Consider the following 144,179-nt stretch of genomic DNA (forward strand, 5'->3'; position numbering starts at 1 on the left):
TGACATATTGTTAAAAAGAGCCTGGGAATCTTCTGCGGCTCTAATAAAAGCAAATATAGTGGCTACTTCGGTGGCTCGGTCTATGTATCTATGGATGGGTCAATTGGAGGAGCACCTATCCAATAAGACCCCGAGATCTGAAATCATAAATTCCCTCCCTATGATGAAATCTGCCACGGCTTATCTGTCTGATATGACTGCTGAGTCAGTCAGGTTTTCGGCCAGATGTAGTTCCTTATCTAACGCGGCTAGGAGGGCGGTCTGCCTAAGGTCCTGGTCGGGGGATAATGCTTCCAAATCTAAACTTTGTTCAATTCCCTTCTCAGGTGAAAGGGTTTTTGGACCCTCCCTGGATACCATTTTGGAGTCAGCCTCCGACAAAAAGAAGGGGTTTCCAGAGGAGAAATCTAAGAAGCCCCAGTCCTTTCGGAGAGGATTCCCCTTCAGAAGGCAGTCTGAGTTTAGAGGAGGCAGATCCAATAGAGGATCTTACAGGGGCTCCCGTAGCCAGGGCAATAGAAACAGAGGTTTCTTCTTCAGCCCTTCCTCAAAATCTAAATCGCAATGACGCCAGTCTCATAGGGGGTCGGCTCCGCCAATTTTCGCACAATTGGGCTCGGATCACTCAAAATCAGTGGGTCCTTCGGACCATCTCAGAAGGCTACAGTATAGAGCTCTACTCCCCCCCACCAGACAGATTCATGAGTCCTACGGTAGTATCGCGAGACTCTCCCATGTTGGCAGACCTGATGGAAATGCTCTCCTCAGAGGTCATAATTCCGGTACCATCTCTGGAAATAGGCTTAGGACATTACTCCTCCCTTTTTTCCATAATGAAACCGTCCGGCGAATCTCGCACTATAATAAATCTGAAACCTCTAAATGCCTGGGTCAGGTACAAGAGGTTTCGTATGGAATCCATCCGTTCGGCAATACTCCTAATAGATCAGAATGCTGTGATGTGCACTCTAGATCTAAAGAGTGCCTATTATCAGGTTCCCGTCCACCCTTCTTCTCAGAGGCTTCTGAGGTTTGCGGTAGTTCTGCCGTCCGGGACCTGTCACTTCCAGTTTCAGTGCCTTCCATTTGGTCTTGCCTCAGCACCTCGTATCTTCACAAAACTGGTGTCGGAGATTGTCGCTTTCCTAAGAAATCAAGGGATCAGAATAATCCCTTATCTCGACGACTTTCTCCTGGTGGCAAGAACGCCAGAGATTCTATCAGACCACAGGAACCGAACTATTTCAGTGATGGAAGAACTTGGTTGGGTCATAAATTGGCGGAAATCCGATTTGACTCCAGAGTGCAAGAAGACGTTTCTGGGAGTACGTCTGGATTCAATGAACAGAATATCCCTCTTACCCGAGTCCAAGCTGATTGCAGTACAGTCTCAGGTTTGGCTCCTGCTGGAGCACAGGGTGACGACAAGGACGGCCATGCGAGTCCTCGGCCTGATGACGGCCTGTATTCCGTGTGTAAGATGGGCTCAGTTCCATTCAAGACCACTACAGAAATTGATTCTTTCCAGATGGGACAGGAGTCTGTCTTCTCTGGACAGTACTTTACATCTATCACATCGTGTAAGAAGGTCTCTCCTCTGGTGGACAAAGCCAGAGAAATTAAGAAAAGGAGTGTTATGGTCCGCAGATCCATACGTAGTAGTTACTACAGACGACAGCGCTTGGGGCTGGGGAGCTCACCTAGAAGACAGGATCCTTCAGGGCAGATGGCCGGAAGACGTCATCCACAGCTCCTCCAACTTCAAGGAACTATACGCGGTCTGGGAAGCTTTGAGAAGGAACCGACACATCCTGGAAAATCGTCATGTCAGGATAATGTCCGACAATGTGACAACAGTCTCTTTCCTGAAACATCAAGGAGGTGCGAAACACCATGCGCTTCAGGAACTGACAGAGAAGATATTTCGTTGGGCAGAAAGATCGGTCCTTTCTATTTCAGCGGTTCACCTGGAAGGCTCCCAGAACGTTATAGCGGACTATCTCAGCAGAAGGGAGGTGTCTGCAACAGAGTGGGAACTCAACCAGGACGTCTTCCAGGCCTTATGTCGTCGCTGGGGAACCCCCTGTATAGACCTATTCGCAAGCAGGAGAAATTCAAAGGTCTCAAAATTCTTCTCTCTGAACCCGCGGGATCTTCCAGAAGGGATAGATGCTCTGAGCCAGGATTGGACGGAACCTCTCTCGTATGCATTTCCCCCTCTGGCGTTGGTTCCGGCTGTTCTCAGAAAGATCAAGGAGGATCGAGCTCTCGTCATATTGATCGTTCCATACTGGCCAAGAAGGAGTTGGTTTTCCCTTCTACTAGAGCTAGCAATCGAGAATCCAGTAGAGCTCCCTCTCAGAGCGGATATAATCCACCAGGGTCCGGTATAACACCCAAACCCAGAGAAGCTCCATCTCTCGGCATGGATCCTGAAGGGTCCATCTTGAAGGCTAAGGGTCTATCAAGCCAAGTAATATCTACTATGAAGTCTAGTAGCAAGCCTGTTACGTCAGCAATTTACTTGAAAATTTGGAGACGGTTCTGTCTGGAGGGTGGCAGGTCTGAGGTTACGGCAGGCACTCCCGACTTACCCAGAATTTTAGATTTCTTGCAGGCCGGGTTTGACAAATGTCTTAAACCAAGCACTTTGAAGGTGCAGATCTCGGCACTTAGTTCTTTCCTCGACTATCCCCTAGCGTCACACCCGTGGATAGTTAGATTCATCAGAGCTACCAAAAGGTTGCGCCCCACTATCAGACATATGTCTCCTTCTTGGGACCTTAACTTGGTCCTCAGATTTCTCTGCAAAGACCTCTATGCGTCAGTGGATAATATGCCCATTTCCATTCTTACACGTAAAACGGCGTTTCTTGTGGCAGTGACTACGGCTAAAAGAGTGGGGGAAATTCAGGCCCTCTGTACTAGGGACCCATACCTTCAAATTAGAGAGGATTGTATAATTCTTAAACTCGACCCCTCTTTTATTCCAAAAGTAGGAACAACTAAAAATAGAAATCAAGAGATTGTGTTACCATCTTTCTGCAATAACCCGGCTAATGCTAAAGAAAAGGTCCTTCATTCTCTGGACGTCAGGCAGGCAGTTCTTGACTACCTGGCAGCCACCAACACTTGGCGCATCGATCCAAACCTATTCATTTTGTATGGGGGCAAGAATAGGGGTAAAAAGGCCTCTAAGGCCTCTATTGCTCGGTGGATCACGTCCGTGATCTCTGAGGCCTACCAATCTGAAGGGCTCTCTCCTCCGGAGGGTCTCCATGTACATTCGACTAGAGGGATAGCTACTTCTTGGGCAGAGAGGGCAGGCGCCTCTCTAGAACAGATTTGTAAGGCCGCGACATGGGCTAGTGCCAATACCTTTTGCAAACACTATAAACTTGATGTTTTGTCTGGTCAGCATACTGCATTTGGGAGAAAGGTTCTCCAAGCGGTTATCCCACCCTGAGGAGGTGCTTTGGTAATCTACAGGGTGCTGTCAGGATGACGTCCTGGAAAATAGGTATTAAGCTTACCGTTAATTATGTTTCCAGGAGTCCATCCTGACAGCACGGGTAGTTCCCTCCCTGTATTATTATATGATGCATGGTATTCTAGTATGTTTGTAACCTATTCCTAGCATATGATGTAATATGTTCCTGGTTATAATGTGATATGTTTGCTACCATTAAACAAAGATTTTTTCTGCATTTCCTTGAGGTGGTTCTTGTTACAACACTGAGGACTGTGGGTGGGACTTGACCTTTTAAACTCGTGTGTTTCCTGTCCCAGCAAGAGGAGGAGGACGTCCTCCAGGGTGCTGTCAGGATGGACTCCTGGAAACATAATTAACGGTAAGCTTAATACCTATTTTTTCCACAAAAAAGATATTGTAGCCCCCAAGTTTTTATTTTCACAAGGGTAACAGGAGAAATTGGACTGCAATAGTTGTTGTCCAATTTATCCCGAGTACACTGATGTGCCATATGTGGGGGTAAACCACTGGTTGGGCGCACGGCAGAGCTCGGAAGGGAAGGAGCGCCTTTTTGGAATGCAGACTTTGATAGAATGGTCTGTGGGCATTATGTTGCGATTGCAGAGCCCCTGATGTACCTAAACTGTAGTAACTCCCCACAAGTGACCCCATTTTGGAAACTAGACCCCCAAGGAACTTATCTAGATGTGGGGTGAGAACTTTGAATGCCCAAGTGCTTCACAGAAGTTTAGAATGCAGAGTCGTGAAAATAAAAAAATATTTTTTTTTCCACAAAAAAGATATTGTAGCCCCCAAGTTTTTATTTTCACAAGGGTAACAGGAGAAATTGGACCACTAAAGTTGTTGTCCAATTTATCCTGAGTATGCTGATGCCCCATATGTGGGGGTAACCCACTGTTTGGGCGCACGGCAGAGCTCAGAAGGGAGGGAGCACCATTTGACTTTTTGAACGCAAAATTGGCTATTGTGTTTGGAGACCCCCTGATGTACTTAAACAGTGGAAACCCCCCAATTCTAGCTCCAACCCTAACCCCAACACACCCCTAACCCTAATCCCAACCTGATCCATAATCCTAATCACTAACCCTAACCATAATCACAACCCTTACCCCAAAACAACCCTAATGTCAACCCTAACCATAACCCTAATCAAAACCCTAAATCCAACACACCCCTAATCCTAATCTCAACCCTAACCTCAAACCTAACCCTAATCCCAATACACCCCTAATCACAACCCTAACCTTAACCCTAATCCCAAACCTAACCCTAATCCCAAGCGTAACCCTAATGCCAACCCTAACCCTAATACCAACCCTAATCCAAACCCTAACCCTAATCCCAACTCTAACCCTAACTTTAGCCCCAACCCTAGCCCTAACTTTAGCCCCAACCCTAACCCTAGCCCTAAGGCTACTTTCACACTTGCGTTGTTTGGCATCCGTCGCAATCCGTCGTTTTGGACAAGAAACGGATCCTGCAAATGTGCCCGCAGGATGCGTTTTTTGCCCATAGACTTGTATTGCCGACGGATCGTGACGGATGGCCACACGTCGCGTCCGTCGTGCACTGGATCAGTGTTTTGGCGGACCGTCAGCACAAAAACGTTAAATGTAACGTTTTTTTGTACGTCGCATCCGCCATTTCTGACCGCGCATGCGTGGCCGTAACTCCGCCCCCTCCTCCCAAGGACATAGATTGGGCAGCGGATGCGTTGAAAAACTTCATCCGCTGCCCACGTTGTGCACAATTTTCACAACGTGCATCGGTATGTCGGGCCGATGCATTGCGACGGCCCCGTACCGACGTAAGTGTGAAAGAAACCTAACCCTAAATTTAGCGCCAACCCTAACTCTAAATTTAGCCCCAACCCTAACCCTAAATTTAGCCCTAACCCTAACCCTACCCCTAGCCCTACCCCTAGCCCTAACCCTACCCCTAACCCTACCCCTAACCCTAACCCTACCCCTAACCCTACCCCTAATTTTAGCCCCAACTGCTCTTCTCCTGCCGGCCGGCAGATGGAGACAGATGGCGGGCGCACTGCGCATGCGCCCGCCATTTTCTTTTGCCGGCGGCCAGGAGGAGCAGCAGGAGGACCCAGGGACACAGGTGAGTATGGCAGGGTCCCCGAATCTCCCTATTTCTCTGTCCTCTGATGTGCGATCACATCAGAGGACAGAGAATTACACTTTGACTTTTTTTTTTTTTTTGCGGTCGCCGGTAAACAGTTAATTACCGGCGATCGCAAAACAGGGGTCGCTAAAACCGACCCCGATCATGCTCTCTGGGGTCTCGGCTACCCCCGGCAGCCGAGACCCCAAAGATTCTCGTGAGGGCGGGCGCACTGCGCATGCGCCCGCCATTTTGAAGATGGCGGCGCCCACCGGGAGACACGAGAAGCATCAGGGGAGATAGGTGAGTATTGGGGGGCTACCTGGGACCCCTTTTCTCTGTCCTCCGATGTGCGATCACATCGGAGGACAGAGAAACTAAAAAGAGATCGCGTTTTTTTTTTTTTTGCGATCGCCGGTAAACGGTTAATTACCGGCGATCGCAAATGCAGGGTGGGTTAAAAAACCCCCGAATCATGTTCTCTGGGGTCTCGGCTACCCTCGGCAGCCGAGACCCCAGAGAAAATCCGACTCTGGGGGGCGCTATTTACTTTTTCCACAGCGCCGTTAATTAACGGCGCTGTGGTTTAAGTACCCTTAGCGGCCGCCGTTAAAAGGCGTATCGGCGGTAACTAAGGGGTTAAAAATGTAATTATTTACACTTCAGATATGCTGTAATGCTACTCAAAATTACGTGTTTGTGTAAAGTGTGAAATAAAAGAACAAGGCGCTTTGTATTTTCAAAATAAATTTTAATAACGGTAGATAACAAAATAAAAAATAACATAGGCATTTTAATGTCAGGCCTGGATGTTGAGAAGGGGAGCAACAACAAGAGTGGATATATAGGGGGTAAGTGAGGGAAGGGGACTAAAGGGGGGGGGGGGAGACCCCATGGTCTGGAATTATGGGTAGGGAAGGGGTTTCAGCTCCAAATATACCTCCCTCCTCCTCTGGTTCAGTTGGCTTCTGTGGCATCTCAACACAGAAATTCTCAGTTAGATATCTCCCTCGGCCATTGCCCTCTGTGTTTTGCCCCACATTCCAACCACACAAAGGTGTCTGTGGCAGGAGACATGGTGGTGAAGGGGGTGTTGGGTGCCAAAATTGTTGGACTGGAGGAGTTTGCGGTGGCTTTCGGATGGGTGGGACTGGACGAGTTTGTGTTATCTTCCTTGTGGCTGGGACTGGAGGAGGAGGTGGTGTATTCCAGGTGGCTGGCATTGGAGGAGGTGGTTCTGGCTTCCCAGTGGTTTTCACTGGAAGAGGTGGTGCTCGCTGGTGGGAGGCTGGCACTAGAGGTGGAGGGTGTCGGGCAATTGGCTCAGCTAAGTGGCCTTCTTTGTGGTCCAATGGCCGGCTTTGTTTTCTTCTGAAAAATGACACCTTTCTAAAACCATCACTGGACAATTTGGAGGTCTTGCAGCACTCAAAAAGATTTGTAGAGCAGCCCTGGTCCTCCGCCTCAAAACGAAAGGGGACATGCAAAAATAGTGGGCTAGACTATTACAGAAATCCTCCTCTCCACTATTGTTCACAGCAACTTCCATGTCCTGTACAGCAGTAATGGTGTGTAGGGACCCTCTTTTGCCTGCAGCATAGCTAGATTGGAGGAGGTGTCGATGGTCTGTGGTGTTGTGGTTGTCTCCGCAGGCACATCTTTTTAACAGCTTAGCACAACAGCATGTGGGTTAGTTTGCAATTTAAAGAAAGATGACTATGAATTGTCTAAGTGTTTACCACTGGAAAACATCTTACTCATTTCCATGCTTACTTCTACTATATTACCAGCTTTTTCCATCTATGACATAACATGTTTGTGATTCAGTCCCCTATGATAGCGTTTAATACTGTGCCACACAAGAGGTTGGTACATAAAATGAGAATGCTGGTTCTGGGGTAAGATGTGTGTAAATGGGTAAGTAATTGGCTTAGTCATAGAAAGCAGAGGCTGGTTATAAATGGTATATTCTCTAACTGGGTCGCTGTGACCAGTGGGGTACCGCAGGGGTCGGTGTTGGGGCCTATTCTCTTCAGCATATTTATTAACGATCTAGCAGAAGGTTTACACATATTTGCAGATGATGCTAAACTATGTAAATCAGTCAATACAAGAGAAGATAGTATTCTGCTACAGATAGATCTGGATAAGTTTGAAACTTGGGCCGTGAGGTGGCAGATGCGGTTTAACCCCTTCCCGACCTTTGACGCCAACGTAGGCGTCATGAAAGTCGGTGCCAATCCGACCCATGACGCCTATGCGGCGTCATGGAAAGATCGCGTCCCTGCAGACCGGGTGAAAGGGTTAACTCCCATTTCACCCGATCTGCAGGGACAGGGGGAGTGGTAGTTTAGCCCAGGGGGGGTGGCTTCACCCCCTCGTGGCTACGATCGCTCTGATTGGCTGTTGAAAGTGAAACTGCCAATCAGAGCGATTTGTAATATTTCACCCATTATAACGGGTGAAATATTACAATCCAGCCATGGCCGATGCTGAAATATCATCGGCCATGGCTGGAAATACTAGTGTGCCCCCACCCCACCCCTCCGATCGCCCCCCCACCCCCCTGATCTGGCCGGTACACTGCTCCGGCTCCCCTCCGTCCAGTGCTCCGCTCCCCCCCGTGCTCGTGTCCGCTCCCCCCGTGCTCCAATCACCCCCCCGTGCTCCAATCACCCCCCCTGCACTCCGATCCACCCCCCCCGTGCTCCGTTCCACCCCCCCCGTGCTCCATTCCAGCCCCCCGTGCTCCGTTCCACGCCCCCCGCGCTCCGTTCCACCCCTCCCGCGCTCCGATTCCCCCCCCCCGTGCTCCGATCCCCCCCCCGTGGTCCCCCCCACCCTATCATACTTACCGATCCAGCCGTGGTCCCGTCCATCTTCTCCCGGGCGCCGCCATCTTCCAAAATGGCGGGCGCATGCGCAGTGCGCCCGCCGAATCTGCCGGCCGGCAGATTCGTTCCAAAGTGCATTTTGATCACTGAGATATAATCTATCTCAGTGATCAAAATAAAAAAAATAATAAATGACCCCCCCCCTTTGTCACCCCCATAGGTAGGGACAATAAAAAAATAAAGAAATTTTTTTTTTTCCACTAATGTTAGAATAGGGTTAGGGGTAGGGGTAGGGTTAGGGGTAGGGCTAGGGTTAGGGTTAGGGTTAGGGGTAGGGTTAGGGTTAGGGTTAGGGGTAGGGTTAGGGGTAGGGTTAGGGGTAGGGTTAGGGCTAGGGTTAGGGCTAGGGTTAGGGTTAGGGTTAGGAATGTGCACACGTATTCTGGTCCTCTGCGGATTTTTCCGCTGCGGATTTGATAAATCCGCAGTGCTAAACCGCTGCGGATTTATGGCGGATTTACCGCGTTTTTTTCTGCGCATTTCACTGCGGTTTTACAATTGCGATTTTCTATTGGAGCAGTTGTAAAACCGCTGCGGAATCCGCACAAAGAAGTGACATGCTGCGGAATGTAAACCGCTGCGTTTCCGTGCAGTTTTTCCGCAGCATGTGTACAGCGATTTTTGTTTCCCATAGGTTTACATTGAACTGTACACTCATGGGAAACTGCTGCGGATCCGCAGCGTTTTCCGCAGCGTGTGCACATACCTTTAGAATTAGGCTATGTGCACACGGTGCTGATTTGGCTGCGGATTCGCAGCAGTGTTCCATCAGGTTTACAGTACCATGTAAACATATGAAAAACCAAATCCGCTGTGCCCATGGTGCGGAAAATACCGCGCGGGAACGCTGCGTTGTATTTTCCGCAGCATGTCAATTCTTTGTGCGGATTCCGCAGCGTTTTACACCTGTTCCTCAATAGGAATCCGCAGGTGAAATCCGCACAAAAAACACTGGAAATCCGCGGAAAATCCGCAGGTAAAACACAGTGCCTTTTACCCGCGGATTTTTCAAAAATGGTGCGGAAATATCTCACACGAATCCGCAACGTGGGCACATAGCCTTAGGGTTAGGGTTGGAATTAGGGTTGTGGTTAGGGTTAGGGGTGTGTTGGGGTTAGTGTTGTGGTTAGGGGTGTGTTGGGGTTAGGGTTGTGATTAGGATTATGGCTACAGTTGGGATAAGGGTTAGGGGTGTGTTGGGGTTAGTGTTGGAGTTAGAATTGAGGGGTTACCACTGTTTAGGCACATCAGGGGTCTCCAAACACAACATGGCGCCACCATTGATTCCAGCCAATCTCGTATTCAAAAAGTCAAATGGTGCTCCCTCACTTCCGAGCCCTGACGTGTGCCCAAACAGTGGTTTACCCCCACATATGGGGTACCAGCATACTCAGGACAAACTGCGCAACAATTACTGGGGTCCAATTTCTCCTGTTACCCTTGTGAATCTAAAAAAATGCTTGCTAAAACATAATTTTTGAGGAAAGAAAAATGATTTTTTATTTTCACGGCTCTGCGTTGTAAACGTCTGTGAAGCACTTGGGGGTTCAAAGTGCTCACCACATATCTAGATAAGTTCCTTGGGGGGTCTAGTTTCTAAAATGGGGTCACTTGTGGGGGGTTTCTACTGTTTAGGCACACCAGGGGCTCTGCAAACGCAACGTGACACCCGCAGACCATTCCATCAAAGTCTGCATTTCAAAAGTCACTACTTCCCTTCTGAGCCCCGACGTGTGCCCAAACAGTGGTTTACCCCCACATATGGGGTATCAGCGTACTCAGGAGAAACTGGACAACAACTTTTGGGGTCCAATTTCTCCTGTAACCCTTGGGAAAATAAAAAATTCTGGGCTAAATAATTATTTTTGAGGAAAGAAAACGTATTTATTATTTTCACGGCTCTGCATTATAAACTTCTATGAAGCACTTGGGGGTTCAAAGTGCTCACCACACATCTAGATAAGTTCCTTTCAGGGTCTAGTTTCCAAAATGGGGTCACTTGTGGGGGGTTTCTACTGTTTAGGCACATCAGGGGCTCTGCAAACGCAACGTGACGCCCGCAGAGCATTCCATCAAAGTCTGCATTTCAAAACGTCACTACTTCAATTCCAAGCCCCGGCATGTGCCCAAACAGTAGTTTACCCCCACATATGGGGTATCACCGTACTCAGGAGAAACTGGACAACAAATATTGGGGTCAAATTTCTCCTGTTACCCTTGGGAAAATTAAAAAATTCTGGGCTAAATAATTATTTTTGAGGAAAGAAAACGTATTTATTATTTTCACGGCTCTGCATTATAAACTTCTATGAAGCACTTGGGGGTTCAAAGTGCTCACCACACATCTAGATAAGTTCCTTTGGGGGTCTAGTTTCCAAAATGGGGTCACTTGTGGGGGGTTTCTACTGTTAAGCCACATCAGGGGCTCTGCAAACGCAACGTGACGCCCACAGAGCATTCCATCAAAGTCTGCATTTCAAAACGTCACTACTTCACTTCCGAGCCCCGGCATGTGCCCAAACAGTGATTTACCCCCACATATGGGGTATCAGCGTACTCAGGAGAAACTGGACAACAACTTTTGGGGTCAAATTTCTCCTGTTACCCTTGGGAAAATAAAAAATTGCAGGCTAAAAGATCATTTTTGAGAAAATAATTTTTTTTTTTATTTTCATGGCTCTGCGTTATAAACTTCTGTGAAGCACTTGGGGGTTCAAAGTCCTCACCACACATCTAGATTAGTTCCTTTGGGGGTCTAGTTTCTAAAATGGTGTCATTTCTGGGGGATCTCCAATGTTTAGGCACACAGGGGCTCTCCAAACGTGACATGGTGTCCGCTAATGATTGGAGCTAATTTTCCATTTAAAAAGCCAAATGGCGTGCCATCCCTTCCGAGCCCTGCCGTGCGCCCAAACAGTGGTTTACCCCCACATATGGGGTATCAGCGTACTCAGGACAAACTGGACAACAATATTTGGGGTCCAATTTCTCCTATTATCCTTGGCAAAATAGGAAATTCCAGGCTAAAAAATCATTTTTGAGGAAAGAAAAATTATTTTTTATTTTCATGGCTCTGCGTTATAAACTTCTGTGAAGCACCTGGGGGTTTAAAGTGCTCAATATGCATCTAGATAAGTTCCTTGGGGGGTCTAGTTTCCAAAATGGGGTCACTTGTGCGGGAGCTCCAATGTTTAGGCACACAGGGGCTCTCCAAACGCGACATGGTGTCCGCTAACAATTGGAGCTAATTTTCCATTCAAAAAGTCAAATGGCGCGCCTTCTCTTCCGAGCCCTGCCGAGTGCCCAAACAGTGGTTTACCCCCACATATGAGGTATCGGCGTACTCGGGAGAAATTGCCCAACAAATTTTATGATCCATTTTATCCTACTGCCCATGTGAAAATGAAAAAATTGAGGCGAAAAGAATTTTTTTGTGAAAAAAAATTACTTTTTCATTTTTACAGATCAATTTGTGAAGCACCTGAGGGTTTAAAGTGCTCACTAGGCATCTAAATTAGTTCCTTGGGGGGTCTAGTTTCCAAAATGGGGTCACTTGTGGGGGAGCGCCAATGTTTAGGCACACACGAGTAGGGTTGAGCGAAACGGGTCGAACATTTTCAAAAGTCGCCGACTTTTGGCTAAGTCGGGGTTTCATGAAACCCGATCCGACCCCTGTGCGGGGTCGGCCATGCGGTACGCGACTTTCGCGCCAAAGTCGCGTTTCAATGACGCGAAAAGCGCCATTTCTCAGCCAATGAAGGTAAACGCAGAGTGTGGGCAGCGTGATGACATAGGTCCTGGTCCCCACCATCTTAGAGAAGGGCATTGCAGTGATTGGCTTGCTGTCTGCGACGTCACAGGGGCTATAAAGAGGCGTTCCCGCCGACCGCCATCTTACTGCTGCTGATCTGAGCTTAGGGAGAGGTTGCTGCCGCTTTGTCAGAAGCAGGGATAGCGTTAGGCAGGGTCCATTAACCACAAAACCGCTTGTGCTGCAGCGATTTGCACTGTCCAACACCACCCTCGGTGTGCAGGGACAGTGGAATTTTTTTTTTTTTTTTTTTTCCCCTCAGCGCTGTAGCTCATTGGGCTGCCCTAGAAGGCTCCCTGATAGCTGCATTGCTGTGTGTACGCCGCTGTGCAAACCAACTGCTTTTTTCAAAGCACAAATCCTCTTGTTCCTTCCTTTCTGCACAGCTATCTTTTTTGTTTGTCCACACTTTTTATTTCATTTGTGCATCAGTCCACTCCTTATTGCTGCCTGCCATACCTGGCTGAGATTACTGCAGGCAGGGAGATAGTAGCTGCCTGCCATACCTGGCTGAGATTACTGCAGGCAGGGAGATAGTAATTGTAGGACATTCCCTGTTTTTTTTTTTTTTTTTTTTTTGGTGGGAGATTAAGATTGGCAATTTGGCATTTCTGCTAGAGTGCCATCCCTGTGTGTGCCATCTCTCTCACATAGTGGGCCATAGAAAGCCTTTTCATTTTTCTGTATTTTTTTTTGTGGGGTGTATAAATTCTCCCTGATAAAAATACAGTGGGAGATTAATATTGGCCTTTGGGCTTGTGTGCCAGTCCTGAGTGTGCCATCTCTCTCACAAATAGTGGGCCATAGAAAGCCTATTTTATTTTTTTTTGGGTTTTATAAATTCTCCCTGAAAAAAAGGGAGATTAATATTGGCCTCTGGGCTTCTGTGCCAGTCCTGAGCGTGCCATCTGTGCCAGTCCTGAGCGTCCCATCTCTCTCACAAATAGTGGGCCATAGAAAGCCTATTTAATTTTTTTTTTGGTTTTATAAATTTTCCCTGAAAAAAGGGAGATTAATATTGGCCTCTGGGCTTGTGTGCCAGTTGTGAGCGTGCCATCTGTGCCAGTCCTGAGCGTGCCATCTCTCTCACAAATAGTGGGCCATAGAAAGCCTATTTAATTTTTTTTTTGGTTTTATAAATTTTCCCTGAAAAAAGGGAGATTAATATTGGCCTCTGGGCTTGTGTGCCAGTTGTGAGCGTGCCATCTGTGCCAGTCCTGAGCGTGCCATCTCTCTCACAAATAGTGGGCCATAGAAAGCCTATTTAAATATTTTTTTGGTTTTATAAATTCTCCCAGAAAAAAAGGGAGATTAATATTGGCCTCTGGGCTTCTGTGCCAGTTGTGAGCGTGCCATCTGTGCCAGTCCTGAGCGTGCCATCTCTCTCACAAATAGTGGGCCATAGAAAGCCTATTTAAATATTTTTTTGGTTTTATAAATTCTCCCAGAAAAAAAGGGAGATTAATATTGGCCTCTGGGCTTCTGTGCCAGTCCTGAGCGTGCCATCTGTGCCAGTCCTGAGCGTCCCATCTCTCTCACAAATAGTGGGCCATAGAAAGCCTATTTTATTTTTTTTTTGGGTTTCAGAAATTCTCCCTGGAAAAAAAAAGGGAGATTAATATTGCCCTTTGGGCTTGTGTGCCAGTACTAAGCGTTCCATCTCTCTCTCTCTCTCAGTCAGTGGGCCATAGAACGCATATTTTTGGTTTTATTTGTTTTCTAAATTCTCCCTGAAAAAATCATTTTATTTTATTTGGTTTCTAAATTCTTCCTGATAAAATCATATTTTTTTTATTATTTTTATTTCTAAAGTCTCCCTGAAAAAAAAAAAAAAAAAAAACAACCAAAAAAACAGTGGGAGATTAATATTGGCCTTTCTGCTTGTGTGCCAGTCTTGACTCCTGGGTGTGCCATCTCTCTCTCTCTCTCTCTCTCTCTCTCTCTCTCTCTCTCTCCAATTGTGGTCCATAGAAAGCCTATATTTTTTTTCCTTGATTTGGGTTCTAAAATCTACCAGAGAAAATAACTACATCAATCATTGGTAGAAAAATATTGGCCTCTGGGTTTGTGTGCCACTCCTGACTCCTGTGTGCGTCATCTCTCAGTCAGTGGGCCATAGAACGCCTATTTTTGGTTTTATTTGTTTTCTAAATTCTCCCTGAAAAAATTATTTTATTTTATTTGGTTTCTAAATTCTTCCTGATAAAATCATATTTTTTTTATTATTTTTTTTTCTAAAGTCTCCCTGAAAAAAAAAAAAAAAAACAGTGGGAGATTAATATTGGCCTTTCTGCTTGTGTGCCAGTCTTGACTCCTGGGTGCGTCATCTCTCAGTCAGTGGGCCATAGAACGCCTATTTTTGGTTTTATTTGTTTTCTAAATTCTCCCTGAAAAAATCATTTTATTTTATTTGGTTTCTAAATTCTTCCTGATAAAATCATATTTTTTTTATTATTTTTTTTTCTAAAGTCTCCCTGAAAAAAAAAAAAAAAAAAACAACCAAAAAAAACAGTGGGAGATTAATATTGGCCTTTCTGCTTGTGTGCCAGTCTTGACTCCTGGGTGCGTCATCTCTCAGTCAGTGGGCCATAGAACGCCTATTTTTGGTTTTATTTGTTTTATAAATTCTCCCTGAAAAAATCATTTTATTTTATTTGGTTTCTAAATTCTTCCTGATAAAATCATATTTTTTTTATTATTTTTTTTTCTAAAGTCTCCCTGAAAAAAAAAAAAAAAAAACAACCAAAAAAAACAGTGGGAGATTAATATTGGCCTTTCTGCTTGTGTGCCAGTCTTGACTCCTGGGTGCGTCATCTCTCAGTCAGTGGGCCATAGAACGCCTATTTTTGGTTTTATTTGTTTTCTAAATTCTCCCTGAAAAAATCATTTTATTTTATTTGGTTTCTAAATTCTTCCTGATAAAATCATATTTTTTTTATTATTTTTTTTTCTAAAGTCTCCCTGAAAAAAAAAAAAAAAAAAACAACCAAAAAAAACAGTGGGAGATTAATATTGGCCTTTCTGCTTGTGTGCCAGTCTTGACTCCTGGGTGCGTCATCTCTCAGTCAGTGGGCCATAGAACGCCTATTTTTGGTTTTATTTGTTTTCTAAATTCTCCCTGAAAAAATCATTTTATTTTATTTGGTTTCTAAATTCTTCCTGATAAAATCATATTTTTTTTATTATTTTTTTTTCTAAAGTCTCCCTGAAAAAAAAAAAAAAAAAAACAACCAAAAAAAACAGTGGGAGATTAATATTGGCCTTTCTGCTTGTGTGCCAGTCTTGACTCCTGGGTGTGCCATCTCTCTCTCTCTCTCTCTCCAATTGTGGTCCATAGAAAGCCTACATTTTTTTTCCTTGATTTGGGTTCCAAAATCTACCAGAGAAAATAACTCCATCAATCATTGGTAGAAAAATATTGGCCTCTGGGCTTGTGTGCCACTCCTGATTCCTGTGTGCGTCATCTCTCACTCAGTGGCCCATAGAAAGCATATAGTTTGTTACATTTGTTTTCTAAATTCTCCCTGCAAAAATCTATTTTTTTTTTTTTGGGGGGTTTCTAAAGTGTTCCTGAAAAAAATAAAAATAAAAAAAAAATAATAGTGTGACATTAATATTAACATTTGTGCTTCAGTGACAGTCCTGCGTGTGGGGCATCTCTCTAATTTGCAGCCACCAAAAAAAGAGTGTGTAACATTGGGCCTGATTTTCGCTGTGGTCTCACCAACCTGTAAAGGGGTAGCTAAATCATACAGAAGTTATAGCTCACCGTGTAAGTTGTGTGACTGCAACAAATAACGTTAGTTTGGTTACGTTTTTAAAACAATGAGGAAGTCTAGTGGAAGAGGTCGTGGCCGGGGGCGTTCATTGTCAGCTGGTAATGAGGGTAGTGGTAGTGGTGGAGCATCAGGTGGTCGTGGGGGAAAAAATATTGCACCTAAGTCTGGAGCTGTGGAGCCAGGTTCGTCGTCCGGCTACACAAGGCCTCGAACGCTCCCTTTTCTGGGATTAGGAAAACCGCTTTTAAAGCCGGAGCAGCAAGAGCAAGTTTTGGCTTATCTTGCTGACTCAGCCTCTAGCTCTTTTGCCTCATCTCGTGAAACTGGTAAAAGTAAAAGCAGCGCGTCGTTAGTGGATGTTCACGGTCAGGGACAAGTCACTTCCTTGTCCTCTTCAGCAAAAACAACAACAGAGAAGAATGCAGCAGGCGACACAACGGGTTACTCCATGGAGCTCTTTACACATACCGTCCCTGGCTTAGAAAGTGAAGCAGTTAACAGTCCATGCCCATTACAAATTGAATCTGACATGGAGTGCACTGACGCACAGCCACAGCCAGACTACTATGCTGGTCCTTTGACTCAGACCACAACATTGCCCTCGCAGGGTGCTGATCAAGAATCAGACCCTGATGAGACTATGTTGCCCCATCACGAACGCTATACCACCGAACGACACGGTGACACAGACGAAGTTGCGCAGGAGGTACAAGAAGAGTTATTAGATGACCCAGTTCTTGACCCCGATTGGCAGCCATTGGGGGAACAGGGTGCAGGCGGCAGCAGTTCTGAAGCAGAGGAGGAGGAGGGGCCGCAGCAGGCATCAACATCGCCACAGGTTCCATCTGCCGGGCCCGTATCTTGCCCAAAACGCGTGGCAAAGCCAAAACCTGGTGGAGGACAGCGTGGCCATCCGGTTAAAGCTCAGTCTGCAATGCCTGAAAAGGTATCCGATGCTAGAAAGAGTGCAGTCTGGCATTTTTTTAAACAACATCCAATTGATCAGCGCAAAGTCATCTGTCAAAAATGTTCTACTTCCTTAAGCAGAGGTCAGAATCTGAAAAGTCTCAATACTAGTTGCATGCATAGACATTTAACCACCATGCATTTGAAAGCTTGGACTAACTACCAAACGTCCCTTAAGGTTGTTGCACCCTCGGCCAATGAAGCTAGTCATCAACGCAACATCCCTTCCGGCAGTGTAGGACCACCATTTAGCGCACCACCTGCTGTATCTGTGCAGGTATCTTTGCCAGGCCAAAGCAGTCAGGGTCAGGGAATCACCAGTTTCGTAGTAGGAAACACTGCATCTAGGGCACCGGCGGCAACAATACCATCTCCCACCGTCTCTCAGTCTGCCATGTCCACCGGCACCCCCGCTAGTTCCACGATCTCCAGCTCTCCAGTCCAGCTCACCCTACATGAGACTATGGTTAGAAAAAGGAAATACTTAGCCTCGCATCCGCGTACACAGGGTTTGAACGCCCACATAGCTAGACTAATCTCGTTAGAGATGATGCCCTACCGGTTAGTTGAAAGCGAAGCTTTCAAAGACCTGATGGACTACGCTGTACCACGCTACGAGCTACCCAGTCGACACTTTTTTTCCAGAAAAGCCATCCCAGCCCTCCACCAGCATGTTAAAGAGCGCATCGTCCATGCACTCAGGCAATCTGTGAGCACAAAGGTGCACCTGACAACAGATGCATGGACCAGTAGGCATGGCCAGGGACGTTACGTGTCCATCACGGCACACTGGGTAAATGTGGTGGATTCAGGGTCCACAGGGGACAGCAAGTTTGGGACAGTTCTGCCTAGCCCACGGTCTAGTAAACAGTTGTCTGTAGCCGTTCGCACCCCCTCCTCCTCCTCCTCCTCCTCCTCGTCCTCCTGCAGAAGCAAGAGCTCGTCCACAGACCGCAGTCGCACAAACACTCCATCCGCACCTGCCACTGTTGCACACCAGGTCTCCCATTATGGGGCAGCTACTGGCATACGTCAGCAGGCTGTATTGGCTATGAAGTGTTTGGGCGACAATAGACACACCGCGGAAGTTCTGTCCGAGTTCTTGCAGCAAGAAACGCAGTCGTGGCTGGGCACTGTAGATCTTGAGGCAGGCAAGGTAGTGAGTGATAACGGAAGGAATTTCATGGCTGCCATCTCCCTTTCCCAACTGAAACACATTCCTTGCCTGGCTCACACCTTAAACCTGGTGGTGCAGTGCTTCCTGAAAAGTTATCCGGGGTTATCCGACCTGCTCCTCAAAGTGCGTGGACTTTGCGCACATATCCGCCGTTCGCCTGTACACTCCAGCCGTATGCAGACCTATCAGCGTTCTTTGAACCTTCCCCAGCATCGCCTAATCATAGACGTTGCAACAAGGTGGAACTCAACACTGCACATGCTTCAGAGACTGTGCGAACAGAGGCGGGCTGTTATGTTTTTGTGGGAGGATACACATACACGGGCAGGCAGTAGGATGGCAGACATGGAGTTGTCAGGTGTGCAGTGGTCGAAGATTCAAGACATGTGTCAAGTCCTTCAGTGTTTTGAGGAATGCACACGGCTGGTTAGTGCAGACAACGCCATAATAAGCATGAGCATCCCCCTAATGCGTCTGCTGATGCAAAGTTTGACGCACATAAAGGATCAGGCGTCTGCACCAGAGGAAGAGGAAAGCCTTGATGACAGTCAGCGATTGTCTGGTCAGGGCAGTGTACATGACGAGGTACCGGGCGAAGAGGAGGTGGAGGATGAGGAGGATGATGGGGATGAGTATATTTTTAATGAGGAAGCTTTCCCGGGGGCACGGGAAATTGGTGGCGTGGCAAGGCCGGGTTCTGGTTTTTTGAGGGACACAAGTGACGTAGATTTGCCTGCAACTGCCCCTCAACCAAGCACAACCGCAGATTTGACAACGGGAACTTTGGCCCACATGGCGGATTATGCCTTGCGTATCCTCAAAAGGGACACACGCATTACAAAAATGATGAACGATGACGATTACTGGTTGGCCTGCCTCCTTGATCCTCGCTATAAAGGCAAATTGCAAAATATTATGCCACATGAGAACTTGGAACTAATATTAGCAACAAAACAATCAACTCTTGTTGACCGTTTGCTTCTGGCATTCCCTGCACACAGCGCCCGTGATCGTTCTCACACGAGCTCCAGGGGCCAGCAGACCAGAGGTGTTAGAGGGGCAGAAATCAGAAGTGGCGTTGGACAGAGGGGTTTTCTGACCAGGTTGTGGAGTGATTTTTCTATGACCGCAGACAGGACAGGTACTGCAGCATCAATTCAAAGTGACAGGAGACAACATTTGTCCAGTATGGTTACAAACTATTTTTCATCCCTTATCGACGTTCTCCCTCAACCGTCATTCCCATTTGATTACTGGGCATCCAAATTAGACACCTGGCCAGAATTGGCAGAATATGCATTGCAGGAGCTTGCTTGCCCGGCAGCTAGTGTCCTATCAGAAAGAGTATTCAGTGCTGCAGGTTCAATACTAACAGAAAAAAGGACTCGTCTGGCTACCCAAAATGTAGATGATCTAACCTTCATTAAAATGAACCACAACTGGATTTCAAAATCTTTTGCCCCACCCTGCCCGGCTGACACCTAGCTTTCCTATGAAAAGGTCTTGCCTGTGGACTATTCTGAATGACTTTTCCAATCTCGTAATTTTCTTCACCTGATTGTCCAGCATACGACATGTTTCCACCTCACGAAATGGCCAAACTCCCCACACGGGGCCGTGCTATCGCCACTTTGCGCTTGGACCCTTGAGAGTGCTGTTTGTCTGAAGAGGTGGGTGTGGCCGCTTTTGGTCGACGGCACTGCCACTGGGTCCCTCATAGTACAATAAAGTGTCTCTGGCGGTGGTGGTGCGCACCCAACGTCAGACACACCGTTGTAATATGAGGGGCCCTGTGCCTGTACCGCCGGCCACAAGACAGTTCCCCCCCCCAGCTCAAACAGTGCTGTACCACTAGCAAAATTATCTCTCACAGCTTCACCAATGTGTAGTCTAGCCGCTGACATCCTTCAATGCCTGGCACTGACAATACCATTGTTTTGACATTTTTGTTATGTTAGGCCTTCGAAGCCTGTCTGCGGTCCCTTCTTTCTACAACTACTACACTGACCAGGCCACTGCTGGCCGTGTTACCCTGGAACCAATTTAAAAGTGCCTACAGTCAGCCCAATTTTGTTATGTTAGGCCTTCGAAGACTGTCTGCCGTCACTCCTTCCACTAGACTTCCACTGACCATACACTGCTGCCCATGTACCCCTGGAACCAATTTAAAGTGCCTACAGCCAGCCCAATTTTGTTATGTTAGGCCTTCGAAGCCTGTCTGCGGTCACTCCTTCCACTAGACTTCCACTGACCAGACCACTGCTGCCCGTGTACCCCTGGAACCAATTTAAAAGTGCCTACAGCCATGTGTTATTATTTTAGGCCTTCGATGCCTGTCTGCGGTCACTCCTTCCACTAGGCCTCCACTGACCACACCACTGCTGCCCGTGTACCCCTGGAACCAATTTAAAATTGCCTACAGCCAGCCCAATTTTTTTATTTTAGGCCTTCGATGCCTGTCTGCGGTCCATTCTTTCAACTACTACTACACTGACCAGGTCACTGCTGCCCGTGTACCCCTGGAACCAATTTAAAATTGCCTACAGCCAGCCCAATTTTTTTATTTTAGGCCTTCGATGCCTGTCTGCGGTCCATTCTTTCAACTACTACTACACTGACCAGGTCACTGCTGCCCGTGTACCCCTGGAACCAATTTAAAATTGCCTACAGCCATGTGTTATTATTTTAGGCCTTCGATGCCTGTCTGCGGTCACTCCTTCCACTAGGCCTCCACTGACCACACCACTGCTGTCCGTGTACCCCTGGAACCAATTTAAAATTGCCTACAGCCATGTGTTATTATTTTAGGCCTTCGATGCCTGTCTGCGGTCACTCCTTCCACTAGGCCTCCACTGACCACACCACTGCTGTCCGTGTACCCCTGGAACCAATTTAAAATTGCCTACAGCCATGTGTTATTATTTTAGGCCTTCGATGCCTGTCTGCGGTCACTCCTTCCACTAGACTTCCACTGACCAGACCACTGCTGCCCGTGTACCCCTGGAACCAATTTAAAAGTGCCTACAGCCAGCCCAAGTTTGTTATGTTAGGCCTTCGATGCCTGTCTGCGGTCACTCCTTCCACTAGGCCTCCACTGACCACACCACTGCTGCCCGTGTACCCCTGGAACCAATTTAAAATTGCCTACAGCCAGCCCAATTTTTTTATTTTAGGCCTTCGATGCCTGTCTGCGGTCCATTCTTTCAACTACTACTACACTGACCAGGTCACTGCTGCCCGTGTACCCCTGGAACCAATTTAAAATTGCCTACAGCCAGCCCAATTTTTTTATTTTAGGCCTTCGATGCCTGTCTGCGGTCCATTCTTTCAACTACTACTACACTGACCAGGTCACTGCTGCCCGTGTACCCCTGGAACCAATTTAAAATTGCCTACAGCCATGTGTTATTATTTTAGGCCTTCGATGCCTGTCTGCGGTCACTCCTTCCACTAGGCCTCCACTGACCACACCACTGCTGTCCGTGTACCCCTGGAACCAATTTAAAATTGCCTACAGCCATGTGTTATTATTTTAGGCCTTCGATGCCTGTCTGCGGTCACTCCTTCCACTAGGCCTCCACTGACCACACCACTGCTGTCCGTGTACCCCTGGAACCAATTTAAAATTGCCTACAGCCATGTGTTATTATTTTAGGCCTTCGATGCCTGTCTGCGGTCCATTCTTTCAACTACTACTACACTGACCAGGGCACTGCTGGCCGTGTACCCCTGGAACCAACATCAGAAAATATAAAAATAAGTATTTTGCTTATAAAAAAGAAAATACTGGTGAGATATCAAATGCAGACATTTTAACATTAAAAACAAACACACAACTCTAATCTGGTACAGTACTAAAAATGGCCACCAGCTACAATTACTTTCTCCTGCAAGTAGTTAACTGAAAGTTTTTTTAAATTGAAAACACACATATGGCATCCACCGAGTGTTGTCCTGTCGCGTCTTCTTTATATTATTGCCGAGAAGATGCAAAATAATGAAAATAATAAAATCATTAATTACCAAAATAATAGAGAAAGTCAACACCACATTGCAAATAAACATTCATTCCAAATAAAGAAGCAGGGCGCGTCCGAGGGTGAGTATATACCTAATAAGAATATAATCACCCTCGGACGCGCAATGCTTATTTCCAACAGCCTTCCTTCCTAAGAATCAGCCCTTCCGTCGTGTAGAGAGACGTTGTGTTACACTCCAAGGTGTTCCCCAGGTTGCCTTTCCTGAGCTTCGATCTTCCGGCTCTCGTTTAGTAGTTCTTGGAAACTACTCTGCATTAGGCCTTCAAATTGGGTATGGGGTGTAGAGAGATGGTGTGTTCCACTCCAAGGTGTTCCCCAGGTTGCCTTTCCTGAGCTTCGATCTTCCGGCTCTCGTTTAGTAGTTGTTGGAAACTACGCTGCATTAGGCCTTCAAATTGGGTATGGGGTGTAGCGAGAGGGTGTGTTACACTCCAAGGTGTTCCCCAGGTTGCCTTTCCTGAGCTTCGATCTTCCGGCTCTCGTTTAGTAGTTCTTGGAAACTACACTGCATTAGGCCTTCAAATTGGGTATGGGGTGTAGAGAGAGGGTGTGTTACACTCCAAGGTGTTCCCCAGGTTGCCTTTCCTGAGCTTCGATCTTCCGGCTCTCGTTTAGTAGTTGTTGGAAACTACGCTGCATTAGGCCTTCAAATTGGGTATGGGGTGTAGCGAGAGGGTGTGTTACACTCCAAGGTGTTCCCCAGGTTGCCTTTCCTGAGCTTCGATCTTCCGGCTCTCGTTTAGTAGTTCTTGGAAACTACACTGCATTAGGCCTTCAAATTGGGTATGGGGTGTAGAGAGAGGGTGTGTTACACTCTAAGGTGTTCCCCAGGTTTCCTTGCCATTGCTTCGGTCTTCCGACTCTCGTTTAGTAGTTGTAGAAAAGTACACTGCATTAGGCCATACAAAATGGGTATGGGGTGGAGAGAGATGGTGTGTTACACTCCAAGGTGTTCCCCAGGTTGCCTTTCCTGAGCTTCTATCTTCAGGCTCTCATTAAATTGTGGTTAAATGGAACAACTGCATTTGGCGTACTAGTTGGTTTGGGGCCTACTATCGGTGTCTGCCACTCCTTGCTGTTCTCCTCCACTGAACAAAGCTGTGCCGCCTGTTTACTACGGTTGCCAATTTTGAACTGCATTTCGACTACTTACTGATTTGGCCCTACTCTCTGTGTCAGCCTCTCATTCCAGTTGTCCTCCACTGCAATGCCCCCTGGTTATTCCTGTGTTACCAATTTTGAACTGCATTTAGCCCACTTTCTTCTTTGGGCCTATATCTGTGTTTCCACTTCATCGTGCCCATTGCCCAGCCAGTGATAGATGAGTCTGCTGGTACATTGACCCATAACGCAACATTCCCCGTGCACGCTACACAACAACATTGTGACCCTGCTGAAAGTCAGGTTGCTCTTCCCGCATACCATACCACCTTACACGGGGACAAAGAGGAAGGTGCAGATGAAAGTGCAGGTTCCTTCATCAGGTGGGGGGAGGAATACTAGTTGGCGACGTCACTGGCACAGGGCCTCTCATAGTACGCAAAAGTGTTGCTGCCGGTGGGAGGCGCCCCCGCCGTGCAAACACACCGCTGTACTTTGAGGGGCCCTGTGCCAGTGCCAATGCCAACGAGTGGGCCCCCCCTGCTTGCTCAGGTTCACAGCACTTGCAAAGTTGAAATACTTACCTCTCCCTGCTCCACTGCCGTGACGTGGTCCAGATTTCCTGGGCCCACTAATTACTTGAACCAGCCCTACCCCCCACAACTTTAGCCAAATGACCCCCAATTTCAAATGCCTTCCAATTATTATAAGGTAAATTACGCTTGACAAGCTTCATTAAGAAGAATGGATGGTTTTGACATTAAAATGGCCACTCTAGGTGTTTTCCTGGCCCCCACTCACTGCCGACTATGCTGCCCCATTGACTTGCATTGGGTTTCGTGTTTCGGTCGATCCCGACTTTACGTCATAATCGGCCGATTTCACTCGACCCGACTTTGGACATAGTCGGGTTTCGCAAAACCCGGCTCGACTCTAAAAAGGTCAAGGTCGCTCAACTCTACACACGAGCTATCCAAACGCGACATGGTGTCCGCTAACGATGGAAATAATTTTTCATTCAAAAAGTCAAATGGCGCTCCTTCCCTTCCGAGCCTTACCATGTGCCCAAACAGTGGTTTACCTCCACATGTGAGGTATTGGTGTACTCAGGAGAAATTGCCCAACACATTTTAGGATCCATTTTATCCTGTTGCCCATGTGAAAATGAAAAAATTGAGGCTAAAAGAATTTTTTTGTGAAAAAAAGTACTTTTTCATTTTTACGGATCAATTTGTGAAGCACCTGGGGGTTCAAAGTGCTCACTATGCATCTAGATAAGTTCCTTGGGGCGTCTAGTTTCCAAAATGGGGTCACTTGTGGGGGAGCTCCAATTTTTAGGCACACGGGGGCTCTCCAAACGTGACATGGTGTCCGCTAAAGAGTGGAGCCAATTTTTGATTCAAAAAGTCAAATGGCGCTCCTTCCCTTCCAAGCCCTGCCGTGCGCCAAAACAGTGGTTTACCCCCACATATGAGGTATCAGCGTACTCAGGACAAATTGGACAACAACTTTCGTGGTTCAGTTTCTCCTTTTACCATTGGGAAAATAAAAAAATTGTTGCTAAAAGATAATTTTTGTGACTAAAAAGTTAAATGTTCATTTTTTCCTTCCATGTTGCTTCTGCTGCTGTGAAGCACCTGAAGGGTTAATAAACTTCTTGAATGTGGTTTTGAGTACCTTGAGGGGTGCAGTTTTTAGAATGGTGTCACTTTTGGGTATTTTCAGCCATATAGACCCCTCAAACTGACTTCAAATGTGAGGTGGTCCCTAAAAAAATGGTTTTGTAAATTTCGTTGTAAAAATGACAAATCGCTGGTCGAATTTTAACCCTTATAACTTCCTAACAAAAAAAAATTTTGTTTCCAAAATTGTGCTGATGTAAAGTAAACATGTGGGAAATGTTATTTATTAACTATTTTGTGTCACATATCTCTCTGGTTTAACAGAATAAAAATTCAAAATGTGAAAATTGCGAAATTTTCAAAATTTTCGCCAAATTTCCGTGTTTATCACAAATAAATGCAGAATTTATTGACCTAAATTTACCACTAACATGAAGCCCAATATGTCACGAAAAAACAATCTCAGAACCGCTAGGATCCGTTGAAGCGTTCCTGAGTTATTACCTCATAAAGGGACACTGGTCAGAATTGCAAAAAACGGCAAGGTCTTTAAGGTCAAAATAGGCTGGGTCTTGAAGGGGTTAACAATGATAAATGTAAGGTTATACACATGGGAAGAAGGAATCCATATAGACATTACACACTGAATGGGAAACCACTGGGTAAATCTGACAGGGAGAAGGACTTGGGGATCCTAGTTAATGATAAACTTATCTGGAGCAGCCAGTGCCAGGCTGCAGCTGCCAAGGCTAACAAGATCATGGGGTGCATTAAAAGAGGTCTGGGTACACATGATGAGAGCATTATACTGCCTCTGTATCTCTGGTTAGACCGCACATGGACTACTGTGTACAGTTTTGGGCACCGGTGCTCAGGAAGGATATAATGGAACTAGAGCGAGTACAAAGGAGGGCAACAATTAATATAGGGGATGGGGAACTACAATACCCAGAGAGATTAGCAAAATTAGGATTATTTAGTCTAGAAATAACCATGTATAAGTGTACAAGGGGACAATACAAATCTCTCCAAGGATCTGTTTTTACCAAGGAAGGTGACAGTCACAAGGGGGCATTCTTTTGCGTCAGGAGGATAGAAGGTTTTTCCACCAACATAGAAGAGGATTCTTTACTGTTAGGGCAGTGAGAATCTGGAATTCATTGCCTGAGGAGGTGGTGATGGCGAACGCAGTTGAGGGGTTCAAGAGAGGCCTGGATGTCTTCCTGGAGCCTAACAATATTGTATCTTACAGTTATTAGATTCTTTAGAAGGACGTAGATCCGGGGATTTATTCTGATGGAACATAGGCTGAACTGGATGGAAAAATGTATTTTTTCGGCCTTGCTAACTACTAGATGGTGGCCCGATTCTAACGCATCGGGTATTCTAGAATATGCATGTCCACGTAGTATATTGCCCAGCCACGTAGTATATTGCCCAGCCACGTAGTATATTGCCCAGCCACGTAGTATATTGCCCAGCCACGTAGTATATTGCCCAGATACATAGTATACAGCACAGAGCCACGTAGTATATTGCACAGCCCATGTAGTATATTGCCCAGTGACGTAGTATATTGCCCAGTGACGTAGTATATTGCCCAGTGACGTAGTATATTGCACAGCCCACGTAGTATATTGCCCAGTGAAGTAGTATATTGCCCAGTGACGTAGTATATTGCTCAGCCCACTTAGTTTATTGCACAGCAACGTAGTATACAGCACAGAGCCACGTAGTATAATGCCCAGCCACGTAGTATACAGCACAAAGCCACGTAGTATATTGCCCAGACACGTAGTATCCAGCAGACACGTAGTATACAGCACAGACACATAGTATATTGCCCAGCTACGTAGTATATTGCCCAGGCACGTATGTAACAGGTCACAAAATAAAAAAGAAACATATACTCACCTACCGAAGAGTTCGTTGTAGTTCCGGCGCTTGTGTGCGGTGCACCCGGCAGCTTCCGGTGTCAGGATTAGTATGAGCACAGGACCTGTGATGACGTCGCGGTCACATGACCGTGAAGTCATGGAAGGTCCTTCTCCCATAGCATCTTTGGAAGCGGAACCTGCTGTTTGCAGTGCCAAGGACAGAACGCGACGGCGGAGAGTGAGAATAAAGTTTTTTTTTTTAATTATTATTATTTTTAACATTAGATCGTTTTACTATTGATGCTGCATATGCAGCATCAATAGGAAAAAGTTGGTCACACAGGGTTAATAGCTGTGTAACCGGAGTGCGTTACACCGCGGTCCGGTAATGCTGACATTAACCCTGTGTGAGGGCTGACTGGAGGGGAGTATGGAGCGGGCACTGACTGACTGCGGGGAGGAAAGAGCGGCCATATTGCCGCCAGACTGCAGGCGTTGCTGATTGGTCGTGGCAAAACGCCCATGACCAATCAGCGACTTGGATTCCATGACAGACAGAGGCTGCGACCAATGAATATCTGTGACAAAAAGAAAGACAGAAAGATGGAAGTGATCCTTAGACAATTATATATATAGATGTTATCTTTCTATGACTTTGGGCCAATTCCTAACCTACTTGTTTGGTTATAATGCAGCTGCTGATAAGAAGTGTAATGACTACCCAATAAAATATGCATGAGGAAAAATCAGGTCTGATCCACCACTGTTCCCGGTGCTATAGCTGCCCTCCCATCTACCTTTCTAATACGTAAGCTCTTTTTTTTTTTATCTCTTCCTCCTGCCAAAGTAAAAAAAAAAATCAGACTATATCACTTTAACATTTGCAGACGTTCATGTAATGTTTCCTTTTCTATAAAATTGTGTAAAAACAAGTACAAATACTAGTAGTTAGCAGTATCGGTCAGCTTATTCAGGATAGGGGACCCAAAAGTTACTGATCTATGTTCAACACTATGTGGCATGTAAAGCTATGCCTCAAAACTTTTCTCTTTCATTCTTTTCATGCACATGGGTTTGTTTGCTGCAAATAAAAAATAATATTGACATAAAAATATCACATTTTTAAATAAACCTGAGTCGCTATGTAGCTTTTACACTTCACCTTATCCCTCATTGTGTACAGTTAAACAGTGGCCGACCTGCAGTATCTATTCCAGTAATCGTTTCACTGTATAAATGCATAAATATTTACTCTGTTAATTATTTAGCTCCAACATTGTGCTACCGAGATAAGAAGGCTGTGATTTTCCTACTCTATATTCCACAGCCAATTAAAATGACACTATAATAAAGATCCATTTAAGACTGTCGTGAACGAGCGTGCCTAGGATAATCTTACAGTCTAAATAGGCTGACAATCACTGGAGGAACATGTAAGATGCTCCTTTGTCGGGTGAAATATCGTTCAGGCTGCACAAAATATCATCGCTCTCGGCAGCGCATTGTTTAACACTACTGCCTTTTTAGGAGGGAAGTCCTCTAGATATGTATGTATTTATGTATGTTTGAATATATATATATATATATACAGTGTATATATATATATATATATATATATATATATATATATATATATATATCAAAAAATAAAGGGAACACTTAAACAACAGAATATAACTCCAAGTAAATCAAATTTCTGTGAAATCAAACTGTCCACTTAGGAAGCAGCACTGTTTGACAATCAATTTCACATGCTGTTATGCAAATGGAATAGACAATAGATGGAAATTGTTGGCAGTTATCAAGACACACTCAATAAAGGAGTGGTTCTGCAGGTGGGGACCACAAACCACATCTCAGTACCAATGCTTTCTGGCTGATGTTTTGGTCAATTTTGAATGTTGGTTGTGTTTTCACACTCGTGGTAGCATGAGACGGACTCTACAACCCACACAAGCAGCTCAGGTAGTGCAGCTCATCCAGGATGGCACATCAATGCAAGCTGTGGCAAGAAGGTTTGCTGTTTCTGTCAGCGTAGTGTCCAGAGGCTGGAGGCACTACCAGGAGTCAGGCCAGTACACCAATAGTCGTGGAGGGGGCCGTAGGACGACAACAACCCAGTAGCAGGACCGCTACCTCAGCTTTTGTGCATGGAGGAACAGGAGGAGCCTGTTATGTTTGCTAATGACAGGTGTTATGAAGGCAATCCAGAAACACAGTGTGCTTAGCGATCAGAGCGCACACAGTGATCTGACAAATACCCAAAAATACAAGAACGAGCTCTGAGACGTGGAAACTCTGTAGACTGCACACCTGATCCTATCCTAAACACAACTAAAAGCGGCTGTGGATTGCGCCTAACAACTACCTAGGCAACTCGGCACAGCCTAAGAAACTAGCTAGCCTGAAGATAGAAAAATAGGCCTGACTTGCCCCAGAGAAATTCCCCAAAGGAAAAGGCAGCCCCCCACATATAATGACTGTGAGTAAGATGAAAAGGCAAAACGTAGGGATGAAATAGATTCAGCAAAGTGGGCCCGATATTCTAGGACAGAGCGAGGACAGTAAAGCGAACTTTGCAGTCTACAAAAAACCCTAAAGCAAAACCACGCAAAGGGGGCAAAAAAAAACCCACCGTGCCGAACTAACGGCACGGCGGTACACCCTTTGCGTCTCAGAGCTTCCAGCAAAACAAAAGACAAGCTGGACAGAAAAAAAGCAACAAAAAAGCAAAAAGCACTTAGCTATACAGAGCAGCAGGTCACAGGAACAATCAGGAGAAGCTCAGATCCAACACTGAAACATTGACAAGGAGCAAGGATAGCAGCATCAGGCGGAGTTAAGTAATGAAGCAGTTAACGAGCTCACCAGAACACCTGAGGGAGGAAGCTCAGAAGCTGCAGTACCACTTGTGACCACAGGAGTGAATTCAGCCACAGAATTCACAACAGTACCCCCCCCTTGAGGAGGGGTCACCGAACCCTCACCAGAGCCCCCAGGCCGACCAGGATGAGCCGCATGAAAGGCACGAACAAGATCGGAAGCATGAACATCAGAGGCAAAAACCCAGGAATTATCTTCCTGAGCATAACCCTTCCATTTAACCAGATACTGGAGTTTCCGTCTAGAAACACGAGAATCCAAAATCTTCTCCACAATATACTCCAATTCCCCCTCCACCAAAACCGGGGCAGGAGGCTCAACAGATGGAACCATAGGTGCCACGTATCTCCGCAAAAACGACCTATGGAATACATTATGTATGGAAAAGGAGTCTGGGAGGGTCAAACGAAAAGACACAGGATTGAGAACCTCAGAAATCCTATACGGACCAATAAAACGAGGTTTAAATTTAGGAGAGGAAACCTTCATAGGAATATGACGAGAAGATAACCAAACCAGATCCCCAACACGAAGTCGGGGACCCACACGGCGTCTGCGATTAGCGAAAAGTTGAGCTTTCTCCTGGGACAAGATCAAATTGTCCACTACCTGAGTCCAGATCTGCTGCAACCTATCCACCACAGAATCCACACCAGGACAGTCCGAAGACTCAACCTGTCCTGAAGAGAAACGAGGATGGAACCCAGAATTGCAAAAAAATGGAGAAACCAAGGTAGCCGAGCTGGCCCGATTATTAAGGGCGAACTCAGCCAACGGCAAAAAGGACACCCAATCATCCTGGTCTGCAGAAACAAAACATCTCAGATATGTTTCCAAGGTCTGATTGGTTCGTTCGGTCTGGCCATTAGTCTGAGGATGGAAAGCCGAGGAAAAGGATAGGTCAATGCCCATCCTACCACAAAAGGCTCGCCAAAACCTTGAAACAAACTGGGAACCTCTGTCAGAAACAATATTCTCAGGAATGCCATGCAACCGAACCACATGCTGAAAGAACAAAGGTACCAAATCAGAGGAGGAAGGCAATTTAGCCAAGGGCACCAGATGGACCATTTTAGAAAAGCGATCACAGATCACCCAAATGACTGACATCTTTTGAGAAACGGGAAGGTCAGAAATGAAATCCATCGAAATATGTGTCCAAGGCCTCTTTGGGACCGGCAAGGGCAAAAGCAACCCACTGGCACGAGAACAGCAGGGCTTAGCCCTAGCACAAATCCCACAGGACTGCACAAAAGTACGTACATCCCGTGACAGAGATGGCCACCAGAAGGATCTAGCCACTAACTCTCTGGTACCAAAGATTCCAGGATGACCAGCCAACACCGAACAATGAAGTTCAGAGATAAGTTTATTAGTCCACCTATCAGGGACGAACAGTTTCTCTGCTGGACAACGATCAGGTTTATTCGCCTGAAATTTTTGCAGCACCCGCCGCAAATCAGGGGAGATGGCAGACACAATGACTCCTTCCTTGAGGATACCCGCTGGCTCAGATAAACCCGGAGAGTCGGGCACAAAACTCCTAGACAGAGCATCCGCCTTCACATTTTTAGAGCCCGGAAGGTACGAAATCACAAAGTCGAAGCGGGCAAAAAATAACGACCAACGGGCCTGTCTAGGATTCAAGCGCTTGGCAGACTCGAGATAAGTCAAGTTCTTATGATCAGTCAATACCACCACGTGATGCTTAGCTCCTTCAAGCCAATGACGCCACTCCTCGAATGCCCACTTCATGGCCAGCAACTCTCGATTGCCCACATCATAATTACGCTCAGCGGGCGAAAACTTCCTGGAAAAGAAAGCACATGGTTTCATCACTGAGCAATCAGAACCTCTCTGTGACAAAACCGCCCCTGCTCCAATCTCAGAAGCATCAACCTCGACCTGGATCGGAAGAGAAACATCTGGCTGACACAACACAGGGGCAGAACAAAAACGACGCTTCAACTCCTGAAAAGCTTCCACAGCAGCAGAAGACCAATTAACCAAATCAGCACCCTTCTTGGTCAAATCGGTCAATGGTTTGGCAATGCTAGAAAAATTACAGATGAAGCGACGATAAAAATTAGCAAAGCCCAGGAACTTTTGCAGACTTTTCAGAGATGTCGGCTGAATCCAATCCTGGATGGCTTGGACCTTAACTGGATCCATCTCGATAGTAGAAGGGGTAAAGATGAACCCCAAAAATGAAACTTTCTGCACACCGAAGAGACACTTTGATACCTTCACAAACAAAGAGTTAGCACGCAGGACCTGAAAAACCATTCTGACCTGCTTCACATGAGACTCCCAATCATCTGAGAAGATCAAAATGTCATCCAAGTAAACAATCAGGAATTTATCCAGATACTCACGGAAGATGTCATGCATAAAAGACTGAAACACAGATGGAGCATTGGCAAGTCCGAACGGCATCACTAGATACTCAAAATGACCCTCGGGCGTATTGAATGCAGTTTTCCATTCATCTCCTTGCCTGATTCTCACCAGATTATACGCACCATGAAGATCTATCTTAGTGAACCAACTAGCCCCCTTAATCCGAGCAAACAAGTCAGATAACAATGGCAAGGGATACTGAAATTTAACAGTGATCTTATTAAGAAGGCGGTAATCAATACACGGTCTCAGCGAACCATCCTTCTTGGCTACAAAGAAGAACCCTGCTCCCAGTGGTGATGACGATGGGCGAATATGTCCCTTCTCCAGGGATTCCTTCACATAACTGCGCATAGCGGCGTGTTCGGGCACGGATAAATTAAATAATCGACCTTTAGGGAATTTACTACCAGGAATCAAATTGATAGCACAATCACAATCCCTATGCGGAGGTAGAGCATCGGACTTGGGCTCTTCAAATACATCCTGATAATCAGACAAGAACTCTGGGACCTCAGAAGGGGTGGATGACGAAATCGACAAAAATGGAACATCACCATGTACCCCCTGACAACCCCAGCTGGATACCGACATGGAATTCCAATCCAATACTGGATTATGGGTTTGTAGCCATGGCAACCCCAACACGACCACATCATGCAGATTATGCAACACCAGAAAGCGAATAACTTCCTGATGTGCAGGAGCCATGCACATGGTCAGCTGGGCCCAGTATTGAGGTTTATTCTTGGCCAAAGGTGTAGCATCAATTCCTCTCAATGGAATAGGACACCGCAAAGGCTCCAAGAAAAACCCACAACGTTTAGCATAATCCAAATCCATCAGATTCAGGGCAGCGCCCGAATCCACAAACGCCATGACAGAAAACGACGACAAAGAGCATATCAAGGTAATGGACAGAAGGATTTTGGACTGTACAGTACCAATGACAGCAGACCTAGCGGACCGCTTAGTGCGCTTAGGACAATCAGAAATAGCCTGAGTGGAATCACCACAGTAGAAACACAGACCATTCAGACGTCTGTATTCCTGCTGTTCAACTCTAGTCATAGTCCTATCGCACTGCATAGGCTCAGGTTTAACCTCAGGCAGTACCGCCAAATGGTGCACAGATTTACGCTCGCGCAAGCGTCGACCGATCTGAATGGCCAAAGACAAAGACTCATTCAAACCAGCAGGCATAGGAAATCCCACCATGACATCCTTAAGAGCCTCAGAGAGACCCTTTCTGAACAAAGCTGCCAGCGCAGATTCATTCCACTGAGTGAGTACTGACCATTTCCTAAATTTCTGACAATATACTTCTATATCATCCTGACCCTGGCACAAAGCCAGCAAATTTTTCTCAGCCTGATCCACTGAATTAGGCTCATCGTACAGCAATCCGAGCGCCAGGAAAAACGCATCGACACTACTCAATGCAGGGTCTCCTGGCGCAAGAGAAAATGCCCAGTCTTGAGGGTCGCCGCGCAAAAAAGAAATAATAATCAAAACCTGTTGAATAGGATTACCAGAAGAATGAGGTTTCAAGGCCAGAAATAGCTTACAATTATTTTTGAAACTTAGAAACTTAGTTCTATCTCCAAAAAACAAATCAGGAATAGGAATTCTTGGTTCTAACATAGATTTCTGATCAATAGTATCTTGAATTTTTTGTACATTTATAACGAGATTATCCATTGAAGAGCACAGACCCTGAATATCCATGTCCACACCTGTGTCCAGAATCACCCAAATGTCTAGGGGAAAAAAAAAAAGTGAACACAGAGCAGAAAAAAAAAAAAAAATGATGTCAGAACTTTTTCTTTCCCTCTATTGAGAATCATTAGTTTGGCTCCTTGTACTGTTATGTTTGCTAATGACAGGTGTTATGAAGGCAATCCAGAAACACAGTGTGCTTAGCGATCAGAGCGCACACAGTGATCTGACAAATACCCAAAAATACAAGAACGAGCTCTGAGACGTGGAAACTCTGTAGACTGCACACCTGATCCTATCCTAAACACAACTAAAAGCGGCTGTGGATTGCGCCTAACAACTGCCTAGGCAACTCGGCACAGCCTAAGAAACTAGCTAGCCTGAAGATAGAAAAATAGGCCTGACTTGCCCCAGAGAAATTCCCCAAAGGAAAAGGCAGCCCCCCACATATAATGACTGTGAGTAAGATGAAAAGACAAAACGTAGGGATGAAATAGATTCAGCAAAGTGGGCCCGATATTCTAGGACAGAGCGAGGACAGTAAAGCGAACTTTGCAGTCTACAAAAAACCCTAAAGCAAAACCACGCAAAGGGGGCAAAAAAAAACCCACCGTGCCGAACTAACGGCACGGCGGTACACCCTCAGGAGAAGCTCAGATCCAACACTGAAACATTGACAAGGAGCAAGGATAGCAGCATCAGGCGGAGTTAAGTAATGAAGCAGTTAACGAGCTCACCAGAACACCTGAGGGAGGAAGCTCAGAAGCTGCAGTACCACTTGTGACCACAGGAGTGAATTCAGCCACAGAATTCACAACAGGAGCCCTGCCAGAGCCCTGCAAAATGACTTCCAGCAGGCCACAAATGTGCATGTGTCTGCACAAACGGTTAGAAACCGACTCCATGAGGATGGTCTGAGTGCCCGATGTCCACAGATGGGGGTTGTGCTCACAGCCCAACACCGTGCAGGACGCTTGGCATTTGCCATAGAACACCAGGATTGGCAAATTCCCCACTGGCGTCCTGTGCTCTTCACAGATAAAAGAAGGTTCACACTGAGCACATGTGACAGAGTCTGGAGACGCCGTGGAGAGCGATCTGCTGCCTGCAACATTCTTCATCATGACCGGTTTTGCAGTGGGTCAGTATTGGTGTGGGGTGGCATTTCATTGAAGGGCCGCACAGTCCTCCATGTGCTCTCCAGAGGTAGCCTGACTGCCATTAGGTAACGAGATGAGATCCTCAGACCCCTTGTGAGATCATATGCTGGTGCGGTTGGCCCTGGGTTCATCCTAATGCAGGACAATGCCAGACCTCATGTGGCTGAAGTGTTTCAGCAGTTCCTGCAAGATGAAGGCATTGAAGCTATGGACTGGCCCACCCATTCCCCAGAAATGAATCCGATTGAACACATCTGGGACATCATTCTCGCACCATCCACCAACATCACGTTGCACCACAGACTGTCCAGGAAATGATTCTCAGTCATGTGTGTGGCCTCCACGTGCCTGTATGACCTCCCTATAATGACTGGGCATGCTCCTGATGAGGCAGTGGGTGGTCTCCTGAGGGATCTCCTCCCAGACCTGGACTAAAGCATCCAACTCCTAGACATTCTGTGGTGCAACGTGACTTGTGTGGGTTGTGGAGTCCGACTCATGCTACCACAAGTGTGAAAGCACAACCAACATTCAAAAGTGACCAAAACATCAGCCAGAAAGCATTGGTACTGAGATGTGGTCTGTGGTCCCCACCTGCAGAACCACTCCTTTTATTGAGTGTATCTTGATAATTACCAATAATTTCAATATGTTGTCTATTCCATTTGCGCAACAGCATGTGAAATTGATTATCAAACAGTGTTACCTCCTAAGCGGACAGTTTGATTTCACAGAAGCTTGATTTACTTGGAGTTATATTCTGCTGTTCAAGTGTTCCCTTTATTTTTTTTTGAGCAGGATATGTATGTGTGTGTGTGTATGTATGTATATATATATATATATATATATATATATATATATATAAATATGTTAGGGCTCGCGGAACGCACCAAATAATAAGATAGGTAGAATAAGGTGCGTTCGCAGCCCGGGGTCCACCGTGCAGAGATGGAACCTGCTGCCAAGTAATGACGGACTATATGGTGGTACAATGTGACTACACACACGGGTTAACTTCACCCTGTGTGAAGGAAGCGAACCCTGTTAAGTCACAGGGCTGCGGTACCGCACACAAGAGCACAAGCAAGTCTCCGAGCTCAGTCCTAAGACTTGGGATCTGAGTCTGTGTAGACTACCTGAAGTCGACACGGCAACTGGGGTGTCAGCGTAACCAAAATAATAACTAAAGAATGCACAAGAGTACGTGCGGTGACGCACTGGCGGACGCCACTAACCACCCAGGCTTGGGTCAGGAAAGCGCTGTTAAAGCGCACGGCGCCACACTGGCGGACACAGCAACTAGACGCTGTATTGGTGTGTAGCGTGCTGTTGGGTAAGTCGGGTGCTAGACAGCAATCACACCTTCCGCGAACAGGCAATAGAAAGACAGCGCTCCATCCTGGTGTAAAGTCCAAACAAATGAGTTTATTGAGCCATCAAACAGCAACGTTTCGAACCAGAGGGTCTTTGTCAAGCATAACACTCAGTGCACAGGTGCGGCTTTAAATAGTGTGTGTGCCACGCAGGGCACCAATCACCATCAAGCCGCCCCTTTAACATATTTAACATATAATAAAAAGTACAAAATAGACATCAAACATACATATTAAAAGTTTCCATCCATCAGTATCAGCAATCCGTGTGGCAGATCGATATTGCCCTGTAACATAAATATACAAAAGTACACCTTCCGCGAACAGTCATCCAATAGGGAGGGTTTTTTAAAGAACGACTTTCACTCACAACACACACATGTTTACAAATGTACATTAGCGCATGGCCGTGCGGTCATGCGAAGCTTATATAGCTGCAACACATTCAGGACCTTGCAATAAAGGACCAATGGGAAGCTGCCACAGAAGTTTAGCACCTTCAAGACCCTCCTGGACGACCAATGGGAACCACTGCAGCATCTGAGCATGTGACCCTCGATCTCCAACGGGAGATCTAACCCTGGGCATGCTCAGAAGGGAAAAAGCAGGACTTAGTCCCAAAAGCGTCTGCTCACCGCTGCCCAGCACTGGCTTCAATGGCAGAAGCTGGAAAAGCAGCAGTAACCCTATGCACAGAGTGAGACTGAGCAAGACGCTGGGACCGACATCTCCGCTGAGCAGACTCCACTGCGGCTGGAGAAGAATGGGAGACTGCAGCAGAGATAGTTCGAGATTCCCCCTGTGCAGAGGTGGGAACTCGACACCTAACATTACCCCACCCCCCAGGGCCCCCCCTCCTTGGACCTCGCTACGCTCGAAAGCAGCAATGAGCTGTGGAGCTCGAATGTGTTTCACAGGCTCCCAGGACCTGTCCTCTGGGCCATAACCCTTCCAATCCACCGAATAGAATTTTTTGCCACGTACCACCTTGCACCCCAAAATAGCGTTCACCTCGTAATTGTCTGTAGACGAACCCGATGTCCCGGAAGATGACTCGGAAAATCGGGACATGTATACGGGTTTCAAGAGGGACACATGAAAGGTGTCGGTGATACCCAGGCGTGGAGGAAGGGCCAGACGGTAGACCACAGGGTTAACCTGTTCGAGGACCTTGAAGAGACCCAAGTAGCGAGGTGCAAACTTAGTGGACTCAACATGCAGCCTGATGTTACGGGCGGAGAGCCACACTAAGTCGCCAGGAGCAAAGGTCGGAGCTGGGCGCCGATGAGCATCGGCGGAGGACCTCATTCTCTCCTTGGAGGCCCGAATGGCATCCTGAGTGCAGTCCCAAATGTCCCGTGCCTCCACAGCCCAGTCTGCCACCCTGGAGTCGGCGGAAGACATGGGCACAAGGACACACGGATGCTGGCCGTAATTTAGGAGGAATGGAGTCTGACCGGTGGAGTCGGCTACGGCGTTGTTAAGCGCAAACTCTGCCCACGGTAGCAAGGATGCCCAGTCATCCTGCCTGGCAGAAACAAAATGTTGTAAATATGTGACCAGGGTCTGGTTGGCCCTCTCTACCAACCCATTCGTCTCGGGATGATATGCCGAAGAGAGATTCAACTCAATACTGAGTAGATGACAAAGCTCTCTCCAGAATCGAGATGCAAACCGGGGACCCCGGTCACTAACAATTTTGTCTTGCATACCATGTAGGCGAAAGATATGCTTGATGAACAACACAGCCAAAGCCCATGCAGAAGGTAGCCGTGGAAGAGGCACCAAGTGCACCATTTTGGAAAAATGGTTGATGATCACCCAGATAATGGTGCAGTTACGAGACTTGGGTAAGCCCACCACAAAATCCATCCCGACCATCTCCCTGGGCCTGTCCACCACCTTCATGGGGTAAAGCAACCCAGCTGGCCGTTGCCGAGGAGACTTGTTCTTGGCGCAGGAGACACATGCCCGAACATAGTCTGTGACGTCACAAGCCATATGCAGCCACCAGTACGTCCTCGCCAAGAGCTCAGATGTCCTCTTGGTCCCAAAGTGTCCACCTACCATGGACGAGTGAGCCCAAGAGAGAACCTCCGGACGCAAATTAGATGGAACGAAAGTCTTGCCTGGGGGCACAGACTCTAGTGAAACCGGAGCCACCGTTCTCAGGCTCTCTGAAGGGACAATAAGCCGAGGCTCCTCTGATGATGATGATACTACAGAGTGAGGAAGAGCGTCGGCACGAACGTTCTTCTCCCCGGAAAGAAAATGAAGGGTGAAATGGAACCGGGAGAAGAACAGGGACCATCTAGCCTGACAAGGATTTAGCCGCTGGGCTGTCTGCAAATACACCAAGTTCTTGAGGTCTGTGAACACCTGGAAGGGAAAGCGAGCTCCCTCCAGAAGATGTCTCCACTCTTAGAAAGCCAACTTCATAGCTAGCAACTCCCTGTCCCCGATGGAATAATTCCTCTCCGCTGGTGAAAAGGTCTTAGAGAAGAAGAAGCAAGGATGCTTCCGACCTTGAGCATCCTTTTGGAAGAGGACTGCTCCAGCACCAACGGATGAGGCATCCACCTCCATTATAAATGGCTTATCTACATCGGGGCGATGCAGGATGGGAGCACTAGCAAAGTGTGACTTAATCAAGAGAAAGGCCTTGGAGACCTCCTCTGATCACAACTTGGGATTCGCCCCCTTCTTGGTGAGGGCAACCAAGGGAGCTACCAAAGTTGAGAAGTGGGGAATGAACTGGTGATAGTAATTAATGAGCCCCATAAAGCGCTGCACCACTTTGAGAGAATGGGATTCCTGCCAGTCCATCACAGCCTGTAGCTTGGCAGGATCCATAGCCAATCCCTGGGCAGAGATGATATAGCCAAGGAAAGGCAAGGACTCCTGCTCAAACACACACTTCTCCAACTTGGCATAGAGGGAGTTAGCCCGTAGGAGGTCAAGACCTTGCAAACATCTCTCCGGTGGGACTCTATATCTGGAGAGTAGATGAGAATATCATCCAGATAAACTACGACCGAGGTGGAAAGCATATCTCGGAAGATGTCGTTCACAAAGTCTTGGAAAATGGCTGGGGCATTACAGAGCCCGAAGGGCATCACCAGATATTCATAGTGCCCATCCCTGGTGTTAAAAGCCGTCTTCCATTCGTCCCCCTCACGGATGCGAATCAGGTTGTAAGCACCCCGCAGATCTAATTTCGTAAATACCCTTGCTCCCGAAGCCTATCAAAGAGCTCAGATATCAGGGGCAAAGGATACTTATTCTTAACGGTGATGGCGTTAAGACCCCTATAATCTATGCATGGACGTAGTTCCCCATTCTTCTTCTGCACGAAAAAGAACCCTGCCCCAGCAGGTGACACTGACTTCCTGATGAACCCTCTTGCCAGATTCTCTTGAATGTACTGAGACATTGCCTCCGTCTCCAGGAGAGATAACGGATAGACTCGACCCCGTGGAGGCTCAGCACCAGGCAAGAGATCAATAGGACAGTCATAGGGGCGATGGGGCGGAAGGGTCTCCACCGCCTTTTTGGAGAACACGTCTGCATAAGACCAATATTGCTTGGCGAGAGAGGATAGATCTGCGGGTACCTCTGTAGTAGCAACCTGAACGCACTCCCTCTGACACCTACCCCCACAAGATTCACCCCATCCCAGAATTCTGCCTGAGGACCATTCGATATGAGGAGAGTGGTACCGTAGCCATGGTATCCCCAACAGGATCTCATCAATTCCCTCAGGAATGACGAGCAGAGATATAATCTCCTGATGGAATGGCGACATGGACAGAGTAAAAGGGATGGTCTGGTGTGTAATCTGTGAGGGCAGTGTCGACCCATTCACCACTCGTACCATTACTGGTTGAGCTAGCATAACCAGGGGTATTGCGTGACGTTGGGCGAAGGCAGAAGACATAAAATTGCCCTCCGCCCCAGAATCCACGCAGAGCTATACCGAGTGAGTGAATAAGCCTATTGTTATTGTCCCCTTAAAGGACAATTTGGAGGCAAACGTTGCCGTTTCTAGTGTACCTCCACTTACTACCACTAGACGCTGACGTTTCCTCGACCGCTGGGGACATCTGGTGGCAAGATGTCCTGACTGCTGGCAAACATGACAAACCTGGAGTGCACGAGCGGTCCGGGACTTAGATCCCGCTCGTGACACTTCCATCGCCTCATGTGACTCAGGAGCCTGGACTGGAGATTCCAAAGGTTTGGCGAAGGTGGGAGCCAGCCGAAACCTCTGCCTACACTGGGCTCGCTCTAACATCCGCTCGTGAAAACGGAGGTCAATACGAGTGGACACTGCTATTAACTCCTCCAGTGTGGCGGGAATCTCCCTAGTGGCCAGGGCGTCCTTCACGTGGTCAGCCAGCCCCCTCCAAAATATCAGAATTAGGGCTTTATCCGACCACTCCAGCTCAGATGCTAGGGTGCGGAAGTGGACGGCAAAATGGCTGACCAAGGACGAGCCCTGAGTCAATGCCAACAGTTGGAGCGCTGTATCATGGGTGACACGAGGTCCTAAAAAGACCTGTTTCAGAGTGCTCAGGAAAAATGAAGCACTCTGCACCACATGATCGCCACGCTCCCACAGCGGCGTAGCCCACTCTAACGCCCTGTCCGACAGGAGAGACACAATAAACCCCACCTTTGCCCGCTCTGTAGGGAAACAAGAGGCCAGAAGCTCGAGATGTAGGGGTTTCGTGAGCCAGTGCTCTATACAAGACTTACTATCACCAGAAAATGTTTCTGGCAGCGGGAGGCGAGATAGAGTCGGTACAGGGGTGGCAGTGGACAAGGTTGCTGCAGCCAAGCTAGCAGCTTGAACAGCAACTGCGGTTACATCCACAGCTGAGGTTGTGCGCTCGAGAGCCGCCAACCTACCCTCCAGCTGCTGGATGTACTGCAAGGATTGCGGTTTGTCTGTCATAACTAGCCAGACCCTGGTTAGGGCTCGCGGAATGCACCAAATAATAAGATAGGTAGAATATGGTGCGTTCGCAGCCCGGGGTCCACCGTGCAGAGATGGAACCTGCTGCCAAGTAATGACGGACTATATGGTGGTACAATGTGACTACACACACGGGTTAACTTCACCCTGTGTGAAGGAAGCGAACCCTGTTAAGTCACAGGGCCACAGTACTGCACACAAGAGCACAAGCAAGGAGTCTCCGAGCTCAGTCCTAAGACTTGGGATCTGAGTCTGTGTAGACTACTTGCGGTCGACACCGCAACTGGGGTGTCAGCGTAACCAAAATAATAACTAAAGAATGCACGAGAGTGCGTGCGGTGCCGCACTGGCAGATGCCACTAACCACCCAGGTTTGGGTCAGGAAAGCGCTGTGAAAGCGCACGGCGCCACACTGGCGGATACAGCAACTAGACGCTGTATTGGTGTGTAACGTGTTGTTGGGTAAGTCGGGCGCTAGACCGCAATCATACACCTTCCGCGAACAGTCATCCAATAGGGAGGGTTTTTTAAAGAACGACTTTCACTCACAACACACACACATTTAAAAATGTACACTAGCGCATGGCCGTGCAGTCATGCGAAGCTTATATAGCTGCAGCACGTTCAGGACCTTCCAATAAAGGACCAATGGGAAGCTGCCACAGAAGTTTAGCACCTTCAAGACCTTCCTGGACGACCAATGGGAACCGCTGCAGCATCTGAGCATGTGACCCAGGGTGACCAACGGGAGATCTCACCCTGGGCATGCTCAGAAGGGAAAAATCAGGACTTAGTCCCAAAAGCGTCTGCTCGCCGCTGCCCAACACTGGCTTCAATGGCAGAAGCTGGAAAAGCAGCAGCAACTCTATGCACACAGTGAGACTGAGCAAGATGCTGGGATCGACGTCTCTACTGAGCAGACTCCACTGTGGCTGGAGAAGAATGGGAGACCGCAGCAGAGATGGTTTGAGATTCCCCCTGTGCAGATGTGGGAGCTCGACACCGAACACACACATATATATATATATATATATATATATATATATATATATATATATATACAGTACAGACCAAAAGTTTGGACACACCTTCTCATTTAAAGATTTTTCTGTATTTTCATGACTATGAAAATTGTACATTCACACTGAAGCCATCAAACTATGAATTAACACACGTGGAATTATATACTTAACAAAAAAGTGTGAAACAGCTGAAACTATGTCTTATATTCTAGGTTCTTCAAAGTAGCCACCTTTTGCTTTGATGACTGCTTTGCACACTCTTGGCATTCTCTTGATGAGCTTCAAGAGGTAGTCACCGGGAATGGTCTTCCAACAATCTTGAAGGAGTTCCCGGAGATGCTTAGCACTTGTTGGCCCCTTTGTCTTCACTCTGCTGTCCAGCTCACCCCAAACCATCTTGATTGGGTTCAGGTCCGGTGACTGTGGAGGCCAGGTCATCTGGTGTAGCACCCCATCACTCTCTTTCTTGGTCAGATAGCCCTTACACAGCCTGGAGGTGTGTTTGGGGTCATTGTCCTGTTGAAAAATAAATGATGGTCCAACTAAACGCAAACCAGATGGAATAGCATGCCGCTTCAAGATGCTGTGGAAGCCATGATGGTTCAGGATGCCTTCAATTTTGAATAAATTCCCTAAAAGTGTCACCAGCAAAGCACCGCCACACCATCACACCTCCTCCTTCATGCTTCACGGTGGGAATCAGGCATCAGTCCATCTGTTCACTTTTTCTGTGTCGCACAAAAAAACGGTGGTTGGAACCAAAGATCTCAAATTTGGACTTATCCGACCAAAGCACAGATTTCCACTGGTCCAATGTCTATTCCTTGTGCTCTTTAGCCCAAACAAGTCTATTCTGCTTTTTGCCTGTCCTTAGCAGTGGTTTCCTAGCAGCTATTTTACCATGAAGGCCTGCTGCACAAAGTATCCTCTTAACAGTTGTTGTAGAGATGTGTCTTCTGCTAGAACTTTGTGTGGCATTGACCTGGTCTCTAATCTGAGCTGCTGTTAACCTGTGATTTCTGAGGCTGGAGACTCGGATAAACTTCTCCTCAGAAGCCTCTTGGTCTTCCTTTCCTGAGGCGGTCCTCATGTGAGCCAGTTTCTTTGTAGCGCTTGATGGTTTTTGCCACTGCACTTGGGGACACTTTCAAAGTTTTCCCAATTTTTCAGACTGACTGACCTTCATTTCTTAAAGTAATGATGGCCACTCGTTTTTCTTTACTTAGCTGCTTTTTTCTTGCCATAATACAAATTCTAACAGTCTATTCAGTAGGACTATCAGCTGTGTATCCACCAGATTTCTGCACAACACAACTGATGGTCCCAAACCCATTTATAAGGCAAGAAATCCCACTTATTAAACCTGACAGGGCACACCTGTGAAGTGAAAACCGTTCCCGGTGACTACCTCTTGAAGTTCATCAAGAGAATGCCAAGAGTGTGCAAAGCAGTCATCAAAGCAAAAGGTGGCTACTTTGAAGAACCTAGAATATGAGACATATTTTCAGTTGTTTCACACTTTTTTGTTAAAGGGAACCTCTCACCTGAATTTGGCGGGACCAGTTTTGGGTCAAATGGGTGGGGTTTTTGGGTGTTTGATTCACCCTTTCCTTACCCGCTGGCTGCATGCTGGCTGCAATATTGGATTGAACTTCATTCTCTGTCCTCCATAGTACACGCCTGCACAAGGCAAGATTGCTTTGTGCAGGCGTGTACTATGGAGGACAGAGAATGAACTTCAATCCAATATTGCAGCCAGCATGCAGCCAGCGGGTAAGGAAAGGGTGAATCAAACACCCGAAAACTCCGCCCATATGACCCAAAACCAGTCCCGCCAAATTCAGGTGACAGAGTCCCTTTAAGTATGTAATTCCACATGTGTTAATTCATAGTTTTGATGCCTTCAGTGTGAATTTACAATTTTCATAGTCATGAAAATACAGAAAAATCTTTAAATGAGAAGGTGTGTCCAAACATTTGGTCTGTACTGTGTGTGTATATGTATGTATATATATATATATATATATATAATATTATATTACATTGGGCCATGTATATGGATACACCTAAGTAAAATAGGAATTGTTTCTGATATTAACTTCCTGTTTGTGGCACATTAGTATATGGGAGGGGGAAACTTTTCAAGATGAGTGGTGACCATGGCCGCCATTTTGAAGTTGGTTATTTTGGATCCAACTTTATTTTTTCCAATGGGAAGAGGGTCATGTGACATCAAACTTATTGAGAATTTCACAAGAAAAACAATGGCGTGCTTGGTTTTAATGTAACTTTATTCTTTCATGAGTTATTTACAAGTTTCTCTTTGTATACAGCCATTGACATGTCGCAGAGGTTAACACATGAGGAGCGGATAGAAATTGTGTTGATGTCTGGTGAACGCAGTACCCAGGTGATTGCAGCAGATTTCCAATGCAAGACACCCTATGGAAGGAAAACTGTCACAATTTCCATGTTATTTAAATGTATCCATATAAATAGCCCACCCAAAAAGTTTGCCTCATCACTGAACATAATGTTCTATGTAAACTGAGGGTCCTGTTCCAATTTTTGTTTTGCCCATTATGCAAATTCAGTGCGCCGATCTGGGTCATCCTCTTTGAGATGCGGCAGCAGCTGGATTTTGTAAGGGTGCCATTTGTGAGTAGCTAATATCTGCCGAAGGGATGTTCGACTGATGCCAGATCGGCGCCCTGACTGTATAATGAAGCATTAAAACATGCTCTCTTGGCACTACAAGGAGTCTTAAGAAAAGGATATGCGAGCACATTACTGCCGCACATCCTGGAACTGCTGCAAGCCATAGAAATTTTTCGGGGTTATCTAAACATTTTTTGGAAACTGACAAAGGCAATTTGCAGAGTTTAAGGGTATGTGCACACGTTCAGGTTTGTTCACGAAAAAAAATGCAATAAAACCACATTAGAAACTGCAGACATATACATCCTATCATTTAGAATGCATTCTGCAATTTTTGTGCACATGATGCGTTTTTTTCCTCATTAATTTTGTGTTTTTTTTCGCGTTTTTCCCGCTATTCTATGCATTTGGAAAAACCGCAAGAAAAAACGCATCAAAAATGCATCAAAAACGTGAAAAAAAACGCATGCGGATTTCTGGCAGAAATGTCAGGTTTTTGTCAGGAAAATTTCTGCCAGAAATCCTGACATGTGCACATAGCCTGAAGGTTAAAGGAAGAGAGTAAGTAGATCCATCGGAGGGAGTGACTGGGAATGTGCACTCCATTGTCGGGAGGCATATTGGATATTGGCTTTGAACGCACGTTTTCCAGAAGGCCTTAATTATAAAAGTGATCTTCTATATTTTTATTAGATCGCTCTGCCGTATCTTTGTAGTTTTCAGCCAACATCCTACTGTTTTTTTGTGCATACGATGAATGTCTTGAGAACCATTACCATTCGGTGTAAAAATATCACTCCTTTTTTTTTTTTTTTTTTTTAATATAAGCTCAGCTATGCTAATTTGCGAAATCAGGTTTTCAACTACGGTAATCCTATTCATATGAAATGTCTTCACACAACGTACGCATGTGTTAAATATGTATATACCGTATATACTCGAGTATAAGCCGACCCGAGTATAAGCCGACTCCCCTTATTTTGCCACAAAAAACTGGGAAAACCTATTGACTCGAGTATAAGACTAGGGTGGAAATGCTGCATTTACCGGTGAATTTCAAAAATAAAAATAGATCATTATTTCCCCATAGCTGTGCCATATAGTGCTCTGCACCGTTCATTATTTCCCCATAGCTGTGCCATATAGTGCTCTGCACCGTTCATTATTGCCCCATAGCTGTGCCATATAGTGCTTGCACCGTTCATATTTCCCCATATCTGTGCCATATAGTGCTCTGCACCGTTCATATTGCCCCATATCTGTGCCCTGTATGCTCTGCACCGTTCATATTGCCCCCATATCTGTGCCCCATATAGTGCTCTGCACTGTTCATACTGCCCCCATATCTGTGCCCCATATAGTGCTCTGCACCGTTCATACTGCCCCCATATCTGTGCCCCATATATGCTCTGCACCGTTCATACTGTCCCCATATCTGTGCCCCATATATGCTCTGCACCGTTCATACTGCCCCCATATCTGTGCCCCATATATGCTCTGCACCGTTCATACTGCCCCCATATCTGTGCCCCATATATGCTCTGCACCGTTCATACTGCCCCCATATCTGTGCCCCATATATGCTCTGCACCGTTCATACTGCCCCCATATCTGTGCCCCATATATGCTCTGCACCGTTCATACTGCCCCCATATCTGTGCCCCATGTATGCTCTGCACCGTTCATACTGCCCCCATATCTGTGCCCCATATATGCTCTGCACCGTTCATACTGCCCCCATATCTGTGCCCCATATATGCTCTGCACCGTTCATACTGCCCCCATATCTGTGCCCCATATAGTGCTCTGCACCGTTCATACTGCCCCCATATCTGTGCCCCATATAGTGCTCTGCACCGTTCATACTGCCCCCATATCTGTGCCCCATATAGTGCTCTGCACCGTTCATACTGCCCCCATATCTGTGCCCCATATAGTGCTCTGCACCGTTCATACTGCCCCCATATCTGTGCCCCATATAGTGCTCTGCACCGTTCATACTGCCCCCATATCTGTGCCCCATATAGTGCTCTGCACCGTTCATACTGCCCCCATATCTGTGACCCATATAGTGCTCTGCACCGTTCATACTGCCCCCATATCTGTGCCCCATATAGTGCTCTGCACCGTTCATACTGCCCCCATATCTGTGCCCCATATAGTGCTCTGCACCGTTCATACTGCCCCCATATCTGTGCCCCATATAGTGCTCTGCACCGTTCATACTGCCCCATAGATGCTCCACATAAATCTGTGCCGCTGCTGCAATAAAAAAAAAAAAAAGCCATACTCACCTCTCTTGATTGCAGCTCCCGGCGTCTCGTTCCGGCGTCCGGTCCCGGCGTCTCTCTGCGCTCACTGATCAGGCAGAGGGCGCCGCGCACACTATATGCGTCATCGCGCCCTCTGACCTGAACAGTCAGAGCGCAGACGCCGGGAAGATGGAGCGTCGCCCGGCGGCTGGAACGCGGACAGGTGAATATTACATACTTACCTGGTCCCGACGTCCGGCTCCCTCTGCCTGTCCCACGGTCTTCGGTGCCGCAGCTTCTTTCTCTATCAGCGGTCACCGTTACCGCGGATTAGAGAAATGAATAGGCGGCTCCACCCCTATGGGAGGTGGAGCCGCTTATTCATTTCTCTAATGAGCGGTCCCACGTGACCGCTGAAGAGGGGAAGAAGCTGCAGCACAGAAGACCGTGGGACGGCAGGGACAGCGCCAGGATCGCTGGGACTAGGTAAGTATACCTCAGCGCCCTCAGACCCTCACCCGCCGACCCTGCCACCCACCTTGACTCGAGTATAAGCCGAGAGGGGCACTTTCAGCCCAAAAATTTGGGCTGAAAATCTCAGCTTATACTCGAGTATATACGGTACTTATTGTGAAATGCATTTTCATGATATTGTGATGTTATGTATATGAAGGACTAATTTCCCTCTGGTCGATAAGGGTTAATTGGGGAGGTAGTCTTTTCTAATTAATTACATGTGCTGATGTGATGGATATAAGGAACTGTTCACTCTGTTTGCATGCTTTTGAGGAAGGACTGTTTTTACTGGGTCCAAAACACATCAGGCCTATGGGGGGTCCCCATGATGTTATTTTTTATCACTGAAGATGTTTAAATAAAAAAATAATTTTTTACTGAAAAAGGATTCCTGTGCCGGAAGTCTTCTTCTTCTATTTGCACACATGTGGTAGTCAGCCACTGATCTCCAGTCATAGACGGTCTCAGGTACTGTATATTTTGGTGAACGAAGTTTTCTTTTCCATTTTCCCCTTATCCATATACATGGCCCACCCTGTATGTACAGTGTATACAGGTCCTTCTCAAAAAATTAGCATATAGTGTTAAATTTCATTATTTACCATAATGTAATGATTACAATTAAACTTTCATATATTATAGATTCATTATCCACCAACTGAAATTTGTCAGGTCTTTTATTGTTTTAATACTGATGATTTTGGCATACAACTCCTGATAACCCAAAAAACCTGTCTCAATAAATTAGCATATTTCACCCATCCAATCAAATAAAAGTGTTTTTTAATAACAAGCAAAAAAACCATCAAATAATAATGTTCAGTTATGCACTCAATACTTGGTCGGGAATCCTTTGGCAGAAATGACTGCTTCAATGCGGCGTGGCATGGAGGCAATCAGCCTGTGACACTGCTGAGATGTTATGGAGGCCCAGGATGCTTCAATAGCAGCCTTAAGCTCATCCAGAGTGTTGGGTCTTGCGTCTCTCAACTTTCTCTTCACAATATCCCACAGATTCTCTATGGGGTTCAGGTCAGGAGAGTTGGCAGGCCAATTGAGCACAGTAATACCATGGTCAGTAAACCATTTACCAGTGGTTTTGGCACTGTGAGCAGGTGCCAGGTCGTGCTGAAAAATGAAATCTTCATCTCCATAAAGCATTTCAGCTGATGGAAGCATGAAGTGCTCCAAAATCTCCTGATAGCTAGCTGCATTGACCCTGCCCTTGATGAAACACAGTGGACCAACACCAGCAGCTGACATGGCACCCCACACCATCACTGACTGTGGGTACTTGACACTGGACTTCAGGCATTTTGGCATTTCCTTCTCCCCAGTCTTCCTCCAGACTCTGGCACCTTGATTTCCGAATGACATGCAAAATTTGCTTTCATCAGAAAAAAGTACTTGGGACCACTTAGCAACAGTCCAGTGCTGCTTCTCTGTAGCCCAGGTCAGGCGCCTCTGCCGCTGTATATGGTTCAAAAGTGGCTTTACCTGGGGAATGCGGCACCTGTAGCCCATTTCCTGCACACGCCTGTGCACGGTGGCTCTGGATGTTTCCACACCAGACTCAGTCCACTGCTTCCTCAGGTTCCCCAAGGTCTGGAATCGGTCCTTCTCCACAATCTTCCTCAGGGTCCGGTCTCCTCTTCTCGTTGTACAGAGTTTTCTGCCACATTGTTTCCTTCCAACAGACTTACCATTGAGGTGCCTTGATACAGCACTCTGGGAACAGCCTATTTGTTGAGAAATTTCTTTCTGGGTCTTACCCTCTTGCTTGAGGGTGTCAATGATGGCCTTCTTGACATCTGTCAGGTCGCTAGTCTTACCCATGATGGGGGTTTTGAGTAATGAACCAGGCAGGGAGTTTATAAAAGCCTCAGGTATCTTTTGCATGTGTTTAGAGTTAATTAGTTGATTCAGAAGATTAGGGTAATAGGTCGTTTAGAGAACCTTTTCTTGATATGCTAATTTATTGAGACAGGTTTTTTGGGTTATCAGGAGTTGTATGCCAAAATCATCAGTATTAAAACAATAAAAGACCTGACAAATTTCAGTTGGTGGATAATGAATCTATAATATATGAAAGTTTAATTGTAATCATTACATTATGGTAAATAATGAAATTTAACACTATATGCTAATTTTTTGAGAAGGACCTGTATATATATTTTTTCACCAATTTTTCTCATATATTATTTAATATAAAGGAAACATTGGCATAGTTTACAATTTTATTCTTACGGAACTGCAACACAGAACTAAGATAGAAGGGGGGAAACTGACCCTGCACTGAGACTAGGCTGATACCCAACGATGGAGTGGGCAACCCATTCCTTGTGAATAGACCCACCGACGATCCTAGGTTAATCTCAAGTGAAGACCTATATATAGGGGGAAGTAGGTCCCTAAAAGATCTAAGGACTGAGTATAAAAACAGGTCACCTCCTAATCGAAAAGACAGAGAAGGCTGCAGAAACCAACAGAAAACAGAAACTAAGGATAGCAGAATCGGGAGTCCCCGAACTGCACAAGATCAAACACAGAAAGCTATCCAAGCACCTAGCCAGAACTCTAGCGGATTAACACTGTTGTCCAGCAAGTACTGGGAGGCAAATGCTGGGTAATAAAGGGTGATACAATCACCTCACCTAAGGGTACCGTCACACAGTGGCATTTTGATCGCTGCGACGGCACGATTTGTGACGTTCCAGCGATATATCCGTGACGTTCCAGCGATCTCGCTGTGTCTGACACGCTCCTGCGATCAGGGACCCCGCTGAGAATCGTACGTCGTAGCAGATCGTTTGAAACTTTCTTTCGTCGTCTAGTGTCCCGCTGTGGCGGCATGATCGCATGGTGTAACAAAGGTGTGCACGATATTGTATACGATGTGCGCATAGTAACCAACGGCTTCTACATCGCACATACGTCATGAAATTATCGCTCTAGCGTCGTACATTGCAAAGTGTGACAGCAGTCTACGATGCTGGAGCGATATTGTTACGATGCTGGAGCGTCACGGATCGTGCCGTTGTAGCGATCAAAATGCCACTGTGTGACGGTACCCTAAGTCAACCCAGCACCAGGGGAAAAAGACCAGCAGCCAGAAAACCACAACAAGATGGCAGATGGTCAAAAACAAAACAGATTCTAACTTATGATCTTTCACAAAAACTGGACCTATGGAAAGCTTACACGTATATTAACAACTAATCAAAATTGACTTGTTTTTCCAGCTATCCAATTTCATTAAGCTTCTTATTTAATAGCAAAACTTCCAAGTAAATAGGAATATCCAAGATTACATCTCAGAACATCAACAACCAAGACCAAATCCTATTCATGTTTACTAATTGGTTATCTATATACAATGAAATAACCTTTAGGCAAAGGATTGCAATTATAAGAAATACCCAAGAGGGTATGTGCTAATAACACTTGGGATTTATTATCAGCACCTCGTTCTGTGCTTTCCAGCTGACTTTAAGATTCACTGGTTAATGGGAGAGGATAAAACTGAGTATATATGACAAGGATATCATATCAATGTTTGTGGTGATTGGCGTGTAGCATGCTAGACAATAGATTTAGTTAATAATATCCAATGATCCAACTCTACATGATACTTATTATAGGTTCAGATTCAGTACAATCTACTATATAATTGTCTAAGGGTCACTTCCGTCTGTCTGTCTTTCTGTCTGTCACGGATATTCATTGGTCGCGGCCTCTGTCTGTCATGGAAATCCAAGTCGCTGATTTGTCGTGGCAAAACGCCCACGACCATTGCCACGACCAATCAGCGACAGGCACAGTCCGGCGGCAAAATGGCCGCTCCTTCCTCCCCGCAGTCAGTGCCCGCTCCATACTCCCCTCCAGTCAGCCCTCACACAGGGTTAATGGCAGCGTTAATGGACCGCGTTATTCTGCACTCCATTAACGCAGCTACTAACCCTGTGTGACCAACTTTTTACTATTGATGCTTTGTATGCAGCATCAATAGTAAAAAGATCTAATGTTACAAATAATAATAATAATAAAAAAAAAGTTATTCTCATCCTCCGACGTGCGCGCTGTCCTCGGCAGTGCAAGTGGCAGGTTCCGGTGCCAAGGATGCTCTGCGAGAAGGACCTGCCATGACATCATGGTCATGTGACCGCGACGTCATCACAGGTCCTGCGCTCATACCAACCCTGGGACCAGAAGCTGCCGTGTGCACCGCACACAGGCGCCAGGATTACAAGGGGCCTTCGGAACGTGAGTATATGTTTATTTTTTATTTTAAGTCTTTTTAACCACGCATATAGTGCCCACATTGCTGTATACTACGTGGGCTGTGTTACATACTGCGTGGGCTGCGTTATATACTACATGGCTGCTATGTACTACATGGGCAGTGTTATATACTATGTGGGCAATGTTATATACTGTGTGGGCTGCGTTATATACTACATGGCTGCTATATACTACGTGGGCAGTATTATATACTGTGTGGGCTGCGTTATATACTGCATGGCTGCTATATACTACTTGGCCAGTGTTATATACTATGTGGGCAATGTTATATACTGCGTGGGCTGTGTTATATACTGCGCGGCCACTGTTATATACTGTGTGGCCTGTATTAATGCATCGGGTATGCAAGAATGTCGTGGCCTGTGCTATATACTATGTGGCTGCTATATACATACATATTCTAGAATACCCAATGCGTTAGAATCGAGCCACCATCTAGTAACTTATAAACCTTCATTCCTGCGTAAATGTTATTTTCAGGTACCTACCAACCATACACATATATCCAACTGCTCACTTCAGTTGGTATTTCAAACTGTCATATCCTCAGAGAGAGTCTCTTTTCTGACATGATCACCTGCATTGGATTTACAAATGCCAGGCTTATATCATGAATAGGAATGTTGTCTGTTATTTCTAAGGTTATGTCTTACAAGGAATCTGTCAGCAAGATTTCTCTCACCAAACTATTAATATGTGCATGTAGCTCTTTCAAAGACAAATCCAACAATACTTTTACCTAGACAGTCTGTTACTCCATTACTGAGAAATCAGTGTTTGAATTAATATGCAAATCAATCTCAAATGCTTTAGGAGCTCGAAAGCTCTTCCCAAGCCTTTCAGCTCTATTCCCTACCCAGTGCTGACTTTTCCTGCTTGACTGAGAAAGCTCCTTTGCTGTGTGACTTCAAGTTAAAGAACTGTCAATCTAGCAAGATAGGCTGCGCTGGGTGAGGAATAACAGATAAAGTTTTGAAGGATCTTCCACACACCAAAAGCAAACATTGTTGCAAATGTACTCCATTCCTCGCCAGGAGGTTTTTATGTATGTCTGATATTTTGGCACAAAATTTGCACCATTTTGTGAAATGTGTGATTACTTTTTGGTCTATACAGTAGCAAAAAGGGTTAAAGATGGGAATGAAAAAGATTTTTGGCTTTGCGCAAAATTCTCGAACCACTTGCTGTATTTTGAAAAATGTGGCACAAAAAATGGCAACAAATAAAACAAGACAAGAAAAAAGAAAAGTAGCTTAAAAAAAGCTGCAAATGATGAATCGAACCTGGAGGGTGCCACCGTATGGTACCATTGCTTATCTAAAGAAGTATAGCTCTATAGTTTGGATCTGACAGAGCATAGAGTTCTATGTATTATAGCTACATCACTTGAAACCAGGGATTCAAGCTTGAGGAGGCTAATTTGCATATTCCAGGTGCCTTCTGGGAAAAGCGAAGAGTCTCCCTAAGCTAGAAGATCGTTGGGTACAGCTGGGACCAGCTGTTTGGAAAGCATCACCAAACCGCCTTACGGCGCGCAAATTTTTGCCTGTAGGGCATTATTGCGAGAGAGCTTGGCTGAGTAGATTACACAAGAAGGAAAACACACAGCAAGTCAGCAGGATCTAGGAGCAACATGGCAGATGTGACAACCTACATGGTGAGCTGCAGCATGTGCTACATGTTCACAGATCGACCAGAAGAAGAATCAAATTTCACCTGTCAGAAGTGTAGACTAGTGGCCCTTTTAGAAGAAAAGGTGCGGGGTCTGGAAGAAAGAATAGCAACTTTGAAACTCATCAAAGAGAATGAAGACTTTCTAGACAGAACAGAAGCATCTCTACTGGTCACAGAAGGTGAAAAAAGTGTCAGAGAACCTCCAAAAGCAGATGAGTGGAAGCATGTGACCAAACGAAGCAAGAAGACCATGGAGAAATCACCAACCACACAACTGAAGAACCGATATCAAATCTTTGTAGAGGATGAAGATGGCACACCTAAGGATGAAGCAATACCAGCAAGCAAAAAAGAAAAGGGCACACAGCAACAAGTGACAGCAAAAAGTAGAGCCAAGAAGCAACGAAGAGTGGTGGTGGTGGGAGACTCACTACTGAGAGGCACAGAAGCAGCCATCTGCAGACCGGACATAACTTCAAGAGAAGTATGCTGCCTTCCAGGTGCGATGATCAAGGGTGTGACCGATAGGATACCAAAGCTCTTCAGCTCCAAGGACGTCCACCCATTTCTTCTGATACATGTTGGCACCAATGACATGGCAAGGAAGGACCTACCGACAATCTGCAAAGACTTTGAAGAGTTGGGGAAGAAAGTAAAGGAACTGGATGCACAGGTAGTTTTTTCTTCTATCCTTCCAGTAGACGGGCATGGCACCAGGAGATGGAACAGGATCCTTGATGCAAACAACTGGCTAAGACGATGGTGCAGACAACAAGGATTCGGATTCCTGGACCACGGTGTGAATTACTGGTACGATGGACTCCTCGCCAGAGACGGACTACACCTCAACAAACCTGGGAAACACACATTCGCCAGAAGACTCGCTACACTCATCAGGAGGGCGTTAAACTAGAAGAAGAGGGGACGGGAAGAAAAACATTAGACTTGAACAAAGAAGATCCAGGAAAACATATTCAGATGGGAGGTAAGAACATTTCTAAAACAATCCACAGTGAGGAGATTGGAACAAAACAAAATCCTCTAAACTGCATGCTCGCAAACGCCAGAAGCCTGACAAACAAGATGGAAGAACTAGAAGCAGAAATATCTACAGGTAACTTTGACATAGTGGGAATAACCGAGACATGGTTAGATGAAAGCTATGACTGGGCAGTTAACTTACAGGGTTACAGTCTGTTTAGAAAGGATCGTAAAAATCGGAGAGGAGGAGGGGTTTGTCTCTATGTAAAGTCTTGTCTAAAGTCCACTTTAAGGGAGGATATTAGCGAAGGAAATGAGGATGTCGAGTCCATATGGGTCGAAATTCATGGAGGGAAAAATGGTAACAAAATTCTCATTGGGGTCTGTTACAAACCCCCAAATATAACAGAAACCATGGAAAGTCTACTTCTAAAGCAGATAGATGAAGCTGCAACCCATAATGAGGTCCTGGTTATGGGGGACTTTAACTACCCGGATATTAACTGGGAAACAGAAACCTGTGAAACCCATAAAGGCAACAGGTTTCTGCTAATAACCAAGAAAAATTATCTTTCACAATTGGTGCAGAATCCAACCAGAGGAGCAGCACTTTTAGACCTAATACTATCTAATAGACCTGACAGAATAACAAATCTGCAGGTGGTTGGGCATCTAGGAAATAGCGACCACAATATTGTGCAGTTTCACCTGTCTTTCACTAGGGGGACTTGTCAGGGAGTCACAAAAACACTGAACTTTAGGAAGGCAAAGTTTGACCAGCTTAGAGATGCCCTTAATCTGGTAGACTGGGACAATATCCTCAGAAATAAGAATACAGATAATAAATGGGAAATGTTTAAGAACATCCTAAATAGGCAGTGTAAGCGGGTTATACCTTGTGGGAATAAAAGGACTAGAAATAGGAAAAACCCAATGTGGCTAAACAAAGAAGTAAGACAGGCAATTAACAGTAAAAAGAAAGCATTTGCACTACTAAAGCAGGATGGCACCATTGAAGCTCTAAAAAACTATAGGGAGAAAAATACTTTATCTAAAAAACTAATTAAAGCTGCCAAAAAGGAAACAGAGAAGCACATTGCTAAGGAGAGTAAAACTAATCCCAAACTGTTCTTCAACTATATCAATAGTAAAAGAATAAAAACTGAAAATGTAGGCCCCTTAAAAAATAGTGAGGAAAGAATGGTTGTAGATGACGAGGAAAAAGCTAACATATTAAACACCTTCTTCTCCACGGTATTCACGGTGGAAAATGAAATGCTAGGTGAAATCCCAAGAAACAATGAAAACCCTATATTAAGGGACACCAATCTAACCCAAGAAGAGGTGCGAAACCGGCTAAATAAGATTAAAATATATAAATCTCCGGGTCCGGATGGCATACACCCACGAGTACTAAGAGAACTAAGTAATGTAATAGATAAACCATTATTTCTTATTTTTAGGGACTCTATAGTGACAGGGTCTGTTCCGCAGGACTGGCGCATAGCAAATGTGGTGCCAATATTCAAAAAGGGCTCTAAAAGTGAACCTGGAAATTATAGGCCAGTAAGTCTAACCTCTATTGTTGGTAAAATATTTGAAGGGTTTCTGAGGGATGTTATTCTGGATTATCTCAATGAGAATAACTGTTTAACTCCATATCAGCATGGGTTTATGAGAAATCGCTCCTGTCAAACCAATCTAATCAGTTTTTATGAAGAGGTAAGCTATAGGCTGGACCACGGTGAGTCATTGGACGTGGTATATCTCGATTTTTCCAAAGCGTTTGATACCGTGCCGCACAAGAGGTTGGTACACAAAATGAGAATGCTTGGTCTGGGGGAAAATGTGTGTAAATGGGTTAGTAACTGGCTTAGTGATAGAAAGCAGAGTTATGGTGGTTATAAATGGTATAGTCTCTAACTGGGTCGCTGTGACCAGTGGGGTACCGCAGGGGTCAGTATTGGGACCTGTTCTCTTCAACATATTCATTAATGATCTGGTAGAAGGTTTACACAGTAAAATATCGATATTTGCAGATGATACAAAACTATGTAAAGCAGTTAATACAAGAGAAGATTGTATTCTGCTACAGATGGATCTGGATAAGTTGGAAACTTGGGCTGAAAGGTGGCAGATGAGGTTTAACAATGATAAATGTAAGGTTATACACATGGGAAGAAGGAATCAATATCACCATTACACACTGAATGGGAAACCACTGGGTAAATCTGACAGGGAGAAGGACTTGGGGATCCTAGTTAATGATAAACTTACCTGGAGCAGCCAGTGCCAGGCAGCAGCTGCCAAGGCAAACAGGATCATGGGGTGCATTAAAAGAGGTCTGGATACACATGATGAGAGCATTATACTGCCTCTGTACAAATCCCTAGTTAGACCGCACATGGAGTACTGTGTCCAGTTTTGGGCACCAATGCTCAGGAAGGATATAATGGAACTAGAGAGAGTACAAAGGAGGGCAACAAAATTAATAAAGGGGATGGGAGAACTACAATACCCAGATAGATTAGCGAAATTAGGATTATTTAGTCTAGAAAAAAGACGACTGAGGGGCGATCTAATAACCATGTATAAGTATATAAGGGGACAATACAAATATCTCGCTGAGGATCTGTTTATACCAAGGAAGGTGACGGGCACAAGGGGGTATTCTTTGCGTCTGGAGGAGAGAAGGTTTTTCCACCAACATAGAAGAGGATTCTTTACTGTTAGGGCAGTGAGAATCTGGAATTGCTTGCCTGAGGAGGTGGTGATGGCGAACTCAGTTGAGGGGTTCAAGAGATGCCTGGATGTCTTCCTGGAGCAGAACAATATTGTATCATACAATTATTAGGTTCTGTAGAAGGACGTAGATCTGGGGATTTATTATGATGGAATATAGGCTGAACTGGATGGACAAATGTCTTTTTTCGGCCTTACTAACTATGTTACTATGTTACTATGTTACTATTGGAAAGGTGTATGATTGCTAATCTGTAATTTTTTTTTTGTTGCCATACAGTGGGAAAATAAGTATTTAGTCGGTGTCACGGATGTGGTTTGTGGAACCACTGTGCCATGGACCGCGGAGAGACTGGAGGAGCGTGACTAAGCAAACACCGAACTGTTCACTAGAGCAGGGGTGTCAAACTGCATTCCTCGAGGGCTGCAAACAGGTCATGTTTTCAGGATTTTCTTGTACTGCACAGGTGATAATTTAATCACATACACACATAATGATTGCAGCACCTTGTGCAATGCTAAGGAAATCTTGAAAACACGCATGGTTTGCGGCCTTCGAGGAATGCAGTTTGACACCACTGCACTAGAGCCTCTGATGGGGAGGTTAGGCTTGGCTCCCGATAAAAGCCAAGCGCCTCTCCAGGACAGACCAACGGATGCACAGCAGCTGGACCCAGTAGGACAGACTGGATGGTGCAGCAGGCAGAGTTGGTATCAGAGTGCAGCAGACAGTGCTTGAATCAGAATGCAGCAGGCAGGATCTGCACCAGGGTGCAGCAGGCAGGATCTGCACCAGGGTGCAGCGGGCAGGATCTGCACCAGGGTGCAGCGTGCAGGATCTGCACCAGGGTGCAGCGGGCAGGATCTGCACTAGGGTGCAGCGGGCAGGATCTGGTACGCAACCTTACGCAACTTACACTGCAGAACAGGAAGGTTGCTCAGGCACCTCCCCGGTGAGGAGGAAGCAATATATACATATTGCCCCACAGCCATTGGCTGGGGAGGAAATAGCGAGCGCGCGTGCTTGCCCTAAGGACATGGCTGGCATCCCAGCTGGAAGCTCTGCTGGACGCATGCAGAGCATGGGGAAGGAAGGAACCAACCACAGCACGGGTGAGTGAAATGACATGCCGGAGACCCTGCCTGTCAGAGCAGGGATCCGGCGTTATGCTAACAGTCAGCCACCAATTGTGCAAGTTCTCCCACTTACAAAGATGAGAGAAGCCTGTAATTGACATCATAGGTAGACCATAACTATGAGAGTCAAAATGATAAAAGAAATCCAGAAAATCACCTTGTCTAATTTACAAGATTTATTTTGCAAATTATTGTGGAAAATAAGTATTTGGTCACATAAAAACATGCAAGATTTCTGGCTCTCACAGACCTGTAACGTCTTCTTTAAGGGTTCCTCTGTCCTCCACTCATTACCTGTAGTACTGGCACTTGTTTGAACTTGTTATCAATATAAAAGACACCTGTCCACAACCTCAAACAGTCACACACCAAACTCCACTATGGTGAAGACCAAAGTGCTGTCGAAGGACAGCAGAAACAAAATTGCAGCCCTGCACCAGGCTGGGAAGACTGAATCTGCAATAGGCAAGCAGCTTGGTGTAATTAAATCAACTGTGGGAGCAATAATAAGAAAATGGAAGACATACAAGACTACTGATAATCTCCCTCGATCTGGGGCTCCATGCAAGATCTCACCCCGTGGGGTCAAAATGACTAGACTGGTGAGCAAAAATCCCAGAATCACATGGGGGACCTAGTGAATGACCTGCATAGAGCTGGGACCACCATAACAATGGCTACCATCTGTAACACACTACGCCGCCAGGGATTCAGATCCTGCAGTGCCAGATGTGTCCCGCTGCTTAAGCCAGTACATGTCCAGGCCTGTCTGAAGTTTGCTAGAGAGCATTTGGATTATCAAGAAGAGTATTGAGAGAATGTCATATGGTCTGATGAAACCAAAGTAGAATTGTTTGGTGGAAACAAAACTTGTCGTGTTTGGAGGAGACAGAATGCTGAGTTGCATCCAAAGAACACCATACCTACTGTGAAGCATGGGGGTGGCAACATCATGCTTTGGGGCTGTTTTTCTGCAATGGGACCAGGGTGACTGATCCGTGTACATGAAAGAACAAATGGGGCCATGTATCATGAGATTTTGAGTGCAAACCTCCTTCCATCAGAAAGGGCATTGAAGATGAAACATGGATGGGTCTTTCAGCATGATAATGATCCCAAGCATGCCGCCACAGCAACTAATGAGTGGCTTTGTAAGAAGCATATGAAGGTCCTGAAATGGCCTAGCCAGTCTATAGATCTTAATCCCATAGAAAACCTTTGGCAGGAGTTGAAAGTTCATGTTGCCCAGGGACAGGCCAAAAACATCACTGCTTTAGAGGAGATTTGCATGGAGAAATGGGCCAACATACCACAAACCGTGTGTGCCAGCCTTGTGAAGACCTACAGAAAACGTTTGACCTCTGTCATTGCCAACAAAGGACATATAACAAAATACTGAGATAAACTTTTGTTAATGACCTAATACTTATTTTCCACCATAATTTGAAAAATAAATTCTGCGAAATCAAACCAGGTCATTTTCTGGATTTGTTTTCTCATTTTGACTCTCATAGTTGTGGTCTACCTATGAAGTCAATTACAGGCTTCTCTCATCTTTTTAAGTGGGAGAACTTGCACAATTGGTGGCTGACTAAATACTTTTTTCCCCACTGTATATCAGCATTCTTTTATTAATTAGTGAGGGGATGAGAGAGTTTCTGTTCTACCACCTATAGTAGAATGAAAGGACTGGATTTTAAATTTACATATGCTAATAAAATTATAATTCTAGAATGATTAAAGTCCAGTGTTTCTTTTTAGTCCAGTCATTAATACATAATGAAACAACTGCATCATGTACAGTCATTCCTTTTATTTCTAACTCTCCTGATGTTTTTACTTAACCGTGATCGCATTATACGATATATTCTATGCACGGACATTACTCCCCTTACAGTTACATTAGTTGCTGTCAGGATGAGCTGTCAAGTTTAGATTTAGACACTCTGGCAAAATTAAATTGAGAGCGCATTTACTTAGAGAAATCACTGTAAGAGCATGTGGATTCCTGATTGTTCTATTTTCGTTAGGAAACATCTTTAGTAAAAGAGTGTTAGCAGGGCAGTACAGCAGCCTTGACCCATATCTAAATACCCTAACAATGGCAGAATAGTTTTTTGCCACCCAATCGGGTCCTCGGTACCACCATTTATTTTTATCCTTTCCCGTGTCATATAAATATACAAATTGCAATCCCCACTATTGCAAATAAGGCTGACTTATTATGTGACATGGTTTATCTTGATATTCTATCATGGCTGGATTATTGCATGGTAAAAGAGAGAAAAATGTTCTAGGGGTCTTGACCTTTTATCGATCGATGGCATTGTATGTACTACACTAATTTTGACATTTGATGGAGGCATCCTTATTTGGGAGATATTGAAGGGCATCTGCCAGTTGGAGTGCCCCTCCTAAGCCATCTATATGGGCATGCAGTTTATAGAACGTTGAATAAAATGATACCTTTTATATCAGCGATCTGATGTCTTATTCCAGAGAAATCCACATTTTTCTTAATTTGTAAATGAGATGTTAACATCTCTGGGCTGGACATAGATCTCCCTGAGAATCTGCCTCCAGAAATTATTTTACATGAAAGGCGTTACCAGTGTGAGACATATATCTCAGAAGAGCAGACTGTGAGTCATTGCATGTCTTACACTAGTAGCAACCCCACTGGTAATGTTGGCAGATTCCCCTGGGAGATCTATGTCCAGCCCATAGATTTTACCAGCTCATTTGCATATTAAGAAAATTGTGGATTTCTCTGTATTAACACATCGAATTGAGAAATCAAGGTATAATTTTATTCAACTTTGTATGACCTGCATGCCCATATAGATGGCTTAGGAGGGTTCACCCTACTGACAGATGCCCTTTAAAGTTGCACTACTCATTATATTACCCACTTCTTAAAAATTAGCAAAATGTCCATTTGTCATGTTTTGCTCATGCTCATTGCTAGGGTATGCAGAGATTACAGAGATTATGCTCACACCTGGTGCCTGAGAGAGCTAAAAAACTTGGTATGCATGATATAAAGAGAACAGTACTAGTGGTGATAACTATTTAATATTCACCTCTGTATTATTGACAAGTGACACATTCATAGAGAGTCCATGAAATTAGGGGACTTTTGGCCAGTGAAAAAAAATATGTGTCACTATTGTTCAGTATCTCTATACAATCCTACTTGCTGCAATTTGTGAAATTGCCTCCTATCATAAAGTATATCGTATTAAACTGTAGTACAGGGATCCCACTATATGGTAAAGGAATATTAGACAAATAAGTAATTATGGTAGTTCTATTGAAGAGCTGTCCTACATCCCATGGGAAGCCAGCTCTCTGTCTTCTTATATATTTGCACGTGAAATATTCCAAGAGATGAGTTTTCCCTTGTGCTTTTTGGATATATTTGATCATCACTTATGAGACTTGACAAGGTTAAATGGTCTTATGACTTCACACTGTGCAATGATATTGAAATACATGGCTTCCAAAGTAACATTATTATGGTGCACTCATATGTATGCAAGCTAATAAGGATTGTGACCATTATGAAGTCATCATAGGATAAATCTTTTTCAATTGCAGTCGTTTCTCGGTCCTTTGTCTTTTTTTTCTGCATAAAACTATTTTTTACAGAGTTTACTATTTAAAATATTTTTTACAACCAGATGAAAATTAATTTTGATCAGAAAATGAGTATATTCCTATAACTATGTACAGCTGTAGATTTATATGTATGCTCCAATTTTCAATGTACATTTTATGGTATGTTCCCACAGTCAGTAAACACTGTGGGTTGGATGCTCCGTACATCCACAGTGTCCAAAACGCAGTGGCCAGATGTTACAGCATAGTGGATAGGATTTCAAGAAATCCCATCTCTACTATGCGTGCACGGACGCCTCCGGCTTCCCTGCAGAGACAGACATGCGGCGCATCTTTCCAGACCGCAGCATGTATATTTAATTTGTTGAAATGCTCAGTCTCTGCAAGATAAATATCACCAGTGCAATATATTGTGCGGGGTGATTCTAGGGAGAGCAGGTTACTGGAAGAAGAGTAACCTATCAGTCAAACCTTGGCAAAGTGCGGCCCACAGGTCACATCGGCCCCCTGGCTGTCTCAGTCTGGCCCGCGGACTGAGACAGCTTTGGGGCTGAAAACCAGAGGTTCACGGGCCGCACCATGTCCACGCGCTCACTGTCTCCATCTACGCTGACTTCTTTGGTGGAGGAGGGGCCTCCGACCACTTCCTCCACCAATTAGCATGTGAAACAGCTGACGCGATGACGTCATTTCATCGCGTCAGCTGTGTACTGCAGAGAGTTAGTGCACCGGAGGCAAGGAGAGAGGCAGAGTGGCGGGGAACAGGACCGAGGTGAATATGTGGTGGTCTTTTTCCTGTGTATGGGATGTTTGCGTGGGCATGAGAAGGCTATGGGGGTGACATGCTGCACATGGTGCTGCATGTGGGGGTGACATGGTGCTGCATATGGGGGTGATATGGTGCTGCCTATGGGGGTGACATGGTGCTGCATATTGTGATGACATGCTGCAGATGGTGCTGCATATGAAGGTGACATGCTGCACATGGTGCTGTTTTTGGGAGTGACATGTTGCACATGGTGCTGCATATGTGGGTGACATGCTGCACATGGGGAGGCTATGGGGACGACAAGCTGCACATAGGGAGGCTATGAGGGTGACATGCTGCACATGGTGCTGCATATGGGGGTGACATGCTGCACATGGTGCTGGCTATGGAGGTGACATGCTGCACATGGTGCTGGCTATGGAGAGTGTTATGATGCACATTGGGAGGCTATGAGGGCGTCATACTGTACATGGGGAGTCTATGGGTTATGATGCTCCACTCGGGAGGCTGTGGGGCTCATGCAGTGTATGTGTATATAGGGAGGGTATGTGGGGCTAATGATGTATATAGTGAGGCAGTGTGGGGCTCATGCTGTATATAGGGAGGCTGTGTGGGGTTCATGCAGTATATAGGGAGGCTGTGTGGGACTCATGCTCTATATAGGGAGGCTGTGTTTGGGGCTCATGCAGTGTATATAGGGAGGCTGTGTGGGGCTCATGCAGTGTATATTGGGAGGCTGTGTGGGACTCATGCTCTATATAGGGAGGCTGTGTTTGGGGCTCATGCAGTGTATGTAGGGAGGCTGTGTGGGGCTCATGCAGTGTATATTGGGAGGCTGTGTGGGACTCATGCTCTATATAGGGAGGCTGTGTTTGGGGCTCATGCAGTATATATATTGGGAGGCTGTGTGGGAGGCTCATGCAGTGTGTATATAGGGAGGCTGTGTGGGGCTCATGCAGTGTATATACAAAGGGGGAAATAAGTATTTGATCTCTTGCTGATTTTGTAAGTTTGCCGACTGACAAAGACATGAACAGTCTATAGCAAGCTAATAAGGATTGTGATTGCTAATGCCTCATTATGCTGGCCATTATGAAGTCATAATAGGATAAACCGTTTTCACTTGCAGTCATTTCTCGGTCCTTTGTCTTTTTTTTCTGCATAAAACAATTTTTTAAAGAGTTTACTATTTAAAATAACTTTTACAACCAGATGTAAATTAATTTTGATCAGAAAATGAGTATATTCCTATAACTATGTACAGCTGTAGATTTATATTTATTCTCCAATTTTCAATATACATTTTAGGGTATGGTCTCACAGTCAGTAAACACTGTGGGTTGGACGCTCCGTACATCCGCAGCGTCTAACATACAGCGGCCAGATGTTACAGCATAGTGGATGGGATTTCAAGAAATCCCATCTCCACTATGCGTGCACGGATGCCTCCGGCTTCCCTGCAGAGACGGACATACGGCGCGTCTTTCCAGACCGCGGCATGTATATTTATTTTGCAGAGATGCTCAGTCTCCACAAGATAAATATCACCAGTGCAATGTATTGGACGCGGTGATTCTGCACGGTTCAATGAACACATGCGGAATCAACTGCGTCCAAAAGCCGCCAGCGCTTTGGACGGAGCGGACAAGTGCTGCATCCAAAGCGCTGTCTAATACTGACCATGAGAACATACCCTTATAATTCATGCAGATTTCAAAGTCACTTTGCAATTCTGAGCCAAATCTCTTTTTAAAGGGAACCTGTCACCTGAATTTGGTGGGATCGGTTTTTGGTCATATGGGCGGAGTATTCAGGTGTTTGATTCACCCTTTCCTTACCCGCTGGCTGCATGCTGGCCGCAATATTTGATTGAAGTTAATTGTCGGTCCTCCGTAGTACATGCCTGCGCAAGGCAAGATTACTTAAGAGTAACCCGTGGCCCTGCGTCTGGGGGCGCTCCAACTTGGCGTCACGAACAGGATCTACTTAAGCCTGAAGGATCAGGTCATGTGTGCCTTGGAACTGTGATTGAACTGCGACTTATTGCAAAGACTGTGTATCGCTATTTGCCGCCAAAAATCCGCCATTGCCCTGCCGTGTGGAGCGCGAGGGGAGGAGCCATAGCTTCGTCGGTGGAGCCGGCTGGAAAAGAGCGCGGAGCGGTGAGGTGCCGATCCCGGAAGAAAAACCCTGACCCCGGCAGGTTAGCAAGGGGGAGGAACGGCCATGTTGGATCCCGGGGGAGCGGAGGCAGTGGCCACCGCTGCAGACTCAGGGGCACTTCCAGATTTCGTGGCGGACGCAGCCACCAACCCGGTATCACCGCTAGATGCCGCGGGGCTTGCGGCACCCATCAGCCAGCCGGACACTGCCGCAGCTACGATAGCCATATTGCCCTTCTCTATGCCGTACCTACCAGGAGCCGCCTGGCTCCCGCGATACTCCGGAGAGGCCCATACGTTAACTGACTTTAGAGCCTCAGAAAGTTCATATGATAATCAGCCAAGTCTTTGGAGCAGCATTGAGGGAAGTGAAGTCCTGGCCCGTTGCGGATAAGAGAACTGCGCAACAGGTATTTGCAAAGCTTAAAACCACCTTTGACACCCGCACCGCTACGGAAATTAAATTGATGTTCTATGGGTGCAAGCAGCGGCCGCAGGATAGCTTACGGGACTATGCCCTTAATCTGCAGGAGGCGCTGCGAGCCATCAAGCAAAGTGACCCAAACAGCATGCAAGATGAAGATAAACTCCTGAAGGAGCGGTTAGTCGAAGGTCTCCTGTGCAGTAACCAAAGGGCCCAGCTACACTTCCTGGCCATGCAGAATCCAGATCTGACTTTTGCGCAATTTAAAGATAAAGCCATCCAGGCACTACCAGAGTGACAGCCCAGCCGTGCCACACTTCCCAGGCGTCAAGCCCTCACATACCACCAGGAGGTGGCGCCGGACGCACCCGTTTCCGCCGAGGCCGATGCCCAGACCCTGGAAGACAACTCCCCTGCAGGACTGTGCCTCCAGATACAGGAGCTGACCAGGAGCGTTGCTGCCCTAGCCCAGACCGTCCAATCCCTACAGGAGGCCCCCAAGGAGAAGATCCAGTTGGCTTCCAGACCGGAAGATGTCCCCTGGCAGCGACCAAGGAGAGTCCCGTCGACCAGAGGTAGAGACGACGATCGCTTTCATCGGGATGGACGATCCCATCTGCCGCCGCTGCCACCAGGTGGGCCATCTTGCAAGGTACTGTAATTTAAACGAGCAACCCCTGGGGCAAAGGGCCAACCCCCAGGAGTAGAACGGTCAGGCCCACAGAATTGGAGAGCCAAATACATCGGAGGGCGACCAGTTTTCCCCACCGTGATCGATGGTATCCCCATGAACGCTTTGCTGGACACTGGTTCCCAGGTGACAACCATGCCCTACATCCTCTATAGACGTTATTGGGTGGACACCAACATTACCTGTGGCCCCGATGATGATTTTACTATAATAGCTAGTAATGTTCAGCCACTGCCACAAGTGGGGTATAAAGAGGTCACCATTAAGGTGGGGTGGGTAGAATTGAAGGCCCAGGGAATTGTCATTGTTGATATTGACCGACGTGAATGTAACCCCATGATGACCATCGGTACTAATGTCATAGAAAATTGTCTTGCAGAAGTTATTGTCTTGTTGCAGCAGGTAGCAGAGACAGCTGGTTACAGTGAACAACGTGCCCTGCAGAAAGAAATCAGAGCCCTAATGCGGAGACAGCAGGTGGAGCTGACTGGTGGTGAAATTGGCCGGGTCACAGTGAGTGATTCGAACCCCATTGCAATACCCCCCAGGAGTGAAATGTTAATATGGTGTCGGGCACCCATGGGTCTCGGAGGCAAAGACTATCAGGCCCTAGTAGAACCTGTGTATTCAGATAATAGGCCTACCATCCTGACAGCCAGAGGGGTGGTTGATGTCCGCAAGGGGAGGGTGCCAGTATGTGTCCTTAACTGTGGGGAGGAAGAAGTCTACCTAACCAAATATGTCACACTTGCCAAGCTGTTTACTGTTTACAGCATGATACAGGCACCCGGGCCCTTTGTTCCATCCAATCCGGCGGAGGACAACGGCTCTGCAGGGCAATCGAAAGATTGGTGTCAAGAATTACATGTGGGCACTGATTCTACCCCACCTCACCAGACTCAGGGGGCCTACAGGGTGGTTCACGAGTATGAGCGGGTATTCAGCAAGCACCCCTTTGATTTCGGGCGGGGAAAAGGGATTCAACACCATATTCCCACAGGAGATCACCCATCCATAAAAGAGAGATACCGTCCTGTGCCCCCAGCTCATTATCAGTATGCCAAGGACACGTTACGAGAGATGAAGGAGGCTGGGGTAGTGAGAGACAGCTGTAGTCCCTGGGCAGCTCCATTAGTTCTCGTTAGGAAGAAAGATGGCACCATGAGGATGTGTGTTTATTATAGGCAACTAAACCGCATTACACATAAGGTTTCATACCCCCTGCCTAGGATAGAGGAGTCCTTGGCTGCCTTAAAGTCTGCTAACTACTTCTCTACCTTAGATCTCACCAGTGGGTACTGGCAGGTTCCCGTGGCAGAGGCGGATAAGGAAAAGACGACACCAATGGGTCTCTGCGAGTTCAACTACATGCCCTTCGGATTGTGTAATGCCCCGGGGACGTTCCAGAGGATGATGGAATGCTGCCTGGGACACAAGAACTTTGAGACTGTGTTGCTGTATTTGGACGATGTCATTGTCTTCTGTTATGAACAGGTAATTCAGAACCACAATGGACATTGAAGTTCAGAGCACACAAAGTGACCTGACAATTAACAAAAACAAAGGACGAGCTCTGAGACGTGGGAACTCTGCTGACCGCAATCCCTAATCCTAACACACCACACTAGAGGTAGCCGTGGATTGCGCCTAACGCTCCCTATGCAACTCGGCACAGCCTGAGAAACTAACTAGCCCTGAAGATAGAAAAATAAGCCTACCTTGCCTCAGAGAAATTCCCCAAAGGAAAAGGCAGCCCCCCACATATAATGACTGTGAGTAAGATAAAAATACAAACACAGAGATGAAATAGATTTAGCAAAGTGAGGCCCGACTTACTGAATAGCCCGAGGATAGGAAAGATAGCTTTGCGGTCAACACAAAAACCTACAAACAACCACGCAGAGGGGCAAAAAGACCCTCCGCACCGACTAACGGTACGGAGGTGCTCCCTCTGCGTCTCAGAGCTTCCAGCAAGCAAGAAAAACCAATAAAGCAAGCTGGACAGAAAAAATAGCAAGCAAAAATAACACAAGCAAAACTTAGCTTATGCAGGATAGAGAGGCCACAGGAACGATCCAGGAGGAAGCAAGACCAATACTAGAACATTGACTGGAGGCCAGGATCAAAGCACCAGGTGGAGTTAAATAGAGCAGCACCTAACGACTTAACCTCATCACCTGAGGAAGGAAACTCAGAAGCCGCAGTACCACTCTCATCCACCAAAGGAAGCTCATAGACAGAACCAGCCGAAGTACCACTCTCGACCACAGGAGGGAGCTTGGCCACAGAATTCACAACAGTCTTCTCCAAGTCCTATGAAGACCATTTGAAGCACCTGGCCGAGGTGTTTGAAGCCCTGTCCAACTTTGGCTTAAAGGTGAAACCGTCCAAATGCCATCTGCTGAAACCCAAAGTGCAGTACCTGGGGCATGTGGTGAGTAACATAGTAACATAGTAACATAGTTAGTAAGGCCGAAAAAAGACATTTGTCCATCCAGTTCAGCCTATATTCCATCATAATAAATCCCCAGATCTACGTACTTCTACAGAACCTAATAATTGTATGATACAATATTGTTCTGCTCCAGGAAGACATCCAGGCCTCTCTTGAACCCCTCGACTGAGTTTGCCATCACCACCTCCTCAGGCAAGCAATTCCAGATTCTCACTGCCCTAACTGTAAAGAATCCTCTTCTATGTTGGTGGAAAAACCTTCTCTCCTCCAGACGCAAAGAATGCCCCCTTGTGCCCGTCACCTTCTTTGGTATAAACAGATCCTCAGCGAGATATTTGTATTGTCCCCTTATATACTTATACATGGTTATTAGATCGCCCCTCAGTCTTCTTTTTTCTAGACTAAATAATCCTAATTTCGCTAATCTATCTGGGTATTGTAGTTCTCCCATCCCCTTTATAAATTTTGTTGCCCTCCTTTGTACTCTCTCTAGTTCCATTATATCCTTCCTGAGCACCGGTGCCCAAAACTGGACACAGTACTCCATGTGCGGTCTAACTAGGGATTTGTACAGAGGCAGTATAATGCTCTCATCATGTGTATCCAGACCTCTTTTAATGCACCCCATGATCCTGTTTGCCTTGGCAGCTGCTGCCTGGCACTGGCTGCTCCAGGTAAGTTTATCATTAACTAGGACCGAAGGAGTGGCCCCAGACCCCGACAAAGTCACGGTGATAAGGGACTGGCCACAGCCCGGTAATCTCCATGAAGTCCGACAGTTCCTTGGGTTGGTAGGTTACTACCAGAGGTTTATCAAAGATTTCACCAAGAAGGCCGCACCGTTGCAAGACCTGTTGGTGTGCCAACCCAAGAAGCCCAAGGGCAAGAATACCCCGTTTGATTGGAACGACGGACTGGAAGAATCGTTCACCTGCTTAAAGTCGGCGCTGACGGGAGAAGAGGTACTAGCCTACCCTGAATATGACCAGCCGTTTGTATTGTATACGGATGCCAGCAACGTGGGGCTGGGAGCTGTGCTGTCCCAGGTCCAGAAGGGCAAGGAAAGAGTGATTGCCTATGCCAGCAGGAAACTTCGCCCCACTGAAAGAAACCCTGACAACTACATTTCCTTTAAGCTGGAGTTCCTCGCTGTCATTTGGGCCGTGACGGAGAGGTTCAAGCACTACCTGGCCTCCGCAAAATTCACCGTCTTCACGAATAATAATCCGCTAACGCACTTGGACACAGCGAAACTCGGTGCCTTGGAGCAGCGGTGGATGGCCCCATTGTCCAATTACTATTTCACCATCAAGTACCGGGCGGGGCACAAGAATGCGAATGCCGATGCATTGTCCAGGATGCCTCACTTGCCTGAACCGGGGGAGTATCCAGAAGCATTTGAAGAGGTAGAGCTGCCCGCTTTCCATCGCCCCAAGGCAACCCAGTGTTCCCATCAAGTGAAGAACAGGCGCAGGAACCAACAAGGCGCCCCGTTGGACCCCCTGCCCCATCATGGGTGGACAGAGAACCAGGATGGCGACCCTGCGGTCCATCGAGTGAAAGAGCTCCTGACGCAGGCAGGTTTGCATCCCGGCCCGGATGATCTACCAGAGGCATTACAGTTGTGGAAGGAGAGGAGCAAACGGTTTATCCACGATGGCAAGCTGTGCCGGAAGAGCATCGACCCACGCACTCATGAATTGGTATGGCAGATCGTAGACCCAAGACAAGATGTGCCAATGGTCCTGGGAGCATACCATGATGGGGCAGGACACTTCGGGTGGAGAAAACTGGAGAGGCTACTCCGTGGGAGGTTCTACTGGATTGGCATGAAGAAAGCCATCGAGAAGTGGTGTCGAGAGTGTGGCCCCTGTAGCCTATGCCGGAAGGATTGTGACAGCCAACGGGCTCCCTTGCGGCCCATCATCACCAAACGGCCGCTCGAATTGGTCGCACTGGATCACGTGAAGCTAACACCTAGCCGGTCAGGTTATCTCTACGCTCTCACCATTGTGGACCACTACTCCAGATTCCTGGTAGTCGTACCAGTCAAAGATTTAACGGCTAGGATGGCTGCCAAAACCTTCCAGCAGTACTTCTGTAGACCCCATGGGTACCCGGAGAAGGTGCTAACCGATCAGGGACCAGCATTTGAAGCAGAGGTGTTCCAGGAGTTCTGCAATTTGTACGGGTGTAAGAAGATCAGAACCACACCGTACCATCCACAAACCAACGGGATGTGTGAGAAGATGAACCAAGTGGTGATCGACTTACTGAAGACCTTACCGGTAGAGGAGCGGAACTTGTGGCCCACAAAGTTACCAGACTTGGTAGACATGTACAACCACATCCCGGTGAATTCCACCAACTGCACCCCAGCGTACCTGATGCGAGGAAGGTCTAGCAAGTTGCCCGTCGATCTGGACATGGGGGTCCTGACCCCCGAAGATATATCGCCAGATGCGGATTGGGATACCGAGAGGCAGCAACGGTACCGCGAAGTACAGGAATGTGTAGAAAGAAGTCTCTCCCAAGCCAGACAAAAACAAGAAAGGGACTACAATCAGTATGCTCCCACAGCTCCATTGCCACCCGATGAGCAGGTACTCAAACGAAAGAGGAGACTACACAAGCTTGATGACCAATGGGAAGCAGAACCGTATACCATTCTGCCCTCTGATTTCGACAATACGAAAGTCTGTCTCATCAGTAAAGACGGAGTGGAAACCTCAACGGTCATATCCAGAGACCACCTCAAAATATGCCCTAATAAGCTGAGAGATGGGGAAACAGATCCCGAGACTTCTCCGCCCGTGGAAGAGGAGAAGATGATACACACTGTCCTTGGCAATTTTCCCCAGTCGTGGACTCAAATAAATCAGGCCATTGTGGTACCTGTCTTAACGTTTCGTCAACTGAAACCGCCAGAGCTAGACGTGGTGCCAGGGCATCCGGACCCGCAAGCGCAGCCGACCCCATCAGAAGATCCGATGCCAACAGTCGAACCAGCAAGCCCTGCCTCTGCTATCGGTGAATCTGCCATGCCCATCATTAGTAGTGACAGCTCTGAGGACTCCAGCATGCCAGTGCTGTCCAGACTCACTAGAAGTGTAGCTAGAAGACAGTGCACTACACTAGCGATAGCAAGCGTAGCGGACCCTGTTAGGCCAGTAGAAACCCCTGCGCTGCGGAGGTCCACGCGTAGCACTAAGAATCAGACTCCACTTCGCTACAAAACCTGGAGATATTAACGATAGTTGCTATTTGGTTGAAAATGTTTGTGCAAATATCTTTGTTATGGTATAAGAATGGACAATGGTGTGATGGACAGTGAATCGCTCCAAAACTTTCACAGGGGCCCCTTTGTTTACCCGGGGTCCCTGCTACTTCAAGGTTGCAACTACTGAACTGAGAGTCATGAACTATGAATGGCCAACCTTTTGCAACGTCCAAGCGTCCTAACTTCCCATAACGGGAAGCACTGTTATATTTACTTGTTCATAGTATTTGGAAATTTTTGTATGTTTTCACTAACATGTCTTGTTGTTCTTCTTTTCCCAGTCCAGGAGTACTGGATTTAACCGGGGGGAAGTGCAGCGCCCCAGAGACCTGGTCGTTGCAGTAATGTCGCTCTGCCGCTAAGGAAGGTGATGTTATGTCTTATTGCACTAAAGGAGTTCATCTGACCAGGTATCACAAGCACACACTACACTTCACACTCCGGCCACTAGGGGGAGCAAAAGGCACTATTTACTAGGTCACTCCTCACACTGGTAAAACTAGGGATCGGATAGGAAGTTGGGACAGAAAGTAGCCTGGGAGAGCTCCAGGGAGGACTTGTCAGAGGTGGGTACCTGACAGGGGCCTAGCAGTAAGGACCGATTGTTACAGAGCCGAGCCTGCACTACCTTGCGGCGGCATCTTAGAAAGGACACGAAGAGAAGGATACTGTGGAGCAGTCAGAAACTGGATCAGAGTACAAAGGAGATAGAGCCAGTAGGAGTCGTGCCTCAAGAACGGCAACACCCCACTGAAGCGCGTAGCCGGTGGCCGGAGCACCGAGGAAGTAACAGACTCTACGCATTACTTCAAACAGCGGCAGGACAGTTAACTACAGGTTGGCTGTCTAACTTAAATCGCCTGAACGGACATAGGAAGCAATCATGGGAGAGGGGCATCGCTAGGGTCCCAGAATAACTCCAGGCCTACCTGTCATACGGGTGCGTCCTAGCCATATCATACTGGGGGACGGAGAGAAGAGAGAGGACAGATACGACAGTTGTGAGGACTATCCCGTGGTGCTCAGCAGGGAAGGACTACAACACACAGGCGCTAGAAGGTAGACACTGATTTCCACCTGCAAAGGGAACTCTGGATGTGCCTTCGGACCGGCCGGTCTCAGCCAGCCCTGTTAGCAGTGCTCTGGATTGCGGATCCCGAAACCTTCAGTAAAAAGGTAAAGAAACTGCAATTCTATGTCCTTGTTAGTGCGTAGTGCAGAACGCGAGGAATATCATCTCTTTTATTGGACGCCCCTTAGCAGGGTCACGGACCGGGTCCAGCCACTGTGACATCCCCAGAACTGAGCCAGATTGGACCGGTACCGAGTAACCCGCGGCCCTGCATCTGGGGGCGCTCCAACTGGACAAACCCGCATGACTGGTGGCCTGAGGCTTTTTACAGGGACTCTAGCACACCCCAGCCTCCACAAGTTGCCATAGTGCCTCCTGGGTATAGGGCGGGCAGCTAAAGTGGAATTAGCTGTCCTGCCGGTCTCTGGAGCAAGGCATAGAGAACTCTTGCTCCCTCAGTGTTCCGGCTACCAGATCCTGCGTCTCAGAAGGAGGCAGCCTTTGCAGGGCAGAACTCCTTCTGGTTTCCTCTCCTTTTGCTATGACTTTGTTTCTCACCCTCTACAATACAGTTCTCTGTTCGTGTCTGTTTTTTTAGGATGCTGCCACACGTGGGGCAGGTGCAGCTCCGTGGCCTTACGTCTAGGCCTCTGACAGGATCCCACCCCTGTCAGGGACCCACTAATTGAGCGGAGCTCAGCTAGCAGCTAACTGGATGAAGCCCAGCCAGCTTCTGCCTAACTTCCTATCCAGACCACCAGTTTTACCCAATTGTGAAGAGTGCCCTAATAAATAGGAGCATAGCTCCCCTGGTGGACTGGAGTATGAAATGTGTTGCATGTTTGTGATACCTGGTAAAGAGATCTCCTTTATTGCCTTCAAACGTAACATCATTCCCCCCTAGAGGAAAATGATATTACTGCAACGACCAGGACCCTGGGGTGCTGCACTACCTTTACATGGCTAGTCCATTCCTCCATTAGTGAGAAATCAGCATTTGAATTGATATGGAAATGAGGTTGAAGAGCTATGGTAGATCTGAAGCCTCTGTCACTCCAGCTCTACTCCCCATCCCCACGGTGCCTTCTCCTGCTTGACTGCCTCTTTGCTGAGTGACTTTAGCAGAAAGGAGGTGTTGCTGCATGGCAACAAATAATGAAAACGTGGCATCATAGATCCCTCAACAGTTTTTTTTTTTCTCATAATTTTGTGATTTGCCCTTTAATTATATGGATGAATAAAGACATCTGTCCTGTTGACACTTATTCAATAAATATGTAACATACACATTTATAACCACGTACACTTGCTTTTGCATGTTTGCACATGTTTCATGTTATGCTCCTATACAGCTTTCATAAAAGCCTTTGGAGAAGGCTGCATTACATTATCCAGCTGTTTATATTATGAGATGTATTGAATCCCTTCCTTGGACTGTATCATATAATCTGCCTCTGTATAAGGTGGAATGACGTGGCTGAACACACATCTTCTTTCTTTGACCTTTTTATCCTTGTCATTAAGTACTTAGAGATGGTTGAGTTTTGGGCTCTCTTCCCAGTTTCTCCAGCGCTGTCTAGATGGGTCTCGGTAGCCATAAGCTTGATAATTGTCCCAGTCTAATACAAATAACTATTGATTCTTTTTGAGATGCATTTGCTTTCATCAACATTACTGTAATGGATGTTCTGGCCTCAGACGGATCTGCATTAAACTAATTCAGCTTATTCTCCATAGTGTAATGTGCTGATCTATAAATATTATGCTCCAGTTGTACAATTTAATAGCCTGTATCACATGTAAAAAAAAATATTTAAAAAAATCGCTGCTCAACATTATGCCTTTTTAACCACTTGTTTATCCACAATTCGGGCCAGCCTTATGTTGGATGACACCCAAACAGTATCTTCTCTTGGTTCTACTTTACTAGCTTTCAGTGCTTTCCACAATGTTTTGCAATTCTCGATTAATAGTGCTTAAAAATAACATATTATGTTGTAATAACAGTGCCATACATAAGTCGAATTACAATTCCATACAGTTGCTTAAATAAGAATGTTAACAAAATTAAGATAAAAACGTAATGTACAAATATCCTGTAGAAAGAAAATAAGTGAATAGTAATAGTACAAGTAAATACCATAGGGTACGTGGTTAACACTCTTTTCTTATCAAGAAGTGTAAAATCCATCCCACTGCAACAAGGTTCACCTAATTGGGAAGGTCTTCTACTGTAGGATGAAAACCTCACCTTGAGTCAGCCGACTTCAATGTAGATGAGGCAGAGAAGGACCTAAGCCCAACTGTTTAGAAATTTGTCCAGGAAAGCTATAGAACTAAAAGGGGAAATCACCCCTCTGTGCAAACTACAAGAAACTACAGAAAAACAAAACACCATGATATGAATATAGCCTTACCTTGCTTGTTGTTTTAGAGACATCCATTGTTGAAACATTGTGCAAATCCCTGTATACTACCATTGTGCACTGCCTGTTTCTTGTCTCTGACTGACAGGTGAGATCTCGTGCATGTAATGTTATTGCCTGTGGCAGTGAATGTGCAGTAAGGTCGTGATGGCGTTGAGAGAACTGGACTATCAATCTGCTCATACTCCATCCCAGGCATTGACATTGCAGGCAAATGAACTCTCTAGGGAGAGCAGGTTACTGGAAGAAGAGTGACCTATCAGTCAGACCTGGGCAAAGTGCGGCCCATGGGCCACATCCGGCCCTCTGGCTGACTCAGTCTGGCACAAGACAGCCTTGGGGCTGGAAACCAGAGGTCCACGGGCCGCACCGTGCCTGCCCGCTCACTGTCTCCATCTACGCTGACTTCTTTGGTGGAGGAGGGGCCTACGGCCACTTCCTCCACCAATCAGCGTGTGAAACAGCTGACGCGATAAAATGACGGCATCGCGCCAGCTGTTTCACACATGTACTGCGGAGAGTCAGTGCATCGGAGGCAGGGAGAGAAGCAGAGCGGTGGGGAGCAAGACCGAGGTGAATATGTGGTGGTCTTTTTTTTTGTGTGTGTGTGTATGGGATGTTTGCGTGGGCATGGGGAGGCTATGGGGTGACATGGTACACATGGCGCTGCATAGGAAGGGAATTTGCTTAGTTACAACATTGAGGGTTACCTTAGCCATAGGACCAGAAGGTACAAAGGCCAGTTGTTGAGCTTGTTTGGGAATTGGAATCTACATCTCCATAATGACTCCAAGGTCTAGGGGGTGGAAACCAAAAGTGGTAGGGAATCCGGCAGTCCTTTTTGAAGTGACCTTCTTGATTGCACCTGAAGCAGGTCCTAAGGCATTGACGCATGCCATCTTGAAGTCCAGACAGCCCACAAGCCAAGCTGGGGATAGAGTAATACTGTGGTGGCCCATTTTGCAGTTGGGTCATCTGCATTAGAAGGGTGGCTGGTACCTCCTTCTTAGATGCCGACACCTTCTCGTACCCTTTAGCAATCTATAAAACTGTCCTGAGGTCCAGGTTGCTGTACTCCAGACGGTGGGTGGTGAACATGGTTCTTATATCTCCCTGCAACCCTTCCACGAAGGAGAACACAAGGAGTCCTGGGTTCTAATACCACTCAGGACATCTGCAAAGAGTTTGTATGTTCTCTCCGTGTTTGCGTGGGTTTCCTCCGGGCACTCCGGTTTCCTCCCACATTCCAAAGACATACTGATAGGGAATTTAGATTGTGAGCCCCATCGGGGACAGCGATGATAATGTGTGCAATCTGTAAAGCGCTGCGGAATATGTTAGCGCTATATAAAAATAAAGATTATTTATTTATTATTTATGGAGGATGTTGGTACGGTCAGCATGGTACTCCCTCAGAATCTTCTCAAACTTTGCACTCCTTGTGAGAGTACCTCACGCCTCAGGGCCTGTGCGATGGGAGGGTTTGAGAAAATTCTCCTTTAGCTTTGACAGTGTTCACCTGCCTCTGCTGGATTGGAGTTGTCTCTCCCTCGCCTGTACTCCTTGGTTATCCAACGAACTGTGACCTCTGCTGCCAGCGTTTTCAGATGGGATTTTTTTTTTAATAATTCCGCAACAAGGGCCCTCTGGTATTGCCCCATCTTAGTAGACCTCTTCGCCTCGGGAATAAGAGATAGAAAGTTCCCCTTGTAGCGTGGGTCTAGAAGTATCACCAACCAGTAATGACTGGCACCCAAAATTTGGAGAACTCTAGGGTTACGGGAAAGGCAGCGTAACATAAACTCAGTCATTCGTGCCAGACTGCTAACAGGCAAGACTTCCATGTCCTCAACAAGATGATGACTGACCATGCTCTCCTCCTCCCTGTCTTCAGGCCATCCACGCTGAACAGACGGTATGACAGTTGTGCAAGTAGTAAAGTACTGCATTGAGCAGGCGCTGGGCCTCTCTGACCTTTCCCTGCGCCTGCGCACTGCAGTACTTTGCTCTGCCCTCAACAGGGCAGGTAAAGTACGCCTGCGCAGGAGCCGCAGCAGGAAGCAAAGAAAAAGATGTCATGGTATGAAGATGGGAGGCGCCGGACCCGGACCGCGACGCCCATCAGACCAGACAGCACCGGGACCGCCCCTGGATGAGTATAATCTAACTTGTTTTTCTTATCTTTCAGGTTACATCAGGGGCTTATCTACAGCTGCAGTTTATAGGGCCAAAATGAGGTGACAGATTCCCTTTAAGCATTATCTTCCATAGTGGAAATATATAAACCCAGTGCATTCCTAGGGGAATCAATATGGTATAGACATATGCACATTAGACCAACATAGTTATAAAGATTGAAATAAGATAAAATATACAACTTAAGAAAAATGTCAGTTAGGTGTGGATGATTTCGTAAGAATATATTGTTCTAAAGCATCCACAATATAACCGCTGGCATTATTACAACATTCATTAGCACAAATGATATTTAGATTTTCGGGTGGAGCATCACTTTATGTGGGAAAGAGGAATACCGTATTTTCTGGTGTATAAGACGACTGGGCGTATAAGACGACCCCCAACTTTTCCATATAAAATATGGAATTTGGGATATGCCCGCCGTATAAGACGGGGGTCATCTTATACGCCCAGTCATCTTATACGGCGTGTGGTTCCCAGGGTCTGGAGGAGAGGAGACTCTCCTTCAGGCCCTGGGATCCATATTCATGTAAAAAATAAAGAATAAAAATAAAAAAACATGGATATACTCACCCTCGGACTGCCCCTGGCTCACAGCGCTGCTAGCGTCTCCCTCCGTTCCTAAGGAATGCAGTGAGTGAAGGACCTTCGATGACGTCGCGGTCACATGAACGGTCAGGTGACCGGTCACCTGACCGCGACATTATCGAAGGTCCTTCACTCACTGCATTCCTTAGGAACGGAGGCAGACGTGAATATGGATCCCAGGGCCTGAAGGAGAGTCTCCTCTCCTCCAGACCCTGGGAACCACATGCCGACATGCAGGATCGCTCCCTGCACACGCCGTACCCGGCGTATAAGACGACCCCCGACTTTTGGGACAATTTTTAGGGGTCAAAAAGTCAACTTATACGCCGGAAAATACAGTAAATGTTATCCTTGACATGTCATACTAGAAGAATTGCCATTTTTACTATATGATATATACACTATTGCCTTGCTTGACACATTATGGCTTTATGCTGTGTTCACATTTTTTTCAGCGTTTTTTTATGCAAATTTTCAGCTGCATTTCACAGTACTAGTAAAGTCTATGAGATTTCAGAAATCTCGTGCACACAGCTTGTTTTTTTTTGTCCACAGTATTTTGTGCAAACCTTGGGTCTTGCAAAATGGAGCATGTCACTTCTCTCAGAGTTTTTCAGCGTATTTCATCCATTGAAAGCACTGGGTGGTGCAAAAAATGCTGAAAAAACTTAGGTACCAGTTTTTGCTGCGTTTCTGGTGCCAAAACCTGATGACGTAGAATCAGTTTTTTAAGCACTAAATTTATCAGCAAGTGCAGCACCTCAGGGTCCTGGTCGTTGCAGTAATATCATTCTCCTCTAGGGGGAGTGATGTTACGTTTGGAGGCAATACAGGAGAACTCTTTACCAGGTATCACAAACATACAACACATTTCATACTCCAGTCCACCAGGGGGAGCTAAGCTCCTATTTATTAGGGCACTCTTCACACTTAGGTCAAACTGGTGGCCTGGAGAGGGAGTTAGGCAGTTGCTGGCTGAGCTTTGGCTCAGGTAGCTGCTCTCTGACAGGGGTGGGATCCTGTCAGAGGCCTAGACAGAAGGTCACGGAGCTCCGCCTGCCCCACGTGCAGCAGTTCCTAAGAAAGGATACGAAAAGAGAATTGTATTGTAGAGAGGGTGAAGAAGTCATAGCAAAGTAGTGGATACCAGGAGGAGTTCTGCCCTACACAGGCTGCCTCATTCTGAGGCGCAGGATCCCGGTAGCCGGAACACCGAGGGAGCAACGGTCCTTTATGCCTTGCTCCAGAGACCCGCAGGACAGCTAATTGCAAATTAATGGTCCGCCCTATACCCAGGAGGCAAGGTGGCACCCACGAGACGTGGGGCATGATAGAGTCCCTGTAAAAAGCTTCAAGCCACCGGTCATACGGGTTTGTCCTATCCATCTGGGGGACAGAGAGAGAGAGAGATAATATCAATAACATCTACAACATCTGTGAGGACCTTATTAGAGGCTTAGCAGTAAGGTACTACAACCCCAAGGGCTAGAGGAAGGCTACTGATTTTCACCTGGATAAGGGGACTCTGGATTTGACTCCAAACCGGCCGGACTCTGCCTGCCCTGTGATCTGGACTGTGGATGCTGAAGCCTTCAGTAAAAGGTAAAGAGACTGCAACCTTGTGTCCTCGTTCTTCACTGCGCCTCACACCATCCACCATCTACACACTGGGAAGCCCTGGGGACATACTTCACCTGTGGGAAGGTATACCATCTAGCTGCCATAACATCACCCCAGTGGACCACTAAGCAGCGACGGTCACCCTGACCGAATACCACAGGTGGCGTCACAAACATATACCTTTAAAGACCTTTCCCCCCTTTTACACAGATGTCCCAGGGCCACGGACCGGGTCAGCCACCGTGACATCCCCCTTGAGAACCGAAGGACCCTGTACCGAGTACCCCTTGCCCACAGGGGTTCTTCAGTATTTGGCGTCACGACCAGGATCTACTTAAACTTGAAAAATCGGGTCATCTGCGCCTAAGAACTGTGCCAGAATCATGCTTGAACTGTGATTTGCTGAAAAACTGTGTATTGCAAAAGACCGCCAAAATTCCCGCCAAAACTGCCGCCATTATAGCGCCATGCGGCATGCAGTAGGAGTGGGGCGTGTCATCGTGGGCGTAGCTTGGAAGAACAGCTCGAAAATGAAAGCCGTCCCCCCTCAGATGCCACTATGTCAGAAAAATATGCCCATCAACCAAAGGAATCCGCCTCCTAGTCTGGGATGGTGGAGGAAGAAGGAACATGGAGGACAAGATGGCGAGCGGCCAGGACTCGGAGTGTGGGGTGGAAGCCGAGGACTCCCCCAGCTACCAGGATGGAAGCCGTAGCGAGCCGTTACCAGAGGTCCTGGAGTTCCTGAAAGCAGAGGTGGAAGATCTCACTGACCAAGTTCTGCAGACACAGCTGAGCACCGTAACCGGGTGGAAGAAGACCTTCATCGGGAGCCTCACCAGACGTCCGTCAGCAGCCTCGTCTGGTCCGGAGCAAGAAAGAGGTTCCGGGGCTCCGAAGCCAGAAAGCAAGGCCCTGCCGGAAACTGAGATGCTGCAAACAGAGATGACAACGCCGCAGCACAAGGCCCTGCAACCAGCATTCCAGACCCCAGCAGAGGCGGAGCAGACCGGCACCGGAGGGACCGCATCTGAAGCAGGTATGAGAACAACCCTGCCCTGGTGACCGACCGGGCTCCAGCGACTGCTCCTGCCACAGCTGCTGACTCCATTCCAGTGACTAATCATATCGTGGCCCCTGACTATGCTCCACTGCCGGCAGACGAGTCACTGGTAGGCCCACTCCCAGCATAAGAGAAAGTAAAAGAAAGAATGTGACTGTAAATAGTTAACTGTTTGTTGCAAGTTCCTGAATTGACTGTTGTTGTTTTCAAGTTTATTGAAACCAGCCAGGGTTTTCACTAAAAGGGGTCCCCTGTTAAAGGGATCCTCAGTTTGCACAAGTTCATCGTTGCCTTAAGGACAGTAGAATCATGGACAGTGAATGATTCCTGAACTGTCATTGTAAATAGTTTGCACTTTCTTAAAGGTGCTTCTTACTGGTTTTACAACGGAGGCTTTTACACAGACTGCCTTCATCAGAAACTGCTGCTAATCTTGTTGTGAGAATTGTTTTGTTTTTCAGACCTGAAGTAAAACCCGTTGGTGTGGCAAACTTCCAGGTCAGGATACGCGCTTTGTAGCCCGCCCAAAGCCCAACGTTGGGGGTTCGTAACGGGTCGCTCACATCACGTCACTTTTGTTGCTCAATTGACTTGATTGTTGATGTGATTGATACTTTGCTCTACCTCAGAAAAGACTTGAGTTCGCCCTTAAAGGGAATGTTCAATTATTGCACTTTGCCAGATTAAAGGTGAGATTACAATTGTGTTTTAGATAGCCGATAGTATGTAGCTGATATTATAGAGTTAAAGTTAGATAGTCTGATATTGTACTCTAAATTAACTGAAGGAAAATTATTATGAACAGGTGATTCAGAACCACAATGGACCTAGTGGTTAAGAGCACACAAAGTGACCTGATAGTTACTAACATTGGACGAGCTCTGAGACGTGGGAACTCTGCTGACCGCAATCCCTAATCCTATCATACCACACTAGAGGTAGCCGTGGATTGCGCCTAACGCTCCCTATGCAACTCGGCACAGCCTGAGAAACTAGCTAGCCCTGAAGACAGAAAAATAAGCCTACCTTGCCTCAGAGAAATCCCCAAAGGAAAAGGCAGCCCCCCACATATAATGACTGTGAGTAAAGATGAAAATACAAACACAGAGATGAAATAGATTTTAGCAAAGTGAGGCCCGACTTACTGAATAGACCGAGGATAGGAAAGATAGCTTTGCGGTCAGCACAAAAACCTACAAACAACCACGCAGAGGGGGCAAAAGACCCTCCGCACCGACTAACGGTACGGAGGTGCTCCCTCTGCGTCTCAGAGCTTCCAGCAAGCAAGAAAAACCAATATAGCAAGCTGGACAGAAAATATAGCAAACAAAAGTAACACAAGCAAAACTTAGCTTATGCAGGGCAGACAGGCCACAAGAACGATCCAGGAGAAAGCAAGACCAATACTGGAACATTGACTGGAGGCCAGGAACAAAGAACTAGGTGGAGTTAAATAGAGCAGCACCTAACGACTTAACTTCATCACCTGAGGAAGGAAACTCAGAAGCCGCAGCCCCACTCACATCCACCAGAGGAAGCACATAGACAGAACCAGCCGAAGTATCACTCATGACCACAGGAGGGAGCTTGACCACAGAATTCACAACAGTACCCCCCCCTTGAGAAGGGGTCACCGAACCCTCACCAGAGCCCCCAGGCTGACCAGGATGAGCCAAATGAAAGGCACGAACCAGATCGGCAGCATGAACATCAGAGGCAAAGACCCAGGAATTATCTTCCTGACCATAACCCTTCCACTTAACCAGGTACTGGAGTTTCCGTCTCGAAATACGAGAATCCAAAATCTTCTCCACTATATACTCCAACTCCCCCTCAACCAAAACCGGAGCAGGAGGATCAACGGATGGAACCACAGGTGCCACGTATCTCCGCAACAATGACCTATGGAATACGTTATGGATGGAAAAAGAAGCTGGAAGGGTCAAACGAAAAGACACAGGATTAAGAACCTCAGAAATCCTATACGGACCAATGAAACGAGGCTTAAACTTAGGAGAGGAAACTTTCATAGGAATATAACGAGATGACAACCAAACCAAATCCCCAACACAAGTCGGGGACCCACACGGCGCCTGCGGTTAGCGAAACGTTGAGCCTTCTCCTGAGACAATGTCAAATTGTCCACCACATGAGTCCAAATCTGCTGCAACCTATCCACCACAGTATCCACACCAGGACAGTCAGAAGACTCAACCTGCCCTGAAGAGAAACGAGGATGGAAACCAGAATTGCAGAAAAACGGTGAAACCAAAGTAGCCGAGCTGGCCCGATTATTAAGGGCGAACTCAGCCAAAGGCAAAAAGGACACCCAATCATCCTGATCGGCAGAAACAAAACATTTCAGATATGTTTCCAAGGTCTGATTGGTTCGTTCAGTCTGGCCATTTGTCTGAGGATGGATAGCCGAGGAAAAAGACAAATCAATGCCCATCCTAGCACAAAAGGCTCGCCAAAACCTCGAAACAAACTGGGAACCTCTGTCAGAAACGATGTTCTCCGGAATGCCATGTAAACGAACCACATGCTGGAAGAACAATGGCACCAAATCAGAGGAGGAAGGCAATTTAGACAAGGGTACCAAATGGACCATCTTAGAGAAGCGATCACAAACAACCCAAATGACGGACATTTTTTGAGAGACGGGGAGATCCGAAATAAAATCCATAGAGATATGTGTCCAGGGCCTCTTCGGGACTGGCAAGGGCAAAAGCAACCCACTGGCACGAGAACAGCTTAGCCCAAGCACAAATCCCACAGGACTGCACAAACGAACGCACATCCCGCGACAGAGACGGCCACCAAAAGGATCTAGCCACCAAATCTCTGGTACCAAAGATTCCAGGATGACCAGCCAACACCGAACAATGAACCTCAGAGATAACTCTACTCGTCCATTTATCAGGGACAAACAGTTTCTCCGCTGGGCAACGGTCAGGTCTATTAGCCTGAAATTTTTGCAGCACCCGCCGCAAATCAGGGGAGATGGCAGACAAAATTACCCCCTCTTTGAGAATACCCGCCGGCTCAGACAAACCCGGAGAGTCGGCCACAAAACTCCTAGACAGGGCATCCGCCTTCACATTTTTAGAGCCCGGAAGGTACGAAACCACAAAGTCACAACGGGAGAAAAACAGCGACCAACGAGCCTGTCTAGGATTCAACCGTTTGGCAGACTCGAGATCAGTCAAGTTCTTGTGATCAGTCAAGACCACCACGCGATGCTTAGGTCCTTCAAGCCAATGACGCCACTCCTCGAATGCCCACTTCATGGCCAGCAACTCTCGATTGCCAACATCATAATTACGCTCAGCAGGCGAAAACTTCCTCGAAAAGAAGGCGCATGGTTTCATCACCGAGCCATCAGAACTTCTTTGCGACAAAACAGCCCCTTCTCCAATCTCAGAAGCATCAACCTCGACCTGAAACGGGAGCGAAACATCTGGTTGGCACAACACAGGGGCAGAAGAAAAACGACGCTTCAACTCTTGAAAAGCTTCCACAGCAGCAGAAGACCAATTGACCACATCAGCACCCTTCTTGGTTAACTCAACCAACGGTTTAGCAATACTAGAAAAATTATTGATGAAGCGACGATAAAAATTAGCAAAGCCCAGGACCTTTTGCAGACTCTTCAGAGATGTCGGCTGAGTCCAATCATAAATGGCCTGAACTTTAACAGGGTCCATCTCGATAGTAGAAGGGGAAAAAATGAACCCCAAAAATGAAACCTTCTGAACACCAAAGAGACACTTTGACCCCTTCACAAACAAAGAATTTGCACGCAGAACCTGGAACACCATTCTGACCTGCTTCACGTGAGACTCCCAATCATCCGAGAAGACCAAAATATCATCCAAGTATACAATCAGGAATTTATCCAGGTACTCTCGGAAGATGTCATGCATAAAGGACTGAAACACTGATGGAGCATTAGAAAGCCTGAATGGCATAACCAGGTACTCAAAATGGCCCTCGGGCGTATTAAATGCTGTTTTCCATTCATCGCCCCGTTTAATACGCACAAGATTATATGCACCACGAAGATCTATCTTGGTGAACCAACTAGCCCCCTTAATCCGAGCAAACAAATCAGAAAGCAGCGGCAAGGGGTACTGAAATTTGACCGTGATTTTATTTAGAAGGCGGTAATCAATACAAGGTCTCAGCGAACCATCCTTCTTGGCCACAAAAAAGAACCCTGCTCCCAATGGCGACGACGACGGGCGAATATGACCCTTCTCCAAGGATTCCTTTACTTAACTCCGCATAGCGGCGTGCTCAGGCACAGACAAATTAAACAGTCGACCCTTAGGAAACTTACTACCAGGAATCAAATCGATAGCACAATCACAATCCCTATGCGGAGGTAGGGCACTGGACTTGGGCTCATCAAATACATCCCGGTAATCTGACAAGAACTCTGGGACCTCAGAAGGGGTGGATGATGAAATAGACAGAAAAGGAACATCACCATGTACCCCCTGACAACCGCAGCTGGACACAGACATTGATTTCCAATCCAATACTGGGTTATGGACTTGTAGCCATGGCAACCCCAACACGACCACATCATGCAGATTATGCAACACCAAAAAGCGAATATCCTCCTGATGCGCAGGAGCCATGCACATGGTCAGCTGGGTCCAGTACTGAGGCTTATTCTTGGCCAAAGGCGTAGCATCAATTCCTCTCAATGGAATAGGATACTGCAAGTGCTCCAAGAAAAACCCACAGCGCCTAGCATACTCCAAGTCCATCAAATTCAGGGCAGCACCTGAATCCACAAATGCCATGACAGAATAGAATGACAAAGAGCAGATCAAAGTAACGGACAAAAGAAATTTCAACTGTACCGTACCAATGGTGGCAGACCTAGCGAACCGCTTAGTGCGCTTAGGACAATCGGAGATAGCATGAGTGGAATCACCACAGTAAAAGCACAGCCCATTCTGACGTCTGTGTTCTTGCTGTTCAGCTCTGGTCAAAGTCCTATCGCACTGCATAGGCTCAGGTCCATGCTCAGATAATACCGCCAAATGGTGCACAGTTTTACGCTCACGCAAGCGTCGACCGATCTGAATGGCCAAAGACATAGACTCATTCAGACCAGCAGGCATAGGAAATCCCAAAATCCCACCATGACATCCTTAAGGGCTTCAGAGAGACCTTTTCTGAAAATTGCTGCCAGCGCACATTCATTCCATTGAGTGAGCACAGACCACTTCCTAAACTTCTGACAATATATCTCTACCTCATCCTGACCCTGAGACAGAGCCAGCAAATTTTTCTCTGCCTGATCCACTGAATTAGGTTCATCATACAGCAATCCGAGCGCCAGAAAAAACGCATCAATATTACATAATGCAGGATCTCCTGGCGCAAGGGAAAATGCCCAGTCTTGAGGGTCGCCACGTAATAAAGAAATAATGATCTTAACTTGTTGAACTGGGTCACCAGAGGAGCGGGGTTTCAAAGCCAGAAATAGTTTACAATTATTCTTAAAACTCAGAAACTTAGCTCTATCTCCAGAAAACAAATCAGGAATAGGAATTCTTGGCTCTAACATAGAATTCTGAACCACAAAGTCTTGAATATTTTGTACTCTTGCAGTGAGATGATCCACACAAGAAGACAGATCTTTAATGTCCATCACTACACCTGTGTCCTGAACCACCCAAATGTCTAGGGGAAAAGAAAGACAAAACACAGTAAAGAGAAAAAAAATGGTCTCAGAACTTCTCTTTTCCCTCTATTGAGAAGCATTAGTACTTTGGGCCTCCAGTACTGTTATGAACAGGTGATTCAGAACCACAATGGACCTAGTGGTTAAGAGCACACAAAGTGACCTGATAGTTACTAACATAGGACGAGCTCTGAGACGTGGGAACTCTGCTGACCGCAATCCCTAATCCTATCATACCACACTAGAGGTAGCCGTGGATTGCGCCTAACGCTCCCTATGCAACTCGGCACAGCCTGAGAAACTAGCTAGCCCTGAAGACAGAAAAATAAGCCTACCTTGCCTCAGAGAAATCCCCAAAGGAAAAGGCAGCCCCCCACATATAATGACTGTGAGTAAAGATGAAAACACAAACACAGAGATGAAATAGATTTTAGCAAAGTGAGGCCCGACTTACTGAATAGACCGAGGATAGGAAAGATAGCTTTGCGGTCAGCACAAAAACCTACAAACAACCACGCAGAGGGGGCAAAAAGACCCTCCGCACCGACTAACGGTACGGAGGTGCTCCCTCTGCGTCTCAGAGCTTCCAGCAAGCAAGAAAAACCAATATAGCAAGCTGGACAGAAAATATAGCAAACAAAAGTAACACAAGCAAAACTTAGCTTATGCAGGGCAGACAGGCCACAAGAACGATCCAGGAGAAAGCAAGACCAATACTGGAACATTGACTGGAGGCCAGGAACAAAGAACTAGGTGGAGTTAAATAGAGCAGCACCTAACGACTTAACCTCGTCACCTGAGGAAGGAAACTCAGAAGCCGCAGCCCCACTCACATCCACCAGAGGAAGCACATAGACAGAACCAGCCGAAGTACCACTCATGACCACAGGAGGGAGCTTGACCACAGAATTCACAACAGAAAATGCAGTGAGCCCGTGGGGGTTGATAGACTGTCCTGCACCTAAATAGAGACAATAATTGTTTTGCACTTGAAGAAGAGTAATAACAAAGAAAATTGTTGATTTGCACTTTGAGGTTCTACGTTAGTATACCCTTAGAGGGTCCTTGCACTTAATAGATAGTATACCTGTATGGGTAATTGTGTATCATAGCTAGTTAATAACTATTTCCTAGTTGTATTAAGGTCGCGCGCACAATGTAAATATGTTTTTTTGTTTGCAACGTTCAAGTGTTCTCACCTCCCATAAAGGGAAGCACAGTTAAATTAACTTGTTTTATAGCATTTTAAAAATTGCATGTCTTTTACTAATGTATTGTTGTTTTCCTTTCCCAGTCCCGGAGTACTGGATTTAACGGAAGGGGGAAGGGGGGAAAGGGGAGTGCAGTGCCCCAGGGTCCTGGTTGTTGCAGTAATATCATTCTCCTCTAGGGGGGAGTGATGTTACGTTTGGAGGCAATAAAGGAGATCTCTTTACCAGGTATCGCAAACATACATCACATTTCATACTCCAGTCCACCAGGGGGAGCTATGCTCCTATTTATTAGGGCACTCTTCACACTTAAAGGTACCACGTTTGTAGGTCATTAATAAATCACTGTAATGTAGCATAACATGCTGCTATAAGCAAGTTTGAAATGCATGTAAAACAGATTTCATGTGTTATATGAGTTTAAAGAATGCACTGGGGGCTGACATCTTGGTTTTGCAGCAGTAGCAGGGCACTATCAGTGTCAGATTACGGCACCCCATGGACATAGGAGATAATAGACCGGCGCTGACTGTTGTGAATTCTGCTTTTGGGCTCCCTCCGGTGGTTGTAGGTGGTAATGCAGTTGTCTCTGGGCTGCAGTCCTGGACAGGTGTATCTGCTGATTGCAGTTCTGACTGGGGTATTTAGGTTTGCAGGACTCATTAGTCCTTGCCAGTTGTCAATGTTTCTTGGGAAGTGTTGGATCTCTGTCTGGCTTCTCCTGCTTAGCTGCCAATTCAGCAAAGATAAGTGTCTGTTTCTTTTTCTATGGCACACAAGCTGTGTGCTTGTTTTTTGATTGTATTCCTGCTCTGAGTTTAGTAGTCTCTGGAGTTGCAGATATACGTTCCACGTCTTTAGTTAGATGGAGGAATTTTTTGTATAATCTGCTGTGGATATTTTTGGAAGGGTTTTAATACTGACCGCACAGAACTCTGTCCTATCCTTTCCTATTTTAGCTAGAGTGCCCTCTTGTGCTAATCCTGTTTTTTGACTGTGTGTGTCTTTCCTCTCCTACTCACAGCCAATATTTGTGGGGGGCTGCCTATCCTTTGGGGTTCTGCTCTGAGGCAAGGTAGTATTCCTATTTCCATCTTTAGAGGTATTTAGTCCTCCGGCTGTGACAAGGTGTCTAGGGCTTGTTAGGTACACCCCACGGCTACTTCTAGTTGCGGTGTTAAGATCAGGATTTGCGGTCAGTATAGTTACCACCTACTCCAGTGAAAGTTTTCATGCTGCTCCAAGGTCACCGGATCATAACAGTACAACTGGCCTATAATGAGTTAAATGCATCTCAGAAGAAGGGAAGAAAGGTGTTGAGCCATTTTTTTTCTTCAGTCTGCTTTATCTTCTCTTCCCTCTTTATCTCTGGGTGGCTGAGGAGCCTTGTGCAAGCATGGATGTTCAGGAATTAGTTTCTTGTGTAGACCAGCTTGCTGCTAGGGTACAGGGTATTTCTGATTATATTGTTCAAACTCCTGTTTTAGAGCCGAAGATTCCTACTCCTGATTTGTTTTTTGGAGACAGGTCCAAATTTTTGAGTTTTAAAAACAACTGTAAACTATTTTTTGCTCTGAGACCTCGATCCTCTGGTGATTCCATTCAGCAGGTTAAAATCGTCATCTCCCTGCTGCGTGGCGACCCGCAGGATTGGGCGTTTTCCCTGGAATCTGGAAATCCGGCTTTGCTTAATGTAGACTCCTTTTTTCAGGCTTTAGGATTATTATATGATGAACCTAATTCTGTGGATCAAGCTGAGAAGACCTTGTTGGCCCTGTCTCAGGGTCAAGAGGCGGCAGAATTGTATTTTCAGAAATTCAGAAAATGGTCTGTGACTAAATGGAATAATGATGCTTTGGCGGCAATTTTCAGAAAGGGTCTTTCTGAATCCGTTAAAGATGTTATGGTGGTGTTTCCCACGCCTTCCGGTCTGAGTGATTCTATGTCTCTGGCCATTTAGATTGACCGGCGCTTACGGGAGCGCAGAACTGTGCGCGCTGTGGCGTTGTTCTCAGAGCAGACTCCTGAGCCAATGCAGTGTGATAGGATTCTGTCTAAAATGGAACGACAAGGATTCAGACGTCAGAATAGGTTGTGTTATTATTGTGGCGACGCTTCTCAGGTCATTTCTGTCTGCCCTAAGCGGACAAAGAGGATCGCTAGTTCTTTTACCATCAGTACTGTACAACCTAAATTTCTGTTATCTGTGTCCTTGTCATCATTTTCTGTCATGGCGTTTGTGGATTCAGGCGCCGCCTTGAACTTAATGGACTTTGAGTTTGCCAGGCGTTGTGGTTTTCCCTTGCAGCCTTTGCAGAACATTATTCCTTTAAGGGGCATTGATGCTACACCCTTGGCTAAAAATAAGCCCCAGTTTTGGACACAGGTGACCATGCGCATGGCGCCAGCCCATCAGGAAGATTGTCGATTTCTGGTGTTGCATAATTTGCATGATGCTATCTTGCTGGGTTTTCCATGGTTGCAGGTACATAATCCTGTGTTGGCATGGAAGTCCATGTCTGTGACTAGTTGGGGTTGTCAGGGGGTTCATAATGATGTTCCTTTGATGTCAATCTCCTCTTCTTCCTCTTCTGAAATTCCAGAGTTTTTGTCTGATTTTCAGGATGTATTCGATGAGCCCAAGTCCAGTTTCCTTCCACCGCTCAGGGACTGCGATTTGTGCTATTGACTTGATTCCAGGCTGTAAGTTTCCTAAGGGTCGACTTCTCAACCTGTCTGTGCCTGAACATACCGCTATGCGGAGCTATATTAAGGAGTCTTTGGTGAAAGGGCATATTCGGCCATCTTCTTCACCGTTGGGAGCGGGGTTCTTTTTTGTTGCTAAAAAAGATGGTTCCTTGAGACCCTGTATTGATTATCGCCTCGAATAAAATCACGGTCAAGTTTCAATACCCTTTACCTTTGCTTTCCGATTTGTTTGCTAGGATTAAGGGAGCTAGTTGGTTTACTAAGATTGACCTTCGGGGGGCTTATAATCTTGTTCGTATTAAGCAGGGTGATGAATGGAAAACTGCGTTTAACATGCCCGAAGACCATTTTGAATACCTTGTTATGCCATTCGGACTCTCTAATGCTCCATCTGTTTTTCAGTCCTTCATGCATGATCTTTTCCGGACTTATATTGATAAGTTCTTGATTGTATATTTGGACGATATTTTGATTTTTTCCGATGATTGGGAGTCTCATGTGGAACAGGTCAGGATGGTATTTCAGATCCTTCGTGACAATGCCCTGTTTGTGAAAGGGTCTAATTGTCTCTTTGGGGTGCAGAAGGTTTCTTTTTTGGGCTTTATTTTTTCTCCCTCGTCTATAGAGATGGATCCGGTTAAGGTTCAGGCCATTCATGATTGGATTCAGCCCACATCCGTGAAGAGCCTTCAGAAATTTTTGGGTTTTGCAAATATTTATCTCCGTTTCATTGCTAATTTTTCCAGCGTGGTTAAACCCTTGACAGATTTGACGAAGAAAGGCGCTGATGTGGCGAATTGGTCCTCTGCGGCTGTCTCTGCCCTTCAGGAGCTTAAACGTCGATTTACTTCTGCTCCGGTGTTGCGCCAACCGGATGTTTCTCTTCCGTTTCAGGTTGAGGTTGACGCTTCTGAGATTGGGGCAGGGGCCGTTTTGTCTCAGAGGGATCCTGTTGGTTCCTTAATGAAACCGTGTGCCTTCTTTTCCCGTAAATTTTCGCCTGCTGAACGCAATTATGATGTCGGCAATCGGGAGTTGTTGGCTATGAAGTGGGCGTTTGAAGAGTGGCGACATTGGCTTGAGGGAGCTAAGCACCGTATTGTGGTCTTGACCGATCATAAGAATTTGATTTACCTCGAGTCTGCCAAACGGCTGAATCCTAGACAGGCTCGATGGTCCTTGTTTTTTCCCATTTTGATTTCGTGGTCTCGTACCTTCCGGGTTCTGAGAACATTAAGGCTGATGCCCTCTCTAGGAGTTTTTCGCCTGATTCTCCTGAGGTCTTAGAACCGGTCGGTATTCTGAAAGAAGGGGTGGTCCTTTCTGCCATTTCCCCTGATTTTCTTCAGGAATTTCAGGCTGACAAACCTGACCGCTGTCCTGTGGGGAAACTGTTCCTGACAGATGGACTAGTAGAGTGATTTCTGAGGTTATCTGTTCCGTGTTGGTTGGTCATCCTGGCATTTTTGGTAGCAGAGACTTGGTTGGTAGGTCCTTTTGGTGGCCTTATTTGTCGCGTGATGTGCGTTCTTTTGTGCAGTCCTGTGGGACTTGTGCCCGGGCCAAGCCTTGTTGTTCCCGTGCTAGTGGGTTGCTTTTGCCATTGCCGGTCCCTGAGAGGCCCTGGACACATACAGGTCCTTCTCAAAAAATTAGCATATAGTGTTAAATTTCATTATTTACCATAATGTAATGATTACAATTAAACTTTCATATATTATAGATTCATTATCCACCAACTGAAATTTGTCAGGTCATTTATTGTTTTAATACTGATGATTTTGGCATACAACTCCTGATAACCCAAAAAACCTGTCTCAATAAATTAGCATATTTCATCCATCCAATCAAATAACAGTGTTTTTTAATAACAAACAAAAAAACCAACAAATAATAATGTTCAGTTATGCACTCAATACTTGGTCGGGAATCCTTTGGCAGAAATGACTGCTTCAATGCGGCGTGGCATGGAGGCAATCAGCCTGTGACACTGCTGAGATGTTATGGAGGCCCAACATGCTTCAATAGCGGCCTTAAGCTCATCCAGAGTGTTGGGTCTTGCGTCTCTCAACTTTCTCTTCACAATATCCCACAGATTCTCTATGGGGTTCAGGTCAGGAGAGTTGGCAGGCCAATTGAGCACAGTAATACCATGGTCAGTAAACCATTTACCAGTGGTTTTGGCACTGTGAGCAGGTGCCAGGTCGTGCTGAAAAATGAAATCTTCATCTCCATAAAGCATTTCAGCCGATGGAAGCATGAAGTGCTCCAAAATCTCCTGACAGCTAGCTGCAATGACCCTGCCCTTGATGAAACACAGTGGACCAACACCAGCAGCTGACATGGCACCCCACACCATCACTGACTGTGGGTACTTGACACTGGACTTCAAGCATTTTGGCATTTCCTTCTCCCCAGTCTTCCTCCAGACTCTGGCACCTTGATTTCCGAATGACATGCAAAATTTGCTTTCATCAGAAAAAAGTACTTGGGACTACTTAGCAACAGTCCAGTGCTGCTTCTCTGTAGCCCAGGTCAGGCGCCTCTGCCGCTGTTTATGGTTCAAAAGTGGCTTTACCTGGGGAATGCGGCACCTGTAGCCCATTTCCTGCACACGCCTGTGCACGGTGGCTCTGGATGTTTCCACACCAGACTCAGTCCACTGCTTCCTCAGGTTCCCCAAGGTCTGGAATCGGTCCTTCTCCACAATCTTCATCAGGGTCCGGTCTCCTCTTCTCGTTGTACAGCGTTTTCTGCCACATTGTTTCCTTCCAACAGACTTACCATTGAGGTGCCTTGATACAGCACTCTGGGAACAGCCTATTTGTTGAGAAATTTCTTTCTGGGTCTTACCCTCTTGCTTGAGGGTGTCAATGATGGCCTTCTTGACATCTGTCAGGTCGCTAGTCTTACCCATGATGGGGGTTTTGAGTAATGAACCAGGCAGGGAGTTTATAAAAGCCTCAGGTATCTTTTGCATGTGTTTAGAGTTAATTAGTTGATTCAGAAGATTAGGGTAATAGGTCGTTTAGAGAACCTTTTCTTGATATGCTAATTTATTGAGACAGGTTTTTTGGGTTATCAGGAGTTGTATGCCAAAATCATCAGTATTAAAACAATAAAAGACCTGACAAATTTCAGTTGGTGGATAATGAATCTATAATATATGAAAGTTTAATTGTAATCATTACATTATGGTAAATAATGAAATTTAACACTATATGCTAATTTTTTGAGAAGGACCTGTATTTCTATGGATTTTATTTCCGATCTTCCGGTTTCCCAGAGGATGTCGGTTATCTGGGTTGTTTGTGACCGGTTCTCTAAGATGGTTCATTTGGTGCCTTTGCCTAAATTGCCTTCCTCTTCGGATTTGGTTCCGTTGTTTTTTCAGCATTTGGTCCGTTTGCATGGCATTCCGGAGGATATTGTGTCCGACAGAGTTTCCCAGTTTGTTTCTAGATTTTGGCGGGCCTTTTGTGCTAGGCTGGGCATTGATTTGTCTTTTTCTTCTGCGTTTCATCCTCAGACAAATGGTCAGACCGAGCAAACTAATCAGACTTTAGAGACTTATTTGAGATGCTTTGTGTCTGCTGATCAGGATGATTGGGTGGCTTTCTTGCCATTGGCCGAGTTTGCCCTTAATAATCGGGCTAGTTCGGCTACTTTGGTTTCGCCTTTCATTTGTAATTTTGGTTTTCATCCTCGTTTTTCTTCTGGGCAGGTTGAGCCTTCTGACTGTCCTGGTGTGGATTCTGTGGTTGACAGGTTGCAGCAGATTTGGGCTCATGTGGTGGACAATTTGGTGTTGTCTCAGGAGGAGGCTCAACGTTTTGCTAACCGTCATCTGTGTGTTGGTTCCTGGCTTCGGGTTGGGGATCTCGTCTGGTTGTCTTCCCGTCATGTTCCTATGAAGGTTTCTTCTCCTAAGTTTAAGCCTCGGTTTATTGGTCCTTATAGGATTTCTGAGATTATTAATCCGGTGTCTTTTCGACTGGCGCTTCCGGCCTCTTTTGCTATCCATAATGTCTTCCATAGATCTTTATTGCGGAAATATGTGGAGCCCGTGGTTCCCTCTGTTGATCCTCCGGCCCATGTGTTGGTTGATGGGGAGTTGGAGTATGTTGTTGAGAAGATTTTGGATTCCTGTTTTTCGAGGCGGAAGCTTCAGTACCTTGTCAAATGGAAGGGTTATGGCCAGGAGGATAATTCTTTGGTTTTTGCCTCTGATGTCCATGCCGCTGATTTGGTTCGTGCCTTTCATCTGGCTCATCCTGATCGGCCTGGGGGCTCTGGTGAGGGTTCGGTGACCCCTCATTAAGGGGGGGGGTACTGTTGTGAATTCTGCTTTTGGGCTCCCTCCGGTGGTTGTAGGTGGCAATGCAGTTGTATCTGGGCTGCAGTCCTGGACAGGTGTATCTGCTGATTGCAGTTCTGACTGGGGTATTTAGGTTTGCAGGACTCATTAGTCCTTGCCAGTTGTCAATGTTTCTTGGGAAGTGTTGGATCTCTGTCTGGCTTCTCCTGCTTAGCTACCAATTCAGCAAAGTTAAGAGTTTGTTTCTTTTTCTATGGCACACAAGCTGTGTGCTTGTTTTTTTTATTGTATTCCTGCTCTGAGTTTAGTAGTCTCTGGAGTTGCAGATATACGTTCCACGTCTTTAGTTAGATGGAGGAATTTTTTGTATAATCTGCTGTGGATATTTTTGGAAGAGTTTTAATACTGACCGCACAGAACTCTGTCCTATCCTTTCCTATTTTAGCTAGAGTGGCCTCTTGTGCTAATCTTGTTTTCTGACTGTGTGTGTCTTTCCTCTCCTACTCACAGCCAATATTTGTGGGGGGTTGCCTATCCTTTGGGGTTCTGCTCTGAGGCAAGGTAGTATTCCTATTTCCATCTTTAGGGGTATTTAGTCCTCCGGCTGTGACAAGGTGTCTAGGGCTTGTTAGGTACTCCCCACAGCTACTTCTAGTTGCTGTGTGAAGATCAGGATTTGCGGTCAGTATAGTTACCACCTACTCCAGTGAAAGTTTTCATGCTGCTCCAAGGTCACCGGATCATAACAGCTGACCCTATCTGTAACATTTCAGCAGCATTAGCAGTGAGCTGGGCATGCCTTTGTGGGCTGCACAACTCACTGCTGTTGGTGTGACTAGCTGCCATTTTATTATAGCCCAGTGCTATCTGCCGAGCTCCACTTACTCTCTATGGCAGGACAGAAGAAGTGCTCACTGCTCCTCTGTACTCCAAGCAGGCAGACATCCTCTGCTCCTCACACACTGCCCTGTGTGCTTCTCCTGCTGTGTCTCCGCCTCCCCCTCACACACAGTCCCTGTGATCTCTGGTAAGCTGCACTCACAGCCTGCAGAGAGGGAGGTGACACCTGGAGAGAGAGAGCAGGGCAGCTGACAGGACAGGGATTAAGGTGGGGGAAGGGGAATGGCAAGACTGTTATTCACAAGAAAAGCTGCTGAGTCCACTGTGTTCTGCTCCTCTGTAAACAAGCTGTGCCTCTGATGCAGTAACTGCTGGTGATAGCAGGTCACAGGGCAGTCACACACAAAATGGTGCTGCCCTGTGATGCTGCTCTTCATTCTGCCCCAGGGATATTAGACCACCCAAAAGGGGAGGGAAATGGTGATGTCAGCAGTTACTGCCCCAATTTTGCTGCTAACAGTACAGCTGCTAAATCTTACTATAGCTGCTTGAGGTCTAAAACGGAAAATACTCCCCCTAGTGGTAAATATGTATATTTTTAGAAAAATATATAATATTTTTCATATAGAAATGTTTGCAAACAGTGCAAACATTGCTTTAATACATTTTAATTACTATTTTAAGCTTAATTTCACAAAAAAACAAAATACAAGAAAACTGGTGGCACCTTCCCTTTAACCCCTTCCCGACTTGTGACACAGCGTATGCGTCATGAAAGTCGGTGCCAATCCGACCTGTGACGCATATGCTGTGTCACAGAATGATCGCATCCCTGCAGATCGGGTGAAAGGGTTAACTCCCATTTCACCCGATCTGCAGGGACAGGGGGAGTGGTAGTACAGCCCGGGGGGTGGATTCACCCCCCCGTGGCTACGATCACTCTGATTGGCTGTTGAAAGTGAAACTGCCAATCAGAGCGATTTGTAATATTTCACCTATTAAAACTGGTGAAATATTACAATCCAGCCATGGCCGATGCTGCAATATAATCGGCCGTGGCTGGAAACACTGGTCTGCCCCCCCCTCCCACCGCCACTGATTCCCCCCCCCCCAGTCCTCCGATCGGTCCGGTACACAGCTCCGCTCCCCTCCGTCCTCCTGTCCGCTCCCCCCGTGCTCTTGTCCGCTCACCCCCATGCTCCAATCCCACCCCCGTGCTCCAACCACCCCCCCTGCACTCCGATCCACCCGCCCGGTGCTCCAATCCACCCCCTGTGCTCCAATCCACCCCCCCGCGCTCCGATCCACCCCCCCATGCTCCGATCCACCCCCCCGTGTTACCCCCACCCCATCATACTTACCGAGCCTCCCGTGGTCCGTCCGTCTTCTTTCCTGGGCGCCGCCATCTTCCAAAATGGCGGGCGCATGCGCAGTGCGCCCGCCGAATCTGCCGGCCGGCAGATTCGTTTCAAGTGCATTTTGATCACTGTGACCTATCACAGTGATCAAAATAAAAAAAATACTAAATGACCCCCCCCCCCCTTTGTCACCCCCATAGGTAGGGACAATAATAAAATAAAGAAATTTTTTTTTTCTTCCACTAAGGTTGGGGTAAGAACTAGGGTTAGGGTTAGGGTTAGGGTATGTGCACACGTATTTTGGTCCTCTGCGGATTTTTCCGCAGCGGATTTAATAAATCCGCAGTGCTAAACCGCTGCGGATTTATCGCGGATTTACCGCGGTTTTTCTGCGCATTTCGCTGCAGTTTTACAACTTCAGTTTACTATTGGAGCAGTTGTAAAACCGCTGCGGAATCCGCAGAAAGAAGTGACATGCTGTGGAATGTAAACCCCTGCGTTTCCGTACAGTTTTGTGTACAGCGATTTTTGTTTCCCATAGGTTTACATTGAACTGTAAACTCATGGGAGACTGCTGCGGATCCGCAGCGTTTTCCGCAGTGTGTGCACATACCTTTAGAATTAGGCTATGTGCACACGGTGCGGATTTGGCTGCGGATTCGCAGCGGATTGGCCACTGCGGATTCGCAGCAGTGTTCCATCAGGTTTACAGTACCAAGTAAACTTATGGAAAACCAAATCCGCTGTGCCCATGGTGCGGAAAATACCGCGCGGAAATGCTGCGTTGTATTTTCCGCAGCATGTCAATTCTTGGTGCAGATTCCGCAGCGTTTTACACCTGTTCCTCAATAGGAATCCGCAGGTGAAATCCGCACAAAAAACACTGGAAATCCGCGGTAAATCCACAGGTAAAACGCAGTGCCTTTTACCTGCAGATTTTTCAAAAATGGTGCTGAAAAATCTCACACGAATCCGCAACGTGGGCACATAGCCTTAAGGTTAGGGTTGGAATTAGGGTTGTGGTTAGGGTTGTGATTAGGGTTATGGCTACAGTTGGGATTAGGGTTTATGGGTGTGTTGGGGTTAGTGTTGGAGGTAGAATTGAGGGGTTTCCACTGTTATGGCACATCAGAGGTCTCCAACCGCAACATGGCGCCACCATTGATTCCAGCCAATCTTGTATTCAAAAAGTCAAATGGTGCTCCCTCACTTCCGAGACCCGACGTGTGCCCAAACAGTGGTTTACCCCCACACATGGGGTATCGCCATACTCAGGAGAAACTGGACAACAACTTTTGGGTCCAATTTCTCCTGTAACCCTTGGGAAAATAAAAAATTCTGGGCCAAAAATTTTTCTTTGAGGAAAGAAAACTTATTTATTATTTTCACGGCTCTGCATTATAAACTTCTGTGAAGCACTTGGGGGTTCAAAGTGCTCACCACACATCTAGATAAGTTCCTTTTGTGGTCTAGTTTCTAAAATGGGGTCACTTGTGGGGGGTTTCTACTGTTTAGCCACATCAGGGTCTCTGCAAACGCAACGTGACGCCCACAGAGCATTCCATCAAAGTCTGCATTTCAAAACATCACTACTTCCCTTCCAAACCCCGACGTGTGCCCAAACAGTGGTTTACCCCCACATATGGGGTATCAGCGTACTCAGGAGAAACTGGAAAACAACTTTTGGGGTCAAATTTCTCCTGTTACCCTTGGGAAAATAAAAAATTGCGGGCTAAAATATCATTTTTGAGAAAAGAAAATTTTTTTTTTATTTTCATGGCTCTGCATTATAAACTTCTGTGAAGCACTTGGAGGTTCAAAGTGCTCACCACACATCTAGATTAGTTCCTTTGGGGGTCTAGTTTCCAAAATGGGGTCATTTGTGGGGGATCTGCAATGTTTAGGCACACAGGGGCTCTCCAAACGCGACATGGTTTCCGCTAATGATTGGAGGTAATTTTCCATTTAAAAAGCCAAATGACGTGCCTTCCCTTCCGAGCCCTGCCGTGCGCCCAAACAGTGGTTTACCCCACATATGGGGTATCAGCGTACTCAGGACAAACTGGACAACAAAATTTGTGGTCCAATTTCTCCTATTACCCTTGGCAAAATAGGAAATTCCAGGCTAAAAAATAATTTTTGATGAAAGAAAAACTATTTTTTATTTTCATGGCTCTGCGTTATAAACTTCTGTAAAGCACCTGGGGGTTTAAAGTGCTCAATATGTATCTAGATAAGTTCCTTGGGGGGTCTAGTTTCCAAAATGGGGTCACTTGTGGGGGAGCTCCAATGTTTAGGCACACATGGGCTCTCCAAACGCGACATGGTGTCTGCTAACAATTGGAGCTAATTTTCCATTCAAAAAGTCAAATGACGCGCCTTCCCTTCCGAGCCCTGCCGTGTCCCCAAACAATGGTTTACCCCCACATATGAGGTATTGGCGTACTCGGGAGAAATTGCCCAACAAATTATAAGATCCATTGTATCCTATTGCCCATGTGAAAATGAAAAAATTGAGGCGAAAAGAAATTTTTTGTGAAAAAAAAGTACTTTTTCATTTTTACGGATCAATTTGTAAAGCACCTGAGGGTTTAAAGTGCTCACTAGGCATCTAGATAAGTTCCTTCCCTTCCGAGCCTTACCATGTGCCCAAACTGTGGTTTACCCCCACATGTGAGGTATCGGTGTACTCAGGTGAAATTGCCCAACAAATTTTAGAAACCATTTTATCATGTTGCTCACTATGCATCTAGATAAGTTCCTTGGGGCGTCTAGTTTCCAAAATGGGGTCACTTGTGGGGGAGCTCCAATTTTTAGGCACACGGGGGCTCTCCAAACGCAACATGGTGTCCGCTAAAGAGTGGAGCCAATTTTTTATTCAAAAAGTCAAATGGCGCTCCTTCCCTTCCAAGCCCTGCCGTGTGCCCAAGCAGTGGTTTACCCCCACATATGAGGTATCGGCATACTCAGGACAAATTGGCAACAACTTTCGTGGTTCAGTTTCTCCTTTTACCATTGGGAAAATAAAAAAAATTGTTGCTAAAAGATGATTTTTGTGACTAAAAAGTTAAATGTTCATTTTTTCCTTCCATGTTGCTTCTGCTGCTGTGAAGCACCTGAAGGGTTAATAAACTTCTTGAATGTGGTTTTGTGCACCTTGAGGGGTGCAGTTTTTAGAATGGTGTCACTTTTGGGTATTTTCAGCCATATAGACCCCTCAAACTGACTTCAAATGGGAGGTGGTCCCTAAAAAAAAAATGATTTTGTCAATTTCGTTGTAAAAATGAGAAATCGCTGGTCAAATTTTAACCCTTTTAACTTCCTAGCAAAAAAAAAAATTTGTTTCCAAAATTGTGCTGGTGTAAAGTAGACATGTGGGAAATGTTATTTATTAACTATTTTGTGTCACATAACTCTCTGGTTTAACAGAATAAAAATTCAAAATGTGAAAATTGCGAAATTTTCAAACTTTTCGCCAAATTTCCGTTTTTATCACAAATAAACGCAGAATTTATTGACCTAAATTTACCACTAACATGAAGCCCAATATGTCACGAAAAAAACATTCTCAGAACCGCTAGGATCCGTTGAAGCGTTCCTGAGTTATTACCTCATAAAGGGACACTGGTCAGAATTGCAAAAAACGGCAAGGTCTTTAAGGTCAAAATAGGCTGGGTCATGAAGGGGTTAAGTAAAACTGGTGGCCTGGAGAGGAAGTTAGGCAGTTGCTGGCTGAGCTTTGGCTCAGGTAGTTGGTCCCTGGCAGGGGTGGGATCCTGTCAGAGGCCTAGACAGAAGGTCATGGAGCTGCGCCGGCCCCACGTGCGGCAGTTCCTAAGAAAGGATACGAAAAGAGAATTGTATTGTAGAGAGGGTGAAGTCATAGCAAAGGAGTGGATACCAAGAGGAGTTATGCCCTACACAGGCTGCCTCCTTCTGAGGCGCAGGATCCCGGTAGCCGGAGCACCGAGGGAGCAACAGTCCTTTATGCCTTGCTCCAGAGACCGGCAGGACAGCTAATTGCAAATTACTGATCCGCCCTATACCCAGGAGGCAAGGTGGCACCCACGAGAGGCCGGGGCATGATAGAGTCCCTGTAAAAAAAAACTCAAGCCACCAGTCATATGGGTTTGTCCTATCCATCTGGGGGACAGAGAGAGAGAGATAACATTGATAACATCTACAACATCTGTGAGGACCTTATGAGAGGCTTAGCAGTAAGGTACTACAAGGTGCTAGAGGTAGGCTACTGATTTCCACCTGGATAAGGGGACTCCAAACCGGCCGGACACTGCCTGCCCTGTGATCTGTGCTCTGGACTGTGGATGCTGAAGCCTTCAGTAAAAGGTAAAGAGACTGCAACCTTGTGTCCTCGTTCTTCACTGCGCCTCACACCATCCACCATCTACACTCTGGGAAGTCTGTTATGACCTGGTGGTCAGGACAATAATGGACCTGGTGGTTAAGAGCACATGGAATGACCTGATAGTTACTGATAATAAAGGACGAGCTCTGGGACGTGGGAACTCTGCTGACCGCAATCCCTAATCCTATCACACACACTAGAAATAGCCGTGGATTGCTCCTAACGCTCCCTATGCAACTCGGCACAGCCTAAGGAACTAGCTAGCCCTGAAGATAGAAAAATAAAGCCTACCTTGCCTCAGAGAAATTCCCCAAAGGAAAAGGCAGCCCCCACATATAATGACTGTGAGTAAAGATGAAAATACAAACACAGAGATGAAATAGATTTAGCAAAGTGAGGCCCGACTTACTGAACAGACTGAGGATAGGAAAGGTTGCTTTGCGGTCAGCGCAAAAACCTACAAAAAGACCACGCAGAGGGCTCAAAAAGACCCTCCGCACCGACTCACGGTGCGGAGGCGCTCCCTCTGCGTCCCAGAGCTTCCAGCAAGCAAGACAACAATAAAAAATAGCAAGCTGGACAGAAAAATAGCAAACCAAAGAAAAACACGCAGGAACTTAGCTTCTGCTGGGAAGACAGGTCACAAGAACGATCCAGGAGTGAACTAGACCAATACTGGAACATTGACAGGTGGCATGGAGCAAAGATCTAAGTGGAGTTAAATAGAGCAGCCAGCTAACGAATTAACCTCGTCACCTGTGGAAGGAAACTCAGAAACACCCACCAGAGGAAGTCCATGGACAGAACCAGCCGAAGTACCATTCATGACCACAGGAGGGAGCCCGACAACAGAATTCACAACAGTACCCCCCCTTGAGGAGGGGTCACCGAACCCTCACCAGAGCCCCCAGGCCGACCAGGATGAGCCAAATAAAAGGCACGAACCAGATCGGCAGCATGAACATCAGAGGCAAAAACCCAGGAATTATCTTCCTGACCATAACCCTTCCATTTGACCAGGTACTGAAGTTTCCGTCTCGAAATACAAGAATCCAAAATCTTCTCCACCACATACTCCAACTCCCCCTCAACCAACACCGGGGCAGGAGGATCAACGGATGGAACCACAGGCGCCACGTATCTCCGCAATAACGACCTATGGAACATATTATGGATGGCAAAAGAAGCAGGAAGGGCCAAATGAAATGACACAGGATTGATAACCTCAGAAATCTTATACGGACCAATGAAACGAGGCTTAAACTTAGGAGAGGAAACCTTCATAGGAACATAACGAGACGACAACCAAACCAAATCCCCAACACGAAGTCGGGGACCCACACAGCGCCGGCGGTTAGCGAAACGTTGAGCCTTCTCCTGGGACAATGTCAAATTGTCCACCACATGAGTCCAAATCTGCTGCAACCTATCCACCACAGTATCTACACCAGGACAGTCCGAAGACTCAACCTGCCCTGAAGAGAAACGAGGATGGAAACCAGAATTGCAGAAAAACGGCGAAACCAAAGTAGCCGAGCTGGCCCGATTATTAAGGGCGAACTCAGCCAACGACAAAAAGGACACCCAATCATCCTGATCAGCAGAAACAAAGCATCTCAGATATGTTTCCAAAGTTTGATTAGTTCGTTCGGTTTGGCCATTTGTCTGAGGATGGAAAGCCGAGAAAAAAGACAAATCAATGCCCATCCTAGCACAAAAGGATCGCCAAAACCTCAAAACAAACTGGGAACCTCTGTCAGAAACGATGTTCTCCGGGATACCATGTAAACGAACCACATGCTGGAAAAATAATGGCACCAAATCAGAGGAGGAAGGCAATTTAGACAATGGTACCAAATGGACCATCTTAGAAAAGCGATCACAAACCACCCAAATGACCGACATCTTTTGAGAGACGGGGAGATCCGAAATAAAATCCATAGAAATATGCGTCCAGGGCCTCTTCGGGTTCCGGCAAGGGCAAAAGCAACCCACTGGCACGAGAACAGCAGGGCTTAGCCCGAGCACAAGTCCCACAGGACTGCACAAAAGAACGCACATCCCGTGACAAAGACAGCCACCAAAAGGATCTAGCCACCAAATCTCTGGTACCAAAGATTCCAGGATGCCCAGCCAACACTGAACAATGAATCTCAGAGATAACTCTACTAGTCCATCTATCAGGGACAGTTTCTCCGCTGGGCAACGGTCAGGTCTATCAGCCTGAAATTTTTACAGCACCCGCCGCAAATCAGGGGAGATGGCAGACAAAATTACCCCCTCTTTGAGAATACCCGCCGGCTCAGGAACACCCGGAGAGTCAGGCACAAAACTCCTTGACAGGGCATCAGCCTTCACATTCTTAGAGCCCGGAAGGTACGAAACCACAAAATCAAAACGGGAGAAAAATAACGACCATTGAGCCTGTCTCGGATTCAACCGTTTGGCAGACTCAAGATAAGTCAAATTCTTGTGATCTGTCAAGACCACCACGCGATGCTTGGCTCCTTCAAGCCAATGACGCCACTCCTCGAATGCCCACTTCATGGCCAACAACTCTCGATTACCAGCATCATAATTACGCTCAGCAGGTGAAAACTTTCTAGAAAAGAAAGCACATGGCTTCATCACCGAGCCATCAGAACTTCTTTGCAACAAAACAGCCCCTGCTCCAATCTCAGAAGCATCAACCTCAACCTGAAACGGGAGCGAAACATCTGGCTGGCACAACACAGGGGCAGAAGAAAAACGACGCTTCAACTCCTGAAAAGCCTCTACAGCTGCAGAAGACCAATTGACCACATCAGCACCCTTCTTGGTCAAATCAGTTAACGGTTTAGCAACACTAGAAAAATTAGCGATGAAGCGCCGATAAAAATTCGCAAAGCCCAGGAACTTTTGCAGGCTCTTCACAGATGTCGGCTGAGTCCAATCGTAAATGGCCTGGACTTTAACAGGGTCCATCTTGATAGTAGAAGGGGAAAAAATGAACCCCAAAAATGAAACCTGGAACACCATTCTGACCTGCTTCACATGAGACTCCCAATCATCCGAAAAGACCAAAATATCATCCAAATACACAATCAGGAATTTATCCAGGTACTCTCGGAAGATGTCATGCATAAAGGACTGAAATACTGATGGAGCATTGGAAAGCCCGAATGGCATAACCAGGTATCTCAAAATGGCCCTCGGGCATATTAAATGCTGTTTTCCATTCATCGCCTTGTTTAATAAGCACAAGATTATACGCCCCTCGAAGATCTATCTTGGTGAACCAACTAGCCCCTTTAATACGAGCAAACAAATCAGACAGCAACGGCAAAGGATACTGAAATTTGACTGTAATTTTATTAAGAAGGCGGTAATCAATACAAGGTCTCAAAGAACCATCCTTCTTGGCCACAAAAAAGAACCCTGCTCCTAACGGTGAAGACGACGGGCAAATATGGCCTTTCTCCAAGGATTCCTTTATATAACTCCGCATAGCGGCGTGTTCTGGCACAGATAAATTGAACAATCGGCCCTTAGGAAACTTACTGCCAGGAAACAAATTAATTGCACAATCGCAATCCCTATGAGGAGGTAGGGTACTGGCTTTGGGCTCATCAAATACATCCCGATAATCCGACAAAAACTCTGGAACTTCAGAAGGAGTGGAAGACGAAATAGACAAAAATGGGACATCACCATGTACCCCCTGGCAACCCCAGCTGGACACAGACATAGATTTCGAGTCCAATCCTGGATTATGAACCTGTAGCCATGGCAACCCCAAAACGACCACATCATGCAGATTATGCAACACCAGAAAGCGAATATCCTCCTGATGTGCAGGAGCCATGCACATGGTCAATTGGGTCCAGTACTGAGGCTTATTCTTGGCCAAAGGCGCAGCATCAATTCCTCTCAATGGAATAGGATACTGCAAGGGCTCCAAGAAAAAACCACAGCGCCTAGCAAACTCCAAGTCCATCAAATTCAGGGCAGCGCCTGAATCCACAAATGCCATAACAGAATAGGACGACAAAGAGCAAATCAGAGTAACGGACAATAGAAATTTAGACTGTACCGTACCAATGGTGGCAGACCTAGCGAACCGCTTAGTGCGCTTAGGACAATCGGAGATAGCATGAGTGGAATCACCACAGTAAAAACACAGCCCATTCCGACGTCTGTGTTCTTGCCGTTCAGCTCTGGTCAAAGTCCTATCACATTGCATAGGCTCAGGCCCATGCTCAGATAGTACCGCCAAATGGTGCACAGCTTTACGCTCACGCAAGCGTCGATCGATCTGAATGGCCAAAGACATAGACTCATTCAGACCAGCAGGCATGGGAAATCCCACCATGACATTCTTAAGGGCTTCAGAGAGACCCTTTCTGAAGATTGCTGCCAGGGCACATTCATTCCACTGAGTGAGCACAGACCACTTTCTAAACTTCTGACAATATATCTCCGCTTCATCCTGACCCTGACACAGAGCCAGCAAGATTTTCTCTGCCTGATCCACTGAATTAGGTTCGTCATTATGCAATCCAAGCGCCAGGAAAAACGCATCAACATCACGCAATGCCGGATCTCCTGGCGCAAGGGAAAATGCCCAGTCTTGAGGGTCACCACGTAACAAAGAAATAATGATCTTTACTTGTTGAACAGGGTCACCTGAGGAGCGAGGTTTCAAGGCAAGAAACAATTTACAATTATTTTTGAAATTCAAGAACTTAGATCTATCTCCAAAAAACAAATCAGGAATTGGAATCCTAGGCTCTGACATTGCATTCTGAACCACAAAATCTTGAATGTTTTGTACCCTTGTAGTGAGATTATCCATCCAAGAGGACAGACCTTGAATGTCCATGTTTACACCTGTGTCCTGAACCACCCAGAGGTAAAGGGGAAAAGAGAGACAAAACACACTGCAAAGAAAAAAAAATGGTCTCAGAACTTCTCTTATCCCTCTATTGAGATGCATTAGTACTTATGGCCACCTGTACTGTTATGACCTGGCGGTCAGGACAATAATGGGCCTGGTGGTTAAGAGCACACGGAATGACCTGATAGTTACTGATAATAAAGGACGAGCTCTGGGACGTGGGAACTCTGCTGACCGCAATCCCTAATCCTATCACACACACTAGAAATAGCCGTGGATTGCTCCTAACGCTCCCTATGCAACTCGGCACAGCCTAAGGAACTAGCTAGCCCTGAAGATAGAAAAATAAAGCCTACCTTGCCTCAGAGAAATTCCCCAAAGGAAAAGGCAGCCCCCACATATAATGACTGTGAGTAAAGATGAAAATACAAACACAGAGATGAAATAGATTTAGCAAAGTGAGGCCCGACTTACTGAACAGACTGAGGATAGGAAAGGTTGCTTTGCGGTCAGCACAAAAACCTACAAAAAGACCACGCAGAGGGCGCAAAAAGACCCTCCGCACCGACTCACGGTGCGGAGGCGCTCCCTCTGCATCCCAGAGCTTCCAGCAAGCAAGACAACAATAAAAAATAGCAAGCTGGACAGAAAAATAGCAAACCAAAGAAAAACACGCAGGAACTTAGCTTCTGCTGGGAAGACAGGTCACAAGAACGATCCAGGAGTGAACTAGACCAATACTGGAACATTGACAGGTGGCATGGAGCAAAGATCTAAGTGGAGTTAAATAGAGCAGCCAGCTAACGAATTAACCTCGTCACCTGTGGAAGGAAACTCAGAAACACCCACCAGAGGAAGTCCATGGACAGAACCAGCCGAAGTACCATTCATGACCATAGGAGGGAGCCCGACAACAGAATTCACAACAGAAGTCCTGGAGACATGCTTCACCTGTGGGAAGGTATACCATCTAGCTGCCATAACATCACCCCTGCAGACCCCTAAGCAGCGGCGGTCACCCTGACCGAATACCACAGGTGGCGTCACGAACATATCCCTTTAAAGACCTTTTCCCCCTTTTACACGGACGTCCCAGAGCCACGGACCGGGTCAGCCACCTTGACATCCCCCTTGAGAACCGAAGGACCCAGTACCGAGTACCCCTTGCCCATGGGGTGCGCTCCACATGCACAAGAGACAAATGTAACCTGACAAAAAAGCAGCTAATAAAACGCAATAAAAACTAAGAAAAACTTGATTTTTTGCAGCACGTTTCTTACTGCCAAGAGAAAACTGTCTACGGAACCCCCCCCCCCATCAAAAATGCAACGTGTGAACATAGCCTCATAACTACAATGTATAACTTTACTGCTCACTTTACTTCCACTACAAATTTTTACTGTTAGGCTGAGATCACACTAGTGTATGGCATCCGATGCGAGAGCATCAGATGCGATATAGTAATGACCCTCGGCTCGTGCTCTGCTGCAAGCGGGAGCCAAGTGTCATGCGTCTGTGCTCCGGGCCTCTCGCACAGCTACGGAGGAGGTGGAGAAAGTAATTTCTCCATCTCCTCCACTACCGGCATATATATCGCACCGCACTAGTATGATATCCGAGTGATGTGCGTTGTGTCACTCGCACCCATAGACTTATATGGGTGCGAGTGAGCCGAGACTCAGTTGAGTCTCGGTGCCAATTGCAGCATGCTACGATTGTTCTCACATGCCGATTCGGCATGAGAAAGTAATCGCAGATGTGATCTGCCCCATATATTAACACGGGTCTGAGGGCTATGCGATGTTTTCTCACATTCCACTAGTCTGTCCGTATTCTAAGCTAGTTTGACCCTGGTCTTAGATAATTCTACTTTGCATGCAAGACAGATAAAACGCATCTGGTTTGAAGAGGAAAAAGTCAGCATTCAGCCTCAGCTATAGCACAATGGCTCTTTTTTTACAATCAGCCTGACCACTATGTCAAACAAGATCCTGTCATGCATTTCTCATAAATTCAATCCACAGCTGTCAATGTTAGCAAATGTTGTTTCCTGTTCCACTGACCAAAGGTTCTTTATCATACAATGTGTTGTATGGGAGCAGCTATTTTATCATGTCTTTAGTTCTGTGTTTCAGCATGTCTGCTGCTGGGTCATGCCAGGCAGGAACAGGCAGAAAGATATCATAATCCTTTGATAACTATAAGTATTTGAAAGCAATCATATAGCATTAGCATTATCCTGTACAGGTGAACATTGGATCATCCAATTGACGTTTCTGGTGGTATCCAATTTTGACCCAACCAACTTTTTTTTGCACAAGTAAATCATACAAATGAATATAAAAGGCTTTGTAATATATATTTATCATTGAAATAAGCTTCTTTCTCCACCAGTCATGTCACCCCATGCTTCCAGAATATTTACTCTAAAAATCTACTATAATCCATCTTGCTAAAAACAAATCAGATTTCCAGCTAAGATACAGTTATCCATTGTATGGAGGGGAGAGCAGAATGAGTGAGAGAGAGAGAAAGGCAGAGACACTGTAGACAGTGCTTCTGCATCTTTCTAGTAAGTGACTAAAGGTACCTTCACATTAAGCGACGCTGCAGCGATACCGACAACGATCCGGATCGCTGCAGCATCGCTGTTTGGTCGCTGGAGAGCTGTCACACAGACCGCTCTCCAGCGACCAACGATGTCGGTAACCAGGGTAAACATCGGGTAACTAAGCGCAGGGCCGCGCTTAGTAACCCGATGTTTACCCTGGTTACCATCCTAAAAGTAAAAAAAAACAAACACTACATACTTACCTACAGCCGTCTGTCCTCCAGCGCTGTGCTCTGCTCTCCTCCTGTACTGTCTGTGTGAGCACAGCGGCCGGAAAGCAGAGCGGTGACGTCATCGCTCTGCTTTCCGGCTGACCGACGCTCACAGCCAGTACAGGAGGAGAGCAGAGCACAGCGCTGGAGGACAGACGGCTGTAGGTAAGTATGTAGTGTTTGGTTTTTTTTACTTTTAGGATGGTAACCAGGGTAAACATCGGGTTACTAAGCGCGGCCCTGCGCTTAGTTACCCGATGTTTACCCTGGTTACCAGTGAAGACATCGCTGGATCGGTGTCACTCACGCCGATCCAGCGATGTCAGCAGGAGTCCAGCGACGAAATAAAGTTCTGGACTTTATTCAGCGACCAACGATCTCCCAGCAGGGGCCTGATCGTTGGTCGCTGTCACACATAACGATTTCATTAACGATATCGTTGCTACGTCACAAAAAGCAACGATATCGTTAACAATATCGTTATGTGTGAAGGTACCTTTACTCATAGCAGAGCTGGATTCACAGTTACACTTTACAATATTGCTGTATAATGTCTTCCATGCTGCTGTGGCTTCTGAGGGTGTGCTAGATGAAGACATGAGAGCAGAATCCCTCATGTTTGTGTGCGCTGTGTATAGGAGACGTTATTGCAGCTAGTCTACATACACTAGCTCAGAGACAACGGCAAATTAGAAATAGAGCCTGTATAGGGAGAAATCGACGCAAAAAAGGAAGATACCCATCATATAATGACCAGAAATAGTGATATCACTCATGCACACATATGACAGCTGATTCTGAAAGACAGGCATAACTTTATATAGATATTGAGATTGCAAACTATAGCAAAGAAAAGGCACAAAGCAGTGCTTTTCCTCCTATCTCTTAAAGTGTTTTTCTCTCCATATACCTATGTATTCATCATGTATCTAAAAACATTAATAAATCAATTATTCCACTTATTTCTTATTATCTGTCAACTACGAACTAAGAACTCTTCTATCAGGAGGGATTATGGAGCTCCTATAAATTTTAATAAGTGCATTATGAGCATTGGAAAAAAGTGTGATAGAGATGAGATCCATTTAAAAGCCTTCAAAACACTGTTTTGAAATTCATGGTCTGTTTCAGAAATAGCCCTGATGACGTATTGTGGAAAGGAACAAATTCCAGCTGTGATCTTATGGTTGCTTATAGAGACCTTGCCGAAAAATTTCAGCATCAGTTATTTTAATGAGATTAAAGTGATAAACACAGAATCAAGGGCTCCACCGCTTCACATTGTCAGGAGATCATTTGCATTGTAGAACAATAGGACATCTCATGGGTGCACGGATGAATAAATCTATACTTTCATGTTTAACAGTTGAACTAAGCTCATGAAATAACAACAAGTCTGTGCATCCACCCTTATTTTAATAGAAGAAACATGGCACATATGCATGGGAGCCTGTGCTGGCCAGCAGGACTAATATTAGAAATAATCTGATCAATGGGCAGAGAATTTGAGTGTTAGTTGTTTTCATATCTGGGATGAAGGTAGAAAAATGCATACAACCGAACTTGGACTTGAAAAATATGTTAGTTCTCATATATAAGACTGTATTTAGATCTGTATCATACACATCCTGACTAAACTGGTAATTCATTAAAATGAATGCATGTACACTGATTTTTTTTTTAAACTAAGAACATTATTGTTTTAAAGTGAATCTCACAGTAGTCTATATGGGCATGCAGGTCATAGAAAGTTGAATAAAATGATACCTTGATATCTGCGATCCAAAGTCTTATTCCAGAGAAATCCACATTTTTCTTAATACATGAATGAGCTGTTAAGATCTATGGGCGGATATAGATCTCACTCAGAATTTGCCTCCAGAGATTATTTTAAATGAAAGGGGGCATTACCAGTGTGAGACATATAATGACTGACATTTTGCTCTCCTGATTTCCCTGCAGAGCTCTGTGTGAGTATAAGGCCGGCGTCACACTTGTGAGTTTTACGGACGTAAGAGCGCAGAAACTACGTCCGTAAAACTCGCATAACATACGGCACAATGATTCTCAATGGGTCTAGTCCTATCAGCCGTATATTACGGATCCGTAATATACGGCGTTCTACGGCCGCACAAAATCGCAGCATGCTGCGTTTGTCAGCGTATCGCGCAAAAAATACGCCAATGCAAGTCTATGGGAGAGCGTATAATACGGAATGCATACGGACCATGCGTGTGCCTTGCGAGAAATACGCAACTTACTGGCAGATGTCCGGAAATGTCCAAAGGACTCAATCAGGCAGGTGAGACATGCTAATTAGCTGAAAAAGCCAGACAGTGAACCCGGAAGTCTGCTGCACGCCTCCACGGAGTGAGATTCAGCATGGCCAGCATAATTAATGTAGACATGCTGATCATTTTGGTCTAAGAGAGGCCTGTCATCTGGGACCAAAGAGACCCAAATTATGCCAACAGGGCACAAAAAGAGGCTGCATGGAGGAGTGTGTGTGAGTCCCTCTTCCCACATTATGACCAGCAGCCACGTGAGGCACAGCGACAGATAAGTAAGTACACCCATGTTTTAAATGTAATGTTCTTGTGAAATAGCAGGCCTTTACTACTTAATTTATCATCAAGAATGTCTTAAATATTCATGAAAGAACTAGAAAGCCCACCAGTAGATACATGGTGTTGTACATGATAAACGGATTTCAGTAATGTTTTGAATAGGTGTCCCTTACTAAACAGTGTTTCCCATTAATTGTCCTTTCTGTGATAGAGGTTAGGGTACTCTGTCCTTGTGGCCTTGCTTGATAATTGTGTGTGTTGTTTTTCAATTGAATATTAAATGTGCTCCACAAATGCCTATTTGTATGCTACCCTTCAATCTGTGTATTCAATTTCACCTTGTGTGAGCAACCTGCATAATGGTGTAATGAATGTGTATATTTTTTGTTGTTTTAGTGGGTGATGTTACAACAAGGTGGCGGAGTATCCGTGACCAGTATAGGAGGGAGAGGCAGCAGCGGGAGAAAAGTGGAGCCGGGGCACCTCCTAAAAAAAAAAAATACGTCTACTTCGACCGCCTAACCTTCCTTAACCCCAGCATGGACCTCAGGCCGTAAGTACAAACATCACTCACTGTTTTTATTAAGTCTTTTCCTTTAAATTTTGAATAAATCAAAATTTTTCTTTTTCAGAACTCAGTCTAACCTCACTGACAGGGAGACAGGGTCTGAGTCAGAGCTGGTCATTGACCCAGTTGGGGAAGGTGAAGAGGTGGCTGGTCCATCTGCTGCTCCCTCCGCCTCTATCCCTCATGGATCCTCCACATCTGGCCAGGCAGCTCCATCTGCATCAGAACCACACCCAGAGGCCCCAGAGTTTGCATCATCATCAGCAGCAGCACCACCACCTAGCCAGGATGACCCTGGAAATAGCAGCAGCCCAACTGTTGCCCTGGATCCATCCCCACAGGCTGCAGTCAGACCACAGCGTTCACGCCGCAGGAGAGAGCTGATCCAAAGCCGGCGAAACGTTGATGCTGGGGTCATGAACTATTTGGCATGGGTTCGAGAGGATGATGGGGAGGAGGGATTTACAAGGAGCCTTGCCCAGTACTTAAGGTCCATAGAGCGGGAGTTGAGGCTGCGTTTGAGAGGGTGTTTCCAGATCTTTATTGACGCATGCACCCCCCCAAATAACCCATACAATCTCTTGCAGATGATTGAACAGTGACAGATGTCACCTGAAAATATTCTGCGGCCTCAGAGATTACAAGGCCTGGCTGCTCAACAAGGATCTGAAGCACCCCCTCAACGTCAGCCAACCCCTCAACCCCAACCCACAACGAACCCACAATGGCAACCTCAGCAACATATGGCAGGATATCATCAACCATCCCAATATGGCCACTTGTCCTCACCTAGTGCTGGAGGCTGGTCCCAACCTGGGTATGGACAATATGGTCATTTTGGGTTGGGGTATGATTCACGGACATATGGTCAGCAACAGCAGGGGTATGTCCCAAATCCTCGGCCCACTCTTCAAACTTTCCAGCATCATAGCTGGGCTAATGTCCCTCAGGCCACTACAACATCTGCACAGGGTGCTGGACAATTGGGCCTACAAAGGCCACCTGATGCTGACCCTGAGCAAGCTACATCTCCTGCACCAACCTACCAGGACTTGTAATTTTTATTTATTTTTTTGTTTTATAATGTTTCCTTGTTATTTTTTTGTGGTTTAGATTCTTTTATCCACAATATTGGTTTAGATTGTGCATACATAGCAGTCTTAATTGTGGATGTTGGAAATAATTTTGTGGCCACTAAAAACAGGCAAATTTGATGCCAAAATCTGGTTATGGGCCAAAAAAAAACCCATAACAAATGTTCTTCAGTAAAAAGTTATATTACTACCAATCAAAGTCTGGATGCGCTCGAATCATTCTTCCATCACACACACATGATATGCTGACAACCATATGTGAAATAATTAAATACAACAGACCGAGTTTATAAATTGGTTAACACATACTTCATAGATCCAAATAATTAAACATGCAAAAATGCATAGTCTTGCCAGGGAGTAGCACCTTGAGGACTCAAAAAATAATTTGTAAAGACATCACGAACTTTAAGACCAGAAAGTGGACGGCGCGAAGGAGGGACATATGGGGTAGGTCTACTAACATTGTTCATGAGGTGATCTTCAAAATTTGGAGAGGAACAATCATGTATTCTTGTGAAATTATGTAGAATTACACAGGCTTTGATCACTTCATTGATTGTAGCCTCACTCAGCTGGATGGCAGACTGAAGAACACGCCATTTGGCAACAAGAATCCCAAAGGCGCACTCAACCAGTCTCCGTGCCCTTGCAAGTCTCAAATTAAACACCCTCCGCCGGTGGTCAAGGTTGCGCCTGGGGTAAGGCCTCATGACGTACCTCGTCAGTTGGAAGGCCTCATCTCCAACAAAAACAAAAGGCACTGCTTCTGCATTGGAGCCTGGGAGTTGTTGTGGTGGTGGGAGGTTCAACTGGTTGTCACGTAGCCGCCGACCCATTATGGACGAATTGAAGACCCTAGAGTCTCCAGTTCGCCCATAGGCCCCAATGTCTACAATTATAAACCTGTAGTTACTGTCAGCAACTGCTAACAGAATTACAGAGAAAAACTCTTTGTAATTGTAGAATTGGGAACCAGAGTTCGGCGGCTTACGCACCCTGATATGTTTCCCATCCACAGCTCCAATGCAGTTAGGGAAGTCACAAGTATTTTTGAAACCAGTGGCGATTTTGAGCCAATCCTCCTGTTGGGGCTCAGGCATCACAACTTCCTGAAGTTTCTGCCATATTTGGGAACAGGTTGTCCTAACAATGCCTGAAATTGTCGACCGCCCAATCAGAAACTCCAGGTGTAGACCCGCATAGGACAAGCCTGTGGACAGGAAGCTGCAATACAAGAAAAAGGTACAAAACACATTAACATGATGACTACGAAAACAGGAATAAGCACAAGTGTATATTTCATTTACTAGGACATTATTTACAATAGAAAAAGGTTAATTTTAATATCTTAAAATAATAGCATATTCACATTCTTTTATATGTGCTTGTGGCTTCATGTCCAAGTTAAGTTACTGAAACATAGTAGGACAACACACAGTTTTGAACAAACAAAAAACAGTATGGGCGAATGTGGAATACATACCGTAAGGTTAGGAGCAGACGCTCCTCAGCAGAGATGGCTTTTCTCATCCAGGTGTCCTGATCTGTGAGGCCAGGACGTAAGATCTCCAACAACATATCAAAAGTCCTGATGGACATGCGACTATACAGGTAAAACTTGTCAGGATGTGCCCTCAAAGCTGAATATAGTCTCTGGAAATGTCCATTACTCTGGCGTTGGGTCAATAGAGGATGGAACCACAATCTTCGTCTCCTCCTTCGCGGATCAACATTGACCGGATATGGCTGGCCAAAGCGACGAGACAACACCCAGTGAAGCAACACCCGCTGAGTTGTGCTTAAATACACATGGTCAGACATGTTTGTAAGGTCCAAGCAACACAGCCAAAATATGCTAGAGAACATATAGGGCAGATGGGAGGGGTCCACCTGTTGTAGAGGGCTTAAATAGTGTGTTTAATGATGATTTAAATGATTTGCAGGCCAGAAAACCGTTAAATGTCCATTTTGTGAGGGTGCGTGAAAAATACGCCATACGGATTACATACGGATTACACACGCACAAGCACATGCGCAAAATACGCGACCACACCTAAGAAACGCATTAACTACGGAAGTCGATTACGGAGACATTGTGGCGTATTGAACGCGTAGTACGGATGTATAATACGTTCCGTATTGTCTTACGCCAAGTGTGACGCCGGCCTAACTAACACAGTAACACAGAGCTTAGCATTTTCTCATTAGAAAACACTTTTGCAGTTGCCCTCTCACAGTGCTTTCAGATCTGCTCTCACCCACACTAACTGCCTGTGTGATAGTAATAAATAGTGTTGAGCATTCCGATACCGCAAGTATCGGGTATCGGCCGATATTTGCGGTATCGGAATTCCGATACCGAATTCCGATACTTCCCGCGTATCGGATACCGGAATCGGAAGTTCCCAGAATTCAAACAGAACGCAGCAGCCAATGAGGAATGATTGGAAGTGTGGGCACATCCTGTTTAGCATGGTGGGCATGTAAGTACTGGCAAGGCTGTGATTGGCTGCTGAAATGATGTCACTCTGCACTATAAAAAACGCTGCCGCCATTTTGCGCTCACTCTGCTGTGATTTCAGTTAGGGACAGGACGCTGTGTTCTAACTGAGGGCCAGTTGAGCTAGCTAATTGCTTTATTTTCCTTTCCAAAGGCTAATTTAGCAAAACGCTGTGTGTTCTTCACTGTTCACCTTGCTCTTGCCTTGCAGCGCTGTTTTAACAGCGTTCTGCAAGGTCTCTGTGTGTGTGTGTGTGTGTGTGTGTGTGTGCAGCTCACTCTGTAGTCTGTGTGCAGCCATATACCCGGTTGTATTCAGCTCAGGGGGGGTTCACACTGCCTCACACAGTTGTCCTTTTTTGCTCATAGTGCAGCCTGCTGCACATTTTTTCTCAAATTTCCTATTAGTGTTTTTCCACCCGTCTCCAGCTAAATTGTGGAAAAACACTCCATAGGATAACCTAGAGGGGTTTTTTGGGGCCTTGCAGCGCCGTTTACGGCTGTCTGCACGGTCTCCGTGTGAGCCCAGCTCGCCCTGTAGTCTGTGTGCAGCCATAGCCGGTTGGATTCAGCTCAGGGTTCGTTACTGGCTCATACCTTGAGAAAAATTTTCCTTTCTTTCAAATAGTGCAGCCTGTTTAAAAATTAAAAAAAAAAATCCCTATTAGTGTTTTTCCACCCGTCTCCAGCTAAATAGTGGAAAAACACTACATAGGATAACCTAGAGGGGGGTTTTTGGGCCTTGCAGCGCCGTTTACGGCTGTCTGCACGGTCTCCGTGTGAGCCCAGCTCGCCCTGTAGTCTGTGTGCAGCCATAGCCGGTTGGATTCAGCTCAGGGTGCGTTACTGCCTCATACCTTGAAAAACAATTTCCTTTTTTTCAAATAGTGCAGCCTGTTTAAAATTTAAAAAAAAAAATTCCTATTAGTGTCTTTCCACGCGTCTCCAGCTAAATAGTGGAAAAACACTACATAGGATAACCTAGAGGAGGGTTTTTTGGCCTTGCAGCGCCGTTTACGGCTGTCTGCACGGTCTCTGTGTGAGCGCAGCTCGCCCTGTAGTCTGTGTGCAGCCATAGCCGGTTGGATTCAGCTCAGGGTGCGTTACTGCCTCATACCTTGAAAAACAATTTCCTTTTTTTCAAATAGTGCAGCCTGTTTAAAATGTAAAAAAAAAAATCCCTATTAGTGTTTTTCCACCCGTCTCCAGCTAAATAGTGGAAAAACACTACATAGGATAACCTAGAGGGGGGTTTTTGGGCCTTGCAGCGCCATTTACGGCTGTCTGCACGGTCTCCGTGTGAGCCCAGCTCGCCCTGTAGTCTGTGTGCAGCCATAGCCGGTTGGATTCAGCTCAGGGTGCGTTACTGCCTCATACCTTGAAAAACAATTTCCTTTTTTTCAAATAGTGCAGCCTGTTTAAAATTAAAAAAAAAAAATTCCTATTAGTGTCTTTCCACCCGTCTCCAGCTAAATAGTGGAAAAACACTACATAGGATAACCTAGAGGAGGGTTTTTTGGCCTTGCAGCGCCGTTTACGGCTGTCTGCACGGTCTCCGTGTGATTTAAATTAGCTCTGTAGCCCGATCTGCACAAAAAAAAGTAAAGTTCACCAAACACAACTTAACACTTGTGTAGGCCACATTTGAAAAATAATAAAGTTTAGTCCACACTTTACAACATTAGTGTTTCTTACACCTGTTAGAAGGAGCATTTCAGGAATAAGCACACTAAGGCCTTAGTACTTTTCTGCTTATCTTTATCTGTCAACCAAGATGAAGAGGGCAGGGAGTAAGGCACGTGGGCGTGGGCGCGGAGCAGGGAGAGGAGCAGGGAGAGGACGTGGTGATTCTGTGCCTGCTGCGGGCGCCGGTGACTCGTCGTCACTCAGTTTCAGCAGGGAACAGTCCTTCATGCGCAGCTTTGTCGGAGAGCGCCGTGCACCGCTGCTGCGTGAAGACCAAATTGAAGCCGTTGTCGGGTGGATGGCAGCTAACGCCTCGGCATCGACTTCAGTTAGTGCCACATCCTCTCAGGCACAGAGCACTGGAGAGCAGCCATCTGTCTATTCACCACCTGCCAAATTGGCCAGGCAGTCAGAGAGCCCAGGACAGGAGCCGTCTCTACTTCTGTTCTCTGAATCTCTTGGCTTGGAAACAGGGGGCCAGCCAAGCAGCATTGGAGAAATGGAAGAAGAGGCAGTGTGCAGTGATGCCCAACAGCTTTTTCTCTCTGACTCTGAAGAGGCAGGTGGGCCAGTGCCTCCGGTGACCACAGCGCAGTACGCATCTGATGATGAAACTCAGGTGCCGCTTTCTGATGCGTACTGTGCTGCCGAGACTACCCAGGAGGAGCAGTTGGTGGCAGAGGGTAGTGGAGATGATGAGGTCCTTGACCCATCGTGGCGTGAGGAACAGGAAGGTGGTGGGAGCAGCTCTGAGGAAGAGCTTCCCCTTACGGACCAAAGAGGGAGAGGGAGAGGGAAGACTGCGGAGCCTGTAGCCTCCACTTTGGCACCCGTTAGGAGCCTGTCTCTTTCCAAAGCCAAAAAGGGCGCTCCCAAGACTTGCAGTGCCTGGTCCTTTTTTGACACAGTTGCAGATGACATTTGTTTTGTCAAATGCAAGCTGTGTCATCAGAAAGTAAAAAGAGGTAAAAGTGTCAGCAACCTCAATACCACAAATATGTGGAAACATGTGCGGACCAGGCACGCGGTGGAGTTACAGAAACACAGTGAAGACGTAGGCCAACCAACAGCGGCAGCTACCACCTCTTCATCTCGTGTTGCCTCTTCCTCCACTGTTGTCCAGAGACCTAGTGTAATTCCACCCACAGCACCACCTTCCCAGTCATCCTCACACTCCCAGTCTACTCTACAGCCATCGGTAGTACAGGCATGGGAGAAAAGGCGGGCATTCTCGGCCAACCACCCCCGAGCACAGGCTCTGAATGCAGGCATTGCCAAACTGTTGTCCCTGGAAATGCTCTCGTTCAGGCTGGTGGAGACTGACAGCTTCCGTAACTTGATGGCATTGGCAGTCCCACAGTACAAGGTGCCCAGCCGCTTTTACTTCAGCAGGCAGGCTGTCCCTGCCCTGCACAGGCATGTTGAGGCAAACATAAAACATGCGCTACTGAACGCCGTCAGTAGCAAGGTCCACCTCACCACCGATGCGTGGACCAGTCAGCATGGACAGGGGCGATATGTTTCCCTCACTGCCCATTGGGTTAATGTTGTTGAGCCAGGTACAGATCGTGCGAGTGTACGCATCGACTCCTCCTCTTACACCAGTTCCTCAGATTCCTCTCTGCAGGATCCGTCACAGTCCACCTCCACATGGACCCGTGAACGTTTACCTATGACCGACATGAGCACAGCCGTGGCAAAACGTCAGCAGGCCGTCTTGAAACTAGTTTCATTGGGGCATCGAAGCCACACAGCGCAGGAGCTCTGGAATGCCATCAAGCAGGAGAGCGATGTGTGGTTACTGCCAGCGAATCTCCAGCCAGGCATGGTAGTGTGTGACAATGGCCGAAATCTGGTGGCAGCTTTGGCCCTTGGCAACCTCACTCACATCCCATGTCTGGCACATGTGCTCAATTTGGTTGTGCAGAGTTTTCTGAGGGACTATCCGGATCTTGATGCCCTGCTGCACAAGGTCCGCCTAGAGTGTGCTCACTTGCGGCGTTCCAGCTTGGCCAGATCCCGCATTGCTGCTCTGCAGCGCCGATTCCGCCTTCCGGAACACCGTATCATATGTGACCTACCTACCCGGTGGAATTCCACGTTACATATGTTGGAGCGGTTGTGTGAGCAGCAGCAAGCAGTTATGGAGTACCAGCTGCATCAGGCGCAAAGAAGTCGCAGTCAGCGCCGATCAGACTTCACAACCACAGAGTGGGCCACTATGAAGGACGTCTGCCAGGTTTTGCGTCCTTTTGATTATTCCACGCGGATGGCAAGTGCAGATGATGCACTAGTCAGCATGACTGTCCCCCTTATCTGCCTGCTTCAGCAAACTTTGCAAGGGTTAAGGGATGATGTTGTGGAAGAGGTGGAGGATGAGGAGTCACCTTTTCCATCAGCTTCTGGAGAGTCAGCGCCACGTGGTTCCTCACAAAGGGGTACGCAGGGGCCAATTTGTGAGGAGGATGAGGAGGAGTCAATGGAGGAGGAAGAGCTCCGTCCAGAGGAGGGAGCGACACAATTGTCCAGTGGTCAGTGTGTACAGTGAGGGTGGGGTGATGACGAGCGGGCAGAGATCATGTCTCAAGCAGGGGACAGCGTTTCTGGGCCAGTTGGCACTCTGCAGCACATGGTGGATTTCATGCTGCAGTGCCTGAGAAACGACCGCCACATCGACCACATTCTCAACATGCCTGATTATTGGGTGTTCACCCTCCTCGATCCTCGCTACCGGGACAACGTCCAAAACCTCATCCCTGCGTTGACCCGGGAGCGTAAATTGCGGGAGTACCACGACACACTGGTGAATTCCATCATCTTCTCCTGTCCAACTGAGAGGAGTGCTGCTAGTGCTTTACAAAGCAGCTCAGTGCGTCGAGGCAGTGGGGGAGGCTCTGCCCAAAGAGGGAGCAGAAGCAGTGCCTCTGCCCAAGGCAAGCCCAGTATGGCACAACTCTGGCACACTTTTGTGTGCCCGCCCCAAATGTCTACACCATCACTGGCGGCTCCAGTCAGCAGGAGGCAACGGTTCCGTCAGATGGTGACAGACTACATGGCTTGTCCTCTTACTGTACTCCCAGACGGCTCTTCCCCGTTCAAGTTTTGGGTCTCTAAGCTGGATACATGGCCAGAGCTAAGCCAGTATGCATTGGAGGTGCTGGCTTGCCCTGCGGCTAGTGTCTTATCGGAACGTGTCTTTAGTGCCGCAGGTGGTGTACTAACAGACCGTCGCATGCGACTATCCTCCGATAACGTTGACTGGCTTACTTTCCTGAAAATGAACCAGGCCTGGATCTCGCAGGAATTTGCCACTCCTCTGCCTGATTAAGTAATTGGGTGTCATCCAGGTCTCCTGCTGTGTTCATCTTTCTACCACCTGAACTGCTATTCCTGGGCTCCAACACCGCCAGTTGCGGCTCAGAAGTGCAGGCTGCACAGTAAAAACATACGACCCAGTGTTATTGGGTTTCAGTAACGTCAGCTGATCCCCAGCTGTGTAGCCGGCAATGTGTCCTGCGACCGCCACGCTGGCACAACAACCTAAATGTAAGGGAACCTGCCCCCCCCCCCCCTGTCGTTTGTTACTGAAAGAGCCATCTTGTGCAGCAGTAATGCTGCACAAGGAAAAGGTAGCTCTTTTTTTTTAGCTCCTTGCACACGCAGAACTTAACACTTATAAAATGTGTTCACTGATACCGTTATACTGTCCCGGAGCTGGGACTTTCCTTCGCAATGTGACGCAGCACAGCCGTCATTCCTACCCCCTTGGTGCCATGCGCTGCCTCCTCAGCGTTGTTTTAAGCTGTCACGGAGCCTGCGCTGTTCTGTTATCCCTTGGGCATGCCCTATTTGCGCTGCCTGTCTTCTGACATAATTTGGTGTCAGGCTGGCTGCGCCTGTGCGGCCGTGCTGCCCGAGATCCCGCCTCGCTGTGTCTTCTGATTGAGTGACACTGCGGGCCTGGGATCCATGGCCATGCGCAGTGCATATCTTCCCCTCGGGCTCTCGCTCATTTCCCTCCGCCTTCTTTAGACTGTGCGCCGTCAGCTGATCCCTAATAGCATGCCACGGCCGTGACACCGCACAGTCTGAAGAAGAGGGAAGGAGGGGAGTGAGAGTCGAGGATATGCACTGTGCATGTCCATGGTTCCAAGGCCCGCAGTGGGATTACGTTGGACGAGACTGCGAGGTGGGATCTGGAGCAGCGTGGACGCACAGGCAGTAACAGCCTGACACCAAATTATGTCAGAAGACAGGCAGCGCTAATTGGGCATGGCCAAGGGCTAACAGAACAGCGCAGGCTCCGTGACAGCTTAAAACAACGCTGAGGAGGCAGCGCACGGCACCAAGGGGATAGGAATGTCAGCTGTGCTGTGTCCCATTACGAAGGAAATTCGCACCTCCGGGACGGTTTAACGGTATAAGGGGACACATTTTTAGTGTTTACTTCGGTGTTTGCAAGGAGCATAATTAAAAGAACCACCTTTTCCTTTTGCATCGTTAGTGCTGTACAAGATGGCTCATTCAGCTACAAACGTCTTGGGGGGGGGTTAAAGGTTCCCTTTCAACTTGCTCCAATCAGGCTTCGGCCTACACTCTGTTCCTCTGCTCCTCCTGCTGTCCCTGGGCTCTAACACCGCCAGTTGGTGCCTGGAAGTGCTGTGTGCACAGTCAACAGTCGCTCCTCTGTTATTGGGGTTCAGTAACGTCAGCTGATCCCCAGCTGTGTGTGCGGCAATACCTCCAATCTGCTCCTCCTGCTGTCCCTGGGCTCTAACACCGCCAGTTGGTGCCTGGAAGTGCTGTGTGCACAGTCAACAGTCGCTCCTCTGTTATTGGGGTTCAGTAACGTCAGCTGATCCCCAGCTGTGTGTGCGGCAATACCTCCAATCTGCTCCTCCTGCTGTCCCTGGGCTCTAACACCGCCAGTTGGTGCCTGGAAGTGCTGTGTGCACAGTCAACAGTCGCTCCTCTGTTATTGGGGTTCAGTAACGTCAGCTGATCCCCAGCTGTGTATCCGGCAACGTGTCATGCGACCGCCACGCTGGCACAACTAAAATGTAAGGGGACCTGTCCCCCCCCCTAGGCGTTTGTTACTGAAAGAGCCACCATGTGCAGCACTAATACTGCACAAGGGAAAGGTCGCTCTTGAAATTATGCTCCTTGCAAACGCTGAACTACACACTCATGTAATGTGTCCCCTCACACCGTCCAACCATCCCAGAGGTGGGACTTTCCTTTGTAATGTGACGCAGCACAGCCGTCATTGCTATCCCCTTGGCACCGTGCGCTGCCTCCTTAGCGTTGTTTGTTTCCGTCATGGACCCTGCGCTGTTATGTTATCCCTTGGCCATGCACAGTTTGCGCTGCCCGTCCTCTGACATCATTTGTTGTCGTCCTGGCTGCGCCTGTGCGTCCACGCTGCCCGAAATCACACCTCGCAGTGTCGTCTAATGTGATCCCACAGTGGGCCTGGTATCCATGGCCATGCGCAGTGCAATACTAGCCTCTCACTCCCCTTCTTCACGCTTCTTCAGACTAGGCGGCGTCAGCTGATCCCTAATAGCATGCCACGGCCGTGACGCCGCACAGTCTGAAGAAGCAGGAAGGAGGTGAGTGAGAGGCGATGATATGCACTGTGCATGCCCATGGATCCCTGGCCCGCAGTGGGACTACATTAGATGACACTGCAAGGTTGGATCTAGGGCAGCTTGGATGCACAGGCACTGCCAGCCTGACACCTACATGATGTCAGAAGACGGGCACCGCTAACTGTGCATGGCCAAGGGATAACATTACAGCGCGGGCTCCGTGACAGAACCAAACAACGTTGAGGAGGTGGCGCCCGGCACCAAGGGGGTTGGAATGACGGCTGTGCTGTGTCACATTACAAAGGAAAGTCCCACTTCCGGGATGGTTTGACGGTGTGAGGGGACACATTATATGAGTGTGTATTTCAGCGTTTGCAAGGAGCATAATTTTCGGAGCCACCATTTTCCATGTGCAGTATTACTGCTGTACAAGATGGCTCTTTCAGCAACAAATGCCTGGGGGGGGGTTAAAGGTTCCCTTTCAACTTGCTCCACTGCAGGCTTCGGCCTACACTCTGCTCCTCTTTGATTCCCTGGGTTTCAACACTGTCAGTTGCCACCTGGAAGTGTTGTCTACACAGAAAAAACACTAGGTGATGTGTCAGTGGGGTTCAGCACCGCCAGCTGTTCCCCTGCTGTGTAGTCGGCAACGTGTCCAGCACAAGCCACGCTGGCACAACAGAACAAAAGCTGCCACCAGTGCAGGCTTCGGCCTACACTCTGCTCCTCTCCTCCTCCTGCTGACCCTGGGCTCAAACACCGCTAGTTTTTGCCCGGAAGTGCTAGCTGCACAGAGAAAAACACCAGCCAATGTGTTAGTGGGGTTCAGCACCGCCAGCTGTTCCCCTGCTGTGTAGCCGGCAACGTGACCTGCAAACGCCACGCAGGCACATGAACTGAAATTAAAGGGAACCTGGCCCCACCCCCCCAGGTGTTTCTATGTATAACAGCCACCTAGTACAGCAGTACTGCTGCATTTGTACAAGGTGGCTGACTTTTTCTCCTTGCCCACGTGGAACTCAACACGTACAAAATGTGTCTCATTGAGACCATTCCACTGTCCCTGAGGTGTGACTTTCCTTTCTAATGATACGCAGCACCCCCCTTGGTAGCGTTTCCCGTCTTTTGTCATCATGGTTAGCTGGCTGCGCCTGTGCATCCGCCCTGCTAGAAACAACGCCCCTCGTTGTCATATTTATTTTGTCAGCGAGGGTGTGGTTTATGGGCACGAGCAGTGCATATGTTCGCCTGTCTTAACTCATCTCCTTCCGCCTTCTTCAGACTGTGCGGCCTCCTGGCCGTGGTAGGCGATAAGGGATCAGCTGAGGCCGCCCAGTCTGAAGCAGGTGTAAGGACATGTGTGAGCGGCAAACCTATTTACTGCACAAGGCCACGAATCCCAGCCACGCAGTGTGATTTTTTGAAAACACACTGTGGGTCTGGGATTCATGTCCATCGCTAACCGCAACGGCCGACATGAAATGAGGTCAGAAGACAGGAAGCGCTCACAGCGCATGGCCAAGGGATCACAATAGCGCAGACTCCTGTACAGCAAATAACAACGCTCAGGAATCTGCGCCCAGTACCTAGGTGCAAATTTTGACACCTGTGCTGCGTCTCCTTAAAAAGACAAGTCACGCCTCCACAACTGTTTGACAGTATAATGGGCTAAATAGTGTACGTGTTTTATTCAGCGTGTGCAAGGAGCAAACTAAATAGAGCAACCTTTTACTTGTGCAGCATTAATGCTGCACAAGGTGTGGCTCTTGTACCTTGCAACACCTGAGGGGGGGTTAAAGGTAACCTTTGAAATTGGTTCAACTAGGCTTCGGCCTACACTCTGCTCCTCTCCTCCTCCTGCTGACCCTGGGCTCTAACACCGCCAGTTTTTGCCCGGACATGCGATCTGCACAGAGAAAAACACCAGTCAATGTGTCAGTGGGGTTCAGCAACGCCAGCTGTTCCCCTGCTGTGTAGCTTGCATCGTGTCCAGCACAAGCCACGCTGGCACAACCGACCAAAAGCTGCCACCAGTGCAGGCTTCGGCCTACACATTGCTCCTCTCCTCCTCCTGCTGACCCTGGGCTCTAACACCGCCAGTTTTTGCCCGGACAAGCGAGCTGCACAGAGAAAAACACCAGTCAATGTGTCAGTGGGGTTCAGCAACGCCAGCTGTTCCCCTGCTGTGTAGCTTGCATCGTGTCCAGCACAAGCCACGCTGGCACAACCGACCAAAAGCTGCCACCAGTGCAGGCTTCGGCCTACACATTGCTCCTCTCCTCCTCCTGCTGACCCTGGGCTCTAACACCGCCAGTTTTTGCCCGGACATGCGAGCTGCACAGAGAAAAACACCAGTCAATGTGTCAGTGGGGTTCAGCAACGCCAGCTGTTCCCCTGCTGTGTAGCTTGCAACGTGACCTGCAAATGCCACGCAGGCACATGAACTGAAATTGAAGGGAGCCTGCCCCCCACCCCCAGGTGTTTCTATGTATAACAGCCACCTTGTACAGCAGTACTGCTGCATTTGTACAAGGTGGCTGACTTTTTCTCCTTGCCCACGTGGAACTCAACACGTACAAAATGTGTCTCATTGAGACCATTCCACTGTCCCTGAGGTGTGACTTTCCTTTCTAATGATACGCAGCACCACCCTTGTTAGCGCTGCCCGTCTTTTGACATCATTGGTTAGCTGGCTGCGCCTGTGCGTCTGCCCTGCTCGAAACAACGCCCCTCGGTGTCTTATTTTTTTGGACAGCGAGGGTGTGATTGATGGGCATGTGCAGTGCATATGTTTGCCTGTGTTCACTCATCTCCTTCCGCCTTCTTCAGACTGGGTGTCCTCATGGCCGCGGCAGGCGATAAGGGATCAGATGAGGTCGCCCGGTCTGAAGCTGGTGTAAGGACATGTGTGAGTGTCAAACATATTTACTGCACAAGGCCACGAATCCCAGCCACGCAGTGTGATTTTTTGAAAACACACTGTGGGTCTGGGATTCATGTCCATCGCTAACCGCAACGGCCGACATGAAATGAGGTCAGAAGACAGGAAGCGCTCACAGCGCATGACCAAGGGATCACAATAGCGCAGACTCCTGTACAGCAAATAACAACGCTCAGGAATCTGCGCCCAGCAGCTAGGTGTAAATTTTGACACCTGTGCTGCATCTCCTTAAAAAGACAAGTCACGCTTCCACTACTGTTTGACAGTATAGTGGGCTAAATAGTGTACGTGTTTTATTCAGCGTGTGCAAGGAGCAAATTAAATAGAGCAACCTTTTACTTGTGGAGCATTAATGCTGCACAAGGTGTGGCTCTTGTACCTTGCAACACCTGAGGGGGGGTTAAAGGTAACCTTTGAAATTGGTTCAACTAGGCTTCGGCCTACACTCTGCTCCTCTCCTGCTGACCCTGGGCTCAAACACCGCTAGTTTTTGCCCGGAACTGCTAGCTGCACAGAGAAAAACACCAGCCAATGTGTTAGTGGGGTTCAGCACCGCCAGCTGTTCCCCTGCTGTGTAGCCGACATCGTGTCCAGCACAAGCCACGCTGGCACAACCGACCAAAAGCTGCCACCAGTGCAGGCTTCGGCCTACACTCTGCTCCTCTCCTCCTCCTGCTGACCCTGGGCTCAAACACCGCCAGTTTCTGCCCGGACATGCTAGCTGCACAGAGAAAAACACCAGCCAATGTGTTAGTGGGGTTCAGCACCGCCAGCTGTTCCCCTGCTGTGTAGCCGACATCGTGTCCAGCACAAGCCACGCTGGCACAACCGACCAAAAGCTGCCACCAGTGCAGGCTTCGGCCTACACTCTGCTCCTCTCCTCCTCCTGCTGACCCTGGGCTCAAACACCTCCAGTTTCTGCCCGGAAGTGCTAGCTGCACAGAGAAAAACACCAGCCAATGTGTCAGTGGGGTTCAGCACCGCCAGCTGTTCCCCTGCTGTGTAGCCGGCAACGTGACCTGCAAACGCCACGCAGGCACATGAACTGAAATTAAAGGGAACCTGGCCCCACCCCCCCAGGTGTTTCTATGTATAACAGCCACCTTGTACAGCAGTACTGCTGCATTTGTACAAGGTGGCTGACTTTTTCTCCTTGCCCACGTGGAACTCAACACGTACAAAATGTGTCTCATTAGAGACCATTCCACTGTCCCTGAGGTGTGACTTTCCTTTCTAATGACACGCAGCACCCCCATTGTTAGCGCTGCCCGTTTTCTGACATCATTGGTTGGCTGGCTGTGCCTGTGCGTCCGCCCTGCCTGACACAACGCCCCTCGTTGTCTCATATATTTTGACTGCGAGGGTGTGATTGATGGGCACGAGCAGTGCATATCTTCGCCTGTCTTAACTCATCTCCTTCCGCCTTCTTCAGACTGTGCAGCCTCATGGCCGCGGCATGCGAGAAGGGATCAGCAGAGGCCGCCCAGTCTGAAGCAGGTGTAAGGACGTGTGTGAGCGGCCAAAATATTTACTGCTCAAGGCCACGAATCCCAGCACCGCAGTGTGACTTTATGAAAAGGCACTGTGGGTCTGGGATTTATGGCCATCGTTAACCGCTCCGGCCAACATGAAATGAGGTCATAAGACGGGCAGCTCTAACAGGGCATTGCCAAGGGATAACACAAGAGCGTTGACTCCTGTACAGCAAATAACAACGCTCAGGAAGCTGCGCCAAGCACCAAGGCGTTATTTGGGACACCTGTGCTGCGTCTCCTTAAAAAGCCAAGTCACGCATCCACTACAGTTTGACTGTAGAATGGGCTAAATTGTGTACGTCTTTCATTCAGCGTGTGCAAGTAGACAAATTAATAGAGCAACCTTTCACTTGTGCAGCATTAATACTGCACAAGGTGTGTCTCTTTTAGTTTGTAACACCTGAGGGGGGGTTAAAGGTTTCCTTTGAAATTGGTTCAACTAGGCTTCGGCCTACACTCTGCTCCTCTCCTCCTCCTCCTGCTTCACCACGGGCTCTAACATCGCAAGTTTTTGCCCGCAAGTGCTAGCTGCACAGAGAAAAACACCCGCCATTGTGTTAGTGGGGTTCAGCAACGCCAGCTGTTCCCACACTGTGTAGCCGGCAAAGTGTCCTGCAAACGCAACGCTGACACAAAGCTGCCTCCAGTGCAGGCTTCGGCCTACACTCTGCTCCCCCTGCTTACCCTTTGCTCCAGCACCGCTAGTTGGGGCTCTAGGAAGACAATCTTTAATAGGCAACGCATCTGGGTTCCAGCACCGCCAGCTGGTTCTCGGCAGTGTTTTTGTCACTGGTACTCCCTCGTGCCAAACATGGTTCCAGCACCGTCAGCTGTTTCCGGGTAGTGTCAAGCTCACTGAGACGCCTATGCTTGCCCCGTCGTGTTGCGGTCGGGTTAGCCAACTCCAGGGTGCCTCCAGTTTAGGAGCTTCCTATGTGGGCTGCGTGAACTGGTAGTCAAGGCTGGTTCTGTAGTGCCAGTAGGCCCAGCTCCCCCTGTAGGACTGTTGGGGTTCGGTAACTGCGGCTGCCTCGCGGCCTAGCTGTTCTCTCCTCTCCTGTGGGCCTTGGGGTCCACCACCTGGTTCCAGCACCGTCAGCTGGTTCCGGGCCGAGCCTTTAGCTTAGGTGCCTCCTCCTGGGTATCCGAGTTCCGCCAACGTCAGGCGGTCCTTGGTAGTGCTTTTAAGCGCGGGCACCTACAGCTTAGTAACCGGGTTCCAGCACCGCCAGCTGGTCCTCGGTCGTGCCATTGGCTCTTGCACACTGGGGCAACGCATCTGGGTTCCAGCACCGCCAGCTGGTTCTCGGCAGTGTTCTTGTCACAGGTACTCCCTCGTGCCAAGCCTGGTTTCAGCACCGTCAGCTGTTTCCGGGTTGTGTCAAGCTCACTGAGACGCCTATGCTTGCCCCGTCGTGTTGCGGTCGGGTTAGCCAACTCCAGGGTGCCTCCAGTTTTGGAGCTTCCTATGTGGGCTGCGTGAACTGGTAGCCAAGGCTGGTTCTGTAGTGCCAGTAGGCCCAGCTCCCCCTGTAGGACTGTTGGGGTTCGGTAACTGCGGCTGCCTCGCGGCCTAGCTGTTCTCTCCTCTCCTGTGGACCTTCGGGTCCACCACCTGGTTCCAGCACCGTCAGCTGGTTCCAGGCCGAGCCTTTGGCTTAGGTGCCTCCTCCTGGGTATCCGAGTTCCGCCAACGCCAGGCGGTCCTTGGTAGTGCTTTTAAGCGCGGGCACCTACAGCTTAGTAACCGGGTTCCAGCACCGCCAGCTGGTCCTCGGTGCCATTGGCTCTTGCACACTGGGGCAACGCATCTGGGTTCCAGCACCGCCAGCTGGTTCTCGGCAGTGTTCTTGTCACAGGTACTCCCTCGTGCCAAGCCTGGTTTCAGCACCGTCAGCTGTTTCCGGGTTGTGTCAAGCTCACTGAGACGCCTATGCTTGCCCCGTCGTGGTGCTGTCGGGTTAGCCAACTCCAGGGTGCCTCCAGTTTAGGAGCTTCCTATGTGGGCTGCGTGAACTGGTAGTCAAGGCTGGTTCTGTAGTGCCAGTAGGCCCAGCTCCCCCTGTAGGACTGTTGGGGTTTGGTAACTGCGGCTGCCTCGCGGCCTAGCTGTTCTCTCCTCTCCTGTGGACCTTCGGGTCCACCACCTGGTTCCAGCACCGTCAGCTGGTTCCAGGCCGAGCCTTTGGCTTAGGTGCCTCCTCCTGGGTATCCGAGTTCCGCCAACGTCAGGCGGTCCTTGGTAGTGCTTTTAAGCGCGGGCACCTACAGCTTAGTAACCGGGTTCCAGCACCGCCAGCTGGTCCTCGGTCATGCCATTGGCTCTTGCACACTGGGGCAACGCATCTGGGTTCCAGCAACGCCAGCTGGTTCTCGGCAGTGTTTTTGACACAGGTACTCCCTCGTGCCAAGCCTGGTTTCAGCACCGTCAGCTGTTTCCGGGTTGTGTCAAGCTCACTGAGACGCCTATGCTTGCCCCGTCGTGGTGCTGTCGGGTTAGCCAACTCCAGGGTGCCTCCAGTTTAGGAGCTTCCTATGTGGGCTGCGTGAACTGGTAGTCAAGGCTGGTTCTGTAGTGCCAGTAGGCCCAGCTCCCCCTGTAGGACTGTTGGGGTTCGGTAACTGCGGCTGCCTCGCGGCCTAGCTGTTCTCTCCTCTCCTGTGGACCTTCGGGTCCACCACCTGGTTCCAGCACCGTCAGCTGGTTCCAGGCCGAGCCTTTGGCTTAGGTGCCTCCTCCTGGGTATCCGAGTTCCGCCAACGCCAGGCCGTCCTTGGTAGTGCTTTTAAGCGCGGGCACCTACAGCTTAGTAACCGGGTTCCAGCACCGCCAGCTGGTCCTCGGTGCCATTGGCTCTTGCACACTGGGGCAACGCATCTGGGTTCCAGCACCGCCAGCTGGCTCTCGGCAGTGTTCTTGTCACAGGTACTCCCTCGTGCCAAGCCTGGTTTCAGCACCGTCAGCTGTTTCCGGGTTGTGTCAAGCTCACTGAGACGCCTATGCTTGCCCCGTCGTGGTGCTGTCGGGTTAGCCAACTCCAGGGTGCCTCCAGTTTAGGAGCTTCCTATGTGGGCTGCGTGAACTGGTAGTCAAGGCTGGTTCTGTAGTGCCAGTAGGCCCAGCTCCCCCTGTAGGACTGTTGGGGTTCGGTAACTGCGGCTGCCTCGCGGCCTAGCTGTTCTCTCCTCTCCTGTGGACCTTCGGGTCCACCACCTGGTTCCAGCACCGTCAGCTGGTTCCAGGCCGAGCCTTTGGCTTAGGTGCCTCCTCCTGGGTATCCGAATTCCGCCAACGCCAGGCGGTCCTTGGTAGTGCTTTTAAGCGCGGGCACCTACAGCTTAGTAACCGGGTTCCAGCACCGCCAGCTGGTCCTCGGTGCCATTGGCTCTTGCACACTGGGGCAACGCATCTGGGTTCCAGCACCGCCAGCTGGTTCTCGGCAGTGTTCTTGTCACAGGTACTCCCTCGTGCCAAGCCTGGTTTCAGCACCGTCAGCTGTTTCCGGGTTGTGTCAAGCTCACTGAGACGCCTATGCTTGCCCCGTCGTGTTGCGGTCGGGTTAGCCAACTCCAGGGTGCCTCCAGTTTTGGAGCTTCCTATGTGGGCTGCGTGAACTGGTAGTCAAGGCTGGTTCTGTAGTGCCAGTAGGCCCAGCTCCCCCTGTAGGACTGTTGGGGTTCGGTAACTGCGGCTGCCTCGCGGCCTAGCTGTTCTCTCCTCTCCTGTGGACCTTCGGGTCCACCACCTGGTTCCAGCACCGTCAGCTGGTTCCAGGCCGAGCCTTTGGCTTAGGTGCCTCCTCCTGGGTATCCGAGTTCCGCCAACGTCAGGCGGTCCTTGGTAGTGCTTTTAAGCGCGGGCACCTACAGCTTAGTAACCGGGTTCCAGCACCGCCAGCTGGTCCTCTGTCGTGCCATTGGCTCTTGCACACTGGGGCAACGCATCTGGGTTCCAGCAACGACAGCTGGTTCTCGGCAGTGTTTTTGACACAGGTACTCCCTCGTGCCAAGCCTGGTTTCAGCACCGTCAGCTGTTTCCGGGTTGTGTCAAGCTCACTGAGACGCCTATGCTTGCCCCGTCGTGGTGCTGTCGGGTTAGCCAACTCCAGGGTGCCTCCAGTTTAGGAGCTTCCTATGTGGGCTGCGTGAACTGGTAGTCAAGGCTTGTTCTGTAGTGCCAGTAGGCCCAGCTCCCCCTGTAGGACTGTTGGGGTTCGGTAACTGCGGCTGCCTCGCGGCCTAGCTGTTCTCTCCTCTCCTGTGGGCCTTCAGGTCCACCACCTGGTTCCAGCACCGTCAGCTGGTTCTCGGCAGTGTCTTTTGCTCTTGTACCTTCTGCTCCCCATCCTGGTTCCAGTAACGTCAGCTGGTTCCGGGCAGAGCCTTTGGCTTAGGTGCCTCCTTCTGGGTATCCAAGTTCCACCAACGTCAGGTGGTCCTTGGTAGTGCTTTCGGGCATGGGTACCTCCTGCTTAGTAACCGGGTTCCAGTAACGTCAGCTGGTCCTCGGTAGTGCCATTGGCTCTTGGACCTTCGGCTACCCATCCGGGTTCCAGTACCGTCAGCTGGTTCTCGGCAGTGTCTTTTGCTCTTGTACCTTCTGCTCCCCATCCTGGTTCCAGTACCGTCAGCTGGTTCCGGGCAGAGCCTTTGGCTTAGGTGCCTCCTTCTGGGTATCCGAGTTCCGCCAACGTCAGGCGGTCCTTGGTAGTGCTTTTTAGCACGGGTACCTCCTGCTTAGTAACCGGGTTCCAGTAACGTCAGCTGGTCCTCGGTAGTTCCATAGGCTCTTGAACCTTCGGGTAGCCATCCGAGTTCCAGTTCCATCAGCTGGTTCTTGGCATTTTCTCAGCCTTCTTGTACCTTCTGCTACATTTCCAAGTTGAAGACCCTAAAGTCGACGACCCGGAAGACCACCCCGATGACGACGACGACGACCCGGAAGACCACCCCGATGACGACGACGACGACGGCGGAGACGACGACGGCGGAGACGACGACGGCGGAGACGACGACGGCTGAGACGACGACGGCGGAGATGACGACACTGGAGACGACGACCCTGGAGACGACGACATGGAAGACCGAGAAGCAGAAGAACAAGAGGCTGCATAACAAAGAGCAGAAGAACATTAAGCATAAGACTTAATATCAGAGCAAAAGATATTATCTAAATTATATGCAGAAGAAGACTAAGCAGTGTATGGGGGTGAGTCCGTTCCTCCTCGTGGTGCCCCTGGATAAAGCCTGATGCTGCAGGCCAAACTGAACGCGGACAAATGTAACTTTTGTGACTGGCAGAACGGAAGGTGTAATCTTCCAACTTTTATAGATAACAACTACGGGAATGCCTGTCACAAATGAGAATATGATGAAGAAGTAGAATAGGAAGAATAATAACAGTGGAATAAAAAGAATATGTAGAATAGGAAGAATAATAATAGTTGAATAAAATGAATATGAAGAATGTAATAAAAAAAAAAAAAAAGGTAAAGGATGAAGAAGAAGATGAATAAGGTGAAGAAGAAGTTGATGTCAAAGATGCTGATGATGATGAAGATGAAAGTGTGGGAAAAGAAAAAAAAAAAGAAAAAAAAGAAGGGGAAGGGCGTGGAATAGTGAAACATCAATATCTGACAAAAAAAAAAAAAAAATGTACATAGTCAATATCTTTGTCACTCCGAACGTCTTAAAAAAAAAAAAAAAACATGCTATTCTATTTGATTGGGATAAACCTCTATGACTTTAATGTCTCCGCCACCTCCCCAAATACATCCGGCATTATTCTTAGTTGTTTTCCTTCATGTAGAATGAACCTACAAGGCAAGAAAGGGTTTATTTTAATTCCGATATTTTGGTCCCATTGACTTGCATTGGGATCGGGTATCGGTATCGGCGATATCCGATATTTTTTGAATATCGGCCGATCCTATCCGATACCGATACTTTCCGATATCGGAAGGTATCGCTCAACACTAGTGATAAATAATGAAGTGTTAGTTATAATCACACACAGCTCTGCAGTGATCAGGAGAGCAGACTGTCAGTCATTACATGTATCACACTGGAAACTCACCCTTTCGTTCAAAATAAGTTTTGGAGTCAAATTAACAGGGAGATTTATGTCCGGACCATAGATCTTTACATCTCATTTACATATTAAGAAAAACATGGATTTCTAAAGCATAAGATCAAATCAGAAATATAAAGGTATCATTTCATTTAACGTTCTATGGCCTGCATGCCCATATAGACGGCTTAGGAGGGTTGATCCTACTGACAGATTCTCTTCAAAAAAAAAAAAAAAGTATTAGCTAGATAAATCTATAGATATTAAATAGATAAACAATAAATTGAATCATAGATGATGATAGGAAGATTAGTCAATAGATATATATTAAAATGATAAATAGACTGATAAATATTAGATCAATAGATAAATATATCGATATGAAGAGAAAGAAAGAAAGAAAAATAGAAAGAAAGATTGCAAGAAAGAAACCGGCACTGGCAGCTCCATTGCTGCGATGTGGTGGCCTCCAGGAAAATGACCGCTGGGGGCGGCGCATGCTCAGATTCAGATCTCGTCTCCTGAGATCTATCTATCTATCTATCTATCTATCTATCTATCTATCTATCTATCTATCTATCTATCTATCTATCTATCTATCTATCTATCTATCTATCTGTCTGTCTATCTATCTATCTATCTATCTATCTATCTATCAAAGAAGTATTAGAGCAGCACAAAAAACACAAAAGTGAAAAAGAAAAATAGAATCGGGTGCAAAGCCCCCCAGGCATAGACCGAACCTCAATTGTAGGAATCCAAAAAACAGAGGCAGCACACCATTAGTAGTGGAAAAAGCAGGAGCTACTTTTATTAGCCCATCTCAGCAACGTTTCGGTTCTAATAGATGTGAACCTTTTTCAAGTAATGAATAGGTGCATGTGACAAGTATATATAGGGTGCAAACAATTACAATCTTTAGGATCAATCACATTAAAAAGAACATATTTGATCATATAAAATGCATGTAATATAACTTAATCGCAGCGCCAATAGTGGAAATAGCAGAATATGTGCATTTATACTCTGCAGCGTGTGTGTTTATAGCTGCATGTATATATAGGGTGCAAACAATTGCAATCTTTAGGATCAATCACATTAAAAAGAGCATATTTGATCATATATAATAATACGTAGAACGTGCAAAATGTGACCTGTGTCAATTATGTCAACATAAAGTGCAGTGCCATAAAGTGCATATAGTAAACTTCATATAAAAACATTTTACAAGTCCGTTAACAATCAGTGTACAGCTGTATTGCATTAATGAAATCATCATAGCCAAGGCTCACCCCACTCAGAATATGTAAACACACACGCTGCAGAGTATAAATGCACATATTCTGCCATTTCCACTATTGGCGCTGCGATTAAGTTATATTACATGCATTATATATGATCAAATATGTTCTTTTTAATGTGATTGATCCTAAAGATTGTAATTGTTTGCACCCTATATATACTTGTCACATGCACCTATTCATTACTTGAAAAAGGTTCACATCTATTAGAACCGAAACGTTGCTGAAATGGGCTAATAAAAGTAGCTCCTGCTTTTCCACTACTAATGGTGTGCTACCTCCATTTTTTGGATTCCTATCTATCTATCTATCTATCTATCTATCTATCTATCTATCTATCTATCCCACATCTATCTATCTATCTATCTATCTATCTATCTATCTATCTATCTATCTATCCCACATCTATCTATCTATCTATCTATCTATCTATCTATCTATCTATCTATCTATTATCTATCTATCTCATATCTATCTATCTATCTATCTATTATCTATCTATCTATCTATCTATCCCACATCTATCTATCTATCTATCTATCTATCTATCTATCTATCTATCTATCTATCTAGCAAGTAAAAAAAGGGGAACAGCACAGAAATACTTATCTTCAGGTGCAGGGCCCCAAGACAATCAGTCCAGCGATCATCCACAATTACAAGTATCCAAAACGAGGCAGCACTCCATAGTTCAATATAAAAACGTGCAGGGTTTAATTTACCCACATATTCTGGCAACGTTTCAGCTCACAGTGAGCTTGAGAAAAGCTCATTGTGAGCTGAAACGTTGCCAGAATATGTGGGTAAATTAAACCCTGCACGTTTTTATATTGAACTATGGAGTGCTGCCTCGTTTTTGGATATCTATCTATCTATCTATCTATCTATCTATCTATCTATCTATCTATTATCTATCTATCTATCTATCTATCCCACATCTATCTATCTATCTATCTATCTATCTATCTATCTATCTATCTATCTATCTATTATCTATCTATCTATCCCACATCTATCTATCTATCTATCTATTATCTATCTATCTATCTATCTATCTATCTATCTATCTATTATCTATCTATCTATCTATCTATCTATCTATCTATCTATCTATCTATCTATCTATCTATCTATCCATCTATCTATTATCTATCATCTATCTATCATCTGTCTGTCTAACTCTGTCTGTCTCTGTGTGTAAACATTATTGTTCAGTGGAGTATGTAAAATAAGAGGTTGGACAAAGAAATGACATCACAATTCTTTTTTTTGTTATAAATAATAGATCTTTATTTAGGTTACAAAAATGCATACAAATCCGCATGACAAAAAACGCATGAAAATCCGCATTAAAAACTTTTTTTTTTACCTGCAATTTCTGCCAAGAGATGCAAATTCCACAGGCAAATCTACAACGTGCACACATACCCATATAGTAGTGATATCTTTATTGGCTAACTGAAAAGTATACAGTATATTTGCAAGTCTTTGGAGCACAGATGCTCCAGACCATAATAGATGCATTGATGGATGGATAGGTAGAAAGATCAATCGAAAGAATGATAGATGCTGTATTGGTAGGTATATGATATAGTAGTAAATTCATGTGTCAGACAGCTCCAAATTTGCTATCAGTGACTCGGAGGTGAGGAGCACCATCTGCCATCTTCAAAACCATTGTAGAACATCTGGCAGGTGCATGGCACTTTGTCTTGGCTGTCACCCCCAACCAGTTGTTTTCTATCTAGCTGGGCTGCTTTGATAGTATCCTGCCCCTGTGCACGCTCTCTCCACAGGAGAGGATGGAATCCAACTGTCTGTCTTCAAATCCGCAGCTGCTCCACCTGCCTGTGTGAGGAGAGGGGAATGCTCAGGGAGCCAAACCCACTAACAGAATTTCTGGTTAACATTGTGAAATGACAGTCATAAAACAAGTCCAGTACAGGCAGACAGCATGGAGAGACAATTCCACCCTGTGCAGAAACCTTACATATAAACACTGAGCCTACAAAGGAATGTTAATGATGAAACGCCGTGACACATAAAACAAAAACTTCATTCCAGAAAGAAAAGAAAGGAATCATTTGCATATTCTTTTATATAACAGTTCTTAGTTTTGAAGCAATTAAAAAGTAAATCTACATATTCATTTATTGAAATGAGTCAGGGGAGCACATTAAGCAGAAGTAATTCTATATTACAATTTGCATTTATCTTAAACCATTTTAGGATAGAGGAAATATACATGTATATTCTGACAACCACTCACTATGTCTGAAAGCTAAAATATACAGAGTATAGTATATCAAATACTGGGAATATATTCAGAATGCAAAAAATGAATTAAATATATATATATTGCTAAAATAGAAAAATAAAGGAGACATTAGAATAACACATCCTAGATATCACTGAATGAAATATTTCAGTTGCAAATCTTTATTCATTACATGGTGGAATGCGTTGGGAACAATAAAACCTAAAAATGATGAATGTAAATCACAACTAATATCCCACGGAGGTCTGGATTTGGAATGATACTCAAAATCAAAGTGGAAAATCAAATTACAGGCTGATCCAACTTCAGTGGAAATGCCTTAAGACCAGGAAACGATGTTCAGTTATGTGTGTGTTGCCTCCATGTGCCTGTATGACCTCCCTATAATGCCTGATCATGCTCCTGATGAGATGGCGGATGGTCTCTGGAGGGATCTCCTCCCAGAGCTTGACTAAAGCATCTGCCCACTCCTGGACAGACTGTGGTGCAGCGTGACATTGGTGGATGGTGCGAGACATGTCCCAAATGTGTTCAATCGGATTTAGGTCTGGGGAACAGGCGAGCCAGTCCATAGCTTCAATGCCTTCATCTTGCAGGAACTGCTGACACACTCCAGCCACATGAGGTCTGGCATTGTCCTGCATCAGGGGGAACTCAGGGCCAACCGCACCAGCATATGGTCTCACAAAGGGTCTGAGGATCTCATCTCGGTACCTAATGGCAGTCAGGCTACCTCTGGCGAGCACATGGAGGGCTGTGCGGCCCTCCAAAGAAATGCCACCCCACACCATTACTGACCCACTGCCAAACCGGTCATGCTGAAGGATGTTGCAGGCAGCACATCGCTTTCTGTGCTGTCTCCAGACTCTGTCATGTTTGTCACATGTGCTCAGTGGGAACCTGTTTTCATCTGTAAAGAGCACAGGGCGACAGTGGTGGATTTGCCAATCCTGGCGTTCTGTGGCAAATGCCAAGCATCCTGAACGATGTTGGGCTGTGAGCACAACCCCCATCTGTGGACGTTGGGCACTCAGACCATCCTCATGGAGGCAGTTTCTAACCGTTTGTGCAGACACATGCACATTTGTGGCCTGCTGGAGGTCATTTTGCAGGGCTCTGGCAGTGCAAAATGACACAGCAAACCTTCGTGCCACAGCTCGTATTGATGTGCCATCCTGGATTAGCTGCACTACCTGAGCCACTTGTGGTAGCATGAGACGGACTCTACAACCCACACAAGTGTGAAAGCACAACCAACATTCAAAACTGACCAAAACATCAGCCAGAAAGCATTGGTACTGAGATGTGGTCTGTGGTCCCCACCTGCAGAACCACTCCTTTATTGAGTGTATCTTGATAATTGAGAATAATTTCCATCTATTCTCTATTCCATTTGCACAACAGCATGTGAAATTGAGTGTCAAACAGTGCTGCTTCCTAAGTGGACAGTTTGATTTCACAGAAGTTTGATTACCTTGGAGTTATATTCTGTTGTTTATGTGTTCCCTTTATTTTTTTGAGCAGTGCATATATATATATATATATATATATATATATATATATACACACGCACGCACACACACACACACACACACACACACTCCTCAGCATTGGAATTTCAGCACAAAGAAGGAAAATTCATGGAATTATGGATGTCACAGGATGGACAGACATGTTGCTGATTTAAAAATTATTTAAAAAAATTTGCTTAGTATCGCGTATGAGTGGCACACACAGGAATCTATGAATTTATACACCTTGCCTGATATCAATTAGATTATTAATGGTTTTCTAAGGAAGAATGTTCTGCCATGCTGAATGCACGTTGGCATATCATTAAGATCCACTGCTGGCAGCTCTTTGTTCAGTTGCTTTGCCTAAGCATGTTACCATGACCAGCAGCATCTCCAGACTTGTCTCCCATTGAGCACAACTGAGCCACTATTCAGCAATTGCTCAGGGAGCAGCCAGCAGTGGATCTTGATGATTTGCCCAAGTGCCTTTCGTGCACCTGAACATTCCTTAGACAACCATGAATAACCTAACTTTTAGCAGCCAAGGTGTGTAAGTGCAGGACTCATACTCAATACTGAATAAATCAAGATGTTTTGAAAAATTTGTTTCCAATTTTTATCATTTGCATATCAGCAATATGTCTATCGATTCAGTGATTTCCTTAATTCCACTTCTCCTTCTTGATGTTGCAGTTTCACTGTTGAGGAATGTACGTATTTATATATTGTGTTTATTTTTGTTTTCATTCAGAACATATGAGACATCCACTTCCTGTGGCTCAGGAAGTGGAGCAAATCGTTGTTGTACAGTGTAGCTTCCACTAGGTGTTGAAATTGGTCTGCAGGATTTTTGGCCCATGCAGACATTTTCCATATCATTATTACACTTCACCAGCCTGAACTGTTTACATCTTACCAATCGATTCATACTGCTTTCATGATTGTTTCATCAGTATGGTGAACCAAAAATCTGGATTCATCACACCAGACAGCATGTTTCCACTGGCTATCAACGCTATATTCCGCTGCCATTTGCTTGCCTGTGCACCACCTGTTCATTAGAATGATTCTTGACATTCTCCTCTGACTCCTTTTGTCGATGAATTGTTCAGTCCCAGAGTATACCCAATGGCTCAATGTTTTTTGTTGATCAGCCAATTCTTCATTTACTTTTGACCCCATTACGCAAGATATTCTCACATGGTTGGCAGTTTGGTTGGGTAGACCAGCACTGATGACCATGCTTTGTAAGAATTTGCTTCAATCAATTAATATTCCCATTCTAATGTGGATTCACTCTGAAACTGATTCATAGAAAAGGTGCTAACTCGATATTTATGTTGTAATTTGGGGGTCACATATTAAATATCAAAAACATCTAAATTTATAGTAGAAATACAGACCATGTAGCTGTTCTGGGGTCCTTTGACAGGTCCTGTAACTTTTCAGATTATAGTCACATCTAGAAAAGAAGACCCTTTTTGAAAGTGTCTATTGTGCTAAGTAAATAAAATACTGACCTCAAATAGTTGTCTGCTGGTGCTAACAGTGAGTGCACAAACCATACTTTTCGGAAGCATCTAGGGCAGACACATTTGGTTCATCTAAGGCAAGCACTTCGGGAGTATTTATTATTAAGTCAACATCTTACGTTTCTTTTATCTGGGAAAGCAAATACCAGGAGACGATCAGGCTGCTCCATACATATCATACAGCTTATACATTTGGGATAGTTTTTGACTTTATGGCTTATATTACTGTTAGAGGGAAATAAGTAATTGTCAGATCCGACCTGAGGGACAAAAAATTAGTTGGTTGAAATCTAACATACTTGATCCTTTTTTACTTGACGTCCTTTAGCCAAAATTATTAATAATAATAATCTTTATTTTTACATAGCACTAACATATTCTGCATCACTTTACAGTTTTGCACACATTATCATCGCTGTCCCCAATGGGGCTCACAATCTATATTCCCTATCAGTATGTTTTTGGAATGTGGGAGGAAACCGGAGTGCCCGGAGGAAACCCACGCAAACACGGAGAGAACATACAAACTCTTTTGCAGATGTTGTCCTTGGTTGGGTTTGAACCCAGGATTCCAGCGCTGCAAGGCTGCAGTGGAAAATTTCTGCTGCGGATTCAGTCACAAATTTGTGACAATTCCTCACTAGTGTTGAGCATTCCGATGCCGCAAGTATCGGGTATCGGCCGATACTTGCGGTATCGGAATTCCGATACCGAGATCCGATATTTTTGTGATATCGGGTATCGGTATCGGAAGTGTAAAATAAAGAATTAAAATAAAAAATATTGTTATATTCACCTCTCCGGCGGCCCCTGGACATCTGCGCGAGGAACCGGCGTCCGGCACGGCTTCTTTCTTCAAAATGCGCGCCTTTAGGACCTGTGGTATGACGTCCCGGCTTCTGATTGGTCGCGTGCCGCCCATGTGACCGCCACGCGACCAATCAGAAGCCGCGAAGTCATTCCTCAGCTAAAGTCCTAGAATGAGCGCCTTTTAGGACCTGAGGAATGACGTCGCGGCTTCTGATTGGTCGCGTGGCGGTCACATGGGCGGCACGCGACCAATCAGAAGCCGGGACGTCATTCCACAGGTCCTAAAGGCGCGCATTTTGAAGGAAGAAGCCGTGCCGGACGCCGGATCCTCCCGCTGATGTCCAGGGGCCGCCGGAGAGGTGAATATAACAATATTTTTTATTTTAATTCTTTATTTTACACTTTAATATGGATCCCAGGGCCTGAAGGAGAGTTTCCTCTCCTTCAGACCCTGGGATCCATGAGGATACATTCCGATACTTGATGTCCCATTGACTTGTATTGGTATCGGATATCGGTATCGGCGATATCCGATATTTTTCGGGTATCGGCCGATACTATCCGATACCGATACTTTCAAGTATCGGACGGTATCGCTCAACACTATTCCTCACTGAATATTCACATATAATCCACATTTGTTATTATTATTATTATTATTATAGATTTATATAGCGCCATTTATTCCATGGCACTTTACATGTGAATAGGGGGCAAATATAGACAAGTACATTAGTATGTAGTAGTATGTGTTACTTGCAGATTTAGTTGCATAATTGGCTGCGGATTTCACTATACTCCATTTTCAGGGAATGAATAGGCTGAAATTAGCAATGAAAATCCACACAAGAATGAATATTCTGCAGCATCATGCTTTCCTTTTTGTACTGATTTTTTTCATCAATGTGTGAATAGGATTTGGAAAGCCCCATATACCTGTATTTCACTTTATATTGCTTCAAATTTGCAGTGCAAAATCAGCATTGCAAATCTGCGACATGGAAGTATGGCTTTATTGCACTCAAACACCTTAGATAACTGTCCAAAAATCACTTGTTTGATCTAAACCTAAGGTGCAAAGATCCTGAAAAAATTTTCAGGGCACCGTCTCTTCCATATGTTCTATTGACTACAAAAAATGAATATGCTACATTTCCATCTGGTCAGGAGGTCCAAAAATTGGATTGCTCTGCATAGATTGTAGAATGCAAATTGCCTCTTCTGAGAAAAAAGAGGACTTAAATTGATTGTAGTAGTATTAGAGTATACACTTTATCCTGATACAGAATAATTTATTGTAATAGGATATGACATTTACAGTGATACAATTGAAGAATGAGATCTGTGTCAGTTTCCTCAAACCATTACCTCCACCGTCCATAACCTGTTTTTGAACCAACCCTATTATTCAGCTCCACAACAGTGTAACATCCCTCCCTAGCAATAAAGAGCTATTGAGCAGGCTCACAACAGCATCTGGTAAGATGGCAGCGGTCAGAGCTATTCGGTGTCATAAAATTATATTTGGCAGAGTCCTATTCCGCCTACCAACTGTACAAGTCTCATTTTATGTTTGGTCATCAAACTTTTATGGGATTTTGTTATTGAAGTAAAATACAAATCTTGATAAAGAAGATAATTAAACAGCCTTACCCATTGTTCAGATGAAATCCCCTCTAAAGCATTATAATAGGAAGGTCTCATTTCTCTCATTATTCCTGTTGCAATGTACCAGCTTTTGGGCATCATGCCACTAAGAGTGGTTGTTACTTGGTGTTTCTCCCCATGTTATTATGATCTTATTTGTTAGTTTCAGGCACCAAAGTCTTGGAAAAGGCAATTAGTATGATTTTTTCCTAAATATTGATGAGATAGAATTATTAGATAGAGTATACAGACAACCAGACAACAGTATTGGGACAAACATCTTAATCACTAATTTCAGGTTTTTCCTTATTCCCATCGCACCCCCCCCGGTGTATAACGTCCAGCCCCTTGCCCCCCAGTGTATAACATCCAACCCCTCACCATGCCGTCTATCTTTACTAACGTGACAACGTGTGGTAAAGAGCTCACTTATATCAGCAAGGTCCTGCAATTGGAGGCACCGGGGTAACGAGTTAATTGGTGACATTTCTTGCCTCCTAAATATACCGTGACAAGCTGAACACAGTATTATTGAAAAATGGGAGCGTTTGGGAATCACAGGAACGTTATAGAGTGGATTTGGAGGTGCATAGGGCATAAGAGTCGACAACTTTTGTGCGTTTATGACTGCACCAAACATCCTCTGGTATTAAGATCAGACCAAAATATGTGCCCCTGCTAGAAGCTTCATCATGACCAAGCTGCTGCATACAGCCTTACATCACCAAGCACAATGCTGAGCGTTCGATGGAGTGGTGTAAAACTGCCAACATGGACTCTGGAGCTGTGGAAACCTGTTCTGTGAAGTGATGGATCTCTATCTGGCTTCTGATGGACGAGTCTGAGTTTATTGAATGCTAGAACGTTAACTTCTGACAGCTGTAAAGTTTAGTGGAGAAGGGATAATGCTATGGGCTTGTTGTAACATTGGTGGGTGTGGACTCACTGCGCCATGGGTCGGGCTTACCCTGGAGGGGCGTGATTAAGTGTCTACCGGGTTTTCACTAGGGTCCCTGATGACGAGGTTAGGCTGCGCTGCCTGTAGACACCAGGACCTCTCCAGGGCAGTTCCTAGGACTGCAGCAGCTGACTGGAGGGTCAGAGGCGCAGGTAAGATGTACAGGAGGGCACAGACAAAGATGTGATCAAACAATCCGAGGTCAAAACAGGCAACACGAGTTCGATACACATAGCTGAGGTCAGTCAGGATGGGTAAACAAGCCGGGTCATTAACAGGACACTGAATATGAGGAATGCATAAGTAAGGTGCTGGCAGGCTAGGAACCAATGCTCAG

This window comes from Ranitomeya imitator, chromosome 1 (assembly GCF_032444005.1).
Source record: "Ranitomeya imitator isolate aRanImi1 chromosome 1, aRanImi1.pri, whole genome shotgun sequence".
NCBI classification, from domain to species: domain Eukaryota; kingdom Metazoa; phylum Chordata; class Amphibia; order Anura; family Dendrobatidae; genus Ranitomeya; species Ranitomeya imitator.